Raw genomic sequence first — 144,179 nt, 5'->3', positions numbered from 1 at the left:
TCTGCCCATGACCCAAGTGGAACCCCAGATACCGTACTTCCACCTGCCCAATCGCACACTTTTTTGGGTTAGCTGTGAGGCCCGCTCACCTCAGCGGCTTTAGAACGGCCCTCAGGTGTTCCAAGTGCCGTGGCCAATCATTACTGTAAATTTCAATGTTGTCTAGATAGGCGGCTGCGTAGGCAGCGTGAGGGCGGAGGACCCTGTCCATAAGCTGCTGGAATGTAGCGGGCACCCCAAACAACCCAAAAGGGAGCGTGACAAATTGGTGTAATCCAAATGGTGTGGAAAAGGCCGTTTTCTCTCGGGATAGAGGAGTCAAGGGGATCTGCCAATATCCCTTTGTTAGATCCAGTGTCAAATAAAAGCGAGCAGTGCCTAACCAATCAAGCAACTCATCAATGTGAGGCATTGGGTATGCATCAAATTTAGACACTGCGTTGACCTTTCTATAGTCCACACAGAACCGGACAGACCCGTCGGTCTTGGGAACCAGGACCACTGGGCTGCTCCAGTCACTGTGGGACTCCTCGATTATGCCCATTTTGAGCATGGCCTTGAGTTCGTCCCGAACCACCTTTTTCTTGTGTTCAGGCAATCGGTAAGGGTAGCTACGGACTACCACCCCCAGGGTTGTTTCGATGTGGTGTTCTATGAGGTGAGTACGACCAGGAAGGGGCGAGAACATGTTGGAAAATTCCTTCTGCAACTTGGCTACCTCTGTGAGTTGGGCCGGTGAGAGGTGGTCTCCACAAGGGACCAGAGTGGTCCGAGATGCTATCTTTTTTACTTCTGGCCCCAGCTCCGCCTTCCCTGGGACTACCGATGCCAACGCCACGGGAACCCCCTCATTCCAGCATTTTAAAAGGTTGAGGTGGTAGATTTGCAGTGCCCCGCCCCTATCCATTCGCTTCACCTCATAGTCGACGTCCCCGACTCGCCATGTGACCTCAAAGGGCCCTTGCCACTTGGCAACTAATTTAGAACTCGACGTGGGCAATAATATGAGCACTTTGTCTCCGGGTGTGAACTCTCTAAGGCGCGTGCCCCGTCATACAGCCGGCTTTGACATTCTTGTGCCTGCCGCAAATTCTCCTGGGTTAGGTGCGTGAGGGTGTGGAGTTTTGCGTGCAGGTCAAGAACGTACTGGATTTCATTTTTACTCTGTGAAGGTCCCTCCTCCCAATTTTCCCATAGCATGTCCAGAATGCCACGCAGCTTATGCCCATATAATAATTAAAAGAGAGAAAACCCCATGGAGGCTTGCGGGACCTCTCGTACTGTGAATAACAGGGGCCCGAGCCACTTATCCCAATTAGGCGCATCTTCACTTACAAATTTACAGATTATGTTTTTGAGTGTTTGGTTAAATTGCTCTACTAAGCCATCCATTTGGGGTGACAGACACTGGTGCACATAGACTTAATCCCCAGTAACCCATACAGCTCGCGCAGTGTGCGTGACATAAACATAGTGCCTTGGTCTGTCAGGATTTCTTTCGGAATCCCGACCCGGGAGATAAAGCGGAAGAGCACTTCTGCACTACTGCATGCTGAGATATTGCGGAGAGGCACTGCTTCCAGATATGGTGTTGCTAATAATGCCGAGAACCGGGCCATTATTCGGGCTAGTGTTTTATCTTGCCCCAAGTGTCCAGCCATGGGATTAAAGTGAGCAACATGGAATACGAGTTCCCTACAGCTCTTTGGGATTAACAACTGGGTTATTCGTTCCTTAGTTTGAGTGTCCTGTGTCACTCAGTACAATCTATCTTTAATAATGGCAAAATAGGGGAAGGTCAGTGCTGCGCTTGGCTGAAGAGTTTGACCATCGATTACTCTCACTTGGTCAAATGCATACCGCAGTCTCCTCTTGCGACTGCTGTAATGGGAAATCTCCAAGGGAATCCCCAAGAGAGGGAGGAGGAGCGGGCTGCTCCTCACTCTGACGTGGTGTTGACGTAGACTGCTCTGTGACAGCTTCTCCAGTCAATGCCACACCGGGATCTTCCCATGACCTACTAGTGCAGGACCCACGAAGTGTTAAATATTCCATTCGTTTTTTAAATCCCGGCCAATCAGTACCCAAAATCAATGAGTGGGTGAGACGGGGACTAACTGCCACCTTTATTCTATACATTTGGCCCCGGAATAGAATTTGGACAGACACTACAGGGTAATGATGAACATCCCCATGCACACACAACACTTTCACCGCTTGTGCTTCCCCCAATGCCTCACCTTGCACCAGGCGTTGGTGAACTGAGGTCTGATTACAACCAGAATCCACCAAAGTGTGAAATGTAGCCCCTTGAATACTCACCGGTATGCGATACATTCCGGCCCAATCGGGGGCAGTTTCTGGCGCATCGGGGATCCGGATTACAGCACCCACCTCCCTTGCGGAGCTCTGATCCTGGAGATGCTCTGATTCCCCACCGCACCAGCACACCGGCCCAGGCTTTCCCTCTGCACTGGTGTTATGGGTGTCACTCACCTGAGGGGGAGAAAACACAGACACAGGAAAGGGGAGGACATGGGTGCGACAGGCCAGCTGGAGAGGAGCCAGCCGCTGCCTCCGTGGCAGGGGAATGGGGTGGAGAGGGGGATGAGAGACAGGGGGAGAAAAGAGAGAGAGAAGAAAAGCGAGGGGAGATGCCTTGTCTGCCTGCCGTCGTAGCCGCCTCCAGATGGTCCTCCGCTAGCTCGATGGCTTGCTCCAGCGACGCCGGGTGATGACACTGGACCCATTCCGCCGTTCCTTCTGGAAGTTGAGAGACAAACTGCTCCAGTGCCACCAGATCAATGATCTCATCGGCGTCACGGTCTTCTGCCCTCAGCCACCACTGGCAGGCATCCCGGAGTTGCTGGCTGAATGCAAATGGCTGGCCGACCTCCTCCAATGCCAGCGTCCAGAAGCACTGGCGATGTTGCTCCAGGTAGCGGCCGAGCCGCTGCAGGATGGCTTTCCTTAGGTCTGCGTAGACCAGCCGCCTGTCAGCAGGGAGCTGCTGCGCTGCGAGCTGTGTCTTGCCAGTCAGGAGCGGGAGGAGGCGTGCCATGCGCTGCTCCAGTGGTCACCCCCACACCTCGGCTGCTTGCTCGAAGAGAGCGAGGAATGCTTCTGGATCGTCCTGAGGTCCCATCTTTGTGAGGGTGGCGGCAGCGGTGGTCGACGCCCCTGCTGACGTGAGCAGGTGCCGGAACGCCTGGCAATCTTCCTGCTGGGCCAGCATCAAGGCTTCGAAGTGTTGCTCCTGTTCCTTTCGGAGGGTGATCAGCGCTTGATGCTGGTTCTGCTGGGCGGTAGGGAGGGCAAGGATGAGCTCTTTGAATGGCGAGGACTCCATGGGGTGGTTCCCTTCTGTGCTCTCGGGTTTCAGCACCACTGTAACACTTCCTGATGTGGGTGGAGCACAGAAGCATGGCAGACGAGAGTTGATGGTTGCATAAACACTTTATTTTAGCTCTTCAGCTTCCCTTCTTTCTTTCTTTCTTTCTTTCTCTCTCTCTCTCTCTCTCTCTCTCACTCACTCACTCACGCGTTGTGGTTGGGGAAAGAGCTCCTTTTCTCTGCTCTCTCTCTCTCTCTCCTTTTATGCTCCATCCCTGTAACACACACACACACACACACACACACACACACACACACACACACACACACACACACACACATTAATTGACAGCAGGTGGAATGACTTAGCCACTTACCTTCCCCGACCCCGCCCTCCATTCACAGACTGCTGCTTGGCCACGCCCCCACTGCCACACACATATTTTTAGAAATGCTGGACAGCATAACACACATTATAGGAAAGCGCTGTCTACCCACTTATGCATACCTCGGAGATGTCTACGATTGGTTAGTGTCAGTGACAGGGAAGAGAGCGTATGCCCCCCTCCCACTCACTCAGAGATCACGTCCAATTTTGCTCTCTTGACCCATGACAGATAGCTGTGGCATCATTGGGATTTGAACTTGTGATTGGTGCCATGGGGGTTAGTATTATAGTCAGTCAAGTTTTTGAATCAGTAACAGGGAATATATTTGTAGCTGTGCAGGACATGTGCAATCAAGCACATGAAAAGAGAGCAGAGCAAATAACAGAATTGTGTGTGGTTTTAGAAATTTACACTCTAAAAGGCACTGGCAAAGTTCTTGGTGATTTCTCAAGTGATAAGCTCCCAGTTCTATCAGGAATGTACGTTCGCCGAGAAAGCCTGCTCATCAGGACTTCATTCACATTCACTCTGAAACATCAGTGCCAAGCCTTTAATTGCAAGCCAATTTTATGTGGATGGCTATGTGTTGGAATGCTGGTTCCTGCATCTGTGTGGGTGGAAGACTTTTTTCATGTGTTTCCTGCTACTTGATGTTGCTCGAGTATTTCTGGGAAGATGCAGACCTTATGCCAATTCCCCCTGACTGTCAAAGTTGCTCAACTTAAGATTAAACTTGAGAATTTGTACAGAGTAGAGACAGAAGATCATGCCAGAAAAGTAGTTGAGAGAAAACATATTTGAGATGCAAGGCGTAATCTTCTCTCCCTGCAGAAATAGCCTCACTGCCAGTACACTGGATTGCTGTATGGGGCGCAAGCAGTAATCAGCGATGATATGACTGAATTAGATAGAGACAGGAGTTAAAGGAGAGGTTCTTTTGATGTACGCATTTGGGCTGTGGGCACGAGATGCATTACTGTCCAAATAAACCTGTGCATACGGGAAATTAAAGTGATACATAAACCTGAGCCATGTGAGCTCTTTGATTCATATAGGCACAACATTCTCTTCACATCTGTCAAATAGAGCTGTGTTTATGTGGTATCTTTATGTGGATTTGTAATGCAACACATTCAGGAGCCTAATCAGAGTTTTATCAGGACATTTGTTTATTTAATCGTCAACTACATTAACTGCTAATGGCACAACGATATATCACAGGAAACTATGGTAATGACCTCTATTAAAAAGCTATCATAATGAATTCTGTGGAAATAAAAAAAAAAAAATTCTTTGAACTTTGAACAAAATCATTCTATTCATCACTTTTATGTGAGCAGAGCTGGGAGCAGCCCAATGTTTAAATACAAATGAACAGGAAACAATGCTAATAGCTACAACATGGGCTAATTTATGTGCGCGCTAATGAGGAAGAAGGACGTGCCAACACATATTTCAGTGCCACGATCCAAACCTTAGCTACAAACACCATGAACCTCTTTACCATTTAAATAATGCATAGCACTGCTGGGTCAGCTTATGTAGAGTTGAATACAGAACATTTCACCCTTCTATGGCAATAAATATCCTTAAGAACTCGGGCTCACAGGAAGCCGTGATGGTGCTCAGGCTCTTGTGAATCATTTGTCCCGAGGTCTTGTGCTATCAGACCAATCGAAGCAAGTTCATAATGTCCATAGGGCAATGTAGATCACTTAGTAACACAGTGTCGAATTGACTTCCTGCTGATGGTTTGAGGTTTTAGATACCTGTTTTTTTTTTTATGGTGCCGTAGCAGATCATAATACACACTGAAAACAGTCAAAAGATTGGCAGAAAAACTGACAACATGAACCGTAAAATACTAAAAAACAGCAAACTTTCAGCGAAAATGGGCAAGTGATTATTTTAATTTTCTCAGTAATTTACAATTTTGTTATTTATTCGTTGCCATTAATTTTTTTTAAATGTTATTATTAATAATACACATTAACCTATTGATTGTTGCTATTCAAATGTACTAATTACGATTCTATCTATGATTGTCGCAGTAAAACCGCAAACGATGCTATGCTACACTAAAAACTTTCAAAAAACAGTTCATGAGTGTTATTTTTACATATTTATTTATTTTTTTAAAAAGGCTTCAATATACTAATAAATATATAAATAAATAAACAGTAAAGACGATAGATTTGAGAGGAAATGCGACTCATCCAAATAAAACTAAAAACATCGCAAACTCGGTAAAACTTGAAAGAAAAGTACAGGTACATTTACAATATCATCATGACAAAAACAGACAGATGATACTTTGGTGTCAGTATTTAACAAATGAAACATGGTGAGACTGAATGCAGTGAATGTGTAACAAAACTAAACACAAATATCACAGAAACACATACACAAGCACTGACTCGATCCATATATAATATAATACATATATGTTATTTACCAGCTGGGAGGCCCATATCGTGAAATACTGTGACCGAGGTCTTGAAAGTGGTCAGTATTCAAGGCCGAGATCACGGTATTTCACCATACCGACCGACCTTAAGCTGGTAAATAATATATATTTTTTTCTTTACCAAATTCTAATAGAAAACAAGAGCGCCCGAAAAGGGAAAGCCGAGCCAAGCCAAGGCGAGCCATCATTTTGAATCCTCATTCACAGCTGTAATGCAAATGGCTTCCTCCTCGGTATACAAGTGCAGTTCCATGACAGGAAAAAAACTACATTTTGCCGCCTATGTAGTCCCCTATTTATACAAAATTGACTCATTCAGGATTCAGCCATATTTTTGCTCGGCGTTAGCAAGTTACAGGTTTTTAGCTTTCTCCTGAAATGTTTTCTTTTATTTCTTCTTCCTCAGGGTAGTAAAACTCGCTTTTGCTGTGAACACTGTCATTATTGCTATCCATGCTGAAAAATTAATGCTATTATGCTGAGAAATGCTGGCAAAAATTTACAAGATTTTTAATAAAAATCTTATAAATAAATCTTATAAAAAAGATAAATGTTGACAAAAATTGCCACTATGTTTGTTGTTGTTGTGAACGAGCGAGTTGACAGAGGTCCGTAACTGGGGTCCGTACCATAGGATACGGACCCGCTCGCCAGCCAATCAGAGCGCAGTATTTGATGGAAACTGGACCGGGAAAAAAATAAAATATATTATTTTACATACAGGACACTTTTTTGATGCAATAAAAACATGTGTTCTATTCCCTTCTAACGAGTTTCATTCATTTGGTTCGATAGCATGCAATATTATGATATCGTGTATCCTACATGTATTACATCACTCTACCCAATGGAGAATGGGCGTTAAATATGGTTTATGATATTGCACGTTGTCAAGACAATATGACATCACACATTGGAGCTGATGTGAATATCCAATGAGAAAGTTATCTGCTGTGCATACACAGAACCATTTCTTTGTTTGCAGGGGGAGAGAAAGACTAGGCTAATCAAGTGCTAGGATTAGCTATGCTATAATTAAGCATGAAATAACTAAACTGAAAACTGAAACTAAAGATGCGTTGAACACCTGAAAGGCTCCCAAAACTTTATTAGATATTCTTCACGCATATTTACAAGCAGTGGTGAACCGTTACTATTAGAACCAGGACTTCAGCTCAGTCAGACACACCAACAGGGCAAAGGATTTTGCAAGGGATTAGCTGCAGGCTGCCAGGTCTGTGTGTAGCTCCATTGTGTGTAGTTGTTGATGTTGATTTTAAAAGTAACAAAGTAAATTACATCGGGAAATGAATACTTGAGGCTGAATGAAAAATACATTAGCATTGTCCTTCGAGAATGCTGATATGAAGAGAGTGTGTATATATAATAACAATAATATTGTCTTGCTTTTTTTCATGGCCTATCAGATATATTCCATTCAGCTAGCATGATATTGAACGAGTCGAAGACTCGAAGAGTAGAAGATCAAGAGATCAATATTTAAAGCACTGTATTAGTTTATGTTTATTTCATCAGCAAACACGGACATTAATATAGTAATATATTTATTAACTGAGTTGTAACATTTATCACATTATTACTTTATTTTTTAAATTATTTTCCCACATCTATCTATCTATCTATCTATCTATCTATTTAAAATTTTGTGAATAAAATATTCTCAAGCTCAGTTTTTGAACCATGATAAGTACATTTGTTCTACTAATATAAATCAAACACTGTGTTCATACTAATTTCAGTGAATATTATACACTGATCAGCCATAACATTATGAGCACTGAGAGGTGAAGTGAATGACATTGATTATCTCATTACAATGGCACCTGTCAAGAGGTGGGATATATTAGTATAAGGCAGCAAGAGAACAGGCAGTTCTTGAAGTTGATGTGTTGGAAGCAGGAAAAATGGGCAAGTGTAAGGATCTGAGTGACTTTGACTCTGACAAGGGTAAAATTGTGATGGCTAGATGACTGGGGCTGAGCATCTTCAAAATGGCACATCTTGTGGGGTGTTCCCGGTATGCAGTGGTTAGTACCGACCAAAAGTGGTCCAGGGAAGGACAACCAGTGAACCGGTGACAGGGCCATGAGTGTCGAAGGCTCATTGATTCACGTGGGGCACGAAAGCAAGCCCATACAGTGGTGCTTGAAAGTTTGTGAACCCTTTAGAATTTTCTATATTTCTGCATAAATATGACCTAAAACATCATCAGATTTTCACACAAGTCCTAAAAGTAGATAAAGAGAACCCAGTTAAACAAATGAGACAAAATATTATACTTGGTCATTTATTTATTGAGGAAAATGATCCAATATTGCATGTCTGTGAGTGGCAAAAGTATGTGAAGCTCTAGGATTAGCAGTTAATTTGAAGGTGAAATTAGACTCAGGTGTTTTCAATCAATGGGATGACAATCAGGTGTGAGTGGGCACCCTGTTTTATTTAAAGAACAGGGATCTATCAAAGTCTAATCTTCACAACACATGTTTGTGGAAGTGTATCATGGCACGAACAAAGAAGATTTCTGAGGACCTCAGAAAAAGCATTGTTGATGCTCATCAGGCTGGAAAAGGTTACAACCCCAATTCCAAAAAAGTTGGGACAAAGTACAAATTGTAAATAAAAACAGAATGCAATGATGTGGAAGTTTCAAAATTCCATATTTTATTCAGAATAGAACATAGATGACATATCAAATGTTTAAACTGAGAAAATGTATCATTTAAAGAGAAAAATTAGGTGATTTTAAATTTCATGACAACAACACATCTCAAAAAAGTTGGGACAAGGCCATGTTTACCACTGTGAGACATCCCCTTTTCTCTTTACAACAGTCTGTAAACGTCTGGGGACTGAGGAGACAAGTTGCTCAAGTTTAGGGATAGGAATGTTAACCCATTCTTGTCTAATGTAGGATTCTAGTTACTTAACTGTATTAGGTCTTTTTTGTCGTATCTTCTGTTTTATGATGCGCCAAATGTTTTCTATGGGTGAAAGATCTGGACTGCAGGCTGGCCAGTTCAGTACCCGGACCCTTCTTCTACACAGCCATGATGCTCTAATTGATGCAGTATGTGGTTTGGCATTGTCGTGTTGGAAAATGCAAGGTCTTCCCTGAAAGAGACGTCGTCTGGATGGGAGCATATGTTGCTCTAGAACCTGGATATACCTTTCAGCATTGATGGTGTCTTTCCAGATGTGTAAGCTGCCCATGCCACATGCACTAATGCAACCCCATACCATCAGAGATGCAGGCTTCTGAACTGAGCGCTGATAACAACTTGGGTCGTCCTTCTCCTCTTTAGTCCGAATGACATGGTGTCCCTGATTTCCATAAAGAACTTCAAATTTTGATTTGTCTGACCACAGAACAGTTTTCCACTTTGCCACAGTCCATTTTAAATGAGCCTTGGCCCAGAGAAGACGTCTGCGCTTCTGGATCATGTTTAGATACGGCTTCTTCTTTGAACTATAGAGTTTTAGCTGGCAACGACGGATGGCACGGTGAATTGTGTTCACAGATAATGTTCTCTGGAAATATTCCTGAGCCTATTTTGTGATTTCCAATACAGAAGCATGCCTGTATGTGATGCAGTGCTGTCTAAGGGCCCGAAGATCATGGGCACCCAGTATGGTTTTCCGGCCTTGACCCTTACGCACAGAGATTCTTTCAGATTCTCTGAATCTTTTGATGATATTATGCACTGTAGATGATGATATGTTCAAACTCTTTGCAATTTTACACTGTCGAACTCCTTTCTGATATTGCTCCACTATTTGTCGGTGCAGAATTAGGGGGATTGGTGATCCTCTTCCTATCTTTACTTCTGAGAGCTGCTGCCACTCCAAGATGCTCTTTTTATACCCAGTCATGTTAATGACCTATTGCCAATTGACCTAATGAGTTGCAATTTGGTCCTCCAGCTGTTCCTTTTTTGTACCTTTAACTTTTCCAGCCTCTTATTGCCCCGTCCCAACTTTTTTGAGATGTGTTGCTGTCATGAAATTTCAAATGAGCCAATATTTGGCATGAAATTTCAAAATGTCTCACTTTCGACATTTGATATGTTGTCTATGTTCTATTGTGAATACAATATCAGTTTTTGAGATTTGTAAATTATTGCATTCTGTTTTTATTTACAATTTGTACTTTGTCCCAACTTTTTTGGAATCGGGGTTGTACAAACCATCTCTAAAGAATTTGGACTCCACCAATCCACAGTCAGACAGATTGTGTACAAATGGAGGAAATTCAAGACCATTGTTACCCTCCCCAGGAGTGGTCGACCAACAAAGATCACTCCAAGAGCAAGGCGTGTAATAGTCGGCAAGGTCACAAAGGACCCCAGAGTAACTTCTAAGCAACTGAAGGCCCTCGCTCACATTGGCTAATGTTAATGTTCATGAGTCCACCATGAGGAGAACACTGAACAACAGCGACTTGCATGGAACCTTGCATGGAAAAGTTGCAAGGAGAAAGCCACTGCTCTCCAAAAAGAACATTGCTGCTCATCTGCAGTTTGCTAAAGATCACGTGGACAAGCCAGAAGGCTATTGGAAAAATGTTTTGTGGACGGATGAAACCAAAATAGAATTTTTGGTTTAAATGAGAAGCGTTATGTTTGGAGAAAGAAAAACACTGCATTCCAGCATAAGAACCTTATCCCATCTGTGAAACATGGTGGTGGTAGTATCATGGTTTGGGCCTGTTTTGCTGCATCTGGGCCAGGACGGCTTGCCATCATGGATGGAAGAATGAATTCTGAATTATACCAGCAAATTCTAAAGGAAAATGTCAGAACATCTGTCCATGAACAGAATCTCAAGAGAAGGTGGGTCATGCAGCAAGACAATGACCCTAAGCACACAAGTCGTTCTACCAAAGAATGGTTAAAGAAGAATAAAGTTAATGTTTTGGAATGGCCAAGTCAAAGTCCTGACCTTAATCCAATTGAAATGTGGTGGAAGGACCTGAAGCGAGCAGTTCATGTGAGGAAACCCACCAACATCCCAGAGTTGAAGCAGTTCTGTATGGAGGAATGGGCTAAAATTCCTCCAAGCCGGTGTGCAGGACTGATCAACAGTTACCGGAAACGTTTAGTTGCAGTTATTGCTGCACAAGGGGGTCACACCAGATACTGAAAGCAAAGGTTCACATACTTTTGCCACTCACAGATATGTAATATTGGATCATTTTCCTCAATAAATACATAACCAAGTATAATATTTTTGTCTCATTTGTTTAACTGGGTTCTCTTCATCTACTTTTAGGACTTGTGTGAAAATCTGATGTTGTTTTAGGTCATATTTATGCAGAAATGTAGAAAATTCTAAAGGGTTCACAAACTTTCAAGCACCACTGTATGGTCCAAGAGGTACAGCAGCACAAACTGCTGAGAAATTAATGCTGACACCTTTCTGTTTTTTCTACACTGAATGATTGAAGACATCAAAACTATGAAATAACATCTGGAACATATATGGAATTATGTGGGAACCAAAAAACAAAATATGTTTGATATTTTAGATTTTTCAAAGTATCCAGTGTTTCCCTTGATGATGCTTTGCACACTATTGGCGTTATCTTAACCAGCTTCATGAGGTAGTCACCTGGAATACTTTCCAATTAAGAGGTGTGTCTCATCAAAAGTTAATTCGTGGACGAGTTTCTTTTCTTCTTAATGTGTTTGAGATCAAACAGTAAATAGTAAATAATAAACATACAGTAAATAGCCCTAGTCAACACTACAACTGTAGTTATCCATATTGTATCAAGAACCGAACAGCTATTCACGTTTCATCAACTTTCGCTATTCATCAATGCTAACTGTTAATTGAATGATTTGGAGTGTTATTTCACCATCATAAAATTTCTCTGGGAAAATGGAAGAAAATGCTCAGTGAACATTATCCTGAAACCTTTCAACCTTCACTGGACATATAATCATTAAAATGAAAACACTACCGCAGAACACCAACATAAGCAACTGCAGATGTTAAGCACACTTGCCCTCTATTGTTCTTAAGTATGTTATGTGAGTGTCTGCAGTCACTACAGCATGACCCAGTCGGCACAGAGAGTCAATGAGCCGCTGAATGAACAGTGTGATTTTCTCCCCTTTCTCTAGAACAGCTCAAATAAAGTGCGACACTATATTTCATATAGAAGGTCACATCAGTCACATGACCATGTCCTGCATGTACTCTATATGGTTAAATGTAAAAAAAAAAAAGGGAGACCAGAACTTGACCTATTTGAATGATCTCTGCTACAAGTTCACCTTGTGGAGTCTGGCACACCATGTAGCTCACTGCACAAGCTGGTATTAGAGGTTTATTTATTTATTTATTTACATGAATATGTACACCACCCAAAATTATTGTCATTTATCATTCATTCATCTTCAGTAATTCTGGTCAGGGGTGCAGTGGATCCAGAGCCTCTCCTGGGGAAACTGGGTACAGGATGATAAAATTCACATGGAAAGGCCCCTCTTTGGCCATGAGGTTCAAACCCGGAAACTTCTTGCTGTGAGGTTACAGTGCTAACCACTGCACCACCATTCTGCCCCCACTGTCTCATATCTTATGTAAATGTATGAACTTTTCTGGACACATTAATACAAACTGTTAGCCATCCATCCATCCATTATCTATAACTGCTTATCCTGTACAGGGTCACGGGCAAGCTGGAACCTATCCCAGCTGACTGTGGGCAAGAGGCGGGGTACACCCTGGACAAGTCACAAGATCATCGCAGGGCTGAGAGACACACAACCATTCACACTCACATTCACACCTACGGTCAATTAACCACCAATTAGCCTAACCTGCATGTCTTTGGACTGTAGGGGAAACCGGAGCACCCGGAGGAAACCCATGCAACATGCAAACTCTATACAGAAAGGCCACTGGGCTCGAACCCAGAACCTTCTTGCTGTGAGATGACAGCGCTAACTGTGCTGCCCAAACTGTTAGCCATTTCTATTAAAAGATTTGAAACATCGAGAGGTTTAACAGGAAATTCATGCTTAGCCATGTCGCCATCTTTATTTCAGTATTAACAACATCGAGCCGTCCAAGCTATGGAAATTTGCACAAAAGCCATTTGTTTGTCAGTGAACACATACACTATCAATACCAGTTGGATAAATTTTATAAGTAGGTGTCCCAAATAAAAAGTTTGTAACTCTCCATGCACTGCCAGCTGCTGTGAAACCAGCTGCTCTTTCTGAAACCATAGTTCATCTGTTGGTGAATGTCCAGGTCATGTCCAAGTCCTTATTAGATTCAACTGTATTAATGAAATATCTCCAGCTGAAGTTATCTAACCTCCCTAGATGAAATAAAGAGAATTTGAGAATGTGACTATTCGTCTAATAATTTGCACCAGAGAAAGGAGTGTGCTTTATAAAGGAGCAATGTCACCCATCGGCTCTACTCTGCAGACTCTGTTTGCAAATTTGACAACATGGTGCAGGGATTTCAGCTTCATTTCTGTAGAATTGGAGGCACTGGAGCAACGCCGTCCACTCACTATACAGTCGATGGAAATACTCAATAAATCAGACTATATTATCAATATTTTCGCTTGCTCTCATTTTATGCAATGATGGTAGAGCTTTGCCATGTCCTACAGATACGTATCTTATTTTTAAAAAAAAAAGAGCGGCACCCACAATTATCAACAGTCCATAATTATCAACACCCTTTCAGATTTACCAATAAAAACAAAGAATTTTACAAAGGTGAGTTTCAGTTACACCAGTTATTATTGGTTAATTAATCAACCGGAAGACCCGCCTTGCCTTTTGATCTTGTCGTCTGATGACAGCTCGTTACCTGAGATGGAATTTTTTTCAGCACGATCAGCAAGTTGAGGAAAACACGGACGTTATCATTGCAGGTAAGCATGGTGGAAAGATCATGGACATGTTTTTACTGATCAAATTCACCGATATTTCATGATCTCCTTGTCGAAACCTACTTTGTTTCTTACTCTTTCATTTGACAGTCGCGTGAGGTGTCGATAATAGTGATCACTTTCATCGGTGTCCACCACTATCGACACCCTGTGGAATTAAGTGACATTTACAACTGTTATGGATCGACCTTTGTGTAACATTGTTGAAGTAGATGAGGTATTTAAAAAAAATAAAGGTGCTGTGATTTATAATATTTTTTTTTCTGATTCATAACAGAATGGAATGTTTATAGAGTATTTGGAATCCTAGTGCAATAAATAGAATTTGACCAGAATTAAATTTCTAGCATATAAAAAATTACAGGCTTAAATATTCAGATTTTTTTTGCAGTTTGTTGTAAATATCTACCACATATTACAATATCAGTAGACATTTTATATTTTGGTTTGAGGAATGACATGCGACCTTTGAGCTGGATTTTCATGTGATTATAATATCAATTGCCTGTTGACATTTATTGGTAAACTGCAAAACTAGAAATTAATACAAACAAGAACAAATGATTAACAAAATGTGATCTATGAAAATACTTAGAAAGTACAAGCCCGATTCCAAAAAAGTTGGGACAAAGTACAAATTGTAAATAAAAACGGAATGCAATAATTTACAAATCTGAAAAACTGATATTGTATTCACAATAGAACATAGACAACATATCAAATGTCGAAAGTGAGACATTTTGAAATTTCATGCCAAATATTGGCTCATTTGAAATTTCATGACAGCAACACATCTCAAAAAAGTTGGGACAGGGGCAATAGAGATCTTGCAGTCACGTGACCGGAAAGTACACAGCCGCCATCTTGTCGGTCAAAAACACCGCTGAATACTGCTGCACTCGTGTACAGAATGGATCAATTTCAACCGACGGACTACATGGCTCATTTTTCTAATGAACAGATAACTAGATATATGTCTAAAATAAACGATCTACAGATTTGTGACCCTTATGGCTTACCGGACGTAGTTTTCACGACCGGATTTTGAACTGCCAGAGGTGGAATACCCGGACGTGTATGATTACCTCATCAACTTTCCCTCGCTGTTCAGTGGTGAAGCACTGTGTGCTTATAAATCTCTGGACAGTTATCTTTACAGAAATTCAGGATTTGTCAGCGACTCAGATGTGGCATCTTGTAAGCAAGAAAATGATCCTCACTGGATGGGTAAGTCACTTAAGTATAGCACTGACCAGCCGATTATAGAATAGAATAAGGTAATTCCAAATCGTCCGTCTTGTTTACATGGATCTGGCGTTGGAGAGGTAGAGGCTTGGCAGTGGAGGTTTGAGTAGCTGTTTTCTGAGCTTAGTCAACAGGCCGGCTCTGCCTGTAGCCTCGCTTTTGCTTCGGCTCCCGGCACCGCCTCCTTCGCTTTGCTTCCGATAACAATCCACGGAGACCCCGCTGGTCTCGCAATCTGGTCTCGTCCGGAATGTTTTTTTTTTTTCTCGTCCGGAATGTTTTTTTTTCTCATCCAGAATGTTGTGCATGCGATGGAAATCGCTACAAACCGTCATTTTCTGCTGGAAACCAATGTCCAGTAAGTCCATACGGTTGTAGTGGATATTGAAGTCCGGTACAGATGAACAACACGCAAAAATACACACAAAAGACATAAAAACCGTGCATAGGTAGGGAGAGCTTGTAGCCGCAGCCGTTGTAGTAGAATTGTATATAGTAGGGTTTTCCAGAAGAAAAGGTAGAAGTAAAAGCAGAAGTAGAACCAGAAGTAGAAGGCGGAATATGGCGTTTGACCGACACGATGGCGTCTGTCACAATCTGGATCGGCTGTGACGTCACATGCAAGATCTCTATAAGAGGCTGGAAAAGTTAAAGGTACAAAAAAGGAACAGCTGGAGGACCAAATTGCAACTCATTAGGTCAATTGGCAATAGGTCATTAACATGACTGGGTATAAAAAGAGCATCTTGGAGTGGCAGCGGCTCTCAGAAGTAAAGATGGGAAGAGGATCACCAATCCCCCTAATTCTGCACCGACAAATAGTGGAGCAATATCAGAAAGGAGTTCGACAGTGTAAAATTGCAAAGAGTTTGAACATATCATCATCTACAGTGCATAATATCATCAAAAGATTCAGAGAATCTGGAAGAATCTCTGTGCATAAGGGTCAAGGCCGGAAAACCATACTGGGTGCCCGTGATCTTCGGGCCCTTAGACAGCACTGCATCACATACAGGCATGCTTCTCTATTGGAAATCACAAAATGGGCTCAGGAATGTTTCCAGAGAACATTATCTGTGAACACAATTCACTGTGCCATCCGCCGTTGCCAGCTAAAACTCTATAGTTCAAAGAAGAAGCCGTATCTAAACATGATCCAGAAGCGCAGACGTCTTCTCTGGGCCAAGGCTCATTTAAAATGGACTGTGGCAAAGTGGAAAACTGTTCTGTGGTCAGATGAATCAAAATTTGAAGTTCTTTATGGAAATCAGGGACACTGTGTCATTCGGACTAAAGAGGAGAAGGACGACCTGAGTTGTTATCAGCGCTCAGTTCAGAAGCCTGCATCTCTGATGGTATGGGGTTGCATTAGTGCATGTGGCATGGGCAGCTTACACATCTGGAAAGACACCATCAATGCTGAAAGGTATATCCAGGTTCTAGAGCAACATATGCTCCCATCCAGACGACGTCTCTTTCAGGGAAGACCTTGCATTTTCCAACATGACAATGCCAAACCACATACTGCATCAATTACAGCATCATGGCTGCGTAGAAGAAGGGTCCGGGTACTGAACTGGCCAGCCTGCAGTCCAGATCTTTCACCCATAGAAAACATTTGGTGCATCATAAAACGGAAGATACGACAAAAAAGACCTAAGACAGTTGAGCAACTAGAATCCTACATTAGACAAGAATGGGTTAACATTCCTATTCCTAAACTTGAGCAACTTGTCTCCTCAGTCCCCAGACGTTTACAGACTGTTGTAAAGAGAAAAGGGGATGTCTCACAGTGGTAAACATGGCCTTGTCCCAACTTTTTTGAGATGTGTTATTGTCATGAAATTTAAAATCACCTAATTTTTCTCTTTAAATGATACATTTTCTCAGTTTAAACATTTGATATGTCATCTATGTTCTATTCTGAATAAAATGTGGAATTTTGAAACTTCCACATCATTGCATTCTGTTTTTATTTACAATTTGTACTTTGTCCCAACTTTTTTGGAATCGGGGTTGTAGGTAGAAAGTGAAACAAAAAGATTTTCTGACGCAGGTTAAACATTATCAGTTCATTTGTTTACAAACAGAATTACTTCCTCATTTACGTAAGCACCGACATCGATATCTCATCTCATTATCTGTAGCCGCTTTATCTTGTTCTACAGGGTTGCAGGCAAGCTGGAGCCTATCCCAGCTGACTACGGGCGAAAGGCGGGGTACACCCTGGACAAGTCGCCAGGTCATCACAGGGCTGACACATAGACACAGACAACCATTCACACTCACATTCACACCTACGGTCAATTTAGAGTCACCAGTTAACCTAACCTGCATGTCTTTGGACTGTGGGGGAAACCGGAGCACCCGGAGGAAACCCACGCGGACACGGGGAGAACATGCAAACTCCACACAGAAAGGCCCTTGCCAACCACGGGGCTCGAACCCAGACCTTCTTGCTGTGAGGCGACAGTGCTAACCACTACACCACCGTGCTGCCCACCGACATCGATATATTTATATAAAATATATTTTGTACTAAATATAAGTCTATGTAAAACAAATTTTACGTAAAAACTATGTTTTGTTAATACCACATACTGATTTTTTTATTTTTATAAATAATCATCTGGATGTTGATAATTGTGGAACGGTGTCGATAACTGTGGACAAAGGTGTCGATAATTGTGGAACGGTGTCACGTGATCTGATACGCTAAGTAATTGGGAATCGACTCATTTTTTTCCAGTGGAAGTTTGAGTAATTATTCATGCACAATTTATGTACTGAAAGTCTTTTCTACTTTTGCAAGGTCCAAAAGATCATTAAGGTGTCGATAATTGTAGCCGCCGCTCTAGATCTGTAACTGTAATTGTTCTGCTAGAATTTATTGCCAGGCTATTTATGCTGTACTCTTCAATGGGAATGTAGCACCAAAGCATGTTTGCTCGAGGCAGGCTGCTAATGAGCCCTTTCCTCAGTGACACTGATAACACATCACATGCTCCATGACAGTGTGCACTGGAGTATCTCTGTGAACAGCCCAAAGCAGTGTCGAAAGGAAAAAACGAAGCTATACCTAGCTGTAGTTTTCTTTGAAGACCAAAGATCAGTTATCTTGTGTGATCAAAAGCTGTCTGTAGCTGACTTTGAAACTGATGAAGCCTCGTGAGTCACATGTGAGCGATTCAGTGTCAACCTACAAGCTTCACACTGGTGTGGCCGGAGATAATAACTTTAATTTTATGGAATGACGGATTGGTTTAAGTGCAGCATGCGAGCTGCTTTTCTGTCTTTATTGTATCCAGGATCATCCAGATGATACAACGATTACAATGGACCTGTTCAGTGTGTGGTGCGCAGTAGCAGAAAAGCAAATGTGAATAAAAAGCGAGTGTCCCAACAGGCCCCCTGTGTGCCGCATGTAGATATGGACCTGGGTGGAATTTCAATCACGCTGTTGTGGACGCCCCATGCGATGGCAGTTCACGATAACCTGCTCTATATTCTATGAGGTTGCAAACAGAGAAATGATAATGTCAGCATTCTAGCAGGAGAAGCACCACACTAAATAATTTCGCTGTGATGTCTTATCAGGGCTCTTTTTGGCAGGCTGGATTAAGCTTCCTGAATGGTGGAAATGAACGACTTATTCTCACACGACGGCTGCCCTTTTCTCATACGGAATAAATGTGCAAAATCGAGCAGAGCTGGCTCAGAAGGGCAAGTAATATTGAGGAAAATTTCCGCAATGATTTCAGATTAACCGAACTTCCATTTGCAGTGATGACACCAGCTCCAGCAGCGGCAAACGGCTGTGTATCTCTTTTCGTACGTTGTCACTGGGTCCTTACAGTAACGCTTGTGACCTTTAGATGATGAAGCACCGAGAACCGCAGTGCTGACACATCTCTTTGTCTTGGGAACACGTGGCAGGAAGTTTCTCTGGCCCTCCTAAGCGCAAGGATGCATGGAAGAGGCTTGGGGCATAGCAAAGGCCACGATTTATCTCTCTTACACCCACTCAGAGGTTTAAAAAGGTTCTGGTTTGCAGAGAACAAAACTTCTGACCGCTTACATTTTTTCCATCATCGCCTCAAGAGTCATGAAAGCAAAACAATACAATTTGTCACTATTTAGTTTCATTTGAATGAGCAGATCTCTTTGAAAATACTGGAGATATTGAAACTATTCAGCTTCTGTCTTATCGAAAGTGTCTTTGAAGTAGGCATATCAGGTGAAAATTTAAATTCAATCCAAATTGCTTGAAACTCTGCTCACTGAATGCAGAATTGAATGCAACATGCGTTTTAAAGAATTAAAATATGTTTATCCGTTCTTGAGATATTACAAATCAAAGATTGAAAAAATGGCTTAATTTTGAGAAAATTGCCGTAATATTCTGTATGAGGATCACATGGTCCAAAATGGGCCTCATTAACCAATGAGATCAAATGTTTTTTCTTAATAACTTTTTTTATTTTTCAAGATATTTACATGGAAATTGGCAGGCACATACGGTAGATGGCTGTACACTGAACACAAAGTTTGAAAAATTAGTAAAAGCTAATTTTGCAAATTAGTATTAATGATGCTAATTATGTAAAAATGTTCAATCGGTACATTCAATAAAAAAATACCCTCTTTGTGCTCTGTAGGTCTTTGTATTTCTCAAAAGTAGGGCCTACTAGTGTTTATATGAAAGAATATAAATGATAATATTCACAGCTTTCAAGGCTAACCTCAAAAAAACCCCATATGAACCACATCCATCCATCCATTATCTGTAGCCGCTTATCCTGTACAGGGTCGCAGAGTATGAGCCACATCCAATAAACAATTCCAATTAATTGCACTGAAATTGAACCTCGCGTTTCTGACTTCCGTTTTTTAAAGCATCATTCCGACCACTAAGACCTCAATATTTTTCACTAAAACAACTCCAGTTATATTTTAAAATAGGTATTTATTTACAGGAATCAGTTTGATTTGAAAAAATAAGTAGGTAAAGCTATGAAAACTCACTTCAAAGTCTCCTGTAAAACATAACATCAAAACTAGCTGACGGAAAATTTTGCCGAATCCTTCATCAGAAACAGTGAGAGCAAGAGAACATCCCTATAAAAGTTATCTGATTGATATTCACAAGTAATCCAGTCGGAAACCGATCAGAAGAGAGAGAGAGAGAGAGAGAGAGAGAGAGCCTGACCACTTTCCTGTGACTGAAAAAGCACTGGTAGTTTCCTGACATCCCGCGAGCAGAGTTTTTACTCTGTTGTACCAACTTCAACCTTCTGTTCCTCCCAAAGTACTGAACAGATCTTAATGAGATAAATTTCTTTGGAAAGCAGAAATTATAAGCTTTTTAATTATCATATTCATGATAGAAAATATTCAAGAGTTAAGCAATGACAGATTTGGAAACTTAGATGAGCGTGTGCATGCACAATTTTCACAGCACGGCTAGTGAGCGTCTGATTTGTCTACTTGAAGTGATGTAGGAGAAATGGACCAACAGGAATATGGGGAAGTCATGGCTGTAAGGTTAGAAAAGCAGCTTTGGGACCAAAATGTTGCTGGTTTGATTCCCTGGACCAGCAGGAATAGCTGAAGTGCCCTTGAGCAAGGCACTGAACCCCCAACTGCTCCCCAGGCTGCTCTGGGTATATTGTACATCGCTCTGGATAAGAGCATCTGCTAAATGCCAGTAATGTAATGAACACTTTTATTACAGTTGATATTATATCCTCGAGAATGTTTTCTTTTTTTCTTGAAGTGACCGGTACGATTTTACATGGCCAAACATTCCTAAGGTTACCTTAGCCTTATGAGACAAAACAGCGCTTGCCCCGCTTTCCGATTGCCCCTGCACTTCCTTAGTACGAGAAAACAGGAGTGCACTTTCTCCATCTGAGATGCTTGTTTATTTAAAGCCAGATCTGCATGCTCTAACTTATTCATGGCGTGTTTCATATTTCAGCGACTTGCCTGGAAAATTGAATGCCCTCTTTTCCTTTCAAAACGCTCCAAAATGCAGGATTCATTGCTGAAAGAGAAAGCAGGATTTCCTTTATAGGAATTATGGTTTATTTATATTATTAAAGACTAGGCTATGTTCAAGCATCAAGCAACAACAAATAATAATATAAAACAACAACCACAAAACCAAAGCACTTAATCACTGTGATGTTGCTCTTTGCAGCCATTCCACAATCCTCCAAATATGGTCCACGTCCACATCCTGAATTTGCTTATGGTTTAGAAAGATTAAATTTGCGTTTTTCATCAGAATTGATTATTTCCTGCCTGTCAGCAGAACGTTGAATCTGCTTATAATAATTAATGTTCCTTTCGTTGTAGCCCTGAGTCGTGAAATTTTACTAGATTATTGCAGGTTGTTTATACAGTAGGCTACATGCCGCATTATTGACAACTTCTCCTGAATTGTACAGACACACAGGTGATACAGAAAGAAAGATAAATTACAGGAACCACTCTGTGTTTTAGCCGAGTATAGATGCTGGGTCTGTGCTGACCTTGTGCTGAGTTGGGTACTGATACTCCTACTGTTCCACATCTGAGGGCCCGGTTGTGTGTCTTGGGCTTTATCGACATGTCCTCAGGCCTTCTCTGTGTGTGTGTGTGTGTGTGTGGAGTATGTAGAAGACTCTCTGTCTCACCACTGGGGTTGTTTTTCACTTTTCGAGATGCACTTCCTCTCCCATCCTGCCACCAGCACAACATCTCCTATGTCACTTTCTGCGTCAACAAAGCAATTAGTCTGAATTATCCCTCTTTTATTTATTCTGTACGTTTTCCAGCCTGCCCTACCTCATAAATGTCTCATAAATCTGGGAGAGCAATAAAGATCTGAATGATGGCAGTCAAAAACAGACGGATGCTTTAAATTGGATTTCAAAGAGTGAGATTACTTAAGAATTTTGCTTCTGTGAGTTTTCATATATTGAGGGCTTGGGAAAAAAAACCAAGGCTGTTGTCTTTAAAATTATCTTCAGTCAGTGTTACTTTTATTCATATGAAAGAAGTTTCTCAGAAGCTCTTGCAGTTCGCTGCATGGAAATAAACAAATTACTAAAGTTTGTCAGTTTTCGGAGAGTTTTAAACCCGACTCCGTGATGCTAAATATAGGTCATCCGTCATCCCTAAAAGAAACTGGATACTCTATGAAATGAATCCTCTTTCTTTTCGAGGTGAGGAAATTAAATGTCACAAAAAAAAGAAAAGAAAGACTTGATAGGACACAACGCGGCACAGCACAGGAGTTGCTGGTCGTAAAATGGGCCGTGAAGGTCTACAATAAATTCCCTGCCTGCAGGGCTTGAGCTATCAGGATGCTTTGTGCATTCAGCTTCATTGCAGCATTCTTCCAAACTTTGCAAAGAAAACCATTAGACCTATTGTAATGGGTGGTATATTACTGGATTGTAGTTGCTTGTGCAGTAATGCATACACAATAACAGTCAATGAGTAAGCTGTAATGGCGCCATAGATTATTTCCAGCATGTTTATTGTCCACTCCGTCAAGAAACTAACGGTGAACTTATTGCTTCACATTAGCAGCTTGCATTTATACATCTAGACATTATAAAGACGGGCTCTGATTAGTCTTTGTCTAATAATGAAAGTTCATTTAGCTTTGACTTTACCTGTGATGCTTATTACTGTACTGCAGGTCCTGCTGGATCATTAGGGGTCATTATGTATTCTCTAGCTGCACAACACACAGCCATAAATATGCCTTGCACACCTTTTATGCTACGACTAAGCCTTGCCGTAGGTTCATTTGTCAAGTCGTCAGGAAAAAAAGGATGGGGCAGAGAGTCTGCGGGTGGTCAAGCTGCAAATGTGTGACAACGAAGGCACGGAGACGTGCGTGATGCAGACGACCCAGCTGCCGTGCTTCATTTCAATGTGAGAATCTCTTCTGCACAGCCTCTCAGCAGACGAGTGAATGTGGGAAGTAGCTAATGTGCTGGCATTACCTCTATTGTGTAATGAGTTGATGCATCATTCGGAGGAGAGGTGGCTGGAATGGTTCTGTGAAAATGTATGGAGTGTAGAAAAAGGAGCCTTGCAAATGGTGTGGAATTGCTTGTCATTAATCAATTTTGTATCAAGCGCAGTTATGCACCATAAGTATAATTATTGATGTATAATTTTGCCGAGAAAACTAGTACTTATACACTATACACTCTCAAAATGGCAATTATTTCAATAGTATATTTAACAGTTATTCCACGAAATCGAGTCGTACATGAGCTGATAGCTGACGAGGCACGTAGCACCGAGTTGGCTATAAGCCATGGACAATGAGATTGAGTGGAATAACTGTTTTATTTTATCCACATTCACTGGATTTTGAGAAACAGAGCATTTTTATTTATTTTTTATTTTTTGCAAATTTGATCAATAAAAACTTTATACAAAACAACCAGCAAAATCATTTCCGCTTAGAATGTAAACAAACTGGTGAAATCACAGGAGCAATTTGTGAAAAATGCTATAATAATAATTCTTGAAAAATAAAAAAAAAGATATGTTATTACCATGGGGCGGCACGGTGGTGTAGTGGTTAGCACTGTCGCCTCACAGCAAGAAGGTCCGGGTTCGAGCCCCGTGGCCGGCGAGGGCCTTTCTGTGCGGAGTTTGCATGTTCTCCCCGTGTCCGCGTGGGTTTCCTCCGGGTGCTCCGGTTTCCCCCACAATCCAAAGACATGCAGGTTAGGTTAACTGGTGACTCTAAATTGACCGTAGGTGTGAATGTGAGTGTGAATGGTTGTCTGTGTCTATGTGTCAGCCCTGTGATAACCTGCCGACTTGTCCAGGGTGTACCCCGCCTTTCACCCATAGTCAGCTGGGATAGGCTCCAGCTTCCCTGTGACCCTGTAGGACAGGATAAAGCGGCTACAGATAATGGATGGATGTTATTACCATCAAATACTTTTATTCCATATTTTGTTGCTTTTTTGGGGGGGGGGGGGGTCTTTTTCTTCTTCAGGGTTTTTTAGCGGTTGGTAAACCAACTTAAGGATGCATTACTGCCACCAACTGGGCTGGAGTGTGAAACAGGCAATATTAGGGGAAAAACTTATACTCTTTTAGCTATTTCTGTTTCTTTGAAATACTTGATGACAATTTTTGGGGTTTTGTTTTTGAGTAGAGTTTTTATTTCGTCCTTGGTTGGTTCACCAACACACTCTGCCATTTCGTTTTTCTCTACTTATGGTATCCTTGACTTGCAAGTGACGTCAAAGCAAAATAGAAACCCGGATGTCGGCCATGTTGGTGGACATACAAATGCGGGGTCAAGTGACATTCCATATAAAGCAACTCTCTTTGTTTTTCCACTGCTTTAAGTGTTCTTTTAGCTCTGCCATAGCTTTGTGCCATATATGGTTGTGGTCACAACAGTACTCGTGACCGTGGCATGTTCCGATTTTTTAGAATTCCGTCCGTGATTCGGAAAGAGGGCGAGAAAACTCTGAGGCTTAGTATGGAGAGGAGACAAGCACGGCTGAACAACATTGGTGGCTGATCTAACAGAGGCTAAAACCAAAACAGCTCGTGTTTGCAGTAATCATTTTATCTCAGGTGAGATTCAAAAGCTTTCTCAATAAGATCATGGAAGAATTTTATTTCGTGTTCCTAGAATTTTGCTATAAAATGAGCGTTCTCTTGTCGTGGTTCACTCGGTTGTTGTTATAATTTTAACACGTGTATTACCATTTCGCTTCTAGGAGTGCCAGCAAAATTATACGATAGAAACAATCCAGACTGGGCACCCACTTGTTAAATGGGCTATGTTTCGTCCAAGGTCGGACTTGATTCTTTGGCAGCCGAACCAGATAGAACGTGATATCTGGGTACTCGATGGTCGGTAGAAGCGTCTTCAGAAAAGTCTGGCTTTTTAAAATAATATGGGTCAAAAGTACACATATCTATCTTCTCTTTGTATCAAATCTTCACTCGACCGTTCAAATTGTGGTAATACTGAGAAAATTCAGCATTGTTTACAGACACGCTTTCAGCGGCTGCCATCCTAGTTGCTTTGTATATCCACCATCATGGCGGACGCTCATGACGTAGCGCATTTTGATCACGTGGTTGCAAGTCATCTATATGAGCTGATAGCCTAGTAGTAGAGTAGCCAATCAGAGCGTGCGACTGCTCATATCCAGTGAATGTGGATAGAATAATAAATCAGTATTCATAGCTAATTGTCTAATTCAGATAGATGGCTGTTGGGATATACTGTATCTCACACAATATACGTAGGTATCATGCAAGAAATATATATTTTTTTAACCAGGCCGTTTATCACTAGCCTTGCTCTTTAAAAATATTGATCCACTTCATGATCCTTTTGTTTTGTGTAAAGATGACAAGAAAACAGTCAGACAGCAGTGATGAGACTGTTTGAGATTATTAAAGCCTGCACTGCATTGTAGTTTTGCGAGCGTCCTCGATACGAAGTCAGTGACAGAAAATATCTGCTCGCTCATTCATCAGCTATCTCTCACACTAAGCTTGTGCAATCCCTCTCTGCTCGTCATAAAAATGTTCCCAGCTTACCTGATAGCCCAGGGAGACTTAATAGCACATAGACTATAATAGCATGCAAATGGAATACACACACACACACACACACACACACTTAGACACAAATCTGGGACAAGATGGCCATGACCCACAGAGGTCTTCTTTCTGAGCAGAGTATCTGGGGATTCGGTATTCTCTCCAGCCGGAGCTTAATTAGCCTGTCTGTGTGCCGGGAGAAGTGTTCTGCGGTTGACCTTTCCTAAAGGTAAGCGGCCGACGCGTGTTCAACAGAGCCACAGGAAAATGAGCAGCAGAGGGGAGGAAGCTGACAAGTCTGTCTTGGGCATGCCACTGCGCCCACAGCTCACACAGAGCCTGACTAAATAGTGTGATAGAGAGAAAGATATTTCCAAAAGGGCATCTATCTGGATTATTATCTGAACAAGGACACATCCGTAAATGTGAAGCCTCATTCTTTCACAGCAGCCGGAACGCTCTGCCGGCATTCGGCTCCACAATCTGTAGCTCGAGGCCATAGATATGGGCTGAATTTTCGGAAAGGAAATTGCATCAGACATTTTGAAAAGGGTTCATTTAAGTCTCTTGTCCTTCATAACAGCAGCGTTGTTACAAAGGACGGTGATAGCTATTTCATCCTGAACGCCTTTTTTTTTGTTTGTTAATAAACTAAATATCCAGCTATTCCTTTGATAGTTAAGTTAAACAGCTTCAATTGGCTCCAACATACTGTATTTTCATATAATTATCAGCAAACCAGAAAAGAAAGATATCATTAAACAAAACATCATTGCATTAAATCATTAACCAAAACATGATTCTAAGCATTTTAAATGTCTATTTTGGTCATAAATAACAAGCTACATCACCATTAGTTCAAAAGAAATGAGATGGATCATGTTCATGGTCAATTTGGATATTCATGGTATCTTTATATACAGTTGCAGTCAGAAGTTTACATACAGTGACAGGAATGTCATCTAGGATATAAATGTCATAGTAATATTTGGGCTTTCTGTAATTTCTTTGAACTGTTGTTTTTCTGTGGCAGAATGATTGTACAGCATACATCTTTAATTAAAAAAAATCACTAGAATTTGATGCACAAGTTTTAATTTTCTTTGGGTTTTCTGAAATCAACACAGGGTTAAAATTATACATACAGGGTCAAAAATTGACAAACACTCATTTAGATTATTAATTCAGAGATGCCGAAACTTCCAAAATGTCTCTTATCTTGCCAAGGCCGAGGTCTCTTAACTTCCTGTTAGTGATCATGATTGACTACAGCTGGTAGCTTCTCTGTGCCTTCATAAAAAGGGTTTGTTTACAGCACTCACTGGATTGACCAACAAACAGTAAAATGAGAAAGTCCAAGGAGCTTAGTGCAGATCTGTGAAAGAGGATCACATATGTACACAACTCCGGAATGTCTCTTGGAGCCATTTCTAAACAACTGCAAATTCCAAGATCAGTTTAAACAATTGTGTCCAAGTTATTGTGAGGTGTAGTCACTTTGTCAAGCCACTTTGCTTCAAGAAAACCCAAACTGTCACCTTCAGCTGAAAGGAAATTGGTTTAAATGGTCAGGGACAACCTGAGAACCACCATGGCACAGCCCTGCTATGAACTGGAAGCTGATGGATCACTGTCTACAGTTCAGATCACCATGGACTAAGAACCGACTATCCAAGAAATAACCCCCCGCTCCAAAATTGACACCTTCAAGCTTAACTAAAGTTTGAAGCTGATGACACAGACAAAGAAAAAGCCTTCTGGAGGATAGCTGTATGGTCAGATAAGACAAAGATTGAGTTGTTTGGCCACAATGACCACCATGTACAGAGGAACACTGTACCAGCTGGTAGTGGTGGTAGGATCATCATGCTCTGGGGCTGGCTGTTTTGCTGCCAGTGGAACTGGTTCATTGCACAAAGTGGATGGAATAATGAAGAAGGAGGACTACCTCAGAATTCTTCAGCATAAACAATCAGAAACTTGAACTTGGGACTTGGGAGTTACAACAGGACAATGAACCCAAACACGCATCAGAGCTGGTTGTGGAGGATAAAGCAGGCCAACATTACGCTTAAAACAAGTCCTGACTTCAACCCTATTGAAAATATATGGACCGTGCTTATAAGTTGAGTCCATGCCAAGAAAAAAAACCAAATTTAATTGAACTCTACCAATTCTACCATGAAGAGTCATGAAATATCCAAACAGAATTCTGCCAGAAGCTTGTTCATGGTAAACAAAAATATTTGGTCAAGGTGAATCTTGCAAAGAGACATTTTACCCAAATATTAGGTGTGCTGTATGTCTATTTTTTGACCCTGTATGTATAATTTTGACCCTGTGCTGATTTCAGAAAACCCAAAGAAAATTAAAACTTGTGCACCAAATTCTAGTGGTTTTTTTTAATTAAGGATGTATACTGTACAATCATTCTGCCACAGAAAAAGAACAGTTCAAAGAAATTACTGAAAGCCCAAATATTGCCATGACATTCATATCCAAGATGACATTCATGTCACTGTATGTAAACTTCTGACCACAACTGTCAGTGTTATGTAAAAGAGGGGTATTTGATATTATTACTCAAACATGGCCGTGGAATAAAATCATTGAATATGTTGCATCTATAACATGTTCTTTTGTGATGTTGTAATAAGAATGCTTGTTCTTTGAGTGTTTTGCCTTCAGTTTTGCCTTCAGCAAGTGAAATACAGCTCAGTTGGATTCAGCTCAGGTGGTTGACTTGCTCATTGCTGAACTTTTCACTTTTTTGCCTTTAAAAAGTCTTGCGTTGCTTTTGAAGTATGCCTCGGTCATTGTCCATCTGCACTGTCAAAGACCATCCAATGAGTTTCAAAGTATTTGGCTGAATGTGAGCAGATCAGATCACCTGATGCTTCTCAATTCATCCTGTTGCTTTTGTCAGCAGTCACATCATCAATAAATACAAGGAAACCAGTTCCACTGGCAGCTGTACACACCCACTCCATAAGATGCTTTAGATCATGAGCAGTTCTTTCTCTTCTCCATACTCTTCTCTTCCCATCATTCTGCTGCAAGTAGATCTTTGTCTCATCTGTCCACAGGATATTGTTCCAGAACCGTACAGGCTTTTTAAAAAAAGATGTTTCTGGCAAACTCTATTCTGATCTTCCTGTTTTTGAGGCTTAGCAATAGTTTACATCTCTGTATTTACTCTGGTGAAGTCTTCTTTTAAAAGTACACGGCCTTTCGATTTCATAAAATCGGTGAAATTTAGTTCCCTCTGAAATTTAGTCAGTCATTGTGATATATGTTTATTTCTGTAATATCTCAAAAAAAAAAAAAAACCCAGGCCATTCTGTGGCTGGGAAGTTATTTAATTTGAGGGTGTAAAGGTGTTGACACAGTGGGGAGACACAGACACAGCGGATAGGTTTAAAAGCCCGAACTTGGGAAAACTTTAATCCTCTCAAAACTTACTGCATGTCAGTTTTATATGTAAAGTCTAGACACGCCAACCGACGTCATCATAACGCGACACAGTAAAGAGCAAAACAACGACTCAACAAGTAATGCAGGACGTGACAGAAACAATCATTTCAATTGAACACCTAATAGCTGGCTGTGAATTATGAACAATGCAGTGCCCCTACAAGGGGATTCCCTCACAAATAATGTGCATGAAATCGCTCGCGTCGCACAGTCAAGCAGACAGAGGAAGTCCGTGTGCGCATGCGCACGCTTACCTGAGTCGTCATTGTCTTTTTCATCTTTTAGGTTTTATGGCAGCTGGCATCCAGTGTTGCATTACTGCCATCTACAGGCTTACCTTTAACCGTGCACTGACAGTTACATCATTCTGTCGCTAAACGAACAGCTGATCACACCGAGGTGCTCGCTGACCGCCGATATTTATTAGTTTGGTCCTGCATTTCCTTTCCTTCACAACATAACGTCTTTTATTCTCGCTTTCCGTTACTGTAGTCGGTCTTTCACGTTTCATTCACACACTCACGTCCTCCATTTTTCTCTCCTGTTTCAAATTTGTATCCCACAATGCCTTGTGCGAACAGGGAAAGCCAACCATGTCATGCATGGTGTAGTATCTTGAATTGGGTCATGGTGAAGCAGGAGAAAAATAGCAGAGAATTTAGGGCCACATGGCTCTAAATTCATGAATTGTTATTTTAGGGAAAAAAAGTAATAAAATCAGAAGTCTGTGATTTGAATTCAGTAGTTTTTGGTCCACTAAAAAAAAAAATAATAATAATAATAATAATTGGGTGTCAGGGAAAATTCTTTTTATGACCTAAACGTGAAAAATCTGAAAGGCAGTCTACCTTTAATTGTTGACTTTGACACAGATACCTCTACCTCCTGGAGGGTGTTCATGATCTGGCCAACTGTTATGAACAGGTTTTTCTTCACCAGGGAAAGGCTTTTCCTGTCATCCACCACAGTAGTTTTCTGTGGTCTTCCTGGGCCTTGGTGTTCCTTTGCCTTGTAGTTTGCTCTCTCTCTTTCTTTTGAGAATGCACCAAATAGATCTCATCTCATCTCATTATCTCTAGCCGCTTTATCCTTCTACAGGGTCGCAGGCAAGCTGGAGCCTATCCCAGCTGACTATGGGCGAAAGGCGGGGTACACCCTGGACAAGTTGCCAGGTCATCACAGGACTGACACATAGACACAGACAACCATTCACACTCACATTCACACCTACGGTCAATTTAGAGTCACCAGTTAACCTAACCTGCATGTCTTTGGACTGTGGGGGAAACCGGAGCACCCGGAGGAAACCCACGCGGACACAGGGAGAACATGCAAACTCCACACAGAAAGGCCCTCGCCGGCCCCGGGGCTCGAACCCAGGACCTTCTTGCTGTGAGGCGACAGCGCTAACCACTACACCACCGTACCGCCCACCAAATAGATCATTTGGCCAAATCTAATGTTTTCGGTATCTCTCTGATGGATCTGTCTTGATTTTTCAGCCTAATTCGGACTTGATATTGCAAGTTAAGAGCAACATATTCCAAATGCAGCTTTAGAGCTTTTATCTGCGTACTTGTTCAAGTTTCATTTGCATAAATAAATGTAAATTTTTGTACACTCAAACACAAGTACCAGCTCGCCTGTAGTATCCTGACTAAAAGAAATTCACCGACATTAACTAATGCCTATAAAACGATACCATGTTACTAAATGCAGGTAATCACTACGAACAGATATACAGTGGTGCTTGAAAGTTTGTGAACCTTTTAGAATTTTCTATATTTCTGCATAAATAGGACCTAAAACATAATCAGATTTTCACACAAGTCCTAAAAGTAGATAAAGAGAACCCAGTTAAACAAATGAGACAAAAATATTATACTTAGTCATTTATTTCTTGAGGAAAATGATCCAGTATTACATATCTGTGAGTGGCAAAAGTATGTGAACCTTTGCTTTCAGTATCTGGTGTGACCCCCTTGTGCAGCAATAACTGCAGCTAAAAATTTGCGGTAACTGTTGATCAGTCCTGCACACCGGCTTGGAGGAATTTTAGCCCATTCCTCTGTACAGAACAGCTTAAACTCTGGGATGTTGGTGGGTTTCTTCACATGAACTGCTTGCTTCCGGTCCTTCCACAACATTTCCATTGGATTAAGGTCAGGACGTTGACTTGGCCATTCCAAAACATTAACTTTATTCTTCTTTAACCATTCTTTTTCGTAGAACAACTTGTGTGCTTAGGGTCGTTGTCTTGCTGCATGACCCACCTTCTCTTGAGATTCAGTTCATGGACAGATGTCCTGACATTTTCCTTTAGAATTCGCTGGTATAATTCAGAATTCATTGTTCCATCAATGATGGCAAGCCGTTCTGGCCCAGATGCAGCAAAACAGGCCCAAACCATGATACTACCACCACCATGTTTCACAGATGGGATAAGGTTCTTATGCTGGAATGCAGTGTTTTCTTTTCTCCAAACATAATGCTTCTCATTTAAACCAAAAAGTTCTATTTTGTCACATCTGTCCACAAAACATTTTTCCAATAGCCTTCTGGCTTGTCCACGTGATCTTTAGTAAACTGCAGACGAGCAGCAATGTTCTTTTTGGAGCAGTGGTTTTCTTCTTGCAACCCTGCCATGCACACCATTGTTGTTCAGTGTTCTCCTAATGGTGGACTCATGAACATTAACATTAGCCAATGTGAGAGAAGCCTTCAGTTGCTTAGAAGTTACCCTGGGGTCCTTTTTGACATCACTGACTATTATACGCCTTGCTCTTGGAGTGATCTTTGTTGGTCGACCACTCCCGGGGAGGGTAATAATGGTCTTGAATTTCCTCCATTCGTATCCAGTCTGTCTGACTGTGGATTGGTGGAGTCCAAACTCTTTAGAGATGGTTTTGTAACCTTTTCCAGCCTGATGAGCATCAACAATGATTTTTCTGAGGTCCTCAGAAATCTCCTTTGTTCATGCCATGACACACTTCCACAAACATGTGTTGTGAAGATCAGACTTTGATAGATCCCTGTTCTTTAAATAAAACAGGGTGCCCACTCACACCTGATTGTCATTCCACTGATTGAAAACACCTGACTCTAATTTCACCTTCAAATTAACTGCTAATCCTAGAGGTTCACATACTTTTGCCACTCACAGATATGTAATATTGGATCATTTTCCTCAATAAATAAATGACCAAGTACAACCCCAATTCCAAAAAAGTTGGGACAAAGTACAAATTGTAAATAAAAACGGAATCCAATAATTTACAAATCTCAAAAACTGATATTGTATTTACAATAGAACATAGACAACATATCAAATGTCAAAAGTGAGACATTTTGAAATGTCATGCCAAATATTGGCTCATTTGAAATTTCATGACAGCAACACATCTCAAAAAAGTTGGGACAGGGGCAATAAGAGGCTGGAAAAGTTAAAGGTACAAAAAAGGAACAGCTGGAGGACCAAATTGCAACTCATTAGGTCAATTGGCAATAGGTCATTAACATGACTGGGTATAAAAAGAGCATCTTGGAGTGGCAGCGGCTCTCAGAAGTAAAGATGGGAAGAGGATCACCAATCCCCCTAATTCTGCACCGACAAATAGTGGAGCAATATCAGAAAGGAGTTCAACAGTGTAAAATTGCAAAGAGTTTGAACATATCATTATCTACAGTGCATAATATCATCAAAAGATTCAGAGAATCTGGAAGAATCTCTGTGCATAAGGGTCAAGGCCGGAAAACCATACTGGGTGCCCATGATCTTCAGGCCCTTAGACGGCACTGCATCACATACAGGCATGCTTCTGTATTGGAAATCACAAAATGGGCTCAGGAATATTTCCAGAGAACATTATCTGTGAACACAATTCACCGTGCCATCTGCTGTTGCCAGCTAAAAGTCTATAGTTCAAAGAAGAAGCCGTATCTAAACATGATCCAGAAGCGCAGATGTCTTCTCTGGGCCAAGGCTCATTTAAAATGGACTGTGGCAAAGTGGAAAACTGTTCTGTGGTCAGATGAATCAAAATTTGAAGTTCTTTATGGAAATCAGGGACACTGTGTCATTCGGACTAAAGAGGAGAAGGACGACCTGAGTTGTTATCAGCGCTCAGTTCAGAAGCCTGCATCTCTGATGGTATGGGGTTGCATTAGTGCGTGTGGCATGGGCAGCTTACACATCTGGAAAGACACCATCAATGCTGAAAGATATATCCAGGTTCTAGAGCAACATATGCTCCCATCCAGACGACGTCTCTTTCAGGGAAGACCTTGCATTTTCCAACATGACAATGCCAAACCACATACTGCATCAATTACAGCATCATGGCTGCGTAGAAGAAGGGTCCGGGTACTGAACTGGCCAGCCTGCAGTCCAGATCTTTCACCCATAGAAAACATTTGGCGCATCATAAAACGGAAGATACGACAAAAAAGACCTAAGACAGTTGAGCAACTAGAATCCTACATTAGACAAGAATGGGTTAACATTCCTATCCCTAAACTTGAGCAACTTGTCTCCTCAGTCCCCAGACGTTTACAGACTGTTGTAAAGAGAAAAGGGGATGTCTCACAGTGGTAAACATGGCCTTGCCCCAACTTTTTTGAGATGTGTTATTGTCATGAAATTTAAAATCACCTAATTTTTTCTCTTTAAATGATACATCTTCTCAGTTTAAACATTTGATATGTCATCTATGTTCTATTCTGAATAAAATATGGAATTTTGAAACTTCCACATCATTGCATTCCGTTTTTATTTACAATTTGTACTTTGCCCCAACTTTTTTGGAATCGAGGTTGTATAATATTCTCGTCTCGTTTGTTTAACTGGGTTCTCTTTATCTACTTTTAGGACTTGTGTGAAAATCTGATGATGTTTTAGGTCATATTTATGCAGAAATATAGAAAATTCTAAAGGGTTCACAAACTTTCAAGCACCACTGTAATTAGGACAATAGTTCATATTGGTTAATGTGGGATTGTTTTGACTATAAAATAAAAAAAAACACCATTATTTAGAAGCTCTTTATATCTAAAAAACAAATGTTGGTTAAATTCTTAACATTATGTTGTATTAGTAATGAAAATGCCTGAAACAATCTGCATTAAACACTGATGCTTGCTTAAAAATCCAAAAATGAGCGAAAAAGGCATTTATCTTCATCATGTTCCCTTCAAGCCTCTAGCATGGTTCAACTTGACCCACCATCCATCAAAGTACAGTACATCAAGGAAGTCTTATTTTTCCCAAAGAACTACCCTGGCTGTGTTCAAATGAAGACAGACTCTAACTCTTCACTACGCACCCAAATGATCACCAATTAAAAAATTATAACAGAAATAGGAACAACTTGACATGTGGTATTAACTCCTCTCTATTAAATTTTATCTTGATAGTATAGTATAGTCTTTGACATTGAACTTTTTGTACTTGCATGAGGATATGTTTTGATAGAGACTTTAAAGCACTTCTGTAAGTCGTTCTGCACCAAACTGTCTACTATATAAACAAGAACAAGGGAAGTAGGGGTGTTGAGGAGTGTCCAAATTTCAGGATGCCTTCAAGTGCAACTCCTAACATAATATTATACACCACACGGGCAAAAGTTTGTGGACACCTGACCATTACGACCATATATGTTTACTGGACATTCCATTCCAGTCGTATTCCTCATTTGCTATAAAAATAAGCTCCACTCTTCTGGGAAGGCTTTCCACTAGATTTTGGAGCTTTGCTACAAGAGCATTTGTGAGGTCAGACACTGATGTTGCGTGAGGAGGCCTGGGGTGCAGTTGGTGTTCCAGCTCATCCCAAAGGTGTTCAGTGGGGTTGAGATCAGGGCTCTGTGCAGGAAATTTGAGTACTTCGAGTGCGCTGGTCAGAGGTACACATACTTTTGCCCATATAGTGAATCAAAGTCAAAGTCCCTCCTGTGCCAGGATCTGGTCTTACCAGGCAATCTCCTGTCCTAGTACTAACCAGGCCCTCAAAGCGCATTGGGCGGCGCCAATCTTTGTTTCTATAGCCCTCAATCTTTCGCCTATTACATAGCTCGGGTTACAGTGAAGGGCTAGTCCTCTAGTAACTACAACAGTTTAACTCCTTACTCACATCTGTATTGCAGCATGCCTCACCAGATGGCAGTAGGTACCATTTTTATGATAGTCTTCGGTATGACCTGACCGTAGAACTTATGATCTACTGGTTAAGAGGTGGACACACTAATCACTATGCCAACTCACAGTATACAGTGTATATAGCTCAGCAAATAAAAAAAAAAGAACAAATTTTAAAATCTAGTTTATTCAGTAGTTTTTGAGTTTGTATTTTAGAGATAGTATTCTTTTCATACTACGATTTGCCAGCAATTTCAGTTTTTTACAACCCCAATTCCAAAAATGTTGGGACACTGTGTTAAAAACAGAATGTGAAGATGTGCAAATCATTGAAACCCTACATTTCTTTGAAAATAGTACAAAGACAACATATCAAATGTTGAAACTGAGATTGTTTTTTGAAAAATTTGGCATTGTCTTATTCATTTGAATTTGATGTCAGCAACACGTTTCAGAAAAGTTGGGACGGGGCAACAAAAGACTGAAAAAGTTGTGTAATGCTAAAAAAAAAAACAACTTGGTTAATTGGCAACAGGTCAGTAACATGATTGGGTATAAAAGAACATCCCAGAGAGGCGGAGTCTCTCAGACGTAAAGATGGGGAGGGGTTCACCGCTCTGTGAAAGACTGTGTGGGCAAACAGTGCAACAATTTAAGAATTTAAGGTCCTCAGTGTAAAACTGCAAAGAATTTGGGGATCACATCATCTATGGTACATAATATCATGAAAAAATTCAGAGAATCTGGAGAAATCTCTGTATGCAAGAGGCAAGCCTGAAAACTGACATTAGATGTCTGTGATCTTCAGGCCCTCAGGAGACGCTGCATTAAAAGCAGACACGTGTCTGTAGTAGAAATCACTGTATGGGCTCAGGAACACTTCAGAAAACCATCATCTGTGAAAACAGTTCATTACTGCATCCACAAATGCAAGTTAAAACCAGATATAAACAATATCCAGAAACACCGCCACCTTCTCTGGGCCCGAGCTCTTTTACGATGGACTGAGGCGAAGTGGGGGCGGCACGGTGGTGTAGTGGTTAGCGCTGTTGCCTCACAGCAAGAAGGTCCTGGGTTCGAGCCCCGGGGCCGGCGAGGGCCTTTCTGTGTGGAGTTTGCATGTTCTCCCCGTGTCCGCGTGGGTTTCCTCCGGGTGCTCCGGTTTCCCCCACAGTCCAAAGACATGCAGGTTAGGTTAACTGGTGACTCTAAATTGACCGTAGGTGTGAATGTGAGTGTGAATGGTTGTCTGTGTCTATGTGTCAGCCCTGTGATGACCTGGCGACTTGTCCAGGGTGTACCCCGCCTTTCGCCCGTAGTCAGCTGGGATAGGCTCCAGCTTGCCTGCGACCCTGTAGAAGGATAAAGCGGCTAGAGATAATGAATGAATGAATGAATGAATGAGGCGAAGTGGAAAATTGTCCCGAGGTCTGATGAATCAAAAGTAGAAATTCTTTTTAGAAATCATGGATCCCACGTCCTCCAGGCTAAAGAGGAGAGGGACCATCCGGCTTGTTATCAGTGCACAGTTCAGAAGCCAGCATCTGTGATGGTATTGAGGGTGCATTTTTGCGCATGACATGGGTAGCTTGTACATCTGGGAAGGCATCATTAATGCTGAATGATATAAACATGTTTCAGAGTAATATGCTGCCATCCAGACAAAATCTTTTTCAGGGAAGGCCTTTATTCTTTCAGCAAGACAATGCCAACCTGCTTTCTGCACATATTAAAACTGCATGGCTTCATAGTAAGAGTCCAGGTGCTAAACTGGCCTGCCTGCAGTCCAGACCTGTCTCCCATTTAAAACATTTGGCACATTATGAAGCACAAAATACGACAAAGGAGACCCCGAACTGTTGAGCAACTGAAATCGTATGTCAGGCAAGAATGGGACAACATTTCTCTTTGAAAACTACAGCAATTGGTCTCCTCAGTTCCCAAACATTTACAGAGTGTTGTTAAAAGTAGAGGTGATGCAACACAGTGGTAAACATGCCCCTGTCCCAGCTTTTTTGAAATATGTGTTGTTGAAATCAAATTAAAAATTTTCATATATTTTTCAAAACACAAATTTCTCAGTTTCAACATTTGATATGTTGTCTTTGTACTATTTTCAATGAAATATCGGGTTTCCATGATTTGCAAATTATTGCATTGTGTTTTTATTTGTAGTTTACCCAGCATCCCAACTTTTTTGGAATTAGGGTTGTAATTTATTGATGAATTTAATTTATTGATGAATTCTAAAAATTGTTTAATGTTACTCAGTGCCTATGAGGCTCACGTCTTCAGTACAAATGAGTTTTCTGTTTGTTTGTTTTTGACAACGTGACAAATAGCATTTTTTTGTCATTAACTTCAAGAGAGAAAAAAGTGAGCCTGGTGAGGGAGTGACTTTTTATAGCTACAATAATGTAAGTGATAACGGGAATTAAATTCCATACCGGAAAACTACAGTTGAGACTCCTAGAGGTTAAATCACAATAACCATAAAACTTTAGCACATTAATTATTGGTTTATTGTTATACAGTGCCCTCCACGATTATTAGCACCCCTTGTAAAGATTAGTAAAAAGGATTAGAAAAAAAATCCACCTTTTGATGAAGTCGCTTCATCTCTCACTGAAAAAATGAGAAAAATCCCACCTTTAATTTAAATGAATTTATTCAGTGAAAAACAAATCGCTCTTCAAGAACGTGATTGATAGTAGCTTTTGGTGGTTGCTGATTATAATGTAATTTTATACTGTGGACCCGAGTTTGAACAGCATATTTCTGATCTTGAGCTTCTGTGCATAATGTGAAGGAAGGGGGACAGTAGCTCGGCGCTTACAGCTCTAATTTACTGACCATAGGGTTGACAGTTTAAAGTCCAGAACTGCCAAGTTGCCACTTTCATCACACTTTCCAAAAGCATCATAAAGTTATGATTTTAGCAGGTAGAAAAAGTGTTCAGATGATCTTTGCACTGCCATTTAGATGACATGCTTTTTACTTTGGATAAAGGCCTGTAGCAAATATACAAATATACACTCACCGGCCACTTTAATAGGAACTGGCTTTTGATTCTAAGATTCCTGTTCTTGGCTGCAGGAGTGGAACTCAGTGTGCTCTTCTGCTGTTGCATGCTGAGATGCTTTTCTGCTCACCATGGTTGTAAAGAGTGATTATGAGTTATTATATCCTTCCTGGCAGCTCGAACCAATCTGGCCATTTTCCTCTGACCTCTCTTATCAACAAGGCGTTTGTTTCCACCCACAGAACTGTCGCTCACTCAATGCTTTTTGTTTTTCGCACCATTCTGTGTAAACTCTAGAGACTGTTGTGTGTGAAAACCCCAGGAGATCAGCAGTTTCTGAAATACTCAAACCAGCCCATCTGGCTCAAACCAACACCCACAGTGCCACAGTGAAAGAAAGTCACACTTTGAGATCACAATTTTTCCCATTCTGATGTTTGAAGTAAATGTTAACTTAAGCGTTTGATTTGTATCTGCATGATTTGATGTATTGTGCTGCTGTCAAGGGATCGGCTGATTAGAGAACTGCATCAAACAGCAGGTGGATGGGTGTACCTAATAAAGTGACTGATGAATGTAAATACCTTTGCAGTCAATGCAATTTTTCTGTTTGCACCACTTCTCTTCTCGAAGATGAAGAATTTCCATTGTCGGGCCATTCGACTCCTGATGCTGTGGTGTACCTGTACTCGCTTTGCAAGGAATAACTTTTGGTGTGTGGCTTTGGCCTTGTGGCCGTGAGGACCATTTGTGTCATCAAGGTGTTGGCCATTGGATGCACTCTGACAGCAACTTGCTGAGAGCTGTGCCAATTATTCTGTTTTATTTTTGCTGGCTTGTATCTGTGTTTGTGCTGACATTCCTTTATTGAACTGTAAATCAACCTCAGAGGTGAGAAAGGTGCTACTTAAATAAAATGTGTTATAATTCTTATGTGAACGGCATGAGGAGTGAAATCAGCATGAGAAGAAGGATGGCACAAGTTTTACTGAAGCTTGGAATGAGTTTCCTCATGACTGAATCTCAGGCTATTTCACAAGTCAGTGGCATGCGCAAGCTAACCTAGCACATGTTAGTTGTTGTTTAGAAAATCACAATATTTTATAAAATCAGCTGCTAAGATGAATAATATTATCACTAGCTTTATATGTTATCATGTCCTAACTTAATGTACAAATCAGGCTATTCTGTACGTTTTCCAGTTTAAATGTGCTACACATATTTTCACATGGCGGCACGGTGGTGTAGTGGTTAGCGCTGTCGCCTCACAGCAAGAAGGTCGGGGTTCAAGCCCCATGGCTGGCGAGGGCCTTTCATGTTCTCCCCGTGTCCACGTGGGTTTCCTCTGGGTGCTCCGGTTTCCCCCACAGTCCAAAGACATGCAGGTTAGGTTAACTGGTGACTCTAAATTGACCGTAGGTGTGAATGTGAGTGTGAATGGTTGTCTGTGTCTATGTGTCAGCCCTGTGATGACCTGGCGACTTGTCCAGGGTGTACCCCGCCTTTCGCCCGTAGTCAGCTGGGATAGGCTCCAGCTTGCTTGCGACCCTGTAGAACAGGATAAAGCGGCTAGAGATAATGAGATGAGATGAGATATTTTCACACGGGCCTCATCTCTGGATCCAGATGTCTGAGGAGTTAATGGATCGAAGTAAGGAAGAGTAGCCTTAACCTTGGTAGAAGGTCGTCTAGACTCTCCTTCACCTGCCTCAGCAGGAGTACTCAACCCCCAACTTGTGTAGAATCAACAACAAGTTTAATTTATACCGCGACTTTTCGCCAACTCAAGGATGCTTTACAGAGTAATGGCTCTACCAAAAGACAAAACGGAAAGATAAACAAATCAACCAAAAGAAGACAACAAATTAGAGACACAGAAAAGGAAAACAACAAAGTCATAATTAACATGAACATAAAGATAGCAGACTAGCTGTATGGCACTCCCAAAAAACAGAGTAAAGGCTCTACCAAAAAACAAAACAGAAGAAACAAATCACCCCAAATGAAGACATACGGTAATAGATAAGAGACACAGAAAAGGAACACAAAGTCACAATTAACATGAACATAAAGACAGCAGACTCGCTCAAAGTATAGCAAAAGATTGAACCGTTAGTGACCAGGGCAGGAGGGATTACAGAGAGAGAAGAGATAATATTGTAGTTGAGTTTTGACTTTGCGAAGAGATCTACAATCACGAAGGCTCTAAGGGAGAGAATTCCACAGTTTGGGGGCTGCGGCCCTAAATGCCCTGGAAACCATAGTGGACAATTTAAATTTGGCGGCAGACCAGAAGATGAAGATCTGAGACTGAATGGTAGCGTGAGGTTGAAGTAATTCCATTAGATATTGAGGAGTCTGGCCATGGAGTGCTTTAAGTGTAAAGAGAATAATTTTATACTGAGATAGAACAGGGAGCCAGTGGAGGTTCTGGAAGATAAGGGTGAGGTGTGCTGAGCGTTTAGTGTGGGTGAGGACTCTGGCTGCAGAGTTTTGAATATATTGAAGCTAAGTAATGGACTTGACTGGAAGACCAATGAACAAAGCATTTCAAAAAATCTAGTTGCAGTGTAATAAAAGCATGGATGAGTGTTTCAGCATCCTTGGTGCTGAGTGCAGGATGGAGCCATGCAATGTTGCAGAGGTGAGAATCAACTGAAGGATTTAAAAGAAGCAGCTCGCAAACCTTCCCCATTATAACTCTCCCTTCTTTTTCAACTGTTTAGACACTGAAATTCCTAAATGTGAACCAATTTCTAACAAATGATCTTTTCTCCAGCTAGCTGACTTCTCTAGGGATGGGCCACTCAAGACATAACCTACAGATTAAAGGTAGCAGTCGCAATAATGGCACGCTCAAACTGCTAGCCCAATTCCAATCAACCTCTCATACTTACAAATAACAACCACTGATATATGGGAAATTTTGATATCCCAGAAGAGCCCCCACTAGTTACGACCCCAAGCTAAGCCCAGGGGTGACTTAGCATCAATAATGGTGACTGTTACCAATATGACAGGAAGTGTCCTAAAATGTAACCAACCCATAAAACATAAAGAATGAGACACCAGGACAATATGTTTATGCAGCAATGTTTACTTGGTGTTTTCTAATAGTGAAACATATGTACACAATTTAGAGAGACAGTGGCATTTGGGTATCATACAGAGCTGTACTCTGGCTATAGGAAATAAATAAATAAAATAAAACCCTCTTCCCGGGTGGCATGGTGGTGTAGTGGTTAGCGCTGTCGCCTCACAGCAAGAAGGTCCGGGTTCGAGCCCCATGGCCGGCGAGGGCCTTTCTGTGCGAAGTTTGCATGTTCTCCCCGTGTCCACGTGGGTTTCCTTCGGGTGCTCCGGTTTCCCCCACAGTCCAAAGACATGCAGGTTAGGTTAACTGGTGACTCTAAATTGACCGTAGGTGTGAGTGTGAATGGTTGTCTGTGTCTATGTGTCAGCCCTGTGATGACCTGGCGACTTGTCCAGGGTGTACCCTGCCTTTCGCCCATAGTCAGCTGGGATAGGCTCCAGCTTGCCTGCGACCCTGTAGAACAGGATAAAGCGGCTAGAGATAATGAGATGAGAAAACCCTCTTCCCTATTCTCGGTTTGCACACACCTATAAACAAAAAAATGAAACAAAAACGGCTAGCTAGCCTAGGCTTCCCTCTCTAACATCCCTCTAATTACGGTATATGGGATGGTACTAGCCTCTTCTCTAGGGTGTGTAGAAAATTACTTCACTCCATGGTGTGCAATGTAGGAACACCCTTGTGCTTACCTGTCTGAGCCCCAATACCTATCAAACAGCCCATTCACCATGGGGGAAAAAAAGTGACTGTAGCATGCTGTAACACAGTGCTTGATTTGATTCTGAGCATGTAACAAAACCATTCACAAAAAAAACCCCACAGTGCTCATTTACAAACCTTAGCATTACTGTCCATCTTCTTTGTGGAACTCACCATCTTCTCTTCCATGGTGGCTTTTAAAAGGTCGAATCTCCTCACCTCAGCCACTGGCACTGGACAAAGGCGTGATATATGAGCCCATCTTCGAGTGGGTCGTCGTCACTCTGCGAACTGAAACAAGTCTTACTACCACCATATCCTAATAATAACAATAATGTAACATTAACATTTGTGCTAAATGTTTATAAAATATGCTACAAAACATGTCTAATTTATTAAGCAAAAAATAATAATTAAATGCAACAACAATTAGCATCTTATTTGAAACACTGAAATGGATTGCTCAGCAAAGAAGGTTCTGGGTTTGAACCTTGCGGCTGACTGGGGTCTTTCTGTATGGACTTTGCATGTTCTCCTTGTGCCTATGTGGGTTTCCTCCAGCTGCTCCGGTGTCCACCCACAGTCCAAAGACATGTGGACTGGGTCAACTGGCTACTCTAAATTGTCTATAGGTGTGAATGGTTGTTCATCTCTGTGTTAGTGCTCAGATAGATTGGCGACCTGTCCAGGGTGAACTCTTGCCTGAAGTCAGATGGGATTGGCTCCAGCTTCCCCTGACAGATAACAGGTATAGGTAATGGATGGATGGATGGACTGCAAATGGAGACAGATGATGTTACCTCAAATACTATTTCAATTTTTGCATTCATTTTGGCTGAAACATCACTGTAGTGAGTTCTGTCTAAGCTACAACTCTCACTTCCAACCGTGCAGCATGAGTATTAACTCTTCTTTTAAATTTAAACCTACTGTATATCTGGATTATACCACGAGTTGGCCTAGTGGTTAGCGTGTCCACCTCTTGACCGGGAGATCATGAGTTCTACTTGCGGTCGGGTCACACCAAAGACCATCATAAAAATGGTACCTACTACTGTCTGGCAAGGCACGCTGCAATACAGATGTGAGTGGGGAAGTCAAATTCTGGCTGTTACCAGAGGACTACTCTTTCCATCCTACTGTAACCCTAGCTGTATAGGCGAGAGGCTGAGGGCTATCGAGACGGAGATTAGCGCTGCACCCATACACCTTAAAGCAGGGGTGTCAAACCTGATCCATAAAGGGCCGTGTGGCTGCAGGTTTTCATTCCAGCCATGCAGCAGCACCCTGATTTGGCTTATTCAATCAACTGACACACCCACCCTTTAATCAAGGGTGGATGTGGCTGCAAGTATTTGACTGTGTGAAGACAGTTCAGTTGATTGAATGAGCCAAGTCAGGTGTGCTGCTGCATGGCTGGAATGAAAACCTGCAGCCACAAGGCCCTTTATGGATCAGGTTTGACACCCCTGCCTTAAAGAGTTGGTCAGTACTGGGACAGGAGACTGCCTGGGAAGACCAGATTCTGGCGTGAGAGAGACTTTGACTTTGTATATCTGGATTTCTGTAAAGCTGCTTTGCGACAATGTCCATTGATAAATAAACTCTAAAGAATTAAGTCGTCAAGTCAACTTTATTGTCAAATATGCTATACATGCTCGACATACAGCACAGATGAAATATCAGTCCTCTCTGACCCACAGTGCAAACTGGCAATGCAATAAATAAAAATAGAATAATTGAAAAAAACAAACAATATAAACAGTATAAACACTCTAGATAGGAACTAGACATAGACTAAACACTCAAACAATATAAACAGTATAAATAAACAGTATAAACACTAGATAAGAACAAGACAGACATGATTTTATGATTAAATGATTTTATTGTACTATTTTTGACAAACCTTGACATAAACAAAGTTCTTGCTCATTACTTTTTGGTAGTTGGTCCTTCCCAAGACTACTTCCGAGCTCCATTCATGGACATTTTTTTCTAAGTTCGGCCAACTTTAATGATATAATTATTGGCTAAAATCTGCAGTCAGCACAATCATATCATTTTAAATTATGGTCTTAAATATATTGCACAGTGTGTAGGAAATGTGCCCAGGGTGAACTGTGAACAGGAGTTGCTGTGCCATGAGATTCGCATGGAATGGACAATTTACATGCTTTTGGTGGGAATTGACCTTTTATGTATCTAGGTCTTAAGAGAAGGACTAAGGTTCTCCCCGTGTCTGCGTGGGTTTCCTCCGGGTGCTCCGGTTTCCCCTACAGTCTAAAGACAAGCAGGTTAGGTTAACTGGGGACTCTAAATTGACCGTAGGTGTGAATGTGAGTGTGAATGGTTGTGTGTGTCTATGTGTCAGCCCTGCGATGACCTGGCGACTTGTCCAGGGTGTACCCCGCCTTTCACCCATCATCAGCTGGGATAGGCTCCAGCTTGCCTGTGACCCTGTAGAACAGGATAAAACGGCTAGAGATGATGGATGGATGGATGGATGGATGGATGGATGAAAGTAATGTATGTAATAGTTTATTTCATTATTTTACAATCTTGAAATGGCAAAAGAATAAGTGAAGGAAAACTTTTTCTCAGTACCATTAAGATAGACAAACTCAATGGCTACATAACGGTGTACTGATGTAAGGAATTGTAAGGAATATCACATGACAGATTGTGATATTTTATACAAAAATAATGCACCTCATGGTGCTGTGATCCCTGAAGTGGATTATTTTCCAACAGCATGATCTGATGTGTGTTATTTCACTTATACCACAGCCAAAGATTACACTGTTTTAATGTATTATTTATCACAAACTCCTCCGTCCTGAACACTTTCCTATGCTGGGAAACTTTACAAAGCTCTGCAACTGTTTCCAAGCGCTGACACCTGTGACTTCTTCCATAAATGTCCCCTGATAAAAAACTTCACCACATCATGATTATAAGTTCCATCCATCCATTATCTGTAACCGCTTATCCTGTACAGGGTCACAGGCAAGCTGGAGCCTATCCCAGCTGACTATGGGTGAGAGGCGGGGTACACCCTGGACAAGTCGCCAGGTCATCACAGGGCTGAGGCATAGAGACAAACATTCATTCATATTCACACCTACGGTCAATTTAGAGCCACCAATTAGCCTAACCTGCATGTCTTTGGACTGTGGGGGAAAACGGAGCACCCAGAGGAAACTCACGCAGACATGGGGAGAACATGCAAACTCCATACAGAAAGGTCCCTGTCGGCCACTGGGCTCAAACCCAGGACCTTCTTGCCGTGAGGCAACAGTGCTAACCACCACACCACTGTGCCGCCCTCTGGTTATAAGTTTTACTTTTAAAATCTATTTGTTAATAGTCTTAGATTATGTAAGTTCCTGTGTATTAGCTGTTACTATAGAAATAATAATGTATTCAAAGAAGTGCATTAATATAATATAAACATTGTTCATGTTAGTACTGTCTCAAGTTGGACGGTTATAAAAAATAATGAAGAATCCAATCACACCGTGGTATAATTAAATAATATTGGCTGGCATTGAGTGGTATATCAGATATATTCCATTCAGCTAGCACGAAACTGAATGAGTCGAAGATGAGTTCAATATCATGCTGAATGGAATATATCTGATATACCATGAAAAAGCCAGACATTATTATTATTATTATTATTATCATTGTACATGCATACACATTATTATACATTCCTTTTGAGTGTTCAACACATCTTTCTCTTTCAAAATTCTCTCAAAATCTTCTGTATTTAATGAAGCAAACCTGGTGGCCATGTTTGTTTACAAATTGTCACAGTTGCTTGCTAGCACGGAAGTTTTACGTCGCAGACATGTGATGTCATGTTGTCTTGACAACCATGCAATATTGTAAACTATACTGAACACTCATTCTTCATTGGGTAGAGTGACATAATACACGTAGGATAAGCGATATGCTAACAATATTGCATGCTACTGAACCAAATGAAACCTGCTAGAAGGGAATAGAATACACTACCGTTCAAAAGTTTGGGGTCACCCAGACAATTTTGTGTTTTTCATGAAAAGTCACACTTTTATTTACCACCATAAGTTGTAAAATGAATAGAAAATATAGTCAAGACATTTTTCTGGCCATTTTGAGCATTTAATCGACCCCACAAATGTGATACTCAATCTGCTCAAAGGAAGGTCAGTTTTATAGCTTCTCTAAAGAGCTCAACTGTTTTCAGCTGTGCTAACATGATTGTACAAGGGTTTTCTAATCATCCATTAGCCTTCTGAGGCAATGAGCAAACACATTGTACCATTAGAACACTGGAGTGATAGTTGCTGGAAATGGGCCTCTATACACCTATGGAGATATTGCACCAAAAACCAGACATTTGCAGCTAGAATAGTCATTTACCACATTAGCAATGTATAGAGTGGATTTCTGATTAGTTTAAAGTGATCTTCATTGAAAAGAACAGTGCTTTTCTTTCAAAAATAAGGAAATTTCAAAGTGACCCCAAACTTTTGAATGGTAGTGTACATGTTTTTATTCCATGGAAAGTGTCCTGTATGCATAATAATAGAATATATTGGATGGTACTCATTTACAGACTGTATTTACAAAGGCTAACTATGAGCTGGCCTTTAGATGACATGCATGTACCATGCTTGTGTTGAGCTCATGAAGTTCACAAAGTCAGTGACATGTTAGTATTTGTCTGTTACAACAAACTATCAAGCAAACAAGTAACCAACCAACCAACCAACCAACCAAGCAAATGTTTCAATTGCAGATTGAATCTGGCTGGAATCACAATGGAGAAAGGATAGAGATAATTAGAAATGCCTACACACTGCTGCCACTGTTTTCACATTCCTCAACTACAAGGGAATTTGGTAGAGTGCATACCTCCACCAAGCCACATATTATCAACATTAAAATCAAATCACTTGAACGTAGGATAATACTAAAGCTGTCCACCAAATTTCATCCAAATCCGTTCACTCCTTTTTGAGTTACGTTGGGAACAGACAAAAAAATCCTGGATCCACATACATACTCGGATTTGCATCAAAATCTAATCAATCGTTGCTTGTTCCATGGCGCACTTTTCCTCCAAATTTCATCCAAATCCGTTCCCTACTTTTTGAATTATGTTGGGAAAAGACAGACAAACAAACAAACAAACAGAGGTGAAAACATAACCTCTTCCAACAAAGTTGGCGAAGGTAATAATGTTACAGATTGTCTCTAGTCTCTTATCACAGGTTTAAACTAGCCTGAATAATTAAGGATTAGCCACATGTCAGGCTTTGGGCCACCGGTGGACTACAGTTTCATAATGATCTTTCAGAATTAATTTCAATTAGTGGCATTTATTGTGCAATTGTTGAAAAATTATGTGACCATGCATTTTACATTTCACTTAATGTAAAATCATTTCCTTCGTTATTTAGATATTATTTAAGGCCTAAACCTAAATGGCACAATTTGCATGCAGTGGTATCATGATGTAACATCATATTTGAGAAAGTACCATCCACCCATTATCCATAACTGCTTGTCCTGTGCAGGGTCACAGGCAAGCTGGAGCCTATCCCAGCTGACTACGGGCGAGAGGCGGGGTACACCCTGGACAAGTCGCCAGATCATTGCAGGGTTGACATATAGACACAAACAACCATTCACACTCACATTCACACCTACAGTCAATTTAGAGTCACCAGTTAACCTAACCTGCATGCCTTTGGACTGTGGGGGAAACCGGAGCACCCAGAGGAAACCCATACAGACATGGGGAGAACATGCAAACTCCACACAGAAAGGCCCCTGTCGGCCACAGGGCTCAAACCCAGAACTTTCTTGCTGTGAGGCAACAGTGCTAACTACTGAAAGTACCAGTATTGTTATATTGTTATTCCACACATAAAGTTATACACCAGTTCAAGCCCAAGAAATGCCTAGAAGGATTGAATTTGTAGAATTAATTGAATTTGAGTTGCTCACTTGGATAAAAACCTTTAATTTGTAAAGCTGCCACAAACCTGCCTCAATATGTGATTAAATGAGACTTTAAGTAAATTAACTGATTCATTTAAAATGACACTGTTGATGTTGTAATTCGTGATTGGCCAAGATAAATTGCTCTTAGGTGTAAATAAGTATGTGGGTGTGCACGTGCATGGTGCTCTGAGATGGATAGGTGTCTCATCCAGGCTGTATTCCCGCCTCACTCCCAGTGTTTTCCCAGGATAGGCTCCAGATCCGCTGCAACCCTGATGAGGATAATGAGTCAGTGAGTGAACTAATTTGTGCATGTTATAACATTCCTGTTTGGCAGAATAATCAATTCTGTAAAAGAGTAATAAATTATACCAGAGCCCGCCAAGCTAAACATTCCAGCACTAACACACTTGGCAGCAGATTTATGTATGATGTCCTTATCTTAGATGACTTCAGTGCAATCCATAGTGCACTAGCCACTTTTGCTGCAAGTAGTCAGTTTACAATGAGAAATTCAGCCACACGTAGGATACTATTACAGAACTATTGTACTAATACACTCCCCCCCCTCATTTGCTTTATGTAGAAGAAGAAGACCCAATAGAGGTCTTGCTATATTAGAACGATCATTGCAGATAAAACAGGACAAGCATTTTTAAAGTTTGAATGTTAGTGCTGGTGGTGTAGTGGTTAGTGCTGTCGCCTCACGACAAGAAGGTTCTGGGTTCGAGCCCAGTGGCTGACGGAGGCCTTTCTGTGTGGAGTTTGTATGTTTTCCCTGTGTCCGGGTGCTCCGGTTTCCCCCACAGTCCAAAGACATGCAGGTTAGGTTAACTGGTGGCTCTAAGTTGACTGTAGGTGTGAATGTCAGTGTGAATGGTTGTTTGTCTCTATGTGTCAGCCCTGTGAATCAGGGACGGACTGGGACCAAAAAACGGCCCTGGACTTTCCCCCCAAATAGGCCCACTATGCTATAGTGGTATATTGTCGGTCATAACAAAACCCACACAGATTAACTATTTATGACTGTTTATTCAAGAACTCAAGAACATCTAATATTCAAGAATGACTAAACATCACTTGCATCTCTTAAACCAGGGGTTTTCAAAGTGTGGGAGAGTCAGCCCCCCTCGGAGAGCAAATAAACAACAGCGCCCCCCCTTACAATTTTTGTCGGTGCTACGTATACTTAATGTTCCATTCGTATTTTTAAAAAATGGTTGTTGTACACATTATTTTTTTCTTTCACATTTTAAACATCTGTGCTTTTTAAAACATCTTGTTTTACACATTTTAAACATCTCATAGCATCGTTAGCTAGCACCTCTTGGCAGACAACACACTGTGGCAGTGGAGCATCTTCAGATCCAGTCCATGAAAATCCAAACTTTAAATAATTGTGGTCATACTTCCTTCTTTTTCCAGTCCCCCCAGGATTCCGCGGGCCTTTTTTGTGATTGTTGTGGGCTAAAATGTCTGATGTTGCAGGGGATTTTCCAAAAAATTGCAATGAAAGTTGCGGTGTTTTTTAGGTTTTTGCTGCGATTACATTGCGAGAGGAAGTGAAAGTTGCGAGAAATTGTTGCGATTTTCTCTTTTTGTGATTAAAATCGAGTGATATGTTAAATATTAAGTTATTACTGAAAAACTATTGATTAAAAAAAAAAACAAAGACACTGAGAAATGGTCCTATAAACAACTTTACCAATATAAAAGATTACCAGGACTACAAAAATGCAGAAAAATAGGCTTTACTTATCCAAATGCACCTGTTGGTTCAAAAGTTAAAGTGCATAGAACCTCACAGCACAACATGAAGTTACCTTAAAATATAATATAAATGCCTCAGCTTTCATGTAAGAAAAAAAAACTATTAATACTAGTACTGTGTGCAGGCAGTCTCTCCTGAAGACTAAATTAAACAGTAATTATAAACTAATAAAATAAATGGCTCAGGCTTCATAGAAGAAAAAAAAACAATTTGAACAGAATCTCACAGTATGATGCTGAAGCTGCCTAAACAATGGAAAATAAAATACCATTTTGGCAAAAATGTTGGCATCCATTAATTTCTTGTATTAAGTAAAAAAATAATGTAAAGTACACACAGTCCTTCACTGTAAACACAACACACTTTCAGTAACAGAATTTAAGCCTACATAAACACTGACTCACACATCATGCAGTGTTGCCAGATATTGCTGACGTTTTCCAGCCCAAAATATGTTCAAAACCCACCAAAATGCACTTGAAACCGCCCAATCTGGCAACACTGCGCGCATGCTGCTTCTCTTGAACGTATACACGGAAGTAAGGTGGAGGTAGTTTGTTGACGTCACCTCAAGACGACGCCAATGATTGGTCAAATTTGCGGGAAGGTTGCGGTGATTGGATATAATTGCAACACCGCCCTGAATTCGCGGGGATTGGTTGAATTTGCGTTGAAGTTGCAAATCGCAACATCCTGGAGGGTCTGTTTTTTTGCTTGGCCCAGACTCTGTCTCCTCACTCACTGTAGCTTTAGGTACTAAAAATCGATCCGTTTTGTCTCTGGTAAAGGCTAGCTGAAGTTCGCTAAATGTCCGCAATAGTAACTTATTCTGGTTTATTTTTCCTCACGTTGTGCCCCCCCTGAAGAACTCTGGCGTCCCCCGGGGGGCGCGCCCCACACTTTGAAAAGCCCTGTCCTAAACAAAAATGAACATAGACATTGTCTTTTATACTGCTATTTTACAGTCACTTCTATGCTTGCATCTCATCTCATTCATCTCATTATCTCTAGCCACTTTATCCTGTTCTACAGGGTCGCAGGCAAGCTGGAGCCTATCCCAGCTGACTACGGGTGAAAGGCGGGGTACACCCTGGACAAGTCGCCAGGTCATCACAGGGCTGACATATAAACACAGACAACCATTCACATTCACACCTATGGTCAATTTAGAGTCACCAGTTAACCTAACCTGCATGTCTTTGGACTGTGGGGGAAACTGGAGCACCCGGAGGAAACCCATGCGGACACGGGGAGAACATGCAAACTCCACACAGAAAGGCCCTCGCCGGCCACGGGGCTCAAACCCGGACCTTCTTGCTGTGAGGCGACAGTGCTAACCACTACACCACCGTGCTGCCCTTCTATGCTTGCATTTTAAAGATAAATATGTTACAGACAATACAGTGTGTGATTCTCCTCACAGTATGTAAGCCATTTACGGTTAGTACCATCTCTACAGCTGAACAATCTTTGTAGAGACAGGTTTTTGGGCTTTTGCTGGGGGTGGTAACTGAAAAACTGCTCCAGGCTGTAACTGTCTGAACTGGGGCGGCTGAAATATTGGGGCACTGATCCCTCATTCTGGCACTTTCCTGGACTCTCCCTGTCATCTTTTGAGCTGCCACTATCTTCAACCTGAATAAACTAACAATTGAAAAGATGAAGTTGGATGCTAATGCTATTGTTGATTATATCTAAACTATGCAATGGCATCTAGGAAAACCCTTCACACTGTGCACTGACATATGCTTGATTAACATTTGTTTAATAGTATTATTTGGAATGATGGCCTTTAAACCTGTACTTATACCTCAAAATTATATTTTTCAAAACCAGCCAAAACTTTGGATAAACATAGCATTTGATACCTAGGCTACAGACAAGAAGAATAAAACAGATTTGGAGGTTTTTCCTAAATCCCAATTACATTTTTAGCCTTTTAGGTCTATTCTGTGTAAGAATTAGCCTGCTTGACACATTTTATAGTTTTAATATTATGCTGATTTTTTTGGTAGGTAAGCCTGACAAACAGATCTAAAATTAGGCTATTAACAAATTGCACAATGTAATGCTGCTGTGATTAGTTATGATACCATTCAACCAATCATCCTTCAAATAGCATTTGTAGCCTATTCCACCACGCATCACGAAAGAGAAGACAAAGATAAATAGTGCCAAAATGGAAAACACTTCTCCCCCTCAAACTTTTGGTTAATGATAGGCTAGAGCTTTGGTTCTCTTGAACATAAAAAGCCTAATCTGCATGAATTATGCAGAGGCGAACATATGAAATCGCGGCCATTTGTGCTTGCCTATCTACGGTATTTATAATTGGCTTGCTTGGTAGTTACGTGTTTGTTTTGACAGCAATAAGCCACATATTTCTCATCATCACACTGCAAATCCAGTCAATAGAAGATTGGCCTACTATGAGAGGGGTCTATAAGTGACCTTTACGTAACCTGTTTTATGCTATGGTTTTATGTCGTTGTCACTTACCGGTACCTCCTCCTCCGGTGAAATTCCCTCAGCTGCCTGCCCCTCATCATGACTATCATCATCAGCATGTGGTTGGTCAGGTTGGATGTCCACCTGGTTCTCAGTCTCGCTTGGTGATAACGTGACATGAACGTTACTGCTGCTGCTTGCAGTTGCACTGCTGCCAAAAAGCTCTGTGAGCTTTCTACATTTTGAAGCATCTTCTTCAAGTGACTTCACTTTCTTTTGTTTTAACTTTTCCTATCCACCTTTCTCCTTACGTTTTCTGCTTGCCATCTTTCTGTTGACAGACACTAACGTTACTCTTCTTTGTTGGCTTTTAGGCCTATGGAATAATGATTGACGGAAAAATTATCATCTTAGCGCCACCTGTTGTTAGTTGATAGACTGAAAATTTTGGTTATTGAACAGGGCCGACGGCCGTAGACTGGACAGCCGTTCTGGACTTTTCCAGAACACACAGATTGCCAGTCCGCCCCTGCCTGTGATGACTTGTCCAGGGTGTACCCCGCCTCTCGCCCATAGTCAGCTGGGATAGGCTCCAGCTTGCCTGCAACCCTGCACAGGATAAGCAGTTACGGATAATGGATGGATGGTTGGATGTTCATGCTTGTTCTTCATGTTGCCTGGTTCAGTGATCGTGCATTAACATGAAGGATTACTACCCTACATAAATCCAGGTACAAAAAATTTCAGGTAATATAAGAATATAAACAATGGTCATACAGTATAAAATATATTGCCTGGAAGGCATTTTGAGAACTAGCTCTAGGCTGCTCGGCTCTTGAAAGCAAGTGCTCTGATATCAGTTTCATTTACAGTCTTTGCACGTTCAAAATAATTGACAGGCAGGACCGACCACCTGCTTGCAAAGAAGTTCCTTAATTGGTTAATACCGATTACAGACCCCAGGGCAATTACTGAGAGTTTTTAGATCAAACCATCTACTTTAGTTATTTAGCTATCAAGAAGCAAAGATGGTTGAGTTAAAGTATTCTGAGCAAATTATAGGCCTATAGCAGCTTTAAGATTAATTGCCATGGTTCATTGCTACCACACTCCTGCATCCTCTAATATGTCTGTGTGCTTTTAATTGTGTTTCCCTCTCTCTACGTGATGAGGTTCGAGTTGAGGCTGATCTTCATCAAAGCTGAGCTGCCCCGTTGTGCTGCAGCTTTAATAGCTCACACTTCATTAGTGTTTCATGAGACCTGTCAGATAGATGTGGCTAATCCAAGCCAAGCAAAAGGGAAAACGAGCAGGCGTCTTGATCACATGCTCTTATCGGGCAATTCTGCCAGCACTGTGCTTTATAACGTGCTCGTTTTTTGGACGTCGCTTTGTAGTTAAAAATGTCATTTTGATGCCCTTCTTTTGGCTTATTGGAGGCTTATAGGAGCTGATGATGCTGATCCTGTTGAAGCAGATGGAAGCTTTACTAGCACGGTTTTTCAATAACATAATGAGAAATTTTGTTGCATGTTATAAATCATGCGCTCTGCTCATCTCATTATCTTCTGGTTTCGCCTCTGAGAGAGGAAGAGCAAGGTGAGAAAAACACTGGAACCAAACACTGGCCTAGGGCTGTGCTGATGGCTAGTGGCTGCACATTGCAAATTAATGTAATGAAAGTATAGAAAAACAGAAACAAACACTCTTAGCTGGCTCTTTATCCTTGTGTATAGTACATTGGGAACCCCACAGAAATAAGCAGCATGTTTCAAGACGTGGTAAAGAACTCAGCTGGAACAGACTTTGGCTGTCTCATGTTTTTAGAAGATCATCTTCTAAAGAACAGCTTCCATGTTTCTGTTTTATAACGCGGTCTGTTACTGGATATGGTATTTTCGAATGAGCAGGAAACAGTAAAACACCCAATTCATCTCATCTCATTATCTCTAGCCGCTTTATCCTGTTCTACAGGGTCGCAGGCAAGCTGGAGCCTATCCCAGCTGACTACGGGTGAAAGGCGGGGTACACCCTGGACAAGTCACCAGGTCATCACAGGGCTGACACATAGACACAGACAACCATTCACACTCACATTCACACCTACGGTCAATTTAGAGTCACCAGTTAACCTAACCTGCATGTCTTTGGACTGTGGGGGAAACCGGAGCACCCGGAGGAAACCCACGCGGACATGTGGAGAACATGCAAACTCCGCATAGAAAGGCCCTCGCCGGCCATGGGGCTCGAACCCGGACCTTCTTGCTGTGAGGCGACAGCGCTAACCACTACACCATCGTGCCACCTAAAACACCCAATTAAAAAATTAAATCAAATCATACATTTGTGTTTGGGTTTAAAACTTCAGTATGCTTTGATATCTTGGTGGGGACCGAATACTCACAGAAGGATAGCAGGGTAAGAATATTTGACAGTTTAGGGAAAAAATTTCAACATTTGAAAAGAAAAGAAAAAAGCAAAACAAGGAAACAACAACACCAACAAGCCTTAAAGAGCATAAAGTTTTCCTTTTGATGACTAAGGTTAAGGTTAGACTTAGGTGTAAGAATAACATTAATTAACAATTATTCTAATTGAACGTGTTTACAAAGATACGCTGTGTGCACAATTATCAGGCAAGTGAATACTCTGACCCGACCATTATTTCCATGCATATTTTCCAGCCCCAGGCTATATACACTTGAATGCTAATTGGATTGATGCATTCTCAGGTGGTATTTATTTGTATAATGAGGGAGGGTGTGGCCTAAAGTCATTAACACCCTAGATTAAGGTGTGCATAATTATTAGGCAGCTTCTTTATCTCAGGCAAAATGGGCCAAAAAAGAGATTTAACAGACACTGAAAAGGCAAAAATTGTAAAATGCCTATCAGAGGGATGCAGCAGGCTTGTTGCTGCTGGGATGCAAGCCAGGACCTGATCAACTCCGGCTGGGTCACCTGAGTGAGGAGGTCTGATGTTGCAAGACCCGAAACCCCCAATGACCCCAGGCACATCACTGAGGATGCATCCCAATGCATCATAAAGATGTATCTTGAAACCTCAGGCAGCTTCTTTATCTCAGGCAAAATAGGCCAAAAAAAAAGAGATTTAACCCCTTCAATGCCCTTGGATGAGTCACGTATGTCATGAAATCTTTTACATCTGTGCCTTATGACATACGCTACTTGTCATAAACGCCTCCTTTTATGTACCTTACATGGCAAATTACTTTTATTTCACAGTGGCACATATGAATTACAGTCAATGCCTAAAACATTCTTCCATCATAAGGCACAATGGTAAAAGATTTCATGACGGACGTGACTCATCCAAGGGCATTGAAGGGGTTAACAGACACTGAAAACAAAAATTGCAAAATGCCTGTCAGAGGGATGCAGCACTCTTGAAATAGCTAAGCTATTAAAAGGTGACCACAGAACAATCAAATGTTTTGTTGCAAATAGTCAACAGGGTCGCAAAAACGTGTGGAGAAGAAAAGACAAATTAACCGCAAAAGACTTGAGAAGGATTAAACATGAAGCTACCAGGAACCCATTATCCTCCAGTGCCACCTTATTCCAGAACTGCAACCTACCTAGAGTGTCCAGAAGTACAAGGTGTTCGGTGCTCAGGGACATGACCAAGGTAAGGAAGGCTGAAACACAACCACCACTAAACAAGACTCCTAAGTTGAAACGTTAAGATTGGGCCAAGAAATATCTGAAGACAGATTTTTCAAAGGTTTTATGGATGGACGAAATGAGAGTGACTCTTGATGGACCAGATGGATGGGCCTGTGGCTGGATAACTAATGGACACACAACACCACTTTTGGCCCTTTTCCACTACCCTTTTTCAGCTCACTTCAGCTCGCTTCAGCTCACTTCAGCCCGACACGGCTCGCGTTTTGACTATCTAAGAACAGCATGACTCAGCTCGCTTCAGCCTTGCTCAACCCCCAAAACTCGCACGGTTTTGGAGTGGGGCTGAAGCGAGCCAAACTGAGCTGAGTGAGGCTAGGGGCGTGAGGAGACACTCCCCTGTGCACTGATTGGTGAGGAGGAGTGACCTCACATGCCCACACACGCCCCGCGAGCACGCTGGGATCTGTCAACCCGGAAGAAGGAGAATTACGAATTACGAGAATTATGAAGCCTTATGCGCCTCGCCTCATCTATACACTCTTGCCAGTATCTGTTGGCGTTGTCGGTGACAACAAGCCACAGCACCAAGACCAGCAACACTAACGACACCATGTCCTCCATGTTTATTGTTTACTCTCCGGGTTGTGAGACTACCGCTTAAAAGCTCACTGATGTCACTGTTTGCGCCGCATAACGACATCACCTAACGTCCACCCACTTTTGCTAACTCCACCCAATGTGTCCACCCACTTCCAGCCAGCACGGTTCAGCGCAGTTGTAGTCGAAATGCAACTCCAACAGCCCCGCTCAGCTCGACTCAGCCCAACTCAGCACGGCACGGCTCAGCCCGACTCAGCCGCGTTGGTAGTGGAAAAGCGGCATTTGACTCAGACGCCAACAAGGTGGAGGAGGGGTACTGGTATGGGCTGCTAGTATTAAGGATGAGCTAGTTGGACCATTTTGAGTTGAAGATGGACTTAAAATCAACTCCCAAACCTACTGCTAGTTTCTAGAAGATACACTCTTCAAACAGTGGGACAGGAAGAAGTCTGCATCATTAAAGAAGGCCATGATTTTTATACAGGACAATGCACTATTGCATGCATCCAAGTACTCCACTGCTTGGCGAGCCAGCAAAGGCCTTAGATGACCGAATAATGACATGTCTCCCTTCCTTACCTGACTTAAACCCTACTGAGAACTTGTGGGCCCTTCTTAAACATGAGATTTACAGTAAGGGAAGAAAATACACCACTCTGAACAGCATTTGGGAGGCCGTGGTTGCTGCTGCACAAAAAGTTGATCATCAAAAAACTAATAGACTCCATGGATGGAAGGCTCATGGCAGTTATTGAAAAGAAGGTGGTTATATTAGTCACTGAATATTTTTGAAATGACAAAAGTGTTTATTTGTTAATTCTGAGTTCTTTATTTGTTACGCTTACTCTAAAAATTAGAATAAACAAGTGAGATGGGAAAATTTTAGCTTTTCATTTTGTTGCATAATAATTCTACACACTAAATGTTGCCTAATAATTGTGCACTCTTCTATATTCCTCTGAGAAAGCCTAAACTCCCTTTTCCTTTGTTAAACATTCGGGTTTTAGGTTTATTAACAATTTGGATTGACTGAGAACACTGAACTTGTTCAACAATAAAATTAATCCTCAGGAATACAACTTGCCTAATTGTGCCACACAGTGTAGTGTGTGTATGTGTGTGTGTTCTACTGTATATAAGCAAGCAAATAAAATTGTGTAATTAATCTAAATTCTAATTAATCACCTTATTTGTCTCCACATACTGAGAGTCAACTGTCAGATTTTACACATAAGGCATTAACATGAAAATGCAGCAAGAAGGATTGTTTTTTTTTTAATGAGGATGGACAAATATGAAATGAAAACAGACATTTTTCAGGTTCTCTGCTCATTAAGTGAGACAGCATGGTGACACAGGCTCAACCCCTCGCTGTATAGCAGTCAGAGCTCACAATACTGCAACTGCTGCAGGACACCAATTTGGCCCCGACCAGGAAAACGTAGCGTCAAGGCAGACGAAGTGCATGAAACCTGAATGCTAATTGAGAGAAACCATTTCAGGTTCATTCGTGTAGCTCCTATTTGAAAATATATGGGAAAATAGTGTAGCTTTCAAGGAAATGATGAGAATGTTTAAATGTTTGAACCTCACAGATCCCTTCATGCTTGAATACTTCTCCTGGCCAATATTGGGAGTTTGGGCCTTGAAATGAAATGAAAACTATTTGGTTTATGCATCAGTGTGTTAGACTGCAGTTCAAACTTGGTATATTTCTGCATTTTGACTGACACACACAAAGGTTAGCGTATTCATGTGAGGTTTTCACAAATGAAGCTGAGCCATAAATAAACTCCACGAAAAAGCTATAACTGGATCCTTCCTCAAGGGCTGGATTCTACTGCCGTCTCGCAGGCTGACTACGTTCTGCTTTTACTCTTCTCTCATTAACACATTTCACAGAGATATGAGGGTTATAGTGTGAAAGAGGTTCAGTTCCACCACTTTACCCTTATCAGCTCTGGCACTATACATAGTGTGTGTGTGTGCATGTGTGTGTGTTTTAACATCTTGATCTTCTTGATGGGGATCTTATGCAGACATTTGGCTGGTCCCGTCCATTTTTTGTTCGAAAAAACTACAGCATATGTTTGATTAAAAAAAAAGCCTCAATGTTTCCTTTTGATTAACTATAGGGCTCACTTTAGGTTTTAGATCTTGCATTAATTAGCTCCATAAATAAATCAATGGATTAAATCAATGGATGGTCCTCAAAATCACTGGTGGCTCTGTGTGTCTTCATAAAGTACTAATTACCTGGGTGGTATGGTGCTGTGGTTAGCAGTGCAGTGGTTAGTGCTGTTGGCTCACAGTAAGAAGGTTCTGGGTTTGGATCTGCTGGCCAACGGGGGTCTTTCTGTATGGATTTTGCATGTCCTCCTCATGCCTGTGTGGATTTCCTCCAGGTGCTCTGGTTTCCTCCTATAGTCCAAAGACATGTGGACTGGGTCAACAGCTACTCTAAATTGCCCATACATGTGAATGTGAGGCCTGTAGGTTAGAGAAACAGCCTTGGGCCCAAAGGGTTACCAGTTCGATCCCCGGGAATGGCAGGAAAAATGTGAGGGGAGGTGAATGAATGAACAGCATTTACCCCTCCCTCTGTATCATGGCTATAGTGCCCTTGAGCAAGGCACCTAACCCCCAACTGCTCCCTGGATGCTGTAGCATAGCTGCCCACCGCTCTGGGTATGAGTGCATGCTCATTGCTCACTTGTGTGTTCACTGCTTCAGATGGGTTAAATGCAGAGGAGGAATTTCCCTGTACTTGAGTGTACATGTGATAAATAAAGGTTTCTTTGAAAAGAATGGTTGTCTGTTTCTCTGTGTGTTAGCCCTGTGATAGACTGGTGACCTGTCCAGAGTGTACCCCAACTCTTGCCCAGAGCCAGCTGGGAGTGGTGCCATCTTATAGCTAGATAATGGATGGATGGATGGATGGATGGATACTAATGACCTCTTTGAAGTGATTAGCAATTTGAAAAAAAATGTTGCTATTCAGCAGATAAGCTGATGTTTCATTGATTTCCTCATCTTTCTAATCGTTCAGCTCACTTAGCTCTATAGAGTTATTATTGTGATGGTGGTGCAGTGGTCAGATCTATCACCACACAGCGAGCAGGTTCTGGTTTTAAGCCTGCTGGTTGTATAGACACCCTGTTAAAATGATAGGTTTTTCTGATGTAAAAAAATGAGACCATGATAAATAATTTCAAAACTTTTCCCACCTTTAATGTGACCTATAACCTGTATAATTCAATTGAAAAACAAACAAATCTGTTTGGGGGAAAAACATAAAAAACCAACAAAAAAAACAACAAAGTACAATAAGCTGGTTGTATAAGTGTGCACACCCTTAAACTAATACTTTGTTAAAGCGCCTTTTAATTTAATTACAACATTCAGTCTTTTTGGGTTCACATCTACCATCAATTAAACTGACTCTGAGTAACCCCAAATAAAGTTCAGACATTTACTCAGTTGCATCCTCCAGCGAAAGCCAGGGTTCAAAGAGAACTTGCAAAGCATCTCATTGCTGAAAGGTATCAGTCAGGAGAAGGGTACAAAAACATTTCCACGGCATTAGATATACCATGGAGCACAGTGAAGACAGTCATCAAGACGTGGAGAAAATATGGGACAACAGTGACATTACCAAGAACTGGACGTCTCTCCAAAATTGATGAAAAGACAAGATGAAAACTGGTCAGGGAGGCTGCCGAGAGGCCTACAGCAACACTGAAGGAGCTGCAGGAATTTCTGGCAAGTACTGGTTGTGTACTACATGTGACAACAATCTCCCGTATTCTCCATATGTCTGGACTATGAGGTAGGGTCAAAGAAAAACATCCAGGCCTGGCTACATTTTGCAAAAAAATACATCAATTCTCCCAAAAGCATGTGGGAAAATGTCTTATGGTCTGATGAAACCAAGGTTGAACTTTTTGTCCACAATTCCAAAAGGTATGTTTGGCGCAAAAACAACACTGCGCATCTCCAAAAGAACACCGTACCCACGGTGAAGCATGGTGGTGACAGCATCATGTTTTGGGATTGTTTTTCTTCAGCCGGAACAGGGGCTTTAATCAAGGTAGAGGGAATTATGAACAGTTCTACATACCAGTCAATTTTGGCCCAAAACCTTCAGGTGTCTGCTAGAAAGCTGAAGATGAAGAGGAATTTCATCTTTCAGCATGACAATGACCCCAAAAAAGTTTTGGAATGGCTCAGCCAGAGCCCAGACCTAAATCTAATTGAAAATCTGTGGGGTGACCTGAAGAAGATTGTGCACAAGAGATGCCCTTGCAATCTGACAGATTTGGAGCGCTTTTGCAAGGAAGAGTGGGCAAATATTGCCAAGTCTAGATGTGGCAGGCTGATAGACTCCGACCCCAAAAGACTGAATGCTGTAATTAAATCAAATGGTGCTTCAGCAAAGTATTAGTTTAAGGGTGTGCACACTTCTGCAACCAGCTTATTGTACGTTTTTTATTTTTTATGTTTTTCTCCTTAACAGATTTGTTTGTTTTCAATTGAATTGTACAAGTTATAGGTCACATTAAAGGTGGGAAAAGTTTTTAAATTATTTATCATGGTCTCATTTTTTTTTTTGCATCAGAAAAACCTATCATTTTAACGGGGTATGTACACTTTTTATATCCACTGTATGTGGGTTTCCTATTGGGACGTCAGAAATGCATGTGCACTATGGTGAACTTGTTTTCTTTGCAAAGGCTGAAATGTGTTTCCCTTTTCCACTGCCTGATTTTTTTGGGTTAGTTTCAGGTGGTTTATCTGGATTTGTGCTGGGAATTGTGCTGGGAATTGTGCTGGAACCTGTCAACACTGGTTAACGATATTACCTTAAACACAGTTGAAGGTATGTCTAAAACCTTCACCAAAACACAAACATAAACCAGCATAGCAGGGTGTAAGAGTAGTTGATCCAAATGCAGTTGTAAGTCGTTTGAAGTTTGGATGCAATCTGTTACAGTTGCATGAATGATAATGTATATGTGCAAAAGAAAAAAAAAAGATTTAACTGAAGCAGTAGCTACAGTATGTACCATACTTGAAATGTCATGTTTTAAAATATTGCAGGATGTATTGTTTATGAATCACTTCGTACCATTTATTTAACTGTGGGAAGGGATGGGCTATGCTTTGAACATGGGAATTGTATTCCATGATTAGTATGGTAGTGTTGATGCATGTGTTGGCTAATATGTGGGCTTTATGACCTGTGGATATTCGGGTGGGTGGGTCATTACTGTGGCCGGGGCAGGACAGTGCATCGGGGCTCAATGTGGGTGGCATGGTGGTGCAGTTGTTAGCTCTGTCACCTCATTGAGAGAAGGTCCTGGGTTTGAACTGCATGGCTGATGGGGGCCTTTCTGTGTGGAGTTTGAATGTTCTCCCTGTGTCTGTGTGGGTTTCCTCTGAGTGCTCCGGTTTCCTCCCACCATCCAAAGACCTGTGATTAGGTTAACTGGCTATTCTAATTTGCCCATAGGTGTGAATGGTTGGGTGGGAACTGCTCTCCATCCTTGATGTCCACCCTGGGTAGCTCTCCTGAGTTAGCTAACAAATCTGCAGTAAAACGGTCAACTATGGCTGATGTACAAGAAGAAGAAGGGGTCAATGTCAGCCTATATATGGCACGTGAGAGAAGAGCGAATGAAGCAGTTGTTTCTGAGAGGACTGCACTTCTGTAATGAGACACAAGGATTTTTATAATGAGGACTGAAAAGCAGAAAACAGAACACCACTTCTGAAGGGAATTGGCCTGGAGCCACAGCTGATGCACCTTTTAAACACTGATGTGAATAAAACACCAGGGTACTTAGCTCTAGATATTCATTTCCAAGGGGAGTTGATTCACTTGGAGTATTGCAAAGTACAAGTGGATACTAGACTACTACTGCTTTGTGCTTCTAATTGTGCACCACAAGCTTTCCTTTATACTGAAGCATCTAATATAAATAAAACACTGAATGAATGAATGAATGAATGAATGAATGAATGAATGAACAAACTACCTTTAAAAGCAACCATGCAGTTGAAACATATAAATGGAGAACTCAATAAACCCCAAACTCCTATTAGCTAAACTCACCAATGTTACTGCCTATTGTTTAATAAATTGAAGATGTAAATTGAGCTAAAGATTACATTTGATTGATTAATTATGTCTAATCTGATTGTTTTGAATTTTACAGCTACAGCTGACATTTGATTGAAATTACTAGGAATCCCTTGAAATTTTAAAACCAACCCCTAATTCTAGTGTGTGCACTGAAATAACTGTGATTGTATTATGGAGTAATACTTCCTATTATGAATTAAAATCATATCCCATCCATCCACCCATCCATTATCTGTAGCCACTTATCCTATACAAGGTCGCAGGCAAGCTGGAGTCTATCCCAGCCGACTATGGGCAAGAGGCGGGGTACACCCTGGACAAGTCGCCAGGTCATTGCAGGGCAAAATCATGTCCCATTAACCAGATATATCATGTACATCTTATTTGAAATTAACACATTTGTGTTAAATTACCCAAGAAGGTCCAAACAGCAGCAGTTTAACATTGCTCATTTTAATCTGGATAATTGAATTGGCAGGGCTTAAAGAGCAGTCAGATTTTTCATTTGTCCTGACCATAACCTTTTTATTACTATGTATTTACTAGTTTAATGAAAGGAAAGCGGCTAACAAAGTTTATCAAAAAGCAGGTATACAACCCCGATTCCAAAAAAGTTGGGACAAAGTACAAATTGTAAATAAAAACGGAATGCAATAATTTACAAATCTCAAAAACTGATATTGTATTCACAATAGAACATAGACAACATATCAAATGTCGAAAGTGAGACATTTTGAAATTTCATGCCAAATATTGGCTCATTTGAAATTTCATGACAGCAACACATCTCAAAAAAGTTGGGACAGGGGCAATAAGAGGCTGGAAAAGTTAAAGGTACAAAAAAGGAACAGCTGGAGGACCAAATTGCAACTCATTAGGTCAATTGGCAATAGGTCATTAACATGACTGGGTATAAAAAGAGCATCTTGGAGTTGCAGCGGCTCTCAGAAGTAAAGATGGGAAGAGGCTCACCAATCCCCCTAATTCTGCACCGACAAATAGTGGAGCAATATCAGAAAGGAGTTCGACAGTGTAAAATTGCAAAGAGTTTGAATATATCATCATCTACAGTGCATAATATCATCAAAAGATTCAGAGAACCTGGAAGAATCTCTGTGCGTAAGGGTCAAGGCCGGAAAACCATACTGGGTGCCCGTGATCTTCGGGCCCTTAGACGGCACTGCATCACATACAGGCATGCTTCTGTATTGGAAATCACAAAATGGGCTCAGGAATATTTCCAGAGAACATTATCTGTGAACACAATTCACCGTGCCATCCGCCGTTGCCAGCTAAAACTCTATAGTTCAAAGAAGAAGCCGTATCTAAACATGATCCAGAAGCGCAGACGTCTTCTCTGGGCCAAGGCTCATTTAAAATGGACTGTGGCAAAGTGGAAAACTGTTCTGTGGTCAGACGAATCAAAATTTGAAGTTCTTTATGGAAATCAGGGACGCCGTGTCATTCGGACTAAAGAGGAGAAGGACGACCCAAGTTGTCATCAGCGCTCAGTTCAGAAGCCTGCATCTCTTATGGTATGGGGTTGCATTAGTGCGTGTGGCATGGGCAGCTTACACATCTGGAAAGACACCATCAATGCTGAAAGGTATATCCAGGTTCTAGAGCAACATATGCTCCCATCCAGACGACGTCTCTTTCAGGGAAGACCTTGCATTTTCCAACATGACAATGCCAAACCACATACTGCATCAATTACAGCATCATGGCTGTGTAGAAGAAGGGTCCGGGTACTGAACTGGCCAGCCTGCAGTCCAGATCTTTCACCCATAGAAAACATTTGGCACATCATAAAACGGAAGATACGACAAAAAAAGACCTAAGACAGTTGAGCAACTAGAATCCTACATTAGACAAGAATGGGTTAACATTCCTATACCTAAACTTGAGCAACTTGTCTCCTCAGTCCCCAGACGTTTACAGACTGTTGTAAAGAGAAAAGGGGATGTCTCACAGTGGTAAACATGGCCTTGTCCCAACTTTTTTGAGATGTGTTCTTGTCATGAAATTTAAAATCACCTAATTTTTCTCTTTAAATGATACATTTTCTCAGTTTAAACATTTGATATGCCATCTATGTTCTATTCTGAATAAAATATGGAATTTTGAAACTTCCACATCATTGCATTCCGTTTTTATTTACAATTTGTACTTTGTCCCAACTTTTTTGGAATCGGGGTTGTAGTTATAATAATCATTATGCTTTAATGATTTATAATTTTCAATAAAACTTAAACTTTAACTGTAACAATAAACAGAAACTATCGAATGCTCCATTATGGTATGTGTGTTGTTCTAACCCATTACCTGACCTGCAGTTTTAAGAGTTGGGATTGTTGTCTTTTTCATTTTCTTTCAACGAAATGAAACCAAAAGAAAACGAGTTGGACATGATCAGGGTGACAGAATCACATTGTGAATGAAAACAAACTGTAAGTGAGTTTGGCACTGTCATAAAATTCCTGCCAGATATTTTACAATATTTGTAATGGTTAATGTGAACCATAAAAAAGAAAAATACAATGAATGTCTGAAAGAAATGAAGATTCACCACATTTTATGTGGTTATTTTATTGAGATATTTGATCGCCATTTCTCCAATTTCGATGAATTTGGAGTTTAATAATCTATAATTAAATATTACGACATGGTTATTTTTACACACACACCTGCTGCACTTGGCTTCCCCAGAATTTCGTAAACGTTAACGCGGCCGGATCACTGATGCGAGTTAAACTAGCTTTGTTGGAACTTTATTGATGTAACTCTCGATTAATTACGATAAAAATGGTGATTTTCAACAAATATTCAACTCATCCTATTGGACAGACAGATACGGATTTGACTTGTCCAGACCAAATATTTGGTTGTCCTGGACAGTCAGACTACCATTAATGTCGAGCCCTGATTAGTATGTAGACATGGCATCCTCCACCTAAGGAAGACCATTGAGTTATAACCCATTTGGACATAATGTGTACAATTGTACACATGAAGTTCCATAGCATGAAGTTCCATAGCATTTTTCCTTGTGTCTGAAGGGGATAAGGTGGATTCTGTGCTAATCAGAGATTAATGCAGGAGTCTGCCTTAGCAGCAGCAGTGGTGATAGTGCTGCAGACTGATTGCCCTAGTGGAATTGAAACAGGATCTTCCACTCAACACAGCGAGGTCAATGCCTAGCCCATTTGAGGTATGGGTGTCCAACCAAGTGACTGGGCTATCTCGTCTTCTTTCTCCCATTAGGGGTTGCCACAGCAGATCATTTGGATCCACATATTTGATTCGGCATAGGTCTTACACCCTTGCTGATGCAACCCTCCCTAATCTATCTGGGACCTGGCTTGTGCAACCCCAGTTGAATGATTGGATGGATACCTAATCTTTGTGGGAACAGCAAGAGGAAACCAGAGCACCCGGAGGAAACTCACCCAGACATGGGGAGAACACAGAAAGGTCCCCGCCGGCCATGAGGTTCAAACTCAGAATCTTCTTGCTGTGAGGCAACAGTGCTAACCACTGCACCACCATGCCACCCAAGTGACTGGGCTATTCCAATATGTGTCAACTGGATCTTTATGTACACTAGAAATGGTACTGAAGTGGAGACATTCGAAAAAGGGCATGTATACTGGCTGCAGTGGAGGATGCAGAAGCACTAAGGTTGAGATTATACAGACACTGATGGTCTTACTAGTAGTAAGGCTGATAAAGGTTGATCAGCATGTAAATTATCATTTAGTTGAATATAAAAGAGCTGACACAACAATTGGCAAAGTGCTTTGCATAAGTATTCACCCCACTTGAACTTTTTCACATTTTGTAGTGTGACTTGGAACTGAAATGGATGCAATTGGAATATATAGCCAGTGTGGGAAATAAGGCTGGACCAGCAGACTTTTTGTGATGAATTTTGAAACGAAAAATATGACAATGACAACCCCGTACTGTTGCACACCTTAAGACCTGTTTGCAGGAAGAATAGGACAAAATGTCACCTGAAACACTTCATCACTTGGTGTCTTCATTCCCTAAACATCTTTTAAGTGTTGTGAGAAGGAATGGAAACATTATAAAGTGGTAAATACTTTGCTGTCCCAACTTTTAAAAAAAAATGTTTTGCAAGAATCAAATTTGGTTAAAAAAAATCCTGAGGTAAAACATCAAATAATGTGCTGTTGTATTGTTTTGAGTGCAATACAGGTCAAAGCTTACCGTATTTATAAATCACTGTTTTCAGTTAGGGGGCAGCATGGTGGTGTAGTGGTTAGCACTGTCGCCTCACAGCAAGAAGGTCCTGGGTTCAAGCCCAGCAAGGGCCTTTCTGTGCGGAGTTTGCATGTTCTCCCCGTGTCCGCGTGGGTTTCCTCCAGGTGCTCCGGTTTCCCCCACAGTCCAAAGACATGCAGGTTAGGTTAATTGGTGGCTCTAAATTGACCGTAGGTGTGAATGTGAGTGTGAATGGTTGTTTGTCTCTGTGTCAGCCCTGTGATGACCTGGCGACTTGTCCAGGGTGTACCCCGCCTTTCGCCCATAGTCAGCTGGGATAGGCTTCAGCTCGCCTGCGACCCTGTAGGACAGGATAAGCGGCTACAGATAATGGATGGATGTTTTCAGTTAGAATTCAAATCTCAACATACCGTCCCAACTTTTTCTGATTTGGGGTTATAAAAGTGTACGTGGCAGTACTGTCTGTCCACAGCTGACAGATTGATAGTTTGCCACAGGCAGGGCATAAAATAGTCAGAATGTTTTCCTAAAGGTGGAGTCTTGTAGTCCCACAGAGGCACTTCCTTTTAACCTTTCTGTACAAGTTGCAATATTTACCAGTGGAAGATTTTTTTTTTTGGCTGCCAATAATTCACTATCAGAAATGTCATAAATCGTCTGTGCTTGGGACGGGCATTCAACTCTGTCACCCTGTGGCTGAACCCTGCACCCCTGCCAAAGGTATTGGCATTAATAAACCTATTGTCCCATCTGATGTTACAGAATGTACCAAGGCTAGTACATTTCAAGCACCACATGGAATTCAGAGGCAGATGACCTGGGTCACTCGAGTTGTTAGGATGCCCGTGTGTTGTCATGATGAGGAGGGTTTAAGAAGTTCTGGTATTGGTGCTTGGCAAGGAAACAAGTGATTGAAAATACTAGCTCTCAGGGAAACCACAGATCATGTTAAATGCCAGTCATTTACTCCATTGTAGAACTAAGGTTATATAAGAAACCTTCCGTGATCATGTAGCGATGAATACGATAAACCATAGCTTGTTCTTGGGATGATATGTTTTGGCTCAGAAAGACAACCTGTTCTAAATGGTATCTAATGACTATTCTAATTTGCAATGACTTGCTTGTGATTTCTGGTACACCAACTGATGATGGTGACACAAACTGTTTAAATATCTAGATCCTCATCCAAAGGCTGCACACAACTGTAGTACATGGATATTATTCAGAATCTCCTGTATAAGGCTGTGCAGTAGACAGAGCAGTGAAAACATCAGTTTGTACGTTGTTTTGATTGATGTAGCCTAATAAGGCAGAGGTTCAAGTTGCTCCTGAGAAGTTGCTCCAAAGTTCATGACATTTATCACATGGCCTGTTTGTTTCTCGATATTTACTGTGAAGGTTAAACTGGCCTGTCGCAGTAATTACATTGTTGCCTTCCCATGATCATATCAAATCAATGGAAGACCTTTAAGGAAGATTGAGGGGTGTTTTAGAGATCCAAGGCTCAATCTGCAGTGCTGCTAATTAATATCAGTGTCTAATTCAATTATTCTGGCTCCAAAGCATTACAGTAGCTTACCAAATTCTCTTGTTTAGTCATCCTGTAAATGGACATGGAAGTCAAATTTTAACCCCCCTAAATTGACCTTTTAAAAGGGAGCGGTGATCTATTAGAGGACCAGACGTCTAGACAAAGATAGGGATAGCTTGAGACTAAATTGGATGCTCCATTGGGAAAAAAACAACAACCAAAAAACCAACCCAACAGTATTTAGTATTTTGACAGGGATTTCAATTTCCTTTGAAGATCAAATCTGTTATCAGATGCAAAACATCTGCTGATGGCATGCGGTTTTGAAATATCTGCTGAGAAAGAAAAAAAAATACATCCACATTAAAAAAAAGACATAATTCTACACAATTTGTTAACCAAACTCAGAACATGGAGTGCTATTTCCCATTGTCAGGATCATAAAACCTTAAATCAATCAATTCCTCTATAAGAATGGCCTTAAAATCAGTTTTGTTTATTTTTTTCCCCATTTTACATTTTAGTAATACACTGCAGTTGTATGCTGTACGGGTTTCAGTTTCATAACAAGATGACACGCTTTTTGTATTTTAAATAGTAACAGGAGGACAGTGAACAGACACAGTGCTGTGCATGACAAGTACTATGAAACCAAATGACAGCTTCTCAGTTACTCTCTTGATTTAATGAGCAAGTGTCAATCCTAAATGTAGTAAAGGATTTCAAGTGGATGGCACAGTGTCCTGAGCTACAGTAGGAATAGCTATGGATTTTGCCTGTGAAGAATCATTCAGTAAGCTTATAAGCTAGTTTAATATCTTAAGAGCATTTGGTCTTCATTTGTTTAAAGTGTCCTTTGAGGTTTTCTGTTTTCATTCACTCCTTCTATCAACAATCTGATCTGACTAATAGACTTCATCCAATGACTCATTCATCATTTAAGAAAGCATACCACTTCAGTCCCATCTGAAGTCATGTCCGACCATTTCATAAAACTTCACATTGAAAGGCCTATAAAAGTCACGCAACTGCTCAATGACCTCCTGGTCGATTTGCACATGTGTCCTGCCCTTGGACTTGCCAAGGCATCGAGGAGTGCTGCTGCTCTCAGGCTTCTTCAAACAGGGGAAGCCTTTCGTTCGGTTGAAATAGAAGTGCTTGTCTGTGATGATGCGTTTAAGTCCCAGAAAATCCTGCACGCGGCCCAGCTCACCAGCTGGGTCCGTGATGAGCCGTTCGCCGCTCACAAAATGGATCTGTGAGAGCCGGAAGTACTGCAGCCAGTTCTCTAGGTGCAGGATATACATGCCTATGCGGATGGCGTTCCATGAGGTGTCCACCAATCCTTGGCTCCTGTTCTTGAAGGCGAGCTCCTCAAAGCTGGGGATGTCTGGCTTTTTGGACAGTGTCTGTGTGTAGTCCGAGATGGCTCGGGTCACTGGATTTCGCACCACCACAATTAATTTGGTGTCTTGGGACATACTGGCGATGCGGCGTGGAGCCTCACGCGTTACAAAGTAGCTGGGTGTTTTCTCCATGGTGATTTGGCTGTCCAATGTTCGTGGCATTAGGCCTCTAGAGAGGAATAGAAAGAAATGACACTGATGAAAGATGTGGATGCAGTCCTTGTTTAAACTGTTAATTTTATCCTTAAAGAAATAGAATAAATCTAAATAGAAAGAATGGACATCTTAGGGAGGTATGTGGGACATTTAATGAAATGTAAAAAAAAAAAAAAAAAGAATGGTAAAAAATAATATTAAAAATGACATCATGACATTTATTTCATATTGTGTTACTTCACATCATATTTTACACTAAGCAGTGAAATTCCATCAATTTGCTTCATTTGCTCATCTCAAAAATAAATTTCAGCTATTAAAAATGAAAAAATGAAACGATACAGCCTGTAACATTTACAAGTCGCTTATTTCACAAAGCCTATGCACTATGCAGAAAAACTAATTGTCCCAGCCAATATTCCTGATGAAGAGGTAAAAATAACACTGGCCTTTGGGTGTGATTGATAGAAAGGAAAAAAAAATCAAGAGGATAAAAGAAAACAGCCAGTGCACACACGTATAAACCTCCTTGAAAAAATTGAGATTCTGTTACAGTCATGAAATCAGTGCATATACCCAAACACACAGAGAAGCTTTTAATACTTTCAGCCAATGTTTCCAGTCACTTATCTCCCCAGTGTGTTTGATGCTGAAGGGCATGGGGAAATTATCAAATCTCAGCCACATCCTGCACTCTTAGTCATAAATCACCATCACCTGCATTACAGATGCACAATACCGAGAGAGGCTTTGGGAAATCTAGGACACTTGAAATAGGTCATTATTATCATCACAAAGTTTTTCAGTAGAAAACCATCAAATCCTCCAACTTCAAAGTTGTACAAACACGAACTGGTGATCTACAGAACAGGACAATTGTTTTATATCTTTCTTTCTTCCTTTTTTTTTTAAACAGTGTAATAATCAGTACTGCGCCATGCAGGTTTTCCGTATTGGTTTTAACCTGAATTAAAGGACATTTGTATCCCTGATCAATTTTTTTTAGCAATTTATTCATATTGAGTAATAGATTTCTGAACATTATTGATTCCTGATATGTCTCAAAGAGGACCCAGTATGCAAAGAGACAATCACAAACATCATGTGCTGCAGTTGGAACACAATAATTTTATGCAGGATCGTAAACAACATAATATTTTAAACTGCAGTGTGTTAGATGTTCTGTTAAAATGGAGAAAGAAAAAGTCAGGAAAGAATATAATACTCGAGAGAAAAAAAAAAAAAGGTATACCGTACCAGAGATGTCCCAAATGGTGCACTTACGGCTTCGTGGTCCTCGTTTGTGCATGCCCATGAAGCTGTAGGATGTCCCATTTCTCATTTACAGATTTAAAAAATTCTCAAATGCACCCTTGAATCAAAGCAGACCTGGCAGAGGTCTCTTACCCAAAATCCCTTGCGGTTGTTAGCGAGCACCAATCACAGTGAAAGGATAAGAGAAAAGAGAGCTGCAAGGCATATGAAATAAAAGTACAAGCTCTTCGAAGAAAGAGTCTGAATGTGTCTTTCGTTATTATTTTACTTGTCATGAAGCAACATTAGGTCTAAAAATGACATGAAACAAACCCATCAAAAGTAATTAAAATTGAGCATGTGCTAATGTAATTTAGATCATTAGTGAATGAATATGTCGAACCTACCTACAGTACACATGATGTCATATAGAGCTAATGGGTTTTCATCATGGTAACAAAATGATTATGAACATCACTGTCGCCTCACAGCAGAAAGATTCTAGGTTCGAACCTTGTGGTCGACTGGGGCCTTTCTGTGTGGAGTTTCCATATTCTCCTCATGCCTGTGTGGGTTTCCTCTGGGTCTGGTTTCCTCCCACAATCCACAGATATTCGGATTAGGTCAACTGGCCCATACACTCACTGGCCACTTTTATACAGTAGGAACTTGTTCTTGATTCTAAGATTCCTGTTCTTGGCTGCAGGAGTGGAACCCAATGTGTTCTACTGCTGTTGCATGCTGAGATGCCTTTCTGCTCACCACGGTTGTAAAGAGTGATTATATGAGTTACTATATACTTCCTGGTAGCTTGAACCAATCTAGCCATTTTCCTCTGACCTCTCTTATCAACAAGGTGTTTGTATCCACCCACAGAACTGTCACTTACTCAGTGTTTTTTGTTTTTCGCACCATTCTGTGTAAACTCTAGAGACTGTTGTGTGTGAAAACCCCAGGAGATCAGCAGTTTCTGAAAGACTCAAACCAGTCCATCTGGCTCAAACCAACACCCATGCCACAGTGAAAGAAAGTCACACTTTCAGATCACAATTTTTCCCATTCTGACGTTTGAAATGAACATTAACTGAAGCTCTTGATTTGTATCTGCATGATTTTCTGCGTTGTGCTGCTGTCAAGGGATTGGCTGATTAAGAGAACTGCATCAAACAGCAGGTGGATGTATGGGTGTTCCTCATAAAGTGGCCGGTAAAAAAGTGTGAATGGCTGTCTGTCTCTCTTTCGCCTTTTCGACCAACAGGGAATGGGTACTTGAACCAGTTCCATTCAGGATTCTCTGAACCTTGATGCCAGCTAGTGAACCGGCCCACGTTTTCACCAGTTTTCAACCATTGTAATCAAGGATGAGTCATGAATGGAGGGTACTGCACAATTCACAATGGGAGTAAACAGTAGTAGCAGGATGGCAGTGTGCTTTGATTACCTGTGAGCTTTTGTTCTGTTATTGCAGATATTTATTTTCGGTCCATTTTTTTTTCTGAAGCTGTCTCCTTTTTCGTTGCTGTGTTCTGCTTCCTCTCCAAAGTAATGACACACCCACTGATGTCATCATGGTTCATGCTGGAAAAACCAGCTGCATTTTGGTTCCTGCTGGGAACCAACTTTTCAGGTTTGGATATTTATTTTTGGTCGAAATGCTCAGAATGCTTCAAAATCTGGTGTGCGAATCAGAACGGAACCTGTTCCCTGTTGGTCGAAAAGAGGTACAGTGGGGCAAAAAAGTATTTAGTCAGTCACCAATTGTGCAAGTTGTCCCACTTAAAAAGATGAGAGAGGCCTGTAATTTTTATCATAGGTACACTTCAACTATGAGAGACAAAATAAGAAAAAAAAATCCAGAAAATCACATTGTCTAATTTTTAAAGAATTTATTTGCAACTTATGGTGGAAAATAAGTATTTGGTCAATAACAAAAGTTCATCTCAATACTTTGTTATATACCCTTTGTTGGCAATGACAGAGGTCAAACGTTTTCTGTAAGTCTTCACAAGGTTTTCACACACTGTTGCTGGTATTTTGGCCCATTCCTCCATGCAGATCTCCTCTAGAGCAGTGATGTTTTGGGGCTGTCGCTGGGCAACATGGACTTTCAACTCCCTCCAAAGATTTTCTATGGGGTTGAGATCTGGAGACTGGCTAGGCCACTCTAGGACCTTGAAATGCTTCTTACGAAGCCACTCCTTTATTGCCCGGGCGGTGTGTTTGGGATCATTGTCATGCTGAAAGACCCAGCCACGTTTCATCTTCAATGCCCTTGCTGATGGAAGGAGGTTTTCACTCAAAATCTCACGATACATGGCCCCATTCATTCTTTCCTTTACCCGGATCAGTCGTCCTGGTCCGTTTGCAGAAAAACAGCCCCAAAGCATGATGTTTCCGCCCCCATTCTTCACAGTAGGTATGGTGCTCTTTGGATGCAACTCAGCATTCTTTCTCCTCCAAACACGACAAGTTGAGTTTTTACCAAAAAGTTCTATTTTGGTTTCATCTGACCATATGACATTCTCCCAATCCTCTTCTGGATCACCCAAATGCTCTCTAGCAAACTTCAGACAGGCCTGGATATGTACTGGCTCAAGCAGGGGGACACGTCTGGCACTGCAGGATTTGAGTCCCTGGCGGCGTAGTGTGTTACTGATGGTAGCCTTTGTTACTTTGGTCCCAGCTCTCTGCAGGTCATTCACTAGGTCCCCCCGTGTGGTTCTGGGATTTTCGCTCACTGTTCTTGTGATCATTTTGACCCCATGGGGTGAGATCTTGCGTGGAGCCCCAGATCGAGGGAGATTATCAGTGGTCTTGTATGTCTTCCATTTTCTAATAATTGCTCCCACAGTTGATTTCTTCACACCAAGCTGCTTACCTATTGCAGATTCAGTCTTCCCAGCCTGGTGCAGGTCTACAATTTTGTTTCTGGTGTCCTTTGACAGCTCTTTGGTCTTGGCCATAGTGGAGTTTGGAGTGTGACTGTTTGAGGTTGTGGACAGGTGTCTTTTATACTGATGAGTTCAAACAGGTGCCATTAATACAGGTAACGAGTGGAGGACAGAGGAGCCTCTTAAAGAAGAAGTTACAGGTCTGTGAAAGCCAGAAATCTTGCTTGTTTGTAGGTGACCAAATACTTATTTTACCGAGGAATTTACCAATTAATTCATTAAAAATCCTACAATGTGATTTCCTGGATTCTTTTCCCCCATTCTGTCTCTCATAGTTGAAGTGTACCTATGATGAAAATTACAGGCCTCTCTCATCTTTTTAAGTGGGAGAACTTGCACAATTGGTGGCTGACTAAATACTTTTTTGCCCCACTGTATCTGTTCACCGTGCGATAGATTGGCGACCTGTCCAGGTTGTACCCCGCCTCTACTAATGTCAGCTGGGACTGACTCTAGCTCAACCCATGACCTGCAATGGATCAGCGGTATTGTGAATGAATGAATTTTTTGGTCAAGAATTGACCCAAGATTTTCACTTACTACTTTGACCAATTTTATAAGGAACAATATATATTTTAATTCATACTTCACTGCAGCAGACTGTAGTAGTTACGTTTTCCTTGTGGATTTCCGTGGATGGTCTCATGTATGGTTGAGTTGAGTGAGCGGGACAATACTGCTCATGTACAAAATGGTTTGGAAGAGTATTTAGATAAAAAATCAGTTAGTTGATACATTTCTTCAGGACGAGAGCTCCTGGGTTTGTGTAAAATTATGTATAAGGAAACCCACTAACATAAAGCTCAACTGATATGCTAAGCTTCAAATCACATACCTGCCATGAATTACTGCAATTTTATAAATAGATTATGCTGTCAGGTTTAACTTGTGTCATGAATTTAACTTTAGGACATTGTGCCAAACTACACTTGATAAACATTTTCTGAAAATCATTTCATATTAACACGGTGAAAGAAACCAGTGCAAAACAAATCCATAAATTATAACAAATAAGACTAGTTATTCCATTAGGACAAAAGAAATGGCACCCTGTAAAAGGACGAAGTGTGTGTCTGTTGTAGCTGACACACTGCAGTGGTTGAGCATTACTGAAACATTTAGTGCACACTGCACATGATGGTTCAGATTGCAGCGTTGCCATCTCACAGCTCCCCAGTTCATTCATGAGCTTGGGCTACTAAAATTTTTTCTTCCTGGGTTCATCTAGGTTTCCTCTGGGTTCTCTGGTTTCCTCCCACTTCCCAAAAACATGCAGGTAGTTGGATTGACTGTGCTACATAGCCTCTAGGTATGAATGACTGTATGAAGTGTGTAAATTCTCATACCCAGTGTTTAACCCTGACCAGGATAAAGCCATTATTGAAGATGAATGAATGAATGCCCTTCACAGGTACTCTTTCATCATTTAGTCTTCATTTTGTTGCTTTTAGATCTCTGTGAACTTTGTGTGCCAAGTATGCATATGGATGATTGGCATTTATTAAAGGGGCGGTCACACAGCACTCCGCGTCTATATCACGTACAAAAAGATACAAAAATCTGGTGGACGTGGTCGTAAGTGCTAATTTTTGGTCAATTTTGGCTTTGCCGTGCTTTGTACGGGGTATGGCCGTCGGCGGCTGTTTCACTGCTGCAGCACTGCCTAAGCACAGCTAACCAAGTCCAGCCACGCACCCAGATGTTCCGTACCACCCTCCTCCTCCTTCTTCTTCTTCTCTCAGCAAGGATATGTTGAGCCTGTATCAGTTGGTTCTGTTGGTGCTGGAGCATTAAGATGAGGACATCACAGCATTGAGGGTTCATGTTCACCCCTTGACATCTAGACTGCAAGTGCCGAGGTCTCAGAAAATTACGGTATTTATACATGCCGCAAATCAGAAGTGATGCAGAAGTGATTAGACAGTGATCAATCGAATTTAGAACTTGTTTGAGACGTCGTTTAACGGGCTTAGACAGTGCTATGTACGCGGAAAAATCCATTTCTCAGTGATAAGCCGCTAAACACACGCTATATCCCGTGATACCAACGCGTAACACCTGTTCGATGACCGTGCTCTGCCCGTGATAGACCGCCAAACTTTCGCGTCTTACCACGTCTCCCCAAGTTTTAATAACGGCCGGGACACTGATTATCACGTGTTTTTCACGTGTGTTGCACGTCTTTACCACATGTGCCAGCCGTGGTTGTCCGCGGTCTAAAGTTTTGAGCAGTCCAAAACTTTTTACCGCGTCCGACGCCGTTCCGATTTTCCCCTGCGTCCTGTCACGTCTGTATATCGACTGTAACATGTCTTAACTTCGACATCAACACGAACAACATCGTCTGCTTCACGGGAGAGCACTTTTTGACGGGTTTTGGCCGTGATAAAGCCGTAAAGCGCTGTGTGACCGGGCCTTAACATACACATGTGAAAATGTGTTAAAACTGTCACATTTTAATTTTAGTAAAACACTTAGAAAAGAAACCCATTATTCGAATTTATTGGAAAACAAGTTTTTTCGAGTTATTTCTGTCTACACTGTGAACTGCTAAGCCTGCTATTCTAGGCTGGGATTCCCACCAATTTGCAGCTTTAAACTGGTCTCCAAATGCCACAGACTGAAATGTGTCCTTGTATCAGTGGAGGGTGCTTAGTCATTAGACTGCTGGAAGTGTAAAGTATTTCTATCTGCTTGCTACGTCATGATGTAACAGCTGCATTTCAGGAGCCAAGCCTCATCTTCTGAACATCCCACAGGGCTGTGTTCCTCATTGTTTGAATAGATTGGAGTCCAAAAAACTATGCAATTACCATGAAGGGAAATGTTTCCTTGCTTTTAGCATTTGTAAAAAGAAATATCTTCAAAAAGAAAGTTTTTAAAACAAAGAAGAAAGTGGCAAGAGGGTGGGACAAACAGTGGTGATAAGTGATTGGTTGTGGGTGGGGGCATGGTTATCAGCAGTGATTGGTTGTGGGCAGGACCATGGTTATCAGCAGTGATTGGTTGTGGGCAGGACCATGGTTATCAGCAGTGATTGGTTTTGGGCAGGACCATGGTTACCAGCAGTGATTGGTCGTGGGCAGGACCATGGTTACCAGCAGTGATTGGTCGTGGGCAGGAACATGGTTATCAGTGACTGGTTGTGGGCAGGACCATGGTTATCAGTGACTGGTTGTGGGCAGGACCATGGTTATCAGCAGTGATTGGTCGTGGGCAGGACCATGGTTATCAGTGATTGGTTGTGGGCAGGACCATGGTTATCAGTGACTGGTTGTGGGCAGGACCATGATTACCAGCAGTGATTGGTTGTGGGCAGGACCATGGTTATCAGTGATTGGTTGTGGGCAGAACCATGGTTACGAACAATGACTGGTTGTGGGCAGGACCATGGTTACCAGCAGTGATTGGCTTTGGGCAGGACCATGGTTATTAGCAGTGATTGGTTGTGGGCAGGACCATGGTTATCAGCAGTGATTGGTTGTGGGCAGGACCATGGTTATCAGCAGTGATTGGTTTTGGGCAAGACCGTGGTTACCAGCAGTGATTGGTTGTGGGCAGCACCATGGTTATCAGCAGTGATTAGTTGTGGGCAGGACCATGGTTATCAGCAGTGATTGGTTGTGGGCAAGACCATGGTTACTAGCAGTGATTGGTTGTGGGCAGGACCATGGTTATCAGCAGTGACTGGTTTTGGGGAGGACCATGGTTATCAGCAGTGATTGGTTGTGGGCAGGTCCATGGTTACGAGCAGTGATTGGTTTAGAGCAGGACCATGGTTACCAGCAGTGATTGATTGTGGGCTGGACCATGGTTATCAGCAGTGATTGGTTGTGGGCAGGACCATGGTTACCAGCAGTGATTGATTGTGGGCTGGACCATGGTTATCAGCAGTGATTGGTTTTGGGCAGGACCATGGTTATCAGCAGTGACTGGTTGTGGGCAGGACCATGGTTATCAGCAGTGATTGGCTGTGGGCAGGACCATGGTTATCAGTGACTGGTTGTGGGCAGGACCATGGTTATCAGCAGTGACTGGTTTTGAGCAGGACCATGGTTACCAACAGTGATTGGTTGTGGGCTGGACCATGGTTATCAGCAGTGATTGGTTGTGGGCAGGACCATGGTTACCAGCAGTGATTGGTCATGGGCAGGACCATGGTTATCAGTGATTGGTTGTGGGCAGGACCGTGGTTATCAGCACTGTTGCTTGTGGGCAGGACCATGGTTATTAGCAGTGATTGGTTTTGGGCAGGACCATGGTTACCAGCATTGATTGGTCATGGGCAGGACCATGGTTATCAGTGATTGGTTGTGGGCAGGACCATGGTAATCAGCAGTGATTGGTTTTGGGCAAGACCATGGTTACCAGCAGTGATTGGTCATGGGCAGAACCATGGTTATCAGCAGTGCTTGGTTGTGGGCAGGACCGTGGTTATTAGCAGTGATTGGTTTTGGGCAGGACCATGGTTATCAGTGATTGGTCGTGGGCAGGACCATGGTTATCAGCAGTAATTGGTTTTGGGCAGGTCCATGGTTACGAGCAGTGATTTGTTTAGAGCAGGACCATGGTTACCAGCAGTGATTGATTGTGGGCTGGACCATGGTTATCAGCAGTGATTGGTTGTGGGCAGGACCGTGGTTACCAGCAGTGATTGGTTTTGGGCAGGACCATGGTTACCAGCAGTGATTGATTTTGGGCAGGACCATGGTTATCAGCAGTGATTGGTTGTGGGCAGGACCATGGTTATCAGCAGTGATTGGCTGTGGGCAGGACCATGGTTATCAGTGACTGGTTGTGGGCAGGACCATGGTTATCAGCAGTGACTGGTATTGAGCAGGACCATGGTTATCAGTGATTGGTCGTGGGTAGGACCTTGGTTATTAGCAGTGATTGATTTTGGGCAGGACCATGGTTACCTGCAGTGATTGGCTGTGGGCAGGACCATGGTTATCAGCAGTGATTGGTTGTGGGCAGGACCATGGTTATCAGCAGTGATTGGTTGTTGTCGGGACCATGGTTACCAGTGATTGGTTGTGGGCAGGACCATGGTTACCAGCAGTGATTGGTTGTTGTCAGGACCATGGTTACCAGTGACTGGTTGTGGGCAGGACCATGGTTACCAGCAGTGATTGGTCGTGGGCAAGAACATGGTTATCAGTGATTGGTTGTGGGCAGGACCATGATTATCAGTGACTGGTTGTGGGCAGGACCATGGTTACCAGCAGTGATTGGTTGTGGGCAGGACCATGGTTATCAGTGATTGGTTGTGGGCAGAACCATGGTTACGAACAGTGACTGGTTGTGGGCAGGACCATGGTTATCAGTGACTGGTTGTGGGCAGGACCATGGTTACCAGCAGTGATTGGTTGTGGGCAGGACCATGGTTATCAGTGACTGGTTGTGGGCAGGACCATGGTTATCAGTGACTGGTTGTGGGCAGGACCATGGTTATCAGTGACTGGTTGTGGGCAGGACCATGGTTATCAGCAGTGATTGGCTTTGGGCAGGACCATGGTTATTAGCAGTGGCTGGTTGTGGGCAGGACCATGGTTATCAGCAGTGATTGGTTGTGGGCAGGACCAGGGTTACTAGCAGTGATTGGTTGTGGGCAGGACCATGGTTATCAGCAGTGATTGGTTGTGGGCAAGACCATGGTTATCAGTGATTGGTTGTGGGCAGAACCATGGTTACGAACAGTGACTGGTTGTGGGCAGGACCATGGTTATCAGTGATTGGTTGTGGGCAGGACCATGGTTACCAGCAGTGATTGGTCATGGGCAGGACCATGGTTATCAGTGATTGGTTGTGGGCAGGACCGTGGTTATCAGCACTGTTGCTTGTGGGCAGGACCATGGTTATTAGCAGTGATTGGTTTTGGGCAGGACCATGGTTACCAGCATTGATTGGTCATGGGCAGGACCATGGTTATCAGTGATTGGTTGTGGGCAGGACCATGGTAATCAGCAGTGATTGGTTTTGGGCAAGACCATGGTTACCAGCAGTGATTGGTCATGGGCAGAACCATGGTTATCAGCAGTGCTTGGTTGTGGGCAGGACCGTGGTTATTAGCAGTGATTGGTTTTGGGCAGGACCATGGTTATCAGTGATTGGTCGTGGGCAGGACCATGGTTATCAGCAGTAATTGGTTTTGGGCAGGTCCATGGTTACGAGCAGTGATTTGTTTAGAGCAGGACCATGGTTACCAGCAGTGATTGATTGTGGGCTGGACCATGGTTATCAGCAGTGATTGGTTGTGGGCAGGACCGTGGTTACCAGCAGTGATTGGTTTTGGGCAGGACCATGGTTACCAGCAGTGATTGATTTTGGGCAGGACCATGGTTATCAGCAGTGATTGGTTGTGGGCAGGACCATGGTTATCAGCAGTGATTGGCTGTGGGCAGGACCATGGTTATCAGTGACTGGTTGTGGGCAGGACCATGGTTATCAGCAGTGACTGGTATTGAGCAGGACCATGGTTATCAGTGATTGGTCGTGGGTAGGACCTTGGTTATTAGCAGTGATTGATTTTGGGCAGGACCATGGTTACCTGCAGTGATTGGCTGTGGGCAGGACCATGGTTATCAGCAGTGATTGGTTGTGGGCAGGACCATGGTTATCAGCAGTGATTGGTTGTTGTCGGGACCATGGTTACCAGTGATTGGTTGTGGGCAGGACCATGGTTACCAGCAGTGATTGGTTGTTGTCAGGACCATGGTTACCAGTGACTGGTTGTGGGCAGGACCATGGTTACCAGCAGTGATTGGTCGTGGGCAAGAACATGGTTATCAGTGATTGGTTGTGGGCAGGACCATGATTATCAGTGACTGGTTGTGGGCAGGACCATGGTTACCAGCAGTGATTGGTTGTGGGCAGGACCATGGTTATCAGTGATTGGTTGTGGGCAGAACCATGGTTACGAACAGTGACTGGTTGTGGGCAGGACCATGGTTATCAGTGACTGGTTGTGGGCAGGACCATGGTTACCAGCAGTGATTGGTTGTGGGCAGGACCATGGTTATCAGTGACTGGTTGTGGGCAGGACCATGGTTATCAGTGACTGGTTGTGGGCAGGACCATGGTTATCAGTGACTGGTTGTGGGCAGGACCATGGTTATCAGCAGTGATTGGCTTTGGGCAGGACCATGGTTATTAGCAGTGGCTGGTTGTGGGCAGGACCATGGTTATCAGCAGTGATTGGTTGTGGGCAGGACCAGGGTTACTAGCAGTGATTGGTTGTGGGCAGGACCATGGTTATCAGCAGTGATTGGTTGTGGGCAAGACCATGGTTATCAGTGATTGGTTGTGGGCAGAACCATGGTTACGAACAGTGACTGGTTGTGGGCAGGACCATGGTTATCAGTGATTGGTTGTGGGCAGGACCATGGTTACCAGCAGTGATTGGTTGTGGGCAGGACCATGGTTATCAGTGACTGGTTGTGGGCAGGACCATGGTTATCAGTGACTGGTTGTGGGCAGGACCATGGTTATCAGTGACTGGTTGTGGGCAGGACCATGGTTATCAGCAGTGATTGGCTTTGGGCAGGACCATGGTTATTAGCAGTGGCTGGTTGTGGGCAGGACCATGGTTATCAGCAGTGATTGGTTGTGGGCAGGACCAGGGTTACTAGCAGTGATTGGTTGTGGGCAGGACCATGGTTATCAGCAGTGATTGGTTGTGGGCAAGACCATGGTTATCAGCAGTGATTGGTTGTGGGCAGGACCATGGTTATCAGCAGTGATTGGTTGTGGGCAAGACCATGGTTACTAGCAGTGATTGGTTGTGGGCAGGACCATGATTATCAGTGACTGGTTGTGGGCAGGACCATGGTTACCAGCAGTGATTGGTTGTGGGCAGGACCATGGTTATCAGTGATTGGTTGTGGGCAGAACCATGGTTACGAACAGTGACTGGTTGTGGGCAGGACCATGGTTATCAGCAGTGATTGGTTGTGGGCAGGACCATGATTATCAGTGACTGGTTGTGGGCAGGACCATGGTTACCAGCAGTGATTGGTTGTGGGCAGGACCATGGTTATCAGTGATTGGTTGTGGGCAGAACCATGGTTACGAACAGTGACTGGTTGTGGGCAGGACCATGGTTATCAGCAGTGATTGGTTGTGGGCAGGACCATGGTTATCAGCAGTGATTTAAAATGAGCATATATTTTTCAAGAAACAATCAAATTTCTCAGTTTCAATATTTGATATTTTGTCTTTGTACTATTTTCAATGAAATATAGGGTTTCCATGATTTGCAAATCTTAACATTTTGTTTTTAATTTATATTTTCCACAGTGTCCAAACTTTTCTTGGAATTGGGGTTGTTCTTTATCTGCTTTAAAATAGAAGCAGGCTTACCCCATCACAATACAAAATACACAAATACACTTCAATGCAGAAGTTTTATGATTAAGATCAGATTTTTGCACTAAATCACGTGCCACGAACGTGCATACACAGAAACAACTAGGGTTTTGTGTAACAATACACAAACATCTTATTTGCTTCAATACAATAAGGTGGTGTCTCACTGACGTAGTACATTGTCAATGCAGCAAAAATAAGAAATGGCTGAATATGTGGCTTAGATTTCCATTTTCAATTGATTAAAACATTCAACATTATTAAAGCAAAATAGTGATAGTGTTTGTGTGCTAAAAAAAGCTGCCCGTTAGAATGCAATATGATTTAAACATTGCTGAGTAAACATTAGCTCTAAGCTTTCACTGATGTTGTTTCTGACCAAAACCACTTGAACACTGATTACTTACACACAAATGTCCAAGGAGGACTTGAAGTCTGCATTATTGCTGGCATATTCTACACATACCTGGTAGATTTCAATCCACATTTCCATCTACCACTCAGCATCACACCTTACTAGAAAGCTACAAAGCCTCTCCTTTACATCAGATCTGAAATATTTGGGGGAATTTTCCAGTTCCTGCTTATTGCTGATGGGAGGCATTGCTATTTTCAATTCAGACATATCGAACTAAGAGCCTCATATTGAACGAACTTATTGGTGCCAAGGGTCACATATTATTCACACCATTTTGTCATATTTTAAATGCCATTTCATCTTGTCGATCCATTTCTTATTTATTAAAAGCCTGGTCTTGGAGGACTGAAAATAACTGCCTGGGAACATTGCCAAGGTGGGCACTGAATGGACAGATTTTACTTTGGTACAAATGTTGTTCAAAATGTTGTTTCACAAGTAGCTTATAATAGCATTTTTCTACTTTCCGAGGTCTGAGCTTTACAAAATTTACTCTCTCTCTCTGTCTCTCTCTGCACACACACACACACACACACACACACACACACACACACACACACACACACACACACACACACTATCTACATTCACTGGATATGAGCTACTTTACTACTAGGCTATCAGCTCATATACTGTGACTAGAGAAAAGCTAAATGGTGGTGCGCATCAAGTCAGATATATCACTTTGTTATCAAGTATTTAAAAGAAACAGAAATAGCTAAAAGAATATAGTTCCCCCCCCCCCCAATATCTCCTGTTCCACACTCCAGCCCAGTCAATGGTGCCAAACTGCCAAAAATCCTAAAGAAGAAGAAGAAGAAAAATGGCGGACTGTGTTACTGAACCAACTGAGGACGAAATAAAAACTCTACTTGAAAACAACCCCCCCAAAATACAAAAAAAAGCATAACAAAATATGGAATAAAAGTATTCGATGGTAAGAACGTATCTTTTATTTTTCAAGAATTATTATTACAGCATTTTTCACAAAATGCTCCTGTCATTTTGCCGGTTTGTTTACATTCTAAGCGGAAATTATTTTATCGGACCTTTTGTATAAAGTTTTTATTTATCGAATTTGCAAAAAATAAAAATAAAAATGCTCTGTTTCTGGGCGGCACGGTGGTGTAGTGGTTAGCGCTGTCGCCTCACAGCAAGAAGGTCCTGGGTTCGAGCCCCGGGGCCGGCGAGGGCCTTTCTGTGTGGAGTTTGCATGTTCTCCCCGTGTCCGCGTGGGTTTCCTCCGGGTGCTCCGGTTTCCCCCACAGTCCAAAGACATGCAGGTTAGGTTAACTGGTGACTCTAAATTGACCGTAGGTGTGAATGCGAGTGTGAATGGTTGTCTGTGTCTATGTGTCAGCCCTGTGATGACCTGGCGACTTGTCCAGGGTGTACCCCGCCTTTCGCCCGTGGTCAGCTGGGATAGGCTCCAGCTTGCCTGCGACCCTGTAGAAGGATAAAGCGGCTAGAGATAATGAGATGAGATGAGATGCTCTGTTTCTCAAAATCAAGTGAATGCGGATAGAATGAAACAGTTATTTCACTCCATTTCATCGTGTACACACACACACACACACACGTGTGTGTGTGTGTGTAATAAACACACACACACCACTTTAATAGGAACTTGTTCTTGATTCTAAGATTCCTGTTCTTGGCTGCAGGAGTGAAACCCTGTTCTTCTCCTGTTGCATGCTGAGATGATTTTCTGCTCACCACAATTGTAAAGAGTGATTATATGAGTTACTATATCCTTCCTGGCAGCTTGCTCCAATCTGGCCATGTTCCTCTGACCTCTCTTATTAACAAGGTATTTGTTTCCACCCACAGAACTGTTGCTCACACAATGTTTTTTGTTTTTTGCACCATTCTGTGTAAACTCTAGAGACTGTTGTGTGTGAAAACCCCAGGAGATCAGCAGTTTCTGAAATACTCAAACCAGTCCATCTGGCTCAAACCAACACCCATGCCACAGTGAAAGAAAGTCACACTTTGAGATCACAATTTTTCCCATTCTGATGTTTGAAGTGAACGTTAACTGAAGCTCTTGATTCAAATCTGCATGATTTGATGCATTGTGCTGCTGTCAAGGGATCGGCTGATTAGAGAACTGCATTAAACAGCAGGTGGATGTATGGGTGTTGCTAATAAAGTGGCCAGTGGGTGTATGCCATCCACAAGATGGAACTGTACAGGCTGTACAGACAGCTCTTAACATTCTTCAAATAATTAGTCAGATTTTAAGCCCATAGAAGCCATTTATGTAATGTCATTGCCAGTAACATCCATTTTAGTGCTCTGAAGGGTAATTTACACACAGACATTAAAATGTCAACATGTTAAGATAAGCTTTATTGCTATAGGTCAGTGTATGCTAAGGGATCTTTTTATTGTTAGTGAAGAAAATGCAATAATATAGATTAATATTATATTGACTGCCTCATGGTAATGAAAGTACAGGTTAGAGAAGAAGTTCAAGTCTCCATCAGCTGTGAGTCATTCAGTTTTTTAATAGGCTTTCCTGGGACGGGAATGACTATAAGTTACCACCACGGTCCATAGAAATATCGATCCGTTTAGCTTGATTTATGAACAGTGTTCTGCTGGCCAGGGTGTCTCAGTTAGCCTTACCAGTTCAAGGCCAGAGGCAACAATTAATCTTGTACAGAATGGGGCAGTAGCTCTTCTCCAAACAGCTTAACTGCAGGTTTAAATACATGCTGCTAATCATAACTTTATGCTGATGGAATACACAATAAAGTAGCATAATCAGTTAGGTCTCTCTTGCTACGTGTACACCATAATTGTAACTTTGAATTATAGTTTTATTGCTCTACTGCAGCTCATATAGCTCATAACTCATATTGGTCATGTTGGTTGTGTTAAATTTTAATGAACTGATTTTGCTGAAAGATGTAAATTCTCATTTGTTCAAGTTCCCAGATAGCACGCAAACACTGGGGGCTAATATTTATGTCTTAATCCCGCACTTCTGGGGGGACGTCCATAAGCTGAAGGGTGAAGTTGCTGGCACCTGTGGTTTTTTTTTCTTTTTAAACGCCTTTTTCTGATTGCACACCATCCTCCATCTTTGAATGAAGGACCCACCAGCCAATTGAAATTAAGCATGTGACTGCCAGCTCACGTGTAACCGTACATTTGAAGCAGCAGCGAGTAACACTGGCTAACAGAAACGTAAGTAATATCTTGTTCACTGTAGTTTACAATGCAGTTCTATAATTAAAGCTTAAGTACTTACTTACTAACTTGGCAGCAAGTAACTAAGCGTTATCTCAGTAGTTCCTCAAAAATGACTATCCTTTATAATAAACTTCTATGTTGACTAATGACTTATGGCCCTTTTCCACTACCCTTTTTCAGCTCACTTCAGCTCGCTTCAGCTCACTTCAGCCCGACACGGCTCGCGTTTCGACTACCAAAAACCGGCACGACTCAGCTCGTTTCAGCCCTGCTTAGCCCCTAAAACTCGCACCGTTTTGGAGTGGGGCTGAAGCAAGCCAAGCCGTGCCGAGTGAGGCTGGGGGCGTGAGCAGACACTCCCCTGTGCACTGATTGGTGAGGAGGAGTGTCCTCACATGCCCACACACGCCCCGCGAGCGCGCTGGGATCTGTAAACACCGCAAACCCGGAAGAAGAAGAATTACGAATTACGAGAATTTCTGAAGCCTTATGTGCCTCGCCTCATCTATACGCTCTTGCCAGTATCTGTTGGCGTTGTCGGTGACAACAAGCCACAGCACCAAGACCAGCAACACTAACAACTCCATGTCATCCATGTTTATTGTTTACTATCCGGGTCGTGAGACTACCGCTTAAAAGCTCACTGAATCAGTGACATATAGAGCATCGTGGACGAGTTCGCGGAGCGCAAGGCTCGTCGTATGCCCTTCAAATAATGCGCGCAGTAGGCTATTGATGTTTTATTATGAGCCATGTACAGTATGTCACCTAATGTTTTTTTGTTTCTGAGTTACATGTTCGTTTGAAGGACTTAATGTACAAAATAACATAGTTGCACCCCGTAGTGTTGAAATTGGTAAACACAGTGCATTCAGTGAGGTTTGCACCGCCCTCCTTTTATTTCTGACTCTTCCTGTCACCGTTGCAACCTCTGAGCGCTCATTCGTATGCCCTTCAAATAATGTGCGCAGTATAGGCTATTGATGTTTTATTATGAGCCATGTACAGTATCCTAATGTTTTTTGTTTCTGAGTTACATGTTCGTTTGAAGGACTTGATGTACTAAATAACATAGTTGCACCCGATAGTGTTGAAATTGGTAAACACCGCAGTTGCGGACATTTTGTAGCCTAAAATGATGTTATGATAAGCTTTAATAAAGTGCCCGGTCATTTGCCCCGCCCCCGGCCCGGCTCTGACTTGTTCCGCCACTGTCACTGATGTCACTGTTTGCGCTGCTTAACGACATCACGTGACGTCCACCCACTTTCGCTAACTCCACCCAATGTGTCCACCCACTTCCAGCCAGCACGGTTCAGCGCGGTTGTAGTCGAAATGCAACTCCAACAGCCCCGCTCAGCTCGACTCAGCCCAACTCAGCACGGCACGGCTCAGCCGCGTTTGTAGTGGAAAAACGGCATTAGTAACTAATATTCACATTACTGTGTTTGGTGGTCGCTAAATAAATTGGTCTATTCATCACAATTTTGGGTACTACTTACTGGTGAGGGTGTTTATTTATCACTTTCCCTGACAGTAAAGAAAGGATAACATGTAATGTTTCTTCATTATAAATGATCAGCTTTTAATGCTTAATGTAATGACGATATACAACACTGAAAGGCCAATATACTGACACTGACTTACAGATAACGTAATGGTTCAAAATTGTTTAGCATAGTAATTGAAAGGTGCTGACTGCAAAGTCATCTGAAATGTATTTATTTATTTATTTATTTATTTATTTATTTTTTATTGTGCATGGCATTTTCCTATGTCTCGAAAGAACAATATCATGTGGACATGATCATTTTGATGTCCTGGGGGTCACTTTTCTCCGTTTTGGGACCGTTTCCCTTCCTCTTGAGGTAAACAGTATGGTCCTAGGGAAACAGCCAAACGTGAGGAGCTTTAACTAATTAGCATAATTATGGAACTGCGTCACACCAAGATGGCGATGTGGGAAAACATCGTGACTGCATTGACCTCGGAAAGTTTTGAGTCGCAGGGATGTAATTTGTGGTTGACATTCGTGAGTAGATCCATGAAACAAAAGATGAATATATCTTTTCTCTGTTACTGCTTTTGCGTTATCGTTTCTTTCTCTGTAAGATCAAAACATTAGGTGTATAATGCCATACTCGCTACCGTGGAGTCGAGCCCACACATTCTAAGGCTAAGATAGCTAAGCACTAGCTAGAATGATTTGGTTATCTGTTAAGAAAAATGACATGTCGTCTAACCTTGCTCTGTCTTGCAGTTGCACTCACTAGGCAGGCTTTCCTTTTCTTTTCCGTTGGCTTTTAGCTGGTGAGAGAGCCGAGCCTGCCATGTTTGCCCATGCTGACTTGTTTTGGTTAAAAGTAGGTCAAACGTCCCACGGTGGTCACGTGATATTATTGCTCACTTGCTTTGGCAACCTCCGGAATTGTAAAATGTGGGACGCTTTTTATCTCGGCAAAACATTTACACACGCCGTGTGTGCAGCAGTGAAACTCCAACAGCAATAGAAATAGAACATTTTACCTAGAATTCAACTTTGCAGTCAGGACCTTTAACATTAAGTACTAAATCATTACACTTTAGTCAATATAGTCGTCGATACTTGATTAGTCACTGCTAAGTTCATAACGTAAGTACTTAAACATCTGAACTATTTTGTATTATAATACCTGACAAGTCATCATCTTCTTCTCCCTTGTCCAGCTTGGAGCCCATACGGACCCTACTGATCCACATGTCATATTAGTTGGAGCATAGTTTTATGCTGGATGCCCTTCCTGCCACAACCTTCCCATTTTGGGCTTGGGAAACAACCATTCACACACACATTCACACCTATGGACAAGTTAGAGTCACCAGTTAACCTAACCTGCATGTCTTTGGACTGTGGGGGAAACCGGAGCACCCGGAGGAAACCCACGCGGACACGGGGAGAACATGCAAACTCCACGCAGAAAGGCCCCTGGGCTCGAACCCAGAACCTTCTTGCTGTGAGGTGACAGTGATAACCACTACACCACTGTACCACCCATTATAATACACGACAAGTAATCTACTGTACAACCCCGATTCCAAAAAAGTTGGGACAAAGTACAAATTGTAAATAAAAACGGAATACAATAATTTACAAATCTCAAAAACTAATATTGTATTCACAATAGAACATAGACAACATATCAAGAATCGAAAATGAGACATTTTGAAATTTCATGCCAAATATTGGCTCATTTGAAATTTCATGACAGCAACACATCTCAAAAAAGTTGGGACAGGGGCAATAAGAGGCTGGAAAAGTTAAAGGTACGAAAAAGAAAAGCTGGAGGACCAAATTACAACTCATTAGGTCAATTGGTAATAGGTCATTAACATGACTGGGTATAAAAAGAGCATCTTGGAGTGGCAGCGGCTCTCAGAAGTAAAGATGGGAAGAGGATCACCAATCCCCCTAATTCTGCGCCGACAAATAGTGGAGCAATATCAGAAAGGAGTTCGACAGTGTAAAATTGCAAAGAGTTTGAACATTTCATCATCTACAGTGCATAATATCATCAAAAGATTCAGAGAATCTGGAAGAATCTCTGTGCGTAAAGGTCAAGGCCGGAAAACCATACTGGGTGCCCATGATCTTTGGGCCCTTAGACGGCACTGCATCACATACAAGCATGCTTCTGTATTGGAAATCACAAAATGGGCTCAGGAATATTTCCAGAGAACATTATCTGTGAACACAATTCACCGTGCCATCCGCCGTTGCCAGCTAAAACTCTATAGTTCAAAGAAGAAGCCGCATCTAAACACGATCCAGAAGCGCAGACGTCTTCTCTGGGCCAAGGCTCATTTAAAATGGACTGTGGCAAAGTGGAAAACTGTTCTGTGGTCAGACGAATCAAAATTTGAAGTTCTTTATGGAAATCAGGGACGCCGTGTCATTTGGACTAAAGAGAAGGACGACCCAAGTTGTTATCAGCGCTCAGTTCAGAAGCCTGCATCTCTGATGGTATGGGGTTGCATTAGTGCGTGTGGCATGGGCAGCTAACACATCTGGAAAGACACCATCAATGCTGAAAGGGGTATCCAGGTTCTAGAGCAACATATGCTCCCATCCAGACGACGTCTCTTTCAGGGAAGACCTTGCATTTTCCAACATGACAATGCCAAACCACATACTGCATCAATTACAGCATCATGGCTGCGTAGAAGAAGGGTCCGGGTACTGAACTGGCCAGCCTGCAGTCCAGATCTTTCATCCATAGAAAACATTTGGCGCATCATAAAACGGAAGATACGACAAAAAAGACCTAATACAGTTAAGTAACTAGAATCCTACATTAGACAAGAATGGGTTAACATTCCTATCCCTAAACTTGAGCAACTTGTCTCCTCAGTCCCCAGACGTTTACAGACTGTTGTAAAGAGAAAAGGGGATGTCTCACAGTGGTAAACATGGCCTTGTCCCAACTTTTTTGAGATGTGTTGTTGTCATGAAATTTAAAATCACCTAATTTTTCTCTTTAAATGATACATTTTCTTAGTTTAAACATTTGATATGTCATCTATGTTCTATTCTGAATAAAATATGGAATTTTGAAACTTCCACATCATTGCATTCCGTTTTTATTTACAATTTGTACTTTGTCCCAACTTTTTTGGAATCGGGGTTGTATATGCAAACTTCATATAGAGACAGCTCTTCCTCAACGCTGAGAGATTTTAAGTTTAATTTGTGGTTTTCAAAGCTGTATTTCATCCCTCATGTATTTGCATTATATTCAGGCCTCCAGTATTACACTTCAGTATAGTAGCCAGCCAGCAATATAAGTGGGTCTGATTCTGAAGACTAGTTCTCGGATCATTTTGCTAACGAGTTTGGACAACACATGTTTATATGTTTAATAAATTCTTTCTGGTATGCTTACAGCCCCAACAGAAACTGACAAATCAACGTCAAGGTCTCAAAAGCATGTGCGTAATGTGCCACTGAAGAAACTTCATATAATAATTACAATAATACATGCTGTATACAAACTTTTCTCATGTGTAATCCTAAAGTATGTGATTTTTGTTTTTATAAGATTTCATTTTAAATTCTGTTTGTGTATTGGTCGCTTTAGTTCAACAGGTTATGCTTTCATTTGTCGTTCTAACATCTTGACCCATTAATAACATGAATGGCACTTCATGACAACCATGTTTACAGATCATCTGCTGTACTCACTCAAATCATTCCTGGTGATCTGTCATTGATTTATTAAATATCTATACTTTTGCCATGGAATAAGCAGATTCATCTAATTACCTTCACAATACAGGAGTTTACTCCTTTTTAGGGAATCATTTAAGCAGGTAAGTAATAACACTGAATAAATATTTTCACTTACCAAAGTAAGAATATTAACAATATATATACACACACACACCGGCCATTTTAATAGGAACTTCTTCTTGATTCTAAGGTTCCTGTTCTTGGCTGCAGGAGTGGAACCCAATGTGTTGTTCTGCTATTGCATGCTGAGATGCGTTTCTGCTCACCACGGTTGTAAAGAGTTGCTATGAGTTACTATATCCTTCCTGGCAGCTCGAACCAAAATGGCCATTTTCCTCTGACCTCTCTTACCAACAAGGCGTTTGTTTCCACCCACAGAACTGTTGCTCATTCAATTTTTTTCGCACCATTCTGTGTAAACTCTAGAGACTGTTGTGTGTGAAAACCCCAGGAGATCAGCAGTTTCTGAAATACTCAAACCAGTCCATCTGGCTCAAACCAACACCCATGCCACAGTGAAAGAAAGTCACACTTCGAGATCACAATTTTTCCCATTCTGATGTTTGAAGTGAACATGAACTGAAGCTCTTGATTTGTATCTGCATGATTTGATGCATTGTCAAGGGATCGGCTGATTAGAGAACTGCATAAAACAAAAGACCAGGTGTATGGGTGTACCTAATAAAGTGGCCGGTGAGTGTACAATGATGATGCAAAACACTGGATAAGATACAGTATTTTTTTTTTTTTTTGCACTGTCTTCTCTGAATCCTCTTTAGGCAGAATGGTATAGACCTCTTGCAGTCACGTGACCGGAAAGTAAACAGCTGCCATCTTGTCGGTAAAAAACACAGCTGAATACTGCTGCACTCGTGTACAGAATGGATCAATTTCAACTGACGGACTACACGGCTCATTTTTCTAATGAACAGATAACTAGATATATGTCTAAAATAAACGATCTACAGATTAGTGACCCTTATGGCTTACCGGACGTAGTTTTCACGACCGTGTCAGTGGATATTGAACTGCCAGCGGAATACCCAGACGTGTATGATTACCTCATTAACTTTCCCTCGCTGTTCAGTGGTGAAGCACTGCGTGCTTATAAATCTCTGGACAGTTATCTTTACAGAAATTCAGGATTTGTCAGCAACTCAGATGTGGCATCTTGTAAACAAGAAAATAACAATCCTCATTGGACGGGTAAGTCACTTAAGTATTGAGACCCCGCTGGTCTCGCTATCTCGTCCGGAATGTTGTGCATTCGATGGAAATCGCTACAAACCGTCATTTTCTGCTGGAAACCAATGTTAGATCAAGTATCAGTAGTCTATCACTATTACTGTATATATGGTATACCTGATAGCAGCAATCCATTCTGCACGCCTGTCAGGGTCCCGTGGCAGCCTACTGTCAAGTGTATGTGAGCATCATGGGTTTCCCACACTTGAAAGGGAAGGACTCGGACACAGGATTCCACTCGTCTTATGTTTTATTGATTTTCAGTGGAGTTGACGTTGTAGCAGAATTGTATATAGTAGGGTTTTCCAGAAGAAAAGGTAGAAGTAGAAGGCAGAAATATGGCGTTTGACCAACAAGGTGGCGTCTGTTTACAATCTGGATCGGATGTGACGTCACATGCAAGTGCTCCATAGGAGTCCTGATGGTAAATTTGAGATTTGTGTTTCTTAAAACACAAATGCTGAAAAGTCCAATTATGTAAATAGGCTGAATAGTTTAAAAAGGAAGAACGGCAATTGATTTTCTATTAAATAGCCACCAGATTTCAATGTGTTCATCACCAAATTAAAGGTATAAATGTACATTATATAATTGGTTTCTCTCGTTAAAACAGAGAATCGAGATTTATCATCACTCTACTGTGTCCTTATAATTTGTCTCCTTGCTCAAAGGCACAGGTGAGCCGAGTCGTCGGTCAGATGATCATGACTGCGTGTGAGTCAGGCTTTTATCCAGAACTACCAAGACAAACTGTTTGAACAGCCAAACACTGTTTCCTTCACTGACCCATCACTGTTCAGCATCACTAACCTTCTAATGATCAGCACCTGCTCCTGCCTCATCTGTGCACATCTGTTTCCTCTGTTTTGACTGAACCAACAAGAGAGAAACAACTCTGTGTTTGACAGCACCAACTAAATTCTGGGAAAGCTGTTATAGCCAAAGATAATGAAACATCATTGGCGCTGAGTAGATTCTAAAAGCAAAATGGGTTTAAAAAAAAAACATGCATGCGCTTTTATTACATTCCCCTTCTCTCTATTAAGAAAGACTCTCCTTAACAAGACACTCAATGGCACAGTGCACAGGTTCCCCAAAGACACAACAGTGTAACATATTACACTGCTGAATTTATTAATGTCAGAGGAAGCACTTGGTCAGAGAAAGCACGGTGTTAAAAAATGGTGTTGTCCAGAAATTGTTCGTAATTAAAAAACTCAATTAGCTTATCACGGAACTACACAAGACACACTGCACAAACCTTGTTATCTTTATCCTGAAGTTGGTATTTCATGGCAGTAGGATGGATTAAGCCTTAATTGAATTCCCTTCATCAACAAGTTATATAATTAACTATAAACAAAAGCTGTCATTTCAGAAATTGGACATTCTTCGAGATAAATTCCTCTCAAACAATTACTGAGACCACAGGGATACATGCTCTGAGATTCATCTACTGTATCACTACAACATCCACAAAAGCGGATTCCTGATGGATGATATCAGTGGCGTTTTCTCTTAATAGAGATTGACATTCCAATTCATCCAAAGGCTTACTCAGTTCATTACTTCAGACACATCTACCATCTTAATGTAATGAGGACTGACACGAGGCCATGGTCTGATATTACATCTGAAAGATACAGCAGCGTTAATTGTTTGCCATTTATATGCTCTTGTCCCCCCTTCTTTTTCAGTTATGGTAGCAGAGAGTTGGACTTCTGAATTGGCTGGTAGATGTAAACTGAGGTCAAGGTATTCAATCGATATGTACAGTTGTGGTCAGAAGTTTACATACAGTGACATGAATGTCATCTTGGATATGAATGTCATGGCAATATTTGGGCTTTCAGTAATTTCTTTGAATTGTTCTTTTTCTGTGGCAGAATGTACAGCATACATCTATAATTAAAAAAAACACTCGAATTTGGTGCACAAGTTTTAATTTTCTTTGGGGTTTCTGAAATCAACACAGGGTCAAAATTATACACAGAGGGGCAAAAATATACATACAGCACACCTAATATTTGGGTAAAATGTCAAACATTTTTGTTTACCATGAACAAGCTTCTGGCAGAATGCTGGTTGGATATTTCACGACTCTTCATGGTAGAATTAGTAGAGTTCAATTAATTTTTTTTTTCTTGGCATGGACTCAACTTATAAGCACGGTCCATATATTTTCAATAGGGTTGAAGTCAGGACTTGTTTTAAGCGTAATGTTAGCCTGCTTTACCCTCCACAACCAGCTCTGGTGTGTGTTTGGGTTCATTGTCCTGTTGTAACTCCCAAGTTGTGTTCAAGTTTCTGATGGTTTATGCTGAAGAATTCTGAGGTAGCCCTCCTTCTTCATTATTCCATCCACTTTGTGCAATGAACAAGTTCCACTGGCAGCAAAACAGCCCCAGAGCATGATGATCCTACCACCACCACCAGCTGGTACAGTGTCCCTCTGTACATGGTGGTCATTGTGGCCAAATAACTCAATCTTTGTCTCATTTGACCATACAGCTTTCCTCCAGAAGGCTTTTTCTTTGTCTGTGTGGTCAGCTTCAAACTTTAGTTAAGCTTGAAGGTGTCAATTTTGGAGCAGAGGGTTATTTCTTGGATAGCAGCCTCTTAGTCCATGGTGATGTAAAACTCACTGAACTGTAGACAGTGATCCATCAGCTTCCAGTTCATAGCAGGGCAGTGCCATGGTGGTTCCCAGGTTGTTCCTGACCATCCGAGCCAATTTCCTTTCAGCTGAGGGTGACAGTTTAGGTTTTCTTGAAGCAAAGTGGCTTGGCAAAGTGACTACACCTCACAATAACTTGGACATAATTGTTTGAACTGATCTTGGAATTTGCAGTTGTTTAGAAATGGCTCCAAGAGACATTCCGGAGTTGTGCACATCTGTGATCTTCTTTCTCAGATCTGGACTTTCCCATTTTACTGTGTGTTGGTCAATCCCATGAGTGCTGTAAACAAATCTTTTTTATGAACGCACAGAGAAGCTACCAGCTGTAGTCAATCATGATCACTAACAGGAAGTTAAGAGACCTCGGCTTTGGCAAGATAAGAGACATTTTGGAAGTTTCAGCACCTCTGAATTAATAATCTAAGTGAGCAGATGTATAATTTTGACCCTGTGTTGATTTCAGAAACCCCAAAGAAAATTAAAACCTGTGCACCAAATTCTAGTGGTTTTTTTTTTTTTTATTAAAGATGTATGCTGTATAATCATTCTGGCACAAAAAAAGAACAGTTCAGAGAAATTACTGAAAGCCCAAATATTGCCATGACATTCATATCCAAGATGACATTCATGTCACTGTATGTATACTTCTGACCACAACTGTACACAGTAACTTTGTACTGTGTACTGTAACTGTACAGTATAGTAGCTTCTGAGTCTACTACACAGACTCCGAAGCTACTATACTACTGAGACATGTTTTGGCTATTGTATTGACATAATTTAGACTAAATTGGATTACTGCACCAGGCAAAATGTCAGCTGCTAATTATCAAGCCCTTCATAAGAGTACTGACAGTAGAGAACTTGAAACTGTGCAGGGCAGCTGATCTTCAGGACTGCAGTAAGGAAACCTGAGCTAAAAGAATAGGGTTCCCCCCCACTCTTAGTTCTTCTTGTACAGTCAACCTGTACATCGGGCAGCAAGACGTCACCAATCATTCCTGTTTTGAGCATAGTCGCCTGCATCTTCCCAGGTGATGTTGAGTTGCTTCAGATCTTCTTTGAAGGTGGTGCACCATGTCTTCTTGGGTCTCCCTCTCTTCCTTTGTCCCCTTGGTGGTACCCATTGTATAGCTGTCTTGGGTATTCATTCTTCTGGCAGTCGGAAAGCATGACCTGCAAATCTCACTCTTCTTTCTGCGACCATCTCTTGCAGGCTACATACAGAGCATCATCCTGCTAACATCAGTCTATGCAGGAGAAACTTGGAAAATGACAGCCAAGATCACTCAGAAGTTGAATGTATTTCACCAACGGTGTCTGCGCAAAATACTTAAGATCACCTACAGGGACAGAATGGGCTCTTTTCAGGACATCAGAGTTTGTGATTCTGTCCCTGTAGGTGATCTTAAGTATTTTGTGCAAACACCGTTGGTGAAATACATTCAACTTCTGAGTGATCTTGGCTGTCATTTTCCAAGTTTCTCCTGCGTAGACTGATGTTAGCAGGACGATGCTCTGGTACCGCAGGATCTTCATACACCAGGGCTCTCCCAGTAATTTAAAATTTGAGTGTATGGTGATCTACTCACTTGGCACAGCTTTAGTGGTGAGTGCTGCACTCTGGGTGGCACACACAACACATGCTCCTTCAAGATATCTGCACATTATGCTGCTTATCTTGGATGGTCCATGAAGTTCTTACACTTTTCAAACATACAGTGGATATAAAAGCTCAACACACAAAATGCTCCCAATCTGTTAAATGGTCAGGGGATCTCCTGCATACTTGCCAATCCCCAGAGAATGAAAAGTGGTAGATCAGATTGCATGACGCAGTCGCGCCCTTCTAGGGGGTCTGGGGGCATGACCCCCCCCCCCGAAAATTTTAAAAAGGTATAAAAGGATGCATTCTCCTGCATTCTGAGTGCCATATTTGAAGAAAATTGATCAGGAAATTGGACCATCATATTTCACAAAATGCTGCTTCTCACCTTGCCTCGATGCTTTGATGCTGGATGATCCGATGACCAAGTCGCCTTGAACTTGTCATGACAAATCTTTTCTTCTTCAGAGTTTTCATTGTTTGCAATCATCAGAGTATGTTTGGTTTTTACAAATACTGGTGCAATTTGTTGCAACATGTGACCTCATTGCCAATTGGCTAGAACCATAATGAGAGCTAATGGAATGATGCGATAGAGCAATACAATTTAGATTCAACATCATTATCACACCATTCCATTGGCTATTGGCTTCACTTAATATGACTATTTGACTCTGTCCCCTGTGCCGAAAGCAGATTAAGTGAGATCAGAAGAGCGAATCCAACAATGTTCACTGATTATTTTGTAATGTGGTTGAATTTTAGAATTAAAAGCGGTAGGTGGTATTCACCTGTCAAAATCGATAGACTACCGCGTGAATCGGTAAAGTTGGCAAGTACACAGCCCTCTTCAAGTCACTCCACAGGTTTTTGAAAGGATTTAGGTCTGGGCCATTCTAAGACTTTGATCTTCTTCTTCTGATGCCATTCCTTTGCTGACCTGGATTTGTGCTTTGGGTCATTACTGTACTAGAAGGTGACATTTTCTTCATTTTCAGCTGTCTCACAGAGGTTTACAGGTATTCTGCCAAAATAGATTGTTTTTTTGGAGCTATTCACAATACCTTCTATCTTGATCAGTCCCAGCTGAAGAGAAGAAGCTGAAGAGAAGCATGATGCCACCACCACCAGGCTTCACCATGGACATGGTGTTCTTTGGGTGATGTGTTTGCACCATTATATCTTTTAAAATAATGCCCCAAAAGTTTTACCTTTGTCTCATCAAACCATTTTGACACATGGTTTGAGGGCTTGGGTGTTTTTTCCCCTCTAGCCACCCTACCCCATAGCCAAGACATGTAAAGGATACTTGCCAGATGTTCCTGCAGCTGATACATTTCAACAATGAGATCCTGTACATGCTTTGTAAACTCTTTGAGGAACATTTCTTCAGCAGTCAGATGAAACCAAGAAGATGTCAAGACTACTTATCTGGGGTTAATCAAAATCACTTCATTGATGACGGGTGTATGATATGGTTCATTCTGAGCACAGGCACATACGCCATTATAAAAGGGTGTACAGACTTATGCAACTAGGTTATTCTAAGTTTTTTCTTTTCCATTTTTCCTCTATAATATTTCTATTTGTTTTACACTTTAATCTTATTGGTTGCTCTATCAAAATAAAGGTGAAAAAATACCTGATATCTTGGATTTTTTCGTGTGTGTTTTATTGTAATTTAAAACAAACAAACAAACAAACAAACAAACAAACAAACAAACAAACAAACAAACAAACCCTGCTTTGTCTAGGACAACGATTTGGTTAGGCCACTAGACTGTAACCAGAACTAGTAACAGCAGCAGAATTTATTTCAAAGGCAACTCTAAAAAGATTTCAGCTTTTGTTAAAATTCAAATGAATAAACATGATGCATTTTTATAAATATAAATATCACTTTGCACCAGTAAGCTTATTGCTTTGAGGCTTTGCAGTCCAATCCAGAATTATTGGTACCATTTATAAGAATGGGCAAATATTATTGTATAAAATAAGCACTGTAGGGTGGCACAGTGGTGCGGTAGGTAACGTTTCCGCCACACAGCTCAATGCTGAGCTGAGGATACTGTCTGTGTTCTTACAATGTCCATGTGAGTTTCCTTAATATTCTCTGGTTTCCTCCAAGCTCCCATAAAAATGCCATTAGGTGGAGTGTGTGTGTGTGTGTGTCGTGCCCTGGCATCCCACTCATGGTGTATTCCCAGTGTTTTCATTACACACAACCATTCAAAATCTTCAGAGCTTCAAAATCAATTATTAAATACCAACTGCATAAGTTGTTTTGAAGGGTCACATAAAAGATAGTGTGTGTGTGTGTGGGGGGGAGGCGCTTCAGGAGGGTGTTTGTGCATCATGCAGGTGATCTCATTAGTGTAGGATAGCATTCTGAAAATATGCAAGTTAACAGGCAAACACAGTTATTATTAGTTATTATACTAAAAATGATAAATATTGTTAGGTTGGAAAAAAAAACAGTGAGGAGTGAAAACATAAGTGAGGAGGAATTGGTACCAAAAAGCAGAGGCATATCTCTGTTGGTACTTCAGTTTAACACAATTTGTTCAGCAGCAGCTTAAAAAAAAAAAAAAAAAAGAGCTTGTGAGAGTAGTTAGTGTGCTTGCAGAAGCACACTATTGTTCTTCTTAAGTTTTATTATTATTATTATTTTTCACCCGTTTTTTGGATCTCCTCCTCCTCCTAGGGCTTTCGAGATAGAGACACCGTTCCAACGCTGAAACGTAGGGCCCGATCTGGAATGGTGTGCTTGTTAAAATGGTTGCACTACCCCTTGGCGTTCGTTCGGTATTCCCGTTTTTCGGCAAAATTCCATGCCATTGAAATGAATGGGAGTGATGACGTCATAAGGAGCTCCCCCACTCTAGACGTTAGAGCGGGAGCAGCAGCAAAAAAAATTGAAACTGCGATTTTACAGCCAAAATCCATGTTTTAAACCCTGTAAAACCTCTGAATTAAATTGAAAAACATAAAAGGGTGGAGAGGAGATTTCACTGCGCTTCGCGCAGTGAAATCTCCCTTCAAAATGCTGTGAAAGAGTGTGACGGGCTGAGCCGCGACGCTGACATAGCACGCAGGCAGCCATTTAAATCACTGCTGTCCTGTCCTGTCGCTACATTCTTCATCTGTATAATCTTTGTCTAGTCTCAAAAATAAATTCACACTGGCTGTTAAAAACTTCATTTATTGGTTAAAACTGCTGTTATTACAACTCCGGTAGCAATTCACTCACCAGGCATTCAAAACGTTCTTCCGTGTCTCGTTTGGGGAAACGGATACTGTTCCACTGGGGGGGAAAATAGAGGGGTTTCCCGGGTTCTTTGTGGGGCAGCCCATTGTGATGGGGGTGTTTTAGGGGTAATGACTTAAAAGCCATTTGGAAGGTTCAATAAGGTATTTTTGTGCATGTCAGTTATTGTATGTATTTTATAGAATGTGAGAGAATGTGGCTTCATTTGAGCAAGCACACTCCAGCAGTATCTGCAGAGGAAATGCAATCTAGTTTGAATTGAGCTCTTAGTTTTCAGTCTTACTCAAGTATAATTTACTGCATTACGCAGCATTCAAAAGGACTTGTTGATGTCTGTCAAAAAAACACATAATATGCATTTCTGGTGTACTGTATCTACTAGATGTGTTTCCAGGCAGAGATCAATATGAGGTGAAATACATGTTTTATACAATCTGGATGTAAATAACCAGTGTGCAGAGCTGCCGCTTGCTGTGAGTGACACATACACTACCATTCAAAAATTTGGGGTCACCCAGACAATTTTGTGTTTTCCATGAAAAGTCACACTTTTATTTCCCACCATAAGTTGTAAAATGAATAGAAAATATAGTCACGACATTTTTCTGGCCATTTTGAGCATTTAATCGACCCCACAAATGTGATGCTCCAGAAACTCAATCTGCTCAAAGGAAGGTCAGTTTTATAGCTTCTCTAAAGAGCTCAACTGTTTTCAGCTGTGCTAACATGATTGTACAAGGGTTTTCTAATCATCCATTAGCCTTCTGAGGCAATGAGCAAACACATTGTACCATTAGAACACTGGAGTGAGAGTTGCTGGAAATGGGCCTCTATACACCTATGGAGATATTGCACCAAAAACCACACATTTGCAGCTAGAATAGTCATTTACCACATTAGCAATGTATAGAGTGGATTTCTGATTAGTTTAAAGTGATCTTCATTGAAAAGAACAGTGCTTTTCTTTCAAAAATAAGGACATTTCAAAGTGACCCCAAACTTTTGAACGGTAGTGTATACAGAATTTTTACTGCTGAATTGCCGAGCTCTGAATGAGAGCTGCCAATCACTATTAGGTTCTGCTTCATCCGCCTTAATATATGTATATTGTGCACAAATAAAGCCCCTGTAAGATGATCTATTATTCTATCCGCATTCACTGGATATGAGCAATCACGCGCTCTGATTGGCTACTCTACTACTAGGCTATCAGCTCATATACCGCAAGTAGAAAAAAACAAAATGGCGGCACATGTTGCTGAACCAACCAAGGATGAAATAAAAACTCTACTCGAAAACAAAACGCCAAAAATTGTTATCAAGTATTAAAAAAAAACAGAAATAGCTAAAAGAATACAGTTACCCCCCAATATCGCCTGTGCTACACTCCAACCCAGTCGGTGGTGGTAATGCACCTTTAAGTTGGTTTGCCAACCACCAAAAAAACACTGAAGAAGAAGAAGAAAACCCCAAAAATACAAAATAAAAAAAGCAACAAAATATGGAATAAAAGTATTTGATGGTAAGAACGTATCTTTTTTAAATTTTTCAAGAATTATTATTATCACATTTTTTCACAAATTGCTACTGTCATTTCACCAGTTTGTTTACATTCTAAGCGGAAATGATTTTGTCAGACGTTTTGTATAAAGTTTTAATTTATCGAATTTGCAAAAAATAAAAATGCTGTTTCTCAAAATCCAGTGAATGTGAAAATAATAAAATAGTTATTCCTCTTAATCTCGTCGTACATGGCTTATAGCCAACTTGGCGCTATGCACCTCATCAGCTATCAGCTCATGTACGACTCGATTTCGTGGAATAACTGTTAATCGGCTGAGCTGTATATGCCAGATCATAAAAAAAATTAACTCTGGTAATTTTACACTGTAGTGATATGTTTTTTGACTAATACCAAAAAGTCCTTGTGCACTTGGCCTCACCTTCAGTTCTCTTTGTTTTTTCCTGCCGCATTTCATTCATGTTGTGCACTAAGTAGAGTTTACAAGGCATTTATCTAATACCCTCTGTACAGTGAATGAACAGCCATTCTAATTAACATTGTTAACATGTGCTATGTGAAACAATGGATGATTGGATAAGCGTGTCCAAGAAGTAGGAGAATGAACAAGGCAGTGTTTACGTTAACGTATATAAAGTGATAAGGTGTTTAGTTTGGGAGGTCTGAGGGGTATAGGATACAGCGTGGAATCTGTGGGTGATGGCTAATAAGACTAGCAATGCTAATGAGGGAAGGCTGACCCAAAGCCAACAGGTGCAATGCAGTTCCTTAGCAATGTAGGAAATAAGGGATGCTATGTACATATAAAATACGCTCACCACACCAGAAGAGATGAGAGGAAACTGTCTCCAGCTTTGGTGAGAAACAGAAAGTGAAAGATGGCTGTACTACATCTGTATTTACTGTGACTTTGCTGGAAGGTCTAGCATACAAGTATATATTATATGTACACGAGTGTTTTACTGGGAAATACGCCACTCTTATTTTTCATACGAGCTCCATCCAGGACATGGAGAACCACAACCATGACATAAATCTCTGTATGTCACTCGTGAAGAAATCGATGAATTGTTTTGATAAATTTGGCCACTTTTTGTTTGCGAATGTGTCAATATAATAAAAAGAAAATCACACGTTGGCTTGAAGATATGAAGTTTATCTTCTTGTGCTGACAAATTCATATTTTTCAAACGAAATACATCGCGGATCTGAGTGACATATTTAAATAATATTGGCTGGCACTGAGTGGTATATCAGGTATACTCCATTCAGCTAGCAGGATATGGAACTCGTCTTCGACTCGTTCAATATCATGCTAGCTGAATGGAATGTATCTGATAGACAATGAAAAAAAGCCAGGCAATATTATTATTATTATTATTATAATAATACATACACATTCGATGGAATAATTATAGATTTTAAGTTTTATAGATTTAAAGTTTAATTATAGATTAAAATTTTATATATATAGATTTAAAGTTAAGAACAGGGGGGTAACTTACCAATATTGAATGCTGATTCTGATCGAATGTAATTCAACGTTCTGTCAATCCAATGTACATGTACAAAGTCAAAGTTCTAACAAAGTGCGTGAAGAATATCTAATGAAGTTTTGGTAGCCTTTTGGGTGTTCAATGTATCTTTCAAAATTCTCTCAAAATCTTCCATTTTTAACGAAGCAAACCTGGTGGCCATGTTTGTTTACAAATTGTCACAGTCGCTCGCTAGCACATATTTTATGTCTCCGACGTGTCTCTTTTCCAGTTTTTTAATGTCTGTTGGTATGTTTTTTTCTCTTGTAAATATGCATGAAGAATATCTAATGAAGTTTTGGTAGCCTTTCGGGTGTTCAACACGTCTTTCTCTTTCCCGGTGAACAAAGACATGCTTCTGTGCATGTGTAACAGAAAACTTTCTCATTAGATATTCACATCAGCTCCGACGTGTGACATCATATTGTCTTGACAACCATGCAATATTGTAAACCACATTCAATGCTCATTCTCCATTGGGTAGAGTGACATAATACACGCAGTTATCCTATATGAGAAAAGAAAGAAAGCACAACTTTATTCATCACACACTTGTGAAATTTCCTCTTTGCATTTAACCCATCTGAAGCAGTGAACACACACACATACCCAGAGCAGTGGGCAACCATGCTAACAGCACCCAGGGAGCAGTTGGGAGTTAGGTGCCTCGCTCAAGGCCGTCCCATATTAACCTAACCTGCATGTCTTTTAGATTGTGGGGGAAACCGGAGCACCTGGAGGAAACACGGGGAGAACATGCAAACCCCCTTGCCAGCCGCTGGGTTCGAACCCAGAACCTTCTTGCTGTGAAGCGACCATGCTAATCACTACACCACTGTGCCGCCCATGATAGCAACATTACATGCTATTGAACCAAATGAATGAAACCTGCTAGAAGGGAATAGAATACGTTTTTATTTCATCGAAAAAGTGTCGTGTGTAAAATAATTCTCAATATTTCACTCCGATGACGTCACTCCCAGTGTTTTCCTGCTGACTAGATGTACGTTGTCAAAATGATGAACTGGTTCAAAATGAATTTATTTATTTTTTAAATTAACTTGCATTTTTTTGTGGATGTGTGCATATAATATATAATATAAAGAAGGTTACATGTTGACGCAAAGAAGAAATGAATTTTATCTTCTTGTGTTGAAAAATATATCACTTGTTCTCTTCGCTCAGTTGTGAATATATACACTCACCACTCGAAGATAAACTTCATATCTTTCCGCCACTGTGTAATATCCTCTATGTATGTGTGCAAAAGTAGGTATCCAGGTTAGTCTCAGTACCTGTGGACTGCATAGCTGGAATTGAGATAAAACAGTAGTTGGTAAAAGCCAAGGGATTTCAGTAACATAGCCTTTTAAAGCTTCCTCTGATTTCTGACGTCTGGCGTAGTATTAGCTTTAGAACCTGGCACACAGATTCTATGTAAAATCTCTTAAGCCGTGTTAGGAGGCTGTTTTCTCTTTCTGTAAAGGCGTTTTAAATCAATTTATTGATGTCTTGCATTTGATCTGGGCTTATTCATTCAAACACATTCACAGAAAATGTTGTACCTTGAGCCAGACGTTAACCTTGGCATATATGGATAACGCACACTATAAGCTTAGGAATACTGCACTACTTGCAGACTGAACAGTGAATAAGATAATGATGATCATTCTTCTTCATAATTAATCAGAGCCTTGCTGTGCTAATGAATGTGTTTTATGATGAGGTAGAGGTTTGGACAGTCATGTTTAAGATGCTACTGATCTGATTGCTATTTAAATTGGAAAGCATCAATCACAGTCAGTTAGCAGAGGCACAGTGAGACTTCAACAATGTCCTCCATTTCCTGTAGGAGAGCAAATGCTGCTGATTAACCTGATGGCTCAGAGTCCAACAATATCATAGACTTATGCAAACACTAGTGGCATTCTTAATTGACTGTGTACAAGGTTCTTCATATACTCACCTGATCGGTGAACCTTCGTGCCTGTATCAAGTCCCATCATAATTTTATAGAGATTTATAGAACTTTGTAATGCATGGATTTCAATGAGTCTTACACGTGCAAGTAATAATAAACCTAGCCCTCATATGTATGTAGCCCTATTCCTGCCTCTGTCATGGAGCAGCTGCTTGTTAAATACACAAAGGATATGACAGAATGATTGTCCCTGAGTCTACCTGAAACGAGCCTGAACCTGACAAATCATGAAGATGTGGGAGGGAAAAAAAAAAGCTGTGAAATGCTCCAATAAACAAGGTCTGAAATAATCCTACTGCCAGTGAACAATCTAATTACTAATTGCAGACCACACTCCTCTGGACTGATAAAGAGGAATGGCTTAATTCTGGCTCCTCTGGAATACATTAGCTCATTAATATTTCATTCACTCACATTTTCTTCGGGGACGATGTCTGACCATTAATCACCAGCCACTGAGCCACAGGGGAAAAAAAAAATCAGCAACAGTCACTTTGGAGTCATTCACACAGCTCATAGGTGAGCTTTAACATGAATATAAGCAGAGATGCCAGTATAATAATAAGACCACTTTTCTCCATTAACACTATTTAACACACTTGTCCCAAGTAAGTTAAACACAAAGGTCTGAACTGATAATAATTTTGCAAAACACATTCTGAATTTCATACAAATTATAAAATGACCACACCTTGTTTGTCAAACACAAACTGCCACGAAACCATCGAAAACTCTTAAAATACACTATATGGCCAAAAGTATGTGGACACCCGACCATCATACAGTGGCACTTGAAAGTTTGTGAACCCTTTAGAATTTTCTATATTTCTGCATAAATATGACATAAAACATCATCAGATTTTCACCCAAGTCCTAAAAGTAGATAAAGAGAACCCAGTTAAACAAATGAGACAAAAATATTACACATCTGTGAGTGGCAAAAGTATGTGAACCTCTAGGATTAGCAGTTAATTTGAAGGTGAAATTAGAGTCAGGTGTTTTCAATCAATGGGATGACAATCAGGTGTGAGTGGGCACCCTGTTTTATTTAAAGAACAGGGATCTATCAAAGTCTGATCTTCACAACACATGTTTGTGGAAGTGTATCATGGCACAAACAAAGGAAATTTCTGAGGACCTCAGAAAAAGCATTGTTGATGCTCATCAGGCTGGAAAAGGTTACAAAACCATCTCTAAAGAGTTTGGACTCCACCAATCCACAGTCAGACAGATTGTGTACAAATGGAGGAAATTCAAGACCATTGTTACCCTCCCCAGGAGTGGTCGACCAACAAAGATCACTCCAAGAGCGAGGCGTGTAATAGTCGGTGAGGTCACAAAGGACCCCAGGGTAACTTCTAAGCAACTGAAGGCTTCTCTCACATTGGCTAATTTTAATGTTCATGAGTCCATCATCAGGAGAACACTGAACAACACAATGGTGTGCATGGCAGGGTTGCAAGGAGAAAGCCACTGCTCTCCAAAAAGAATATTGCTGCTCATCTGCAGTTTGCTAAAGATCGTGTTGAGAAGCCAGAAGGCTATTAGAAAAATGTTTTGTGGATGGATGAGAACAAAATAGAACTTTTTGGCTTAAATGAGAAGCATTATGTTTGGAGAAAGGAAAACACTGCATTCCAGCATAAGAACCTTATCCCATCTGTGAAACACGGTGGTGGGAGTATCATGGTTTGGGCCTGTTTTGCTGCATCTGGGCCAGGACGGCTTGCCATCATTGATGGAACAATGAATTCTGAATTATACCAGTGAATTCTAAAGGAAAATGTCAGGACATCTGTCCATGAACTGAATCTCAAGAGGAAGTGGGTCATGCAGCAAGACAACAACCCTAAGCACACAAGTCGTTCTATCAAAGAATGGTTAAAGAAGAATAAAGTTAATGTTTTGGAATGGCCAAGTCAAAGTCCTGACCATAATCCAATCGAAATGCTGTGGAAGGACCTGAAGCGAGCAGTTCATGTGAGGAAACCCACCAACATCCCAGAGTTGAAGCTGTTCTGTACAAAGGAATGGGCTAAAATTCCTCCAAGCCGGTGTGCAGGACTGATCAACAGTTACCGGAAACATTTAGTTGCAGTTATTGCTGCACAAGGGGGTCACACCAGATACTGAAAGCAAAGGTTCACACACTTTTGCCACTCATAGATATGAAATATTGGATCATTTTCCTTAATAAATAAATGACCAAGTATAATATTTTTGTCTCATTTGTTTAACTGGGTTCTCTTTATCTACTTTTCCGACTTGTGTAAAAATCTGATGATGTTTTAGGTCATATTTATGCAGAAATATAGAAAATCCTAAAGGGTTCACAAACTTTCAAGCACCACTGTAGTCATATGTGCCTGTTGAATGTCGCATTCCAGATTTATATATAACCTCCACTCTTCTGGGAAGGCTTTCCACTTGATTTTGGTGCGTGGCTGTGGGCATTTGTGTTCATTCAGCTACAGAGCATTAGTGAGACCCGGCACTGATGTCAGGTGAGGAGGCCTGGGATGCAGTCAGTGTTCCAGTTCATCTCAAAGGTGTTTAACTGGGTTGAGGTCAGGGCTCTGTGCACGACACTCAAGTTGTTTCATGCCAAAGTTGACAAACCATGCCTTCATGAAGTTTGCTTTGTGCACAGGTGCCTTGTCATGTTGGAACACATTTGGGCCTTTTAGTTCCAGTGAAAGGAGATCGTAATGCTACAGGAATGATACAAAGACATTCTATACAATCACATGCCTCTAACTTTGTGTCAAAAGTTTAGAGAAGGTGCACATATGGGGGTCATGGCCATATACTGATAAAGTATCCAGATACTTTTGGCCCTGTGGCGTAGTTATCTAAACCTTGCATGGTTTCCATAGTTGCTTTGTAGTTTTTCAAGCCCAATAAAGCCAGTTGAATGTGCTCTCACATCTTCTTGCATTCACATAACTCATTTGCATTTCCTCCTCACATTAATGTCAGCTGAATTAATAAAGCACAGAACACAGGAAGTGCAATTTGTTAAACAGTTTACACATCTCTCAGAATTTTGCTGTGTATATTTAAAGAGTCACATTTGAATATGCTAGAGCCTGAACAAACAATAAGGAAGAAGAGTCTGGAGAAAGAGTGGTGAGCAGAAGATCTACTAGGAAATAAGACCTCCATTAACTGACCATTTCCACAACCATAGACTCTTCCAGCGACAGAAATTATACTGAGGTGGTTTGTGGCAATTTGAGACAAATTCCATTGCTGCCATTCAGCACTGATGCTCCCATATCCTAAATGGTTTGTCTACCATATTTTCCATTTGTAAATCATGTTGAGATCCTCTGTTGGAGATGGAAAGTACACTATGTGGCCAAAAGTTTGTGAACACCTCTATCTGTGTTTGAACATCCCATTCCAAAATCATGGGCATTAATATGGACAGCCTCTATTCTTTTGCAAAGGCTTTCCACTAGATTTTGGAGTGTGGCTGTAGGGATTTGCCCATTCATCCACAAGCGGCACTGAGGGGGTAAGAGGGCCTAGGGTGAAATCAGAATTCCAGCTGGTCCCAAAGGTGTTCATTGGTGTTCAGGTCAGGGCTCTGTGCAGGACACTTGAGTTCTTCCACTCCGAACTTGACAAACCATGTCTTCATGGGGCTTGATTTGTGCATGGGGCATTGTCATGCTGAAACAGATTTGGGCCTCTTAGTTCCAGTGAAGAGAAATTGTAATTCTACAGTCTACAAAGACATTCTAGACAATTGTGTGCTTCCAACTTTGTGATAACAGATTGGGTGTGATGGTCAGGCTTTATAGTGTAAAAGCATGAAAGCAATGTACAAGACAGTGGTAGACTTCAACAGGTCACAAGCAAAACTTTCACAAATATTCAGGTCAATGCATCTTAGACATGCATTTGTTTTTCCCTCAGGTGAGTTGGTCCAGCAATTGTGCGATTCAGTCATTCATCTTCAGTAACCTTTAACCTGGTCAGAGTCTCTCAGAGCCTATTCCCTGACCCAGGAATACACCCAGGATGAGACACCAGTCCACTGCAGAACACACTATGAAAATACATTCACACCTAGAGGCATTTTAGTATATCCAATCCACCTACTGGCAGGTTTTGGGAGGTGGGAGGAAACCAGAGCTCTCAGAGGTATGGAGACAATAACCTGAACTCAGGACTGAGCTGGAGCTGTGAGGTGGAAATGAATGGCATGGTGAATGAACTCAAAGCTAAATTCAGCTCATATCAGTGAATGTTTCTTCTTCCCTTTTGCAATATTATGCAAAAGCAATACATTTCCAATACATGACGAGTACATTTCCACTGCAAAAAATTTCCAAAGGCAATACATTTCCAGAAAGTGGGAAACACTTTCTGTGATTTAAGGAACTGTAATATATCACCTTTTCCTTTTCCAAAAAAAGAGAATTGAGTAGTGAAGTGAGAAGGGAAGAGAAGAGAAAAGAAATGTGACTGATAAATGTTTTACCTTTAGTGAAGAAAGCAATATTTCATTCTGCACCATTCTGCTGTTCAAATTGTTTTAAAGGCTGGCCTTAACTGTTAAACTGAGAGCACTGACTTCTGTGTCCTATTGACTGAGAGCAACTATATTAATACCATACATCATCATCTACACTTGTGGTGAATGATTCAGGTCACATCATATACAGGTGTTGTGTTGTAATAAAAGAGTGTTTTAAAGTATGTCATTAGAGTTTTAACAAAATCTATGTACTGAATACATTTTAATTGGACCGTATTCACCAAAAAACCCAATGGTTTATTTGCTCTTCCAATTAGATTACAATTTTTATTGCTGCCTCCACCAAAAGAGCCTTTACTGACAAACTGAGTGATCCGAATGTTCTTTATACTTCACTGTGAAACATTTTCCTTTGCATTTAAGCAACACTCTAACTCAGATAAGAGAAGAATCCATGTTTTTTTTTACTCAAAGAGACTCCTCAGTATAGACTATAAAAATGTAGAGGCCCTCAACTTGTCAACCCGCAAACTCATTTGTGCTGGAGCGGAAATATCTTTTTTTGCACTTTGGTGCCGCTGCGATATTTTTGGTATCATTTACTTCAGCAACGGTCCCAGAGAGGGGAAGCTCTCGAAGAGCTGATGTCTACTGGATGATGGATTGAATACACTGTAGCTTGGACTCACACAGTCATTTTTCAAAGAAATGGGTGCTTGTACAATAAGACGTCATGACTCAGACTTACAACATATTGAGATAACAGTGCTTTAGAAAACTATAGATCCTATGATTTGTCATGTAAGTATGCCATCTAGACATTTTTCAGAAATTCACACAAATTCAAACAAGGAAAGGTGATAGTAGCTGGATTTTGTTTGATTTCAATCATATTCAGTCAGAAGAAGAGCTATTTCCCTAATCTTTACCTTCATAATTGTTATGAATTTGGCAGTGCGAGACCATGTTGTTAGCGAAGGATTGTGGGACTCATCACTGTGCTGTTATTTAACCAATGCTACAGTAAATATACACAAAATAGTTTCATGAACAAATATAATATAATAATGGCAAAAAAAAAATTACATTTACTTTTTCCATATTGCTTCACAATTTTTACTTATTTTTATACCTCTGCCACTAGCTAGGTGGTGGAGTCATGATGTTTTTGGTTTGTCCATTCTTCCATCCTTCTGTGCATCCATCCATCCAGAATTCATGGTAGCATGATATCTTAAGAACAACTGGTTGAATATATGTAGGATTTGTATGGAATTCTCACTGTAACCAGTAGATAACCTGATTCGATGTTGGAATTGATCCAAACAGGGTCAAGGTGACATCCAAGTCAAATCTTGTTGACAGTGAGGGCAGAGTTCTACTGGTTTCAGTTTATGAATAACTTAACCTGATGTGTCCATGCAAGTTCATTTTAAGCCTTCCATGTAGTAAAATGTTAAAAAATGTTTATTTGGAATCACTGGACTATTCAAAACCAAACAAGATGTTTTGTTATTCATCCAAACACCATCATCAGTTGCAAAAGTGTGAAAGGAAGTACCTTTGGTAAAAATATAGACAAGGGAGTCACACAATCAGCACATGACATGAGATCTTAAAGTTACATGACTACTTAAGATGTTCCTGAATTGTGCTGCCAGAGAAAATGGTGTTCCCAGCCAATTATAGTGGTGCCCTGCCTCTCACTTGCGAAGTGGAGCAAGCTGGTTTGTCCATAAAGTGCCAAAGTACAGTTTTTAACAAAGCATTATAAGCACAAGTCAGTGATATCTTGTGTGATGGCCACACACAATGACCAGGGCATGCCCTTCATCGCCAGGCTGATGGTGGATCTGTGCTGCCTGCTGCAGATTAAATATCTGTGGACATCAGTCTACCACCCGCAGACAGATGGTCTGGTGGAGAGCTTCAACCAGACCCTAAAGAGGATGCTGTTCCAGGCGATAGACAAAGATGGGTGAGACTGGGACCAACTCTTGCCCTACATTCTCTTTGCCGTTCCAGAGTCCCCACAAGCATCCCCCAGGTGCACCATCTTTGAGTTCCTGCTTGGCAGAAGGCCTAGGGGCCTGCTGGATGTCACCAAGGAGGCCTGGGAGGAGCAGCCATCGCACTACAGATCAGTGATAGAGTGCATCCAAGACATGCAGACCCAGACTGGGTCTCACCCATCATGAGGGAACATCTCTGCACAGCCCAGGCTGAGTAGCACTGCATGTACAACCGCCCCGCTCAGCCCAGGGAATTAAATCATGGAGGCCCACTGCCAGGCTGCTGAGAAGGAAGTAACATGGATGCTTCATGAGGGAGTTATAGAAGAGTCCAATAGCCCCTAATCCAGCCCTATCATTGTAGTGCCCAAGCCCAACAGAAGTCTAATACTCTGCAATGACTTCAGGAATTTGCATCATCTCTGAGTTTGACAGCTACTCCCTCTGTGGATGACCTTGTCAAGAAGCTGGGGAGAGCCTGGTTCATTTCCACACTGGACCTGAAAAAGGGCTACTGGCAGGTGTCTGTCACACTGAACGCCAGGCCAAAGACCACCTTTAGCACTGCCAGTGGCCATTGGCATTACATGGTTCTCCCTTTTGGCCTCCACGGGGGCCCCTGCGACCTTCCAGCACCTCATGGATGTTGTCTTGTGGCCCCACCAGTGTGATGCTGCTACCTAAATAGATGATGTGGTCATCCACTCCACCACCTGGCAGGACCACCTACACATCTCAGGGCAGTGCTGTCTGAACTCTGCAGAGCTGGGCTGACTGCCAACCCCATAAGCGTCACCTGAGGCTCACAGAGGCACAGTACCATGGTTATCATACTGGCATGGTCTTCTGGATCCACAAGAGTCCAAAGTAGAGGCTGTCAGAAGTTATCCCTGTTTCACCATCAAATGCCAGGTAGATGCTTTCTTGGTTTTGGCAGGGTACTACAGGCATTTTATCTCTAACTTCTCCTCTCTAGCCTTCCCTCTTCCAGATATCGCCAGGAAAGGTTAGCCAGAGAAGGTTTGGCAGACCAAGGAGACCGAATGGACCTTCCAGAACCTTAAGGTGGCACAGACCAGTTCACCAGTGTTAAGGTACCTGGACTTTAGCCTTCCTTTCTTGGTGCAAAAGAACACCTCAGAAACAGGCCTGGGCACTGTTCTCTCCCAAATCATCAACAGAGACAAACACCCCATGATGTTAGCCAACCAAAAGCTGACCCCAGTTGAGAGGTGCTACGCCACTGTGGAACGAAAAGTCTTGGTCATCAAGTGGATAGTGGAGGAACTACACTACTACCTGACAGAACACCACTTCATGCTCATCACCAACCATGCACCACTGCAGTGGATGTCCCAGGCCAAGGACACCAACAGCCAGGTAATAAGATAGTTTCTCTCTTTACAAGACTTCTTGTTCCAGGTTAAACATAGCACAGGGGGTCAGCAAAGCAATGCGGACAGCCTCCCCAGGAAGTTCGTGCTCATAGCCTGATCTCCCACTGCTGCAGGCTCAGAGCTGGGGTGGTGGCGGCGGTGTACTGGTGGTGCGCACCTTCCAACAAGCAAGCAATCCTCACTGTGTTGCTCCGGTGTTGCTTAATAAAGGACCGTGCCATTTGCCTCACTCTGCTGAGGCAGTTCAGCACCAGGGCCCTGCATGAGATGCTGGGGGAGTATAAAGAGGTGCTGAAGCACCACAAAAACAAGTAAGCTCATTTCCACTTTGCCACATGAACTGATGGCTACTTCTTGTGCTTCCAGAGAGTGAAAACAAGAGCACCCTGCCTATCATGGCTGCCATGGCCCCTGGGTGCGGCAGAGCTGCTCCAGCCAGTGACAACCAGCCACTTGGCTCTCAGCCCACACTCAAGACCACTGCTCTACCATGCTGAGCACTTCATGCCCCCCCGCACACACACTTTCACCTTATTCCACTAAAAAAAGAGTAGTCTTTTCTTGCACCAAAATGCTGCCTCCCAAGTCTGTTTCCAGTGCTGCCCTGAAAGTGCTTATACATGATACATGTGTAGAAAGCAAGCTCCATGAAGATATGGCTTGCCAAGTTTGGAGTGGAAGAACATGAGTGTACTGCACACAGCCCTGACTTCAAGCCCACTGAACACTTTTACGATGGACTGGCACACCATCTGCACCCTAGGCCTCCTCATCTAACTGACCTCACTAATGCTCTTGTAGCTGAATGAGCACAAATCCCCACAGCAATACCCCAAAAACCTTCAAAGAAGAGTGGAGCTTATTTAGGGCTGTAACGATACACCCAACTTACGATTCGATTCGTATCGCGATTTTTGACCCACGATTCGATACGCCCACGATTTTTTTAAAAATGTTTTTTTAAAGTAGTAAATTTGACTTATTAACATTTACTTACTTACATTAACTATTTAATAACAAATAATTCAGACCACTGCAGAGAATGAGTAATATGTATGCAAAAATGAACAAATGTATATCCAAAGATTGTTTTATTTCTCAAAATAATACTGTTGAGTCGGAAGCTCTGTTTTCTTCGGTTCTGAAAAAGTCATTTTTCCAAATCGTGTAAATCCGTTAAGATTTTTTTGGGGGGTGGCTCTCTCACTGTCTCACTCTCATAGGGCCAATGATTTTCTGTGATCGCGGAAAACAGATGGAAATTACGGAATTTTTATGGTGAAACATTGCTCGCGTGTCAAAATGTAACTGCCGCAGAAGGCTTCCGCCCAAGCAGACATGCCTTCAGTGTTGCCAGATATTGCTAACGTTTTCCACCCCAAAATATGTTCAAAACCAGCCAAAAAGCACCTAAACCTGCCCAATCTGGCAACACTGCATGCCTTTCCGGTCAAGTGATTGTGATTGGCTTGTGGCACACCTAGCCAGCCAATGAGCTGCTTGTTTACAGATTCGCTCCCCGCGTCGCAACCAGAATGGCGACCGCTTAAAAGAAATGAATGCTTTGCCAGTGGCGAGTGTGGACGTTGCGTGACTCGCAGAAGATTGTCGCAGGTTGGCGAAAAAACGACTTACTAATAGATATAAAAAAATAAAAGTAATTTAAGTAAGTTTAAAATGTAATTTAAATAAAAAGTAAAGTATTCATAAATTGAAGTTTGGAAGCGCCTCTGTTTTTGGGCTGAGGAGAAGTTTGAAAGGGTGTACCGCGATTCTGCCTTCTTGTATCGCGATACGGATCGTGGCTCTGCGTATCGCGATTTCGATACGCATATCGTTACAGCCCTAAGCTTATTATAATAGCAAAGGAGAATGACATCTGCATTAATGCATATGGTTTTGGAATGGGCACATATGTGCTTGATAGTCAAGCGTCCACATGCTTTTGGCATATACTGTAGGAAGGAGACTTGTGTCCAAAGTTAAAGTGACACAGACAGTCTTTCTGAAGGTGCTACTGAGTTCAGTGGCTGAGACTGGAGTGATGGTAAACCAGTCTCGTATGTGAGACTGGCTAAAAAGAAGCCATTACTGAAGAAAAAAAAAAACACATCAAGCTCATCTGGAGTTATCCAAAAAGCACCAGAATGACCTGGCTAAAATATGGAATAAGATTTTGTGGTCAGATGAGACAAAGGTGGAGCTTTTTGATCAAAATACAAAATGCTATGTGTGATGCAAACCTAGCACTGTTCATTCATCAACAAACCCCATCCCAACAATGAAGCATGGGGGTGTCAAGATCATGCTGTGAGGATGCTTTTTCCTCAGCAGGGACTGGGCATCTTGTTAAAATTGAAGGGAGCATAGATGAAACAAAATACAGGGAGATAATACAGGACAACCTGCTTCAGTCTTTAAAACAAACAAACAAACAAACAAACAAACAAACAAACTAAAGCATAGGAGTAATTAAATATTTCACTGTTGGAAAATGTGGTCCATAAGCACCATGCAACCAACCCGAAGAACCTGGAGCAAGTCTAACAGGAAAAATGGGCAAAAATTACTATCAAAGCTGATATTACCCTAATAGATATACAATTCTTATTGCAGTAAAAGGTGGTTCTACCAAGCACTACTCTGAAGGGATTGGATACTTATGCCGGCATCATTTTTCAGTTTATTTTTCTAAAGATCTGCTGGCAAATAATGAGTTTTGACTTGGAAAGTTTACTTTAAGAGAGTATTGCTTTGCAATAGAAATGCTGACTGGAATAATCTGTGCAAGTGTCATTTGTAAACCAGACAAATCTGATGAAGGGGGTTGAATACTTTTGCAAGATACTGTATGATACCGTGCACAGTTTCCTCCTGAAATATTCACCTGATTTAGGGCGTTTTTTTGTTGTTGAGAGTTTGAACACTGAGGTCATCACGCAGGAAGAGACTCATGACTCAGTTTTGGCTTCTGGGACTGGAGCAGTATGTAACTGTTTCCCTACATTTACTTAAATGTTTGCAATCAAGCCAAAAGCAGCAACCATATGGAGCTGCTGTGCAATAGTGGGAACATGCAGAGTGCAGCCGAACTCAAAGGACTTTACCTGCTGTTCATGGTCACTGGGAATATTATGCTCTAACATGCAAGCTCACATAACAATCTGACTTATTCAAAATCTTTTGGGTATCTGTACAAATTAGATATTGATCAGTATTGTGCTTTGTTTACTCGGCATGTAACGATATATCATGTGAAGATGAACTGCAATTCAAATTTATGATGATTCGAATTGATAAAATAAAAACAATCACCATGATTATTATCAGGCTGTGTAATCTATTAGGTTTTCCTAGTTTTAACTGTGTTGTTTAGACAGTTACTATACAAGCGGGACTACATGTGACTTCACGGTAAGTGGAAGTAACACAGCTCCAATGCCATGAAATCACACAAAAAAAGAGATCTAAATGGGAAAGAGCTGTTGTGTGATTGACTGTACAAATAGATTTAACAAGAAATCAGAGCCCTCTTTTTACAGACTGCAGAAAGCTAAAGAAAAGAGAAGCAAATGGAGGTAGAACAAATGTTCATAAAAGTTTATTGAGAAAAGGTCTATGTGTTATTAGTGATTTTCATTTTTAATAAAAGGAATATTTTAGTCAATAGGCTCCAACAGGCTTTTTTAATAAGCCTTTTAATAAGCTAACCAACTAACTAAAGGCTGTTAATAGGCTTTTTTACTCCAACCTTTCCAAATGTGGGTGTAAAATTATTCTTGGTTATTAAAAAAGGTTGTTTTTTTTATTTAACAAAAGAAATATTTAAGTTGATAAAGTATAGGAAAACAAGTAACAATTTTTCTTTATTTTAATGGTTTTTTCCCCAAAAAATATTATAGGAAAATTGAACCATAAACCTAATATTCTGAACTGTATCAAATCATGAATTGGGTGAACTGTTCAGTGCTTATTGTTTACATATTATACCAAATGTTAATGGGTAATGGCAAATGTTACAGTTTCTACAGTGAAATGTTCTGGGGGTTTTTCCCCTCGTAGAATGACATGACAGATTTTAGATTTCGTAGAAGAGGTTATTACATTTAAATTTACAGCATTTGGCAGTACAAATAGGTCACCGTATTGTATATAAGAATACTATCAGGTTAAAACATAATTAGAGAAGAGTTAATCATAAAGATAAGAGTTAAGAGTTAATACAGCAAGTCAAATTGTATTTATTTTGAAATAAATTATTTTAATTATTTATCAAAGGAAAAAAATATATAAAAGTTGAACATGCACACTTACACGTGAATTGATCATATTAAGGCTCTGGTGTTGTTCAAGATAGTCCTGAAATAGGGGGTCTAGGTGATATGCTTCAACAGCCATACCCATCTTCTCTGGGCAAATAATAGAAAATATAGAGAACTTTTAACTGTAATAAAAGTTTGCATTTACATTATATTTACATATATTTACATTCAGCAGATGCAGCTGTCTAACCCCGTCACAGCAGAGGAAGTACGGAACAAAGAAAACCATTAAAATGTTTGGTGAAGAGGTAGGAATTCTCTTTGTTTGAGGACAGACAGTGACTTGGCTGTTTGACAGTTCGTTCCACCGCATCGCTGTCAGGACAGAGAAGAGTCTCGATGCATGTACCATCTATATAATTACCCATTCCTGTCAATAAGAATTTCTTTCACAAAATTGGTGAAGAAAAACATAATGAAAGTAAACAAACTCGGAAGACAGAAGACCCAGTTGTGAACTTTCTGACAGTCTCTTTCTACTCATCTAACTTTTTTTTCTTCTTCATTTTAAAGCCACCACATCAGACACAATCTACGTGAGTTGCAGACCCAAACAGAGCAGGGCCGTGAATGATCATAGCTAAAGCAGAGCAGAGTGTACGCCCTTGCTCTCAACACAAGCAGAACGTGAAAACTAGAAGCTTGTGAGGCTGCTACATGTCCTCCAGGCATTAGGTTGATCACTGTTACTGTGTTGCTGTTGTTATTATTGTTGTAGTTTTTCACTTCTTCTGCTCTGTATTGTAGCTTTGCTTGCTCTGTGTGGGTCTGCCTTGTAAACCTGCAACGATTAGAGAGCCTTTACATCTGAAATCTTTTTCTGTTTTTGGTCCAGTACAGCCCTCACTCTGCTGCTGTGAGTGACAGACAGACTCACTTTATGCAAGTCTCTGACTAGCTACAATAAAGTGAACTTTATTTAAAGCTAAAATCATTACATGTACAGTGGTGCTTGAAAGTTTGCGAACCCTTTAGAATTTTCTATATTTCTGCATAAATATGACCTAAAACATCATCATATTTGCACACAAGTCCTAAAAGTAGATAAAGAGAAGCCAGTTAAATAAATGAGACAAAAATATTATACTTGGTCATTTATTTATTGAGGAAAATGATACAATATTACATATCTGTGAGTGGCAAAAGTATGTGAACCTTTGCTTTCAGTATCTGGTGTGACCCCCTTGTGCAGCAATAACTGTAACTAAACGTTTGCGGTAACTGTTGATCAGTCCTGCACGCCGGCTTGGAGGAATTTTAGCCCATTCCTCCATACAGAACAGCTTCAACTCTGGGATGTTGGTGGGTTTCCTCACATGAACTGCTCGCTTCAGGTCCTTCCACATCATTTCAATTGGATTAAGGTCAGGACTTTGACTTGGCCATTCCAAAACATTAACTTTATTCTTCTTTAACCATTCTCTAGTAGAACGACTTGTGTGCTTAGGGTCATTGTCTTGCTGCATGACCCACCTTCTCTTGAGATTCAGTTCATGGACAGATGTCCTGACATTTTCCTTTAGAATTTGCTGGTATAATTCAGAATTCATTGTTCCATCAATGATGGCAAGCCGTCCTGGCCCAGATGCAGCAAAACAGACCCAAACCATGATACTACCACCACCATGTTTCACAGATGGGATAAGGTCCTTATGCTGGAATGCAGTGTTTTCTTTTCTCCAAACATAATGCTTCTCATTTAAACCAAAAAGTTGATTTTAGTCTCATCTGTCCACAAAACATTTTTCCAATAGCCTTCTGGCTTGTCCACATGATCTTAAGCAAACTGCAGATGAGCAGCAGTGCTCTTTTTGGAGAGCAGTGGCTTTCTCCTTGCAACCCTGCCATGCACACCATTTTTGTTCAGTGTTCTCCTGATGGTGGACTCATGAACATTAATCTTAACCAATTTGAGAGAGGCCTTCAGTTGCTTAGAAGTTGCCCTGGGGTCCTTTGTGACCTCGCCAACTATTACACGCCTTGCTCTTGGATTGAACTTTGTTGGTCGACCACTCCTGGGGAGGGTAACAATGGTCCTGAATTTCCTCCATTTGTACACAATCTGTCTGACTGTGGATTGGTGGAGTCCAAACTCTTTAGAGATGGTTTTGTAACCTTTTCCAGCCTGATGAGCATCAACAACGCTTTTTCTGAGGTCCTCAGAAATCTCCTTTGCTCATGCCATGATACACTTCCACAAACGTGTGTTGTGAAAATCAGACTTTGATAGATCCCTGTTCTTTAAATAAAACAGGGTGCCCACTCACACCTGATTGTCATCCCATTAATTGAAAACACCTGACTCTAATTTCACCTTCAAATTAACTGCTAATCCTAGAGGTTCACATACTTTTGCCACTCACAGATATGTAATATTGGATCATTTTCCTCAATAAATAAATGACCAAGTATAATATATTTTTGTCTCATTTGTTTAACTGGGTTCTCTTTATCTACTTTTAGGACTTGTGTGAAAATCTGATGTTGTTTTAGGTCATATTTATGTAGAAATATAGAAAATTCTAAAGGGTTCACAAACTTTCAAGCACCACTGTATATGTTTTACTACATAAAAAAATCCAAAACACTTCTATAATATTTCTAAGGAATGCACTGCAGAGCCCCCACGGCGGCAGGGGCTGATATCCCACTGTCGCAAGATCCTGTTTTAACCTTGTAGAGGTGTGGGGGCTGGTTCCAACCGAACACAAATGCTCGGGTCTCATATCAGGGGACCTGTAACCTTCGGGGAGCAGTGTTTGGAAGGTACAAATTGACAGGGTCGCACAACCTGCGACAGGCCTAGCAAGCCGGCGGGGAAGAAGAACCATGTGCTCAAGAAACGCAAGACGACACTCCGGATGGACATACACGATGCACATACACGCCGCCCCTTGGGCAACGGGCGCGTGAGTTGATGAACTGGAACTACAACGAACACTCTCAACGGAAACGGCGAACGATCAGAGCGGCAACCATAAATGTCTCTACTCTTAGAGAAAAGGAAGAGGAAATTATAGAAATGATGAAAATGCATAAATTAGAGATTCTTGGGATGTGTGAGACAAGACTTAGAGGCAATGGTGAGAAAATATTGCATGACAACTACAAGCTGATATACAGTGGTGAAGAGGACGGTAGGCACGGTGTAGCATTCATGCTGGCTCCCAACATAGCAGAAAGAGTAGACAGTGTGAGACGAAGAGGAGGAAGAAAGATCAATATATCCTTAAAATTGACGAATTACAGCATCAGTCTTATACAAGTTTATGCACCCCAGACTGGAAGGCCATTGGAAGAGAAGGAGAGTTTTTATGAGGAACTACAAGAGATGGTAGACGAGGCAAAGCATGGAGAAAACATGATAGTGATGGGAGATTGGAATGGGCATGTGGGAAGGGAGAGAGATGGCTATGAGGGAGTTGTTGGAGCACATGGTATTGGAGATAGAAACGACGATGGTAGAAGAATATTGGATTTCTGCTTAGTAAACAATGCTGCCATTATGAACACATTCTATGAGCATCAAGAATCGCATAAGTGGACCTGGTATGGGTGGAACCAAGAGGAGTTGAGGTATACAAGAAGATCGATGATAGACTTATTTATCACAAATAAAAAGAATATGTTTAAAGATGTAAAAGCCATACCATCTGTATCAGCAGACTCAGATCACCGGCTAGTGGTGGCTAAGCTAAATTTGACAAAGCCAAAACAGAATGCAAGACAAGGTAGACTGAGACTCAAGCTGGAAAACCTGAAAGATGAAAATAAGAAAAGAGAAATACAGAACAAAGTTGAAAACTATGCAAGAACACAGAGAGAAGACCAGGTGAATGCACAGTGGGAAACACTTAGAGGAACACTAATGCAGATATGCACTGAAACGTTGGGTACAAAAACCATAAAAGGAACAAAGAAGAAACAAACACCTTGGTGGACAGAAGAGCTTAAGGAGGTTATTAGACGAAAAATGCAGGCTTTCCGGAGATGGATGAAGACAAGGCAGCCACATGATAGAGCAGCATATATAGCTGAGAGGAAAACAGTTGAAGATGTAAAAAAGAGATGTAAGAGAGAGGCTTGGGAGAAGATCGGAAGAGACTTAGAAGAAGATGTAAACGGAACGAAAAAGTTGTTGTACAGTATGGCTAAAAATTACAGAAGAGGTGACGGAGGAAAAACATATGCTATCAACGATGAAAATGGAACCTTACTAGTAGAGGAAGAAAAAATTGCGGAGCGTTGGAAGGAATATTTTGAACAATTGTTAAATGTAGAAGAGGAGTTGCAATATGAAGCTGAGGGAGAGGAAGAAGCAGCGGAAGAGGAAGAAACAGCAAGTATCAACGAACAGGAGGTGAGAACGGCACTCAGCAGAATGAAGAATGGGAAGGCAGCCGGGGAGGACGGAATACCGGTTGAAATATACAAGGCGGGCGGAAATGAAATGATTAGATGGTTAACATATATATACAACTTGGCTTATGAGCAAGAAGAAACACCAGATGAGTGGCAGTATGGTATAATATGTCCAATTTATAAGAAAAAGGGAAATAAAACAGATTGCAAGAACTACAGGGGAATAACACTACTAACACATGCAGGAAAGATATATGAAAGAATAATTGAGAACAGACTGAGAATACAGGTGGAGGATAAGATAGGAAACTGGCAGCATGGCTTTAGACCTGGAAGAAGTACTGTTGACTTGGTGTTTGCCCTAAAAATGTTGTTAGAGAAAGGATGGGAATGGAACCAAAATAAATACTTGGCCTTTATAGATCTAGAAAAGGCATTTGACAGAATCAACAGGGAAAGACTTTGGAAGATTCTGAAAGATGAACATTATGGCATACAACCTAAATTAGTGAGAATAATCAAGAGCATGTATAAAGAATGTAGAAATAAGGTAAAGAACAGTCAAGTGGATAGCAACTGGTTTGATGTTAAAACAGGGGTAAGGCAAGGAGGAGTGCTCTCCCCTCTGTTGTTCATTATATATATGGACAAATGTCTAAGACACATTTGCGAAGAAAGAACAGATGTAGAAACTTTTGTTTATGCAGATGACATGGCTGTGATAGCTGACACGGCAGATCAGCTACAGGAGGAGATAGAGAGATGGAGTACAGGGCTAGAAAGAAATGGTTTGAAAATGAATAAAAATAAAACTGAAGTGATGTTTGTAGGACGCAGAAGAGAGGAGTTAAACATCAGGGCAGGGGAACATCAACTTATGCAAGGAGAAAATTATACATATCTAGGAGTATACTTTAATGAAAGAAATGAGCAAGAGGTGGAACTCAATAAAAGGATAGAAAAGTATAATGCCAATGTAAACATGCTGTATCCGATACTAAAAGATAAATACGTACCTAGAAAATGCAAGATAATAATATATAAAACCATATTAAAACCAATACTAACATATGCTGCGGAATGTTGGACACTGACCACCAAGACTAAGTCCAAGGTACAAGCTGCCGAAATGAGAGTTCTAAGACTAATAAGAGGGGTAACAAGAAGAGACAAAATGAGGAATGATAGAATAAGAGAGGAACTAGGAATTACATCACTGTTAGAGGAATTGGAAAAATCAAAACTGAGATGGTATGGACACGTTAAAAGAATGGAGGAAGACAGAAAACCAAGAAAATACCTAGAGTGGATGCCACAAGGAAGAAGACCTGTTGGCAGGCCGAGGAAGAGATGGATGGAGGGAGTGAAGGACGGACTGGAGAGGAGAGGCCTAGAGATGGAACAAGTGGATGAAGAACGGATATATGAAGACAGAACAAGATGGCGACAGATTGTGAGGAGTGACGTCTAGCTGACAGATGAACCAATCATCTACCTGGCGTATGGTGAGAAGGTGAGAAGAATGCACTGCAGAGCATACTGTACAGGTTGCAGTGTTGCTCCTGTTTAATATCAGAAACCATACACCAGAGGTCATCAATTAGATTTCACCTAGAGCCAACTTCTTGTGGAGCAAATGCTGTTTGGGCCAGACCAACACACAGCTCAACGCACCAAACTAAACACTTCAAAACCTCATACACTTTAAACCACACTCCTTCATTCATGCTAATAACTCTTGGACAACTCTTATCCAATCGCTGCCAAAAAAGACTTTCTCGGAGGAAGAAGTGGAACTTATTCTGACTCACATCTATGACAATTAAACAATGCATTATTTAACAGCATAACAACTTTGAAAAGGCCAAAATCTGGAGCCAAATTACAGAGAAAAAGTTCATTTGCTGTGAATTAAGTGAGGCGAAAAGAAAATGGTTCGATATGAAAATGGAGAAAACAAGAAGATCTGCTGTACCCTGCTGAATGTCGACACCAAGCACATCATCCAGGGAAACTGTTATTATTATTATTATTATTATTATTATTATTATTATTATTATTTTAAAGCAAGCCATTGACTGTCGGCCAGATATTACTCACACACTAATGTGCCCTTGCCAATGCCATGTAAGAAGAGCAGGAAACTAAGAAGCTTAGGAAGTATGATGATGGCACACAGCACATTGGTGAGTATCCACCACATTGTGCCTTGAGACATAGTAGATTGGTGACTTATCGGTCACTTAGTGCCTGCTCTAATAAACTTAGATAAAGCACAGCATTTAAAGATGCCCCGGCAAACAGAACTGACTTACAGTGCTCAGCGTAAATGAGTCCACCCCCTTTGAAAAGTAACATTTTAAACAATATCTCAATGAACATAAACAATTTCCAAAATGTTGACAAGACAAAGTTTAATATAACATATGTTTAATTTATAACAGGAAAGTAAGGTTAATAATATAACTTAGATTACACATTTTTTTCAGTTTTACTCAGATTAGGGTGGTGCAAAAATGAGTACACCCCACAACAAAAACTACTACATCTAGTACTTTGTATGGCCTCCATGATTTTTAATGACCGCACCAAGTCTTCTAGGCATGGAATGAACAAGTTGGCGACATTTTGCAACATCAATCTTTTTCCATTCTTCAACAATGACCTCTTTTAGTGACTGGATGCTGGATGGAGAGCGATGCTCAACTTGTCTCTTCAGAATTCCCCAAAGAAAATAATTTATTTACACCACAAAGGTGAAGGCTACAAGAAGGTCAGCAAAGCTTTATTTATCAGTCAGAATGCTGTAGCAAAAGTGGTACAAAAATTTAAGAAAGATGGAACTGCAACCATCTCACAGAGACGTCCAGGTCGTCCATGGAAGTTAACACCTCGACAGGAGCATCTTCTGATGAGAAGGGTTGAAGAAAATCGGCATGCAAGTTCACTGCAGTTATCTAAAGAAGTAGAAAGCCAAACTGGGGTGACTATTTCCCGTGACACAATACGGCGTACACTGCAAAGGAATGGCATGCATGGATGCCGTCCACGAAAGAAGCCTCTCCTAAAGCCCAGGCACAAAAAAGCCCGCCTAGAGTTTGCCAGGGCCCATGCTGACAAAGATGAAGACCACTGGGACTCGATACTCTGGAGTGATGAGACCAAGATAAATGTTTTTGGAACTGATGGCTTCAAAACTGTATGGCATCGCAAAGGTGAGGCATACAAAGAAAAATGCATGGTGCCTACAGTGAAACATGGTGGTGGCAGTGTCCTTATGTGGGGCTGCATGAGTGCTGCTGGTGTCGGGGAGCTGCATTTCACTGATGGCATCATGAATTCACAGATGTATTGCTCTATACTGAAAGAGAAGATGCTACCATCACTCCGTGCCCTTGGTTGTCGTGCACTTTTCCATCATGACTAAACACACATCTAAGGCCACTGTTGGATTTCTGAAGAAGAACAGGGTGAAAGTGATTCAGTGGCCAAGTACTGTATGTCTCCTGATCTGAACCCAATCAAACACCTATGGGGAATTCTGAAGAGACAAGTTGAGCATCACTCTCCATCCAGCATCCAGTCACTAAAAGAGGTCATTGCTGAAGAATGGAAAAAGATTGATGCTGCAAAATGTCACCAACTTGTTCATTCCATGCCTAGAAGACTTGGTGCTGTCATTAAAAATCATGGAGGCCATACAAAGTACTAGATGTAGTAGTTTTTGTTGTGGGGTGTACTCATTTTTGCACCACCCTAATTTGAGTAAAACTGAAAAATGTGTAATCTAAGTTATATTATTAACCTTACTTTTTCCCGTTATAAGTTAAACAGATGTTATATTAAACTTTGTCTTGTCAACATTTTGGAAATTGTTTGTGTTCATTGAGATATTGTTTAAAATGTTCCTTTTCAAAGGGGGTGGACTCATTTACGCTGAGCACTGTATCCGGCAGTAGTTCTTCTTAACTGAATGCCTGGTCTGATTCATCTTCATATGTGAATTTATGCTGGCTTGCTGTCTTCACTAAATTTGTGTGTATGAGAAATACTGAATGTATAATCTAAAAGTTCAGTAACTCGCTGCAAATGATATGATTTGAAGTAGATCAGATGAGGTTGACAGTAGTTAGTCTAATTAGTCCTTATGTAAATTTACACACACTCAGGAACATGAGTTGGTTATGAACGCTCTTCCAAAATTACAGGATTTTCATGAGCTGCAATTTTTTTTCTGTCAATGCTCTTATGAATGATTAAGGAATAAATTATTTAGTAAACAAGGCCCATTATTATAATTACATACTTATACACCCTACATAGTGAAAAATACTATACTATAAAAATATACCGTACTATAAAAAATGCATATAAAGCGCTGTGTTTTTTATTGTCATTCCAATAGCTCATATACATTGAAAGGAAATTCTCCAGGCCCACGATGCAACACATAACAACACGGTAACCCATTACAAAGGACGAGATAAAGTGCCAATACAGGACAGTGTGGAATGAGCGCAAATCAAGCAATTGATACTTCTTCTTTCGACTGCTCCCGTTCGGGGTCGCCACAGCAGGTCTGTTCTGTATATTTGATTTGACATAGGTTGTACACCAGATGCCCTTCCTGACGCAACCCTCCTCAATCTCTTCGGGCTTGGGACCAGCATTAAGTATGCACTGGCTTGTGCAACCCCAGTGGCTGGGTATTTTACCTCATCTGCATGTCTTTGAACAGTGGGAGGAAACCCACACAAACACAGGGAGAACATGCCAACTCCACACAGAAAGGCCTCCATCGGCGGTGAGGTTCGAATCCAGAACCTTCGTGCTGACCACTGCATCACTGTGCCGCACAAATCATATGATTAATACAAGGGACAATAGATAAACAGGACAGTGCACATTGACCAGACAGAAGAAGAAGAAGCCTTTGTCACATGCACACTCAAGCACAGTGAAATTGTCCTCTGCATTTAACCCATATGAAGCAGTGAACACACACACACACACACACACACACACACACACACACACACACACACACACACAAGTGAGCAATGAGCACACACACATACCCAGAGCAGTGGGCAGCTATGCTACAGCACCCGGGGAGCAGTTGGGGGTTAGGTGCCTTGCTCAAGGGCACTTCAGCCCAACCTTCAGGGTATGGCTGCCCCATGTTAACCTAACCGCGTGTCTTTGGACTGTGGGGGAAACTGGAGCACCCAGAGGAAACCCACGTAGACACGGGGAGAACATGCAAACTCGAACCCAGAACTTCCTTGCTGTGAGGCAACAGTGCTACCCACTACACCACCATGCTGTCCAACAGGACAATAAAACAGTGTTATACAGGAGAACCAGTGCAAACAATTGGCTGTAAACTAGTGACTGAAGAAAAGTGTTGCTGTAATATCAAGTGAGAGGTAGAAACAAAAAACAGTCTCAAAAGTAAAAAATAGTCCATCGTAGCATTGGTGCTGGTGTGCAGTGATGGTTGTGGGATGGTGAGTGTCAAGAAGGGTTTGATTAGTCCAGGTGAGTGTTGGGGGGCAACAGTGTGTTGAGTAATCTGATTGCATCAGGGAAGAAGTTGTTGCGAAGTCTGGTGGTGGCAGCATAGATGCTCCAGTACATTCTCCCAGATGGCAGGAGTGTAAGGATATAAATAAATAAATAAATAAATAAATAAATAAATAAATACCATGTATGGTTTTCTTTGCTGTACTAAATCTTATGTAACAGAGTTTTAGACATATGTTATTCTTAGACTACAGCCTATTTTTGTTGAAGACTTCAGTGCACCTCTTTAAGTAATACTAGAAGTAGTAGGTTTACTGTTTCACCATGGAAATCAAATTTATATATCTATATATATAGAGAGAGAGACAGAGCGGCACGGTGGTGTAGTGGTGAGCACTGTAGCCTCACAGCAAGAAGGTTCTGGGTTTGATCCCAGTTGCCGATGGGGGCCTTTCTGTGTGGAGTTTGCATGTTCTCCCCGTGTCTGCGTGGGTTTCTTCCGGGTGCTCTGTTTTCCCCCGCAGTCCAAAGACATGCAGGTTAGGCTAATTGGTGGCTCTAAATTGACCGTAGGTGTGAATGTGAGTGTGAATGGTTGTTTGTCTCTATGTGTCAGCCCTGTGATGATCTGGCGATTTGTCCAGGGTGTACCCCGCCTCTCGCCTATAGTCAGCTGGGATAGGCTCCAGCTTGTTTGCAACCCTGTAGGACAGGATAAGCGGCTACAGATAATGGATGTATATTGAGGTATTTCACCTGACGTCACAGGGCCACGTGACGCCCCGGTGTCCGCCATTTTGAATGTCAAGCTAGCTAATGTCAACAACAGTAGCTGGTATGTTACTGTAGCAATGTTTACGTTCAGTCATTTGGATGACTGTTAAAACCTTTCAGTCTCAAGTTTTTCCTTTACTGGATTTACTAGTTTACTGAGCTAGCGCGCTCGGGCAAGCCGGCGGCCGGCTAGCGCGCTCGGGCAAGCCGGCGGCCGGCTAGCGCGCGCTAGCTCCCAGCTTGCCCGAGCGCGCTAGCTCAGTAAACTAGTAAATCCTGTAAAGGAAAAACTTGAGACTGAAAGGTTTTAACAGTCATCCAAATGACTGAACGTAAACATTGCTACAGTAACATACCAGCTATGATGTTGTTGACATTAGCTAGTGCTAACAGCTTGTTGCTAATACACTGCTACAACTACACCGACCCTAATAATATAGTTCTTGGTCATTGTCTGGTAACAGCAAATTTATAACGGGCCATGTCTCAACAGACTAAGAAGTTATTTCAATGACATTTAATAACATTTTATCCTGAGGACCGAAAGTAAATGAAAATGTGAACAAACCTTAGCTGTAATAAGATGGCGACCACCGGCTCCAGGGACGACCCGCTGATGTAGGCATGTTACCCAGCCTGACACAAAATATTTGTAGGTATCCAAACTCTTATACGCTTTCAGATCAATACCTGTGTATGGCGATGGGTTTTTAACGACATAGGTATACAGATCATGTGGGCCGAAGTCAGGTAAAGACGAGGGCTTCGTGTACTTCCGTACGTCAGTGAACAATCCTGGTGGAAGCAGGTAAACGTCGTTCTCTAAGCCTGCTAACCTCAATTTTTGCAAATACCTCTCCTTCTGCTCGCCCTGTAAATGCCCTACGTCGCTGGATAGTGAAGGTGTTTTCTGCATCTCGCTCCTTTTTCTTTTATGTTTTTCGTTTGTCGCCTTCCTCGCATTCAAACTGATTCGAGCCGTGCCGTCCAAAATGGCAGCATCACATGACTTGGTCACGTAGGTGAAATACCTCAATACACACACAGTGGTATGCAAAAGTTTGGGCACCCCTGGTCAAAATTGCTGTTACTGTGAACAGTTAAAGGAGTACGCCACCCCCAGGTGAAACTGAGTCAGTCCCTGCAGTCCCTAGAGTTGGATGAGTGAGCCAAGCAAGTTGAAGATGAAATGATCTCCAAAAGGCATAAAGTTAAAGATGACTCATTCCCTTTATATTTTAAGCAAAAAAAAAATTTTTTTTCATCTTTTACATTTTCAAAATGACAAAAAAGGAAAAGGGCCCGAAGCAAAAGTTTGAGCACCCTGCATGGTTAGTACCTAGTAACACCCCCTTTGGCAAGTATCACAGCTTGTAAACACTTTTTGTAGCCAGCTAATAATCTTTCAGTTCTTACCTGGGGGATTTTCACACATTTGTCCTTGCAAAAGGCTTCCAGTTCTACAAGTTTCTTGGGCTGTCTTGCATGCACTGCCGTTTTGAGATCTATCCACAGATTTTCAATGATGTTTAGGTCAGGGGACTGTGAGGGCCAGGGCAAAACCTTCAGCTTGTGCCTCTTGAGGTATTCCATTGTAGATTTTGAGGTGTGTTTTGGATCATCATCTTATTGTAGGACCCATCCTCTTTTTAACTTCAACTTTTTTACAGATGGTGTGATGTTTGCTTCCAGAATTTGCTGGCATTTATTCGAATCCATGCTTCCCTCGACCAATGAAATGTGCCCTGTGCCACTGGCTGCAACACAACCCCAAAGCATGATCGATCCACACCCATGCTTCAGAGTTGGAGAGGTGTTCTTTTCCTGGAATTTGGCACCCTTTTATCTCCAAACATACCTTTGCACATTGTGGCCAAAAAGTTCTATTTCGATTTCATCAGTCCACAGGACTTGTTTCCAAAATGCATCAGGCTTATTTAGATGTTCATTTGCAAACTTCAGACGCTGAATTTTGTGGCTAGGATGCAGGAACGGTTTTCTTCTGATGACTCTCCCATGAAGGTCATATTTATTCAGGTGTCGCTGCATAGTAGAACAGTGCACCACCACTCCAGGGTCTGCTAAATCTTTCTGAAGGTCTTTTGCAGTCAAACAGGGGGGTTTATTTGCCTTTCTAGCAATCCAACAAGCAGTTCTTTCAGAAAGTTTTCTTCATCTTCCAGACCTCACCTTGATCGCCAGTTTCTGTTAACTGCCATTTCTTAATAACATTACAATCTGAGGAAACGGCTACCTGAAAACACTTTGCTATGTTCTTGTAGTCTTCTCCTGCTTTGTGAGCATCAATTATTTTATTATTCAGAATGCGGAATTCAGAATTTATTAGCTTTCAGATTTGAATGTTTTTGTGTAAACTTTCCAAATTGTTTGATTTAAATACCTAACGCTTTACCTTTATGTGATGTATGCTCTTTAAACTCTTCCAATAAGCATGTAAGGAGCAGCTCATCAGCTACGCATAGCTATAAATTACTGTTATATGCAGCTGGGTTGACGTACATCGCTAATCAACATCGACTGCATGTACAAGTGGATGATGTGGGGGCGTGGTCAAGCGTCGGTCTGTGAATGGAGGGCGTAGTCAGGGAAGGTAAGTGGCGGAATCACTGCACCTGATGGGAATTAACCTGTGTTTGTGTGTCTTCCCCAGTGACCGCGCCCTATAAAGAGAAGAGGGAGAGCGGAGGAAGGGAGCTTCTCCCCAACCTGGATACTTGTGTGCGTGATTGAAGCTGAAAAGCTAAATAAAGAGTTTTGAGAACTCAGTTCTGGCCTGCATATATATATTATTGTTTAATAATTAATTTAAGAAAGCATAGGTGTGCCTCCTTTTGGGTTTGTTATGTTATTGGTTGCATTTGAAGCAGGAAGCTATACAGTAATGATGTTAAGAAATAAATCAGACAGTGCACAGGGAGTTTCGTGATGTTCCCGCAGTTGTGGTTTTCAGCCAGTCTTAGCCGGGCTTGATCGGACATTGAGTCCTCTCTGTCTGAGACTGAGATGAGACTGAGTAAAATTGTGGTCGATTCCGAGATGAGACCAAAATATTCGAAAAGTGGTCCCGAAACCGGTCTTGAGACCAAGTCCAGTCTCGAGTACTGCAACATTAATGCACCTGAGTAAGAATAAAATGTAATCCACATTCTTACAATTTATCTTTAAAACCAGTGCTGCCGGAGACATAAAAAAATCTTCTGACTGAGATGGCCAGTTCTTTTAAAACTGAAGTGCCAATAGAGACATATCTGCCTCCACTGTTCAGTACTATTTCCTCCTCACTTAATTGCTCCATCCTTTTCTCCATAGGACACTTGACCCAGAAGCACTCATCGTTTTCAGTCTAATAGCTAACGACAGCAGCGTTATTCACTACTTCAGCTGTTTTCAATTTCGGTATAATTATAAAGTAGGAAGACAGATGAGCTGGAGGATGGTTTGGTGCCAGAGAAAACCATTTTGAAAAAAAAAAAGTGCATTCAAACATATATATCACAAACTATGTTTTTGACCAAATTATTCCGATCATGCAGGCATATTCCATTTGTCAATAGAGCCCTTGTGGCTCCAGCCATACCTCCAGGACAACTTCTAATGGAATAACAGGCCTGAATCATAAAGACTCGACAGTCAGTCCAATGAAAATGCACATCTTTCCCTTTACCTATAATGTTCTATATTATATCAAAACGTGATAGTGAGTTTATACTGGTTACAGTGTTGTAGTCGAGTCACTAAACCTCGAGTCCGAGTCCAGTCTCAAGTCCCCAGTGTTCAACTCCGAGTCATTCAAAAAAATTTTAAGTCGAGTCCACTATTGATCCGAGTTGAGTCCGAGAACAAGACTCCAACCGCACCATGTGACGGTGGCTGTTTTAGCGCCATTAACATTAGTTTGTTCCTGAACATGACGTATGAACAGGTGAATGTGCGTTCTCTTTATCAGGGAGTGTGAAGTATTCTGCCAGAGATGGTTTGGAGACGGATGTAAGTGCAGAAGGTGTGTTTATTAATACAAGTGAAGATGGGTAAACGATCCAGAAAGGCAAGCAAAATCGTAAAACAGTGAAACAGGCAATAGGTTGAGCGAGGCACAAACAGGCCATTGTAGACTCGGCAGAATCAAAGACGAGAAACAGGAAATCAGGGATCAGGAACCCAAACAAGGAAATTAGGCTTGGTAATGTGTCAGCAATGCAACTCAATACTTTGCAAAGTAAGTGTGTTTTCACAGTTTTTATATAGGCGCGCTGATTGCGCCTTAATCCTGTGCAGGTGCAAGTCGTTTACAGTGCGCGTGAGAGTCCGCTTGGCGTGCGCGCTGTCCGGAGCACGCCCGAGAGTCTATCTGATGCACATGCCAAGGCGCGCAGGTGTGACACTCTTACACGAAATTAGTACAAAATTAATGTAGATAACTTATTCCAGATTATTATGACATGTTACAAAAAATAAAGAAAAAATCAGAGTCCTCATCTCCAATTTACAAGTCTGAATGCAATTAATGCATGAGTCCGAGTCCGAGTCCAAGTCATCAGTGCTCAAGTCCGAGTCGAGTCATGAGTCCTTAAACTTAGGGCACGAGTTGGACTCAAGTCCAAGTCCTGGACTCGAGTACTACGAGCCCGAGTGGCTACAATTCATAAATGACTTCTTAGCAAGTGGAAATACTGTGAATATACTCCATCTCCATCTCCAATATAATCCACTTTCTTTCCTAAGATTGCAATAAACCACAGCAGTGTATTGCTGTCACTACAGATAAAGAAAAGCAGAGCAGTATCATGCTATAATGTGAAATGTTTGTGAGATGTTTTCACATTATCATGACATACAAACTTATGACATTATAACAAGAATCTCTTCTTGTTATAACAATATACTGCTTACCTAATGCAAACATATTCCAATATCATCCAGCGTCCTGAATATCAGCAGAATCTTGCCATGTCTCAACTCAACCCAACCCACCGCTCCCTCATTCATACACAAGTTTCATGTTATAACCTCTCAATATTAATTATCTTGCTATAACCTGAAACATTTTGTGTTATGACAATAATTTATCACATTATAACAAGATAAACAGTACACTCACTGGCCACTTTATTATGAACACCCATACATCCACCTGTCGTTTTATGCAGTTCTCTAATCAGCCGATCCCTTGACAGCAGCACAACGCATAAAATCATGCAGATACAAATCAAGAGCTTCAGTTAATGTTCACTTCAAACATCAGAATGGGAAAAATTGTGATCTCAAAGTGTGACTTTCTTTCACTGTGGCATGGGTGTTGGTTTGAGCCAGATGGACTGGTTTGAGTATTTCAGAAACTGCTGATATCCTGGGGTTTTCACACACAACAGTCTCTAGAGTTTACACAGAATGGTGCGAAAAACAAAAAAGCATTGAGTGAGCGACAGTTTTGTGGGTGGAAACAAACACCTTGTTGATAAGAGAGGTCAGAGGAAAATGGCCAGATTGGTTCGAGCTGCCAGGAAGGATATAGTAACTCATATAATCACTCTTTACAACCGTGGTGAGCAGAAAAGCATCTCAGCATGCAACAGCAGTAGAACACATTGGGTTCCACTCCTGCAGCCAAGAACAGGAATCTTAGAATCAAGAACAAGTTCCTATTAAATTGGCCGGTGAGTGTATATTGTTAACTATTAAAAAAAAACAAAACGTTTTTTTAAAGTGATTTTTGTATGCCGAAATAATGTGAAAATATCTTGTTAAACATTAAAAACATCTTGTAAGAACAATAAACTTTTCATATTATAATGTGATACTGATCCATTTTTCTTCGTCTGGCATGGCAACAATACGCTGCCATTATAAACCAAATATAAGATTGTTAAATGTATTTGTTCTTAGTTTAAAACTGGTTTTCTGTTCATTTATATTTGTTCAGCAATATATTACCTGAATGATTAAAATGGTTAAAATATACCTAATTTACCTTATACATAAATATTTATATATTGTTGCCTAATTAACTTGGGTTTTGTTATAGAAAAACAAGCATTTATTCATACATGCTTTGTTGTAGAAAAACAGGCATTTATTCATACATTTATTTTATGTTTGTATGTTTAAAGGTTTTTCACCTTCTAACTTCGGCTTCAAGCTCCAAGCTTCTAGCTTCTACTTCTGATTCTACCTCTGATTCTACTTCTGATTCTAACGTCAGTTCCACTGAAAACCAATAAAATACAAGACGAGTGGAATCCTGTGTCCGAGTCCTTCCCTTTCAAGTGTGGGAAACCCTGATGCTCACATACACTTGACAGTATTTGTAGATGTTTTTGACTAATTAAACTATTTACAAAATAGTCTTCCTTTTACTGTTCTTTCGCTAATTTCTTTCAAGAAAGAATCAAAATTACCTGCCAATCGAAGAAGAAAATCTTTAGTTTAGATTTTAGTTTAAAAATGTCTAGAAATAAGATTAATAATCTCATATTTGGTTGAGTGTAATCTCATGGTCGGACATATGAGATACATTTAACTATAATCAAGGTATTTTTGCTTGCTAAGACATTTTTTACAGTAGAAAATGGGCGAGTTTTATGGTAAGTCAAAAAGTTCTAAGACAAATTGAAAAAAATCTTTATTTATGAAAATAACAAAGCTATTTCTCTACATATCCTCCATTTAAGTCTAAACACTTCTGCAAGCGATGTTTACTTCGGAGAATTCCTTCTTTGTACTGTAGAATTCTGGGGGATGTCTTTCACACTTTGAAATTGTGTGTGTGTGTGTGTGTGTGTGTGTGTGTGTGTGTGTGTGTGTGTGTGTGTGTAAGATTTACTGCTTAACAAAACAATAACCAAGAACAAAACCGGACAATGATAAAATGTTTACATTTTTTGCTGTAGGTTGGGTATTTATTGTTGGTGGTACAACTTAATCGTAATTTTTAACCATTACGCATTTTTCATCATGACACATCTGTGTGTGAGTGTGGACGCAGAGAGAGAGAGAACGAACCATCTGCGCGCAACAGAAAGAAAATGAGTGGCAATAAACATCATTTCAGTAATCATGGTAGCATTAGCTTCCTAATAATGCATTTTCTGTGTCTATTGTGTGAGAATAAACACAACCGCTCTTACTGTTGTTGCATTCTGGATACAGAGTCAAGCTGAATAACGATCCAGTCAGTATATTTTTAGTGGTCCAAGCTGCTAACTTGTTTGGCAAATCCATACTACATCCATAGGGGAAGCCATGACCTAATGGTTAAAGAAGCAGCTTTGGGACCAAAAGATCACCAGTTTGATTCCCTACACCAGCAGGAATGGCTGAAGTGCCCTCGAGCAAGGCACCTAACCCCCAGGCTGCTCTGGGTATGTTGTACATCGCTCTGGATAAGAGCGTCTGCTAAATGTGTGTAATGTAACGTAAATGTACTATATGTGTTGTCGTCTTCAATAATGGGATATGTTAATATATCATGTGAAAATGCATACAGAACGATTCCTTGCTTTGGAGACGGTGCAACAACAGACATATCCATATTCCGACAGAGCTCTTATGATGGCTTTACACAGCATGGACCTGCATATTGTCTGACAAGCTGATTATAAAGTATAAAATCGTAGAGTATAAAATCAGCGGCTTCTTCTTACAACATCGTTGTAGGGTTGAACCAACCAAACCTTGACCAAGGGTCCAATAGTTACAGCTTGGTGGTGATGGGACTCAAACCCCCAACTAGAACCCAGAGCATTAACCCACTGAGCCACCACTGCCTCTGATTTATCATAAAGCAGCAAGCTATATACACTACATCTCACACTGAGGACTTAGCAACTGAGCCAAAGTTTTCACACTGTTTACTTGCTCCTTTAGAAGCTTTTTTGATTCCCTGTTCTCAGCTTAAGACTCGATACAAAGCTGCAGAAAATAATGGGAACATTAGCATGGCATAATGAGAGACAGACTGGCTTCACTCATTGCGAGGTAGAAATGCAAATGCCTGGCAGGTCCACCTGAAAGTGCCCGAGCCATGCATTAATGCGTATGCTTTATTTAATGCCTGAGCTCTGAGTGCCACCGAGCACATTCATGAGATGCACAACTGACAGTTTCATTATGTATTTGGTGGCTGCACTAACAATCACAGATGATACTACGGCATGTGTGCATTGCATTTGTGCCACGAAAATTTACACAACGAGTTTATTGAGATGAGTTAGTTATTTGTACTCTTGTGCACTTGTAGCTATTACGGCTGCATAATACGATCTAAATATGAGAGTGCAATATAATTGCTGTATATTACAAGTGTGATGTGCTTTGTTAGGAGAAAGAAAAAGCTCCTTGAACAAAATGGTGGCCACTCAGCCCTAATGAGCAATTTAAGCTAAAACGCACCACAGCAAAATATTGTACTTCTGAGTGCTCTGGGCATATCCACCAGAGAGTAGTGTTGGTTATTTTACGGTTATGTCACCATCTCTCAGACTTCTACTCAGATCAGGAATTCCCATTAGTGAATGTGGCAGGCTAAGTCATATGTTCGAGAAAGAATATGTAGGGGTTTTTTTTCTTGCTAAATGAGCTTCGCCCAACTTTCTGTCCTTGTCAACCTCCCCGAGTGCAGCGTTTCTCTCCTGCCTCCTCCTCCGAGCCAATTAAGGCGAGACCAGGAGGAAATTCTGGGCCTGCAGCAAATGTTAAAAGGCTTCTCGCACAATTTGAGCACATTTTCTGAAAATCTATTTGAAGGGCTTCAGGAAAAATCAGTCGAAGAATGATGCCATTTTAAGTTTTCCATACCATGAGGTGTTATTTATTTGTTTCATTTTATAAAGCAGGGTAACGGCGAACTTTTGGAAAATCATGCTCACAGATGTTCGTTTCCCTCAACGGCAGAAAGGTGAGTGGGGTGAGGGTGGGGCGGGGTGGGGGTGGTGGATGTCCAAAAATACAAGTAATAATAAAATAAGGGCTTCTTCCTAACACTAATAAACATTGCAGCATTTACCTTGTTTATAATTCAACAAATAACCAAATGAACCTGGTGCCATTTGGCTGACGGGGATCTCATTATTTCAGGAAGTAGCACCAGGGAGTACGACTCGTACCCTAGGTGAGCTCCATGGACACCGTTCCGGATAAACATGCTGAATTTAACGGACGTCGTTAACAAGACTGGAGTAAAACGGGTAACGAGATTGAAACACGCTGTTAGGGAACTTTCTCAAGAACTTTTGACTTAATCGGCCAATCATCTTTTCATTACTTATGGCTCTTATTGCAAGACGTTACAAGCTAAAAGAAAATTGCTTTCAGGGACAATTAGAGGAACTGTTTCAGTGTCTTGGCCTCTGTGGCATTTTAAATTAAGCAGTCCACAAATAGTATTGATAGGTGTGTGTGTGCTTATTGTTGAAATAAGAGGTGATAAATGTCTCATAACATTGTGGAGTATCTGGGGGGGGGGACAGTGTATTGATTAGTGCATTTATTTAATTAAATAAATAAATAAATAAATAAATAAATATGGTCAGGGGTGCAGATCCGATGTCAGGATTGGGGGGGACACAAAAGTGATTTTTTTTTTCCCCGTATGCAACTCATACCATGCAACCATAAATCACAACTTCGTAGAGGCTCACCACATCATTCAAAAAGTACTGCACAGGGAATCATTTGTCTGAAAATACATTTGTTTGTACAATTTTTAATAATTTAGGGGATTTTTATTGGGGGGGACAATTCATGTTTTTCAGAAATTGGGGGGGGGTCATGTCCCCCCCGGGATCTGCACCCATGGGTATGGTATAGGACGAGAATACAGGAGTGGGCGATATAGCAGGAAATATCATGCTATTCAGATTTGCCGAGGTTTGCCTGCAGAACAGCAGGGCCCACGTCAAAACCCTCCACAAAAATATATTAAGAAACAAGCGATATATCAAACAACTTGCAGTTATAGAAGTTACAGAAGCGCTGATGGTGCACACAATATTCTTAGCATGTATTATTGCATCATACTTCTCTATTATTTGTTAGTAACTCGTAACACCTAGATATGTCCTTATTTATTTATTTACATTTGCCATATTGATGATTTTCTTCAACTGTAAATGCTACTGAAAAGTGCATTTCCTGTTTTTCAGCCACTGTTGTTTCCCGGTCCCATAATCACACGGCATGACAAATTTCCATCTTTTTCACATCACGGTTTTTCTCCGGAAGATGTAGACGTTTCCAAATACAGTGCCACAGATTAATGCACCTCACAGACACATGTGTCTCAGGCTCTCTCATTGACAGAGCAGCAGGTTAGGGGATAGAAACATGGACCCTGTAGTACCTCGGAGTGTACCTGATTGTACCTGAATGTCCATTAGCAGACAAACGGACTCCTTCCTGTGTAGTGTCTCCTGAAGTCTCTGATGGATTTGAATGCTTGCTAGCTCTCTCTGTGATGTCTGTGTAATTACAGAGCCGTGAGCCATGGGCAGCGCTGCTAGCGGGAGGTCTAACACACTCTCGCAGAGTCTCACACTCCCTGTAGCCTCATATACCACACAGCCATGGCAGGCTCAGCTACAAGCCCGATGGCTCCCGGAGGTGCATTTCAAAAGCTGCACATCACAAAAAGATGGAAGGCTCCGATCTGGATCGCAGAACGGTGCTCAATATCTTCCATTGCTGGGCGGGGTTTAATGTGCATTAACTTTACTACTGGGGGGAAAAATTTTTATTTTCCTCCTGACAGCCAACACGGCAATCCTTGGTATTTCACCTTGATTCCATGCCCAACACATCCTCTTCCCTTCCTGGGATGATCTAATATGAATCAGTTCACCTCAGCAGTTCAAGCTTAGCTTGCGTTTTATTTTCTGCTCATCTATTTCTATGTTTATACATACAGTATGAAAATCTATATGTGTAGCCGATGTGATTTGCCTAAATGGACATTCTCGGATAAAGAATCCTCTCCTCATCTCGTTGCTGAGGTAGTGTACTTCTCTTTTATACCGTTATTATATTTGGAAATGTGGATAGAGTGTGTACCTTCAGGGCTCACTAGTGGACTGTAATTATCTGTCACATTAAAGTGACACAAAATCCCTTTTTTTAAGTATAAAGGCATATTAAAAAGTTACAAAAGGGTAGCATGACTGCAACAAGGAATGGTCTGGGTTAATACCCTTTCATCCACCCATTATCTGTAGCTGCTTATCCTGTTCTACAGGGTCGCAGGCAAGCTAGAGCCTGTCCTGCCTCAAGAGCCGGGGTACACCCTGGACAAATCGCCAGGTCATCGCATCACAGGGCTGGCACATAGACACAGACAACTATTCACACTCACATTCACACCTACGGTCAATTTAGAGCCACCAGTTAACCTAACCTGCATGTCTTTGGACTGTAGGGGAAACCAGAGCACCTGGAGGAAACCCACGCAGACACGGGGAGAACATGCAAACTCTACACAGAAAGGCCGTCATCGGCCGCTGGGCTCGAACCCGGACCTTCTTGCTGTGAGGCGACAGCGCTAACCACTACACCACTGTACCGCCCTGAGTGTATAAATAAATATGCATATTAGAGCTACTGTTTTGGCCTTTTGGGTTGGCACGGTGGTGTAGTGGTGAGCACTATCGCCTTACCGCAAGAAGGTTCGAGCCTAGCAGCCGGCGACGGCCTTTCTGTGTGGAGTTTGCATGTTCTCCCCGTGTCTGCGTGGGTTTCCTCCGGGTGCTCTGGTTTCCCCTACAGTCCAAAGACATGCAGGTTAGGTTAACTGGTGGCTCGAAATTGACCGTAGGTGTGAACGTGAGTATGAATGACTGGTTGTGTATGTGTCAGCCCTGTGATGCGATGATCTGGCGACTTGTCCAGGGTGTACCCCGTGTCTCACCCATAGTCAGCTGGGATAGGCTCGAGCTTGCCTGCAACCCTGGATGGATGGATATTTGGTGTAGTGAGAAAGCACTTCATGCCTGTAATTAGAAAACATATAGTAGCTTATATGAAGCTTTACACGTGGGAAAACACAAACACAAACAAAAACAAGGGGGTGTAGTGGTTAGCGCTGTCGCCTCACAGCAAGAAGGTCCGGGTTCGAGCCCCGTGGCCGGCGAGGGCCTTTCTGTGCGGAGTTTGCATGTTCTCCCCGTGTCCGCGTGGGTTTCCTCCGGGTGCTCCGGTTTCCCCCACAGTCCAAAGACATGCAGGTTAGGTTAACTGGTGACTCTAAATTGAGCGTAGGTGTGAATGTGAGTGTGAATGGTTGTCTGTGTCTATGTGTCAGCCCTGTGATGACCTGGCGGCTTGTCCAGGGTGTACCCTGCCTTTCGCCCGTAGTCAGCTGGGATAGAACAGGATAAAGCGGCTAGAGATAATGAGATGAGATGAGATGAGATGAGATGAGATGAGACAAACAAAAACAGAGTGCATGTGCTCAGTGCATGGGTTCCTGCGCTCTTAGTGCTCACCTGTACCAGTCCATGCCTTTGTCATAGTTCCGGTCGAAGAAGTGCGGCTCGGTCCCGAGCGCGCGCACATCCGGGTGGATGCGGATGAACTCCAGAACAGCGCGCGTGCCGCCCTTCTTCACGCCCACGATCAGCGCGTTGGGCAGCTTCTTGTTTCCGTACCGCTGCGCGCTCGCGCTAGAAACAGTGGAAGCGTTGGCTGGTTTGGAGCGCGCCGTGTCGGCACCGCGCGCACGCGAACCCCGCGCGCCCGGCTGCTCGCTCCGGTTTAGACGCAGTGGAGCCGCCGTGGCTCTGAGTTCACTCCGGTTGGAGTTGCACACACCTGGCCTCTGCAGCAGCTTCTTGGCGCCGGCGCTCTGTCCGCGCGCGCACTTCCGCTCCTCGAACCGGCTGCTCGGGATCACCGGAGCCGAGCAGAAGAGCACGCTGTAGCACACATACGTGAAGGATAGCGAGAGCGTGAAAATAAACATGAACCTGCTGCTGAACTTGGAGCTCGAGGACGGCGCCGCGCGGCTGGACACAACCCTATAGGCCATTTCTCCATGGGTTAAAGCGCAGCATGGTTCTAGCCTTCGAGTCGCTCCTCGATTCTCGCGCGCCACATCTTCCTCACCGAGTAAACTCCGGGCGCGCACCGGTCACACCTCCACCACAATCTCATAGTGCGCACGAACCTTTCCAAAAGTGTCCCAATCACTTCTACTCACGCAGTCACAATTTGCGCAACAGGAACGCGGTATCTACTTTCACAGCACTCGCAGGAGAAGCCAGTTCTGCTGTTGGACTTTTAAATGTGAGCTGCAGTCTTGTGCGATCTGCGCGGTAGTCCCTGTGCACGACCCCACGCGTCGTGCGCATAATAATCCACGCTGGAGACGGAATATCCCGCACTGAAAAGAAGCATCCTCCTCCTCTTCCTCCTCCTCCTTCTTCTTCTTCTTTTTCTTTAAACTTTCCCAAAACATCTCGTCCCAAAGCCAGGGTGCTTCCTCAGGCTGGTGTTGCGGCTCTTCTAAAGTTCTCCGCAGCGGCTCCGACACGCATCCATGCGCTCACACATACTTAAAGACCACGCCTGACGTCACATCGGGTTCTCGTATTGCTTGCGCGTTTGTCGTTTTGTTTTAAAGCTATATGCTGTGCACGTGTCCTGACATGTTCTCCACAAATGCCTTTACAGCATCAGCAGCAGCATCAGTGCCACTGAGATCCCTTACTGATGAAGCGCCTTCATTTTATTCTGGATCCTCAGTAAGGAGAGAGAGAGAGAGAGAGAGAGAGTACTACTAAACTCTCTTTCCCTGCAGACAGTCTATGAGACAGTGGAAGAAATTATTGAAAAGGACATTTAAGGTGAAAGATATTGAAAATCGAGAAGGAAGACTCTCTCTTTCTCTCTCTCTCTCTCTCTCTCCAAATACAGTCAAGACACCAAGACAAATAAGCACGAAGACTTTAACCCTCGTGATCTAATCTGCTTCTTTTCCACTGGATTGTATTTCTCTAGATGAGCTTTAAAGTCGGGCGGCACAGTGGTGTAGTGGTTAGCGCTGTCGCCTCACAGCAAGAAGGTCCGGGTTCGAGCCCCGTGGCCGACGAGGGCCTTTCTGTGTGGAGTTTGCATGTTCTCCCCGTGTCCGCGTGGGTTTCCTCCGGGTGCTCCGGTTTCCCCCACAGTCCAAAGACATGCAGGTTAGGTTAACTGGTGACTCTAAATTGACCGTAGGTGTGAATGTGAGTGTGAATGGTTGTCTGTGTCTATGTGTCAGCCCTGTGATGACCTGGCGACTTGTCCAGGGTGTACCCCGCCTTTCGCCCGTAGTCAGCTGGGATAGGCTCTAGCTTGCCTGTGACGCTGTAGAACAGGATAAAGCGGCTAGAGATGATGAGATGAGAGATGAGATGAGCTTTAAAGTCGACAGGTCTCATTCCACTGTGGAAAGACTGTATCAGAAGAAGCTTAAGCTTGCACAGGCGAAATCCTTTATAACAAGATTTTCATGGTGGGATGTCTTCATGTGAAGCCTCAAGGTTTGATGCTAAGGGCCTCTGCATGCTCTTACAACAAGGCTTTCGCAGATAGCTTTTCGCAGACAGTTGTAATTTATCGTTGAGCGGGGAGTAATAGGCGTGCGCGATGTTATTCACCGCTACAACGTAAGGGGGCGCGAAGTCGCGAAATCGCTAGGAGTAGTTGGTGGGTGTGGTTAGTGGAGTGTTTATCCTCCGGTTACTTATAATGACTAGAACTGGAGTCGTATAGATGTACGTACTTTCTCACTTCCTTGATCAACCGCTCTTCGTGCTGCTCCATTTTCGCTCGTGTTTTTAAAAATGGCGGTCGTGAAAACAAAACAAACCGGGAAAGTAGGGAAGCGGAAGTGTGTGTACAGCGGATGTAGAGTGGACCAATCAGAGCCCTCTTGTCTGCGACGCTGTCTGCGAGGCTTCTGCGGTGGTCACAATTTTTGGGAGGTGTGCGCAGAGCGTCTGCGAAGGTGGGGGGGCTACGCAGACGCTATCTGCGGTGCCGTCTGCGAGGACTGGGTTGTCAGCATAAATTGGCCTTTAGAGTAGGCCCTCCTTATTAAGCCCCATTTCAGCACGTCGATGTTTAGTCGCGAGAGAATTATTCACCCTGAAGTCAAATTTATGGCACCTCAAGTGACTTGTTGAGCAAGCGCAGAGATTTTCCATCAGCAGTGCTGACTAACTCATTTCTCTGAGTCTGATACAAAAAAAAAAAAAAACACCGAATGTGCAGATTATATTTATATAAATGATGACAATCGTATGAAATGTGAAATGAGCACTTGTTCTGGTCAAATCCTGACACTGTGAGTCATTTTGTTTCAATACAGTTGGCATTTGGTTTCTTTAGATTGTGTAAAATATTTCAGCCTCCTCCTCGCCGCATCACACGCTGTCACCAGCTTTGTTGTTTGGAACATATCACATATTTATAGCTGCCTTATATCTGAACATGGCATGCAAAGCCCGAATGTTTAGTTCTGTGTGAGAGAGAGAAGGAAAAAAAAGAGAGAGAAAACATAATTTTCCCCCAATTATCCAGGCCCCATACAGTCTGTCTCTGTAATCAGCAGAACCATACCGAGAGTGTGCTGTTAGTGTAATGTAATCAGAGATGAGA

At 41.6% G+C, this 144,179-nt stretch overlaps 1 protein-coding gene across 1 annotated transcript; it reads right to left on the bottom strand.

Moving 5' to 3' along the window:
• Nucleotides 1-69,749: 69,749 nt before the first annotated feature.
• On the bottom strand, nt 69,750-141,564 carry hs3st2 (heparan sulfate (glucosamine) 3-O-sulfotransferase 2). Its single transcript, XM_060943115.1, has 2 exons — nt 141,023-141,564; nt 69,750-70,368 (listed from the first exon to the last, which is right to left on the bottom strand). Exons 1-2 carry the CDS (start codon nt 141,562-141,564, stop codon nt 69,750-69,752), a joined length of 1,161 nt encoding a protein of 386 aa, XP_060799098.1.
• Between the last annotated feature and the right edge of the window lie 2,615 nt (nt 141,565-144,179).

Source organism: Neoarius graeffei, chromosome 16 (assembly GCF_027579695.1).
Source record: "Neoarius graeffei isolate fNeoGra1 chromosome 16, fNeoGra1.pri, whole genome shotgun sequence".
Classification (NCBI taxonomy): domain Eukaryota; kingdom Metazoa; phylum Chordata; class Actinopteri; order Siluriformes; family Ariidae; genus Neoarius; species Neoarius graeffei.
Note: the sequence above shows the minus strand (reverse complement) of the source record. Positions and strands in the feature narration are given on the sequence as shown.

Coding starts and splice junctions, on each gene's coding strand:
- hs3st2 (XM_060943115.1), bottom strand. CDS start 141,564: ATGGCCTATAGGGTTGTGTCCAGCCGCGCGGCGCCGTCCTCGAGCTCC. Junction 70,369..141,022: donor AAAGGCATGGACTGGTACAG/GTGAGCACTAAG, acceptor ATTCCTCTCTAG/AGGCCTAATGCCACGAACAT.